General features: G+C 41.9%; 3 protein-coding genes, 2 long non-coding RNA genes and 1 pseudogene across 6 annotated transcripts; 2 read left to right on the top strand and 4 right to left on the bottom strand.

Annotated features, from left to right (window-relative positions):
- Positions 1 to 22,896: 22,896 nt before the first annotated feature.
- On the bottom strand, positions 22,897 to 25,895 carry LOC149983563 (uncharacterized; the record flags this gene model as incomplete). The annotated part of the gene is made up of 3 exons (XM_090236697.1): positions 22,897 to 25,341; positions 25,555 to 25,658; positions 25,815 to 25,895. Coding segments are annotated over 3 exons (876 nt in total), but the record flags the coding sequence as incomplete, so codon positions are not given.
- Positions 25,845 to 28,709, bottom strand: LOC110524407 (tetratricopeptide repeat protein 14-like). 2 transcript variants are annotated; one of them, XM_090235672.1, is made up of 9 exons: positions 28,506 to 28,699; positions 27,501 to 27,674; positions 27,265 to 27,386; positions 27,011 to 27,192; positions 26,866 to 26,914; positions 26,628 to 26,757; positions 26,396 to 26,518; positions 26,194 to 26,309; positions 25,845 to 25,982 (listed from the first exon to the last, which is right to left on the bottom strand). In XM_090235672.1, the coding sequence occupies exons 5-8, from the start codon at positions 26,888 to 26,890 to the stop codon at positions 26,228 to 26,230; spliced, it is 360 nt and encodes a 119-aa protein (XP_090091798.1). In that variant the 5' UTR covers positions 26,891 to 26,914; positions 27,011 to 27,192; positions 27,265 to 27,386; positions 27,501 to 27,674; positions 28,506 to 28,699; the 3' UTR covers positions 25,845 to 25,982; positions 26,194 to 26,227. The 2 variants fall into 2 exon arrangements, with proteins under 2 accessions (XP_090091798.1, XP_090091799.1); XM_090235673.1 differs by lacking the exon at positions 27,011 to 27,192 and having other exon boundaries at positions 27,240 to 27,386; positions 28,506 to 28,709.
- Positions 28,710 to 30,702: 1,993 nt separating this feature from the next.
- LOC149983562 (uncharacterized) lies at positions 30,703 to 38,601 on the top strand (annotated as a pseudogene).
- On the bottom strand, positions 35,935 to 44,462 carry LOC110524406 (leucine-rich repeat-containing protein 24). The gene is made up of 5 exons (XM_021604005.3): positions 43,855 to 44,462; positions 41,138 to 41,311; positions 40,692 to 40,970; positions 40,322 to 40,490; positions 35,935 to 40,118 (listed from the first exon to the last, which is right to left on the bottom strand). Exons 2-5 carry the CDS (start codon positions 41,288 to 41,290, stop codon positions 38,980 to 38,982), a joined length of 1,740 nt encoding a protein of 579 aa, XP_021459680.2. The 5' UTR covers positions 41,291 to 41,311; positions 43,855 to 44,462; the 3' UTR covers positions 35,935 to 38,979.
- Positions 44,463 to 47,149: 2,687 nt separating this feature from the next.
- LOC149983561 (uncharacterized) lies at positions 47,150 to 59,826 on the bottom strand. The gene is made up of 3 exons (XR_016496258.1): positions 59,715 to 59,826; positions 59,577 to 59,613; positions 47,150 to 47,823 (listed from the first exon to the last, which is right to left on the bottom strand). It is a non-coding gene; the product is annotated as an uncharacterized LOC149983561 (long non-coding RNA).
- On the top strand, positions 51,053 to 123,443 carry LOC149983560 (uncharacterized). Its single transcript, XR_016496257.1, has 3 exons — positions 51,053 to 51,735; positions 52,106 to 52,167; positions 123,235 to 123,443. It is a non-coding gene; the product is annotated as an uncharacterized LOC149983560 (long non-coding RNA).
- The last annotated feature ends 1,171 nt before the right edge of the window (positions 123,444 to 124,614 follow it).

Genomic DNA, 124,614 nt, shown 5'->3' with positions numbered 1-124,614 from the left:
TATTTGAGTTAAAGTGTTTCCCTCCCAGTGCATAAACAATATGCTTTTCCATCGTGCATGTGTCACAGTGTGGATGTATTGAATCTGATTATTTTATTTAAAACTATTTTGTGACATCTAGTGGCCAATATAAAATATTATTTATTACCAGTCTGCTCCCACATACCTGCCAGGAACATCATTGTCCTTCCACACAGACCATATTTGAATGGATTCTAATTGTACACAGACTGTTTCTGAAATAAATAATACAGCAGAATGCATACTGCATTTTTCTGACAATAATTTCTGTAGAAAATATTGAGTGATAGACAAACACTTGATTTGATATTTACAGTTATAGCCAGACATGTTTTAATTGCAGTGCCTTCAGAAAGTGTTACGGTGTTACAACCTAAATGTAGAATGGATTACATCTGGGGGGTTTTCTCACCCATCTACACATAATACCCCATAACGACAAAGTGAAAACGTGCTAATATATTGAAAATGAAATACAGAAATATCTCCGTTACATAAGTAGTAACACCCCAGTCAATACTTTGTAGAAGCACCTTTTTTTTCCAAGAGCTTTCCACACCTGGATTGTGCAACATTTGCCCATTATTATTTTCAAAATTCTTCAAGCTCTGTCAAATTGGTTGTTGATCATTGCTACACAACCATTTGCAGGTCTTGCCATAGAAAACTGTAACTCAACCACTCAACATTCACTGTCTTCTTGGAAAGCAACTCCAATGTAGATTTGGCCTTGTGTTTTAGGTTATTGTCCTGCTGAAAGGTGAATTAATCTCCCAGTGTCTGGTGGAAAGCAGACTGAACCAGGCTTTCCTACAGGCTTACTTCTTTTCACTCTCAATTAGGTTAGTACTGTGGAGTAACTACAATGTTGTTGATCCATCCTCAGTTTTCTCCTATCACAGCCATTAAACTCTGTAACTGTTTTAAAGTCACCATTGGCCTCATTTAGAAATCCCAGAGTGTTTTCCTTCCTGTCTGGCAACTGAGTTAGGAAGGAAGCCTGTGACTTTGTAGTGACTGGGTGTGATGATACACAATCCAAAGTGTAATTAATAAATTCCCCATGCTTAAAAGGATATTCAATGTATTTTAGACATTTTTACCCATCTACCAGTAGGTGCCCTTTGCGAGGCATTGAAAACCTCCCTGGTCTTTGTTGAATCTTGTGTTTGAAATTCCCTGCTCGACTGAGGGACCTTATAGTATGTGTGGGGTACAGAGATGAGGTAGTCATTCAAAAATGTTAAACACTATTATTGCATACAGATGTGTCCATGCAACTTATTATGTGACTTGTTAAGCACATTTTTACTCCTGAACTTATATAGGCTTGCCATAACAAAGGGGTTGGATACTTATTGACTCTAATTCAGCTTTTCATTTTTAATTAATTTGTAAACAATTGGAAAACATAATTCCACTGTGACATGGGGTATTGTGTGTAGGCCAGTGGCACGGTCATCTCAATTTAATCCATCTTAAATTCAGGCTGTAACACAACAATGTGGAAAAAGTCAAGGGGTGTGAATAGGCACTGTAATTATTGCAGAATTTGCAAACAACCCTCAACGAGTATCCTATTTGTGAAAACAACCTTGTTTTTCAAGTTATTCTGAGGCCTCTGTTTGTTTACACAATAAAATGTAGTGAGAAAAACATAATAGTGTAAAGACATGTAACTTTCCAACAAAATAATTATTACAGACATGAATTCGGACTTATCATATTCAGTATTTATGTTGGTGCACATATGTTCCTGTGACACCGTCCCAATAAGAAGAAAAAAAATCTAATCAATAAGACATATGCTTGTGAAAATATTCCACTGGGCTCCAGAGCTATTACCATATAACCATTTAGGGCCCAGCTGATAGTCTGTCCTCACTTTCAGATTTAAACCAGTTTACGAAATCCATTATGCTAAGCCTGAACACTAGTGGAAATGATGAATGATTACGAAATACATAATCTCTGGTGGTACCATCATTGCAATATGACAGCCAAATTTCATTCATCCTATCAAATCTTTCCTTATTTAAGAAAGAAAATGACTGGCCCAGTAATCAGATATACAGCAGGGCTGTCTCCAGGAGTTAAGCCAACTTCCATTAGGCTTTTAACCTCTCTCACATTTTAGTAAAATGCATGCACATAGAGATACAAGTGTGTTCCCCATGTCTGACCATTCATAGTTTTGACATCCCTTTTGCTTGAATCACTCTCATTTGGTCAAAATATTTTGTAAAATATTATCTTCCAGTAATGGTTGTTTGAAACAGTGCTGTCTTATAAGTGGTTTATATAGCTGCATGCTACTTTCCTTGAAACCACATTGTATAAAACCAGATCTGGCTAAAGAAAAATTGGTAATGCTATGAAAGATAAGATTTGTTTTCAACTGATAAATTAGTGAACTGTCTTAATAGGTGTTTTGGGTCAATAATAACCACTCAGACATTCAACATAAACTCAAAGAGACATCATTTTGGCACCAATCTTAATTCACCAGCCATGAGATAAATATAAAATCATCAGTCTCTCATTTATCGACCAAAATGAGCATATTATTTTTTTTCTCTCTCTTGAGATGTTCCTCTCCTGTTACATAAACATCAACAGGAGGTGAGAGAAACAGAGAGGGCTTAACATCTATTACTGTTTGTTCTCAATGCATGTCCAATGTTCTTCCAATCTTTGATGCATTATAGGTATAATTGAAAATTAGTAGTACATATTTTTTGGGGAGGGTAATTTATCATGGTTCATTGTTCCACACTGACACTTTAGCCCTGTCTCTAACAAGGCGTTGGTAGCTCGAGGGTTGAGCCATGGAGAGCAATTATGCTGTAGTGATGCATTTTCACTGCTTTGTTGCTAATTGTGGCCTCCCTTCTATTGAATTGTGAGTCGAGTAAAAGAGCTTGTTGGCTCGATGCAGGAGAGCTGCCTGGGCCGCTCTCGCCATTATCAAAGATACTCTTGATCTTTTCAAAAGCAGGAAATAGATTTTCTCCCTGTTCAACAGCAAAAAAAAGTAATTTGCAATGCGTCCATTAGTTCTTCATTAAAGCAAGATTAAATTGCACTGCAAATCACATCTGCCTTTCAATGATTAAAGGGTGGCATTTTTGGGGCCAAAACGAATTACTAGTCAAAATGAATGGGAATGAAAAAACAGGCATGTTTTTACATTAGATAGTGTGGCCTGTAATTAGATTCAGGCTAATTCCACTATTTCTGCTTCTTTAATGAGAAGAGACTGTCCTCATCTTTTTGTCTCTTTTTGTAGGCCATGCTAACAGCTCCAAATGTATAATTTTGATAACACAGCGTTTACATAAATTCATTTTTCTAGTTACCTGCCACAAGTGCCAAATCTGTGAGGGACGGAATTCTTATTCAATATTCAATGAGGGGATGGGGGGGCACTGATTTGTTGTCAGCTGACATTTGGGGCTGGGATATCAGTTGGTCTTCTACTACTTCAACTCTCTAGTCTCTACTCCTAAAAATGACACATTTATAACATGAAAGCTGTTCAATAGTGAAGGCTGTACACCTTTACTGTTTGTCCAATTCAGACCGTCTCTGACTCCGTGGTCTTAAATGTTACACATTAGCTTGCTCTTCTAAATGAAGAAAATGCCATTCTGGCAAGGATTGTCAGATTAATGTAAGACCCCAGAGCAACCCAGGGACACAAACAGGATGTAATATGTTCAAGAGAAGCACACCTCCCCGGCCTGTAATGCATCATAGAAAAATGATGAGGATGTAAGCATAACATGCTTATGTCAGATATGCCTGATTTTTGTGAGACTTAAAGTGCAGAGTATACATCAAATTAACATGTATGCATTTGTAAAGTTAAACATCTTGCAATCAGAGATGAGTCAATAATGATCTCAACTTTAGGTTTTACTTATAGTATGAACCTAGTATTTCAAAATACATTTAGTAAGTTCTCAACTGATTTACTCCTCTGAAAAATGTTTGCTCCCCAACATTTCCACATGCAATGCGTTTTCAGAAGACCAGACGTCCTTTCCTTGCAAAAAATATATGCAGTAGCACTAATTTTTAAGCACAGGAATCGTTCTATTTCTGCTGAAGTGAGATTTTGCTCCACAGCCCGTAGTCGTTCCAGAAATTCAAACCTCATAACATTTCAGCCAAAGCTTATACTAAGCTTGTTAGTATTTCTGATGCAGTAGGTGATATGGCCGCTGCATTACCATAAATCAGCAGAATTAACTATGATCTTCAACAGCATGTTTAAAACTGTCTGACAGAAGTTTGCAATATGCTGCACAGGATATTATGATAACAAGCCATAATAAATGTTTATAATCTACTTTGGGCCAGGGTTCAAATGCATTCTATATTATTGCTTTTTCTCCCCCACCCCCCAAAAAACTGTTCCACAATCATGACCAAGTGACAGATGGACACTTAACTATTAATATAAGAAAATGGTTTGGGTCAAGAAAAACTCTCCAAGAACATAGAAATATTCTTCATACAATTTTCTCCTCGTAGTGAAATGAATGAATCAACTGTAACAATTGAGGAAGTTCCTCTTTTATACCTTATACCTATAAAGCAGTGTTAACATCACTACTACTGTGTGGCTGCATACCAGGAAAGTATTCAAGCTTTGAAAAATATTCAAGTTATGTCTCAAGGCAACTTTAGACACGAGGAAATTAATATGGTATACTATCAGAAAATACCAAGGTCATTCTTTGAAAGGGTTACCAGCTTTATAGGATTCCTTTGTTGACACATACAGTACATATCATATTGGGATTAGCATTCCATTTGCTGGGACAAAGGTCTCTTTGAAACCCCAGAATCTATAGTGGAGGTGCCCAGCCAGAAAATAACATACTTAAACACCAATGGATTTCATAAGTACCTTACCAAGGATCAGTGCAGACAGTCTGAAACACATGACTAAACAATGCATGTAAAATATATTTATGGGTAAGGTTATGTATGCTGTTTGCTGGGGAAAACAGAAAAGTATTTAGTATTTAGTATCTGAATAATGACTGGTGTGAATAGGAGATCACATCGTATGAAGCACAAGCATTTCGCTACACTCGCATTAACATCTGCTAACCATGTGTATGTGACAAATAAAATTTGATTTGATTTGATTTGATTTGATTTGTAACCTTACCATGTCCTCTAAGAGTGCAGACCAAACACAGAAGTGTATGCACGCATGACTATAAATTGCTTTGGATAAAAACATCTGCTAAATGGCATATATTATTATTATTATTATTATAAGTGGTTGGATGGTAGAGTGACTGAGTAATGGTTGCACTTTGATTTATAATGAGTAAATAGCAACATTTTTCAGTGCATTTTTTTGTGCAAACAGTCATAACACAAGATTCAGTAAGCAACAACAGTAATATTACTCTGGTGTTGTGGAGCACCAAGACTGTGTTTATATTACACTACAGGTGATAAGTTTTAGAACAACAACTAATTCAAGGGTTTTTCTTTATTTTTACTAATTTCTACATTGCAGAATAATAGTGACGACATCAAAACTATGAAATTACACATATGGAATCATTTAGTAACCAAAAAAGTTAGACAAACCAAATATATTTTATATTTGAGATTCTTCAAATAGCCACCCTTTGCATTGATGACCGCTTTGCACACTGTTGGCGTTCTCTCAACCAGCTTCACCTGAAATGCTTTTCTAACAGTCTTGAAGGAGTTCCCACATATGCTGAGCACTTGTTGAAGCTTTTCCTTCACTCTGCGGTCCGACTCATCCCAAACCATCTAAATCTGGTTGAAGTCAGGGGATTATGGAGGCCAGGTCATCTGATGTAGCACTCCATCACTCTCCTTGGTAAAAATAGCCCTTACACAGCCTGGAGGTGTGTTGCATCATTGTCCTGTTGAAAAACAAATGATAGTCTCACTAAGCCCAAACCAGATTGGATGGCGTATTGCTGCAGAATGCTGTGGTAGCCATACTGGTTAAATGTGCCTTGAATTCTAAATAAATCACAGAAAGTGTCACCAGCAAAGCACCCACACACCATAACACCTCCTCCTCCATGCGTTATGCACACTGCGTCTCCCACATCGCGTCTCACAAAGACACAGTGTTTGGAACCAAAAATCTCACATTTCCACCGGTCTAATGACCATTGCTCGTGTTTCTTGGCACAAGCAAGTCTCTTCTTATTATTGTTGTCCTTTAGTAGTGGATTCTTTGCAGCAATTTGACCATGAAGGCCTGATTCACACAGTCTCCTCTGAACAGTTGAGGTTGAGATGTGTCTGTTACTTACTTTGTTACTTACTCTGTGAAGCATTTATTTGGCCTGCAATTTCTGAGGCTGGTAAATTTTGAACTTATCCTCTGCAGCAGAGGTAACTCTAGGTCTTCCTTTCCTGTGGCGGTCCTCATGAGAGCCAGTTTCACCATAGCGCTTGATGGTTTTTGCGACTACACTTGAAGAAATTTTCAGTTCTTGAATTTTCCACATTGACTGACCTTCATGTCATTTCTCTTTGCGACAGTTAATAATTAATCCAATCTCTGAACTGTATTAAAATGAAATACAATGCCTTGCATTCATACCCCTTGACTTATTCCACATTTTGTTGTGTTACAGCCTGAATTAAAAATCTATTTCAATTGATATTTTCTGACCTAACTACACACAACACCCAATAATGACAAAGTGAAAACATGTTTCTAGACATTTTTGCACATTTCTTGAAAATGAAATACAGAAATATCTTATTCACATAACTATTCACTCCCGAGTCCATACTTTGTAGAATCACCCTTGGGCGACGATTACTGCTGTGTCTTTTTGGGTCTCTAAGAGCTTTTATTCTTAACAAAATCTATTCAAGCTCTGACAAGTTGGACAGCCATTTTCAAGTCTTGCCATAGATTTAAGTCAAAACTGTAACTATGCCACTCAGGAACATTCAATGTGGTCTTGGTAAGCATCTCCAGTGTAGATTTGGCCCTGTGTTCTAGGTTATTGTCTGGCTGAAAGGAGATTTCTTCTCTCAGTGTCGGTTGGAAAGCAGACTGAACCAGGTATTCCTCTAGGATTTTGCATGTTTATAGCTGTATTCTGTTTTTTTATTTAAAAAAAACCCTTCTTAGTCCTTGCCGATGACAAATGCCCATAAAGTGATGCAGCACCGCCATGCTTGAAAATATCAAGCGTGGTACTCAGTGATGTGTTGTGTTGATTTGCACTAAACATAATGCTTTGTATTCAGGACCAAAAGTTCCTTTCTTTGCCAATTTATTTGCAGTATTACTTAAGTGAGTTGTTGCAAACAGGATGCATGTTTTGGAATATTTTAATCTGTTCAGGCTTCCATCTTTTCACTCTGCCATCATTTAGGTTAGTCTTTGAGGAGTAAATACAATGTTGTTGATCCATTCTCAGTTCTCATATCACAACCATTAAACTTTGTAACTGTTTTAAAATCACCATTGGCCTCAAGGTGAAATCCCTGAGCAGGTTCCTTCCTCTCTAGCAACTGAGTTAGGAAGGACGCCTGTATCTTTGTAGTGACTGGGTGTATTGATACACCACCCAAAGTGTAATTAGTAACTTCACCATGCTCAAAAGTATATTCAGCGTACATTTTTTTTTTTTTTTTTTTTTTTTTTTTTTACAGATCTACCTTTCGTTTCCCTCTTTGCTAGGCATTGAAAAACCTCCCTGGTCTTTGTGGTTGAATTTGTGCTTGACATTCACTACTCTATTGAGGGACCTTACAGATAATTGTATATGTGTGGTACAGAGATGGGGTAGTTATTCAAAAATCATGTTAACCACTATTAATAAACACGGAAAGAGTCCAAGGAACTTATGTGATTTGTAAAGTCAAGTTTACTCCTGACCTTATTTAGGCTTGCCAATAACAAAGGGGTTGGATACTTACTGACTCAAGACATTTCAGCTTTTAATTTAAAAAAAATTCTACAAATGTCACGTTCTGACCTCAGATCCTTTGCTTTGTCTTTTGTTTTAGTATGGTCAGGGCGTGAGTTGGGTGGGTTATCTATGTTAGTTTTTCTATGATTGGCCATTTCTGTGTTTGGCCTGGTATGGTTCTCAATCAGAGGCAGCTGTCAATCGTTGTCCCTGATTGAGAACCATATTTAGGGAGCCTGGTTTCTATTGTGTTTTGTGGGTGGTTGTTTTCTGTCTTTGTGTGTCTGCACCAGAAAGTACTGTTTCGGTTGTTTTCTTTGTTGTTTTGTTATTCAGTGTTCAGTTTACATTAAAAAAGATGAACACATACCACGCTGCGCATTGGTCCTCACCTTCTTCCACCGACGACCGTTACAACAAACAAAATTCCCCTGTCATTATGGGGTATTGTATGTAGATCAGTGACACATAATCTAAATTCAGTACATTTTAAATTCAGGTTATGAAAACAAAATATGGAAAAGGTATGAATACTTTCTGAAGACAATGAGCTGTAAGATAACTTATTGCTTGGGTTGGTTTTTCTACACAGTGTTATCTTTTAATATGAAATATTCAAGCTCTGCCATAGGACAAATGAATATAAATGATTTTATGTCTGTAATTAGAGAAAGTGGGGGGAGGGGCAGGATTAATGATTAAACAGAAAGCAAAGCATCTCATGAAATGTGTGAGAAATTATCCTAATGTGACATATATGCGACTTTAATGCAAACCAAATTTGGCCCTGTTGTTAAAAAAACATTTTTTTTATTTAACTAGGCAAGTCAGTTAGGAACAAATTCTTATTTACAATGACAGCCTAGGAACAGTGGGTTAAATGCCTTGTTCAGGGGCAGAACAACAGATTTATACCTTGTCAGCTCGGGGATTTGATCTTGCAACCTTTTGATTACTAGTCCAACGCTCTTACTAGGCAACCTGTAATAAGAAATTTCCCAGAATTAGTTTACATTTGCAGAAAATTGCAAAAGGCTAGTACTTTTCTCTATGAATTTCATTTGAGCATAAGCAAAAACCCCTCATACATTATTTGGTTACGTTCCATCACTAGGAGAAATACCACAATGCACTGCAAATTCTATGCATGTTAATAATACATAGACATCCACCTGCTTTCAGATAAAATTAGTTTAATTTTCTGTTGCCCAGTGCCTGGTTGGCCTTTCATAAATTACTTATGCACAGCCATTATTAAAATAGAGGGAAAGCAAATTAGAAAGTTTCCTATCTCCACTGGATTTAACCAAGCCAGGGCTGTAGCTAACACAGTCAGCATTTCTCTCTGAAATTCTGCTCTCCTGAAAATCCTCCCCTCATCTCTGCATTTCTATTTTGTTGTAGGAGCTGTGACCCTGTGTTTACTAAATTGACCTAAATCGTTTTACGATGACAAGTGTAATGGAATTTTCAGACTTCTTCAATGTGTGTATTAGAATGTATTTGTTGCTGGACTCAAACTTATTTTTGCTGTACAACGTGTCCTCTGTTGTTGCACGAGACAATAGCAAAAGCTCAATAGTTGAAAGATATCAATCTGAAATGGAACATGGAACACTTGTAGCTCTGCAGAGGATAATAACAACTTGTTAGAAAAATAATACGTGTTGGAATGGGGTCAGATTCAGAGTGCTTTTACAAGCATTGCATTGAAATATGATTATTTTAGAAAAACTACTCTGTAGTCAAGTTAACATTGGGTGGTACAAGCTGTACATTTCCTTTGGATACAGTTAAAGGCCTATGCAGTGAAGGCCTGCTGGACTGCGGGTTTGATTGAACAACTGCCTGGGGGTAGATATGCTGGGGTTAAAAAGCTTTCAATTCATAATTATCCAAGAACTTAAAGGCACTTCCATTTACTTTTACTTTTCAACCCCATCCATATTGTCATGCTCTAGGAATTCAATGTAATACTTTTATTTTAAACTGAAATACTTCTTTTTTGGACATTCATTTAAAACGTGTCATCTCTGCATGTTCAACTGTCTGATTGCCCCATGAAAAAATGACTTCATAGAAATGGAAGTCCCGTTTTGAAAAGGACCACTGGTTTTTCCATCTATGAGTCAAAGAAAAGGAATGAATGATTCTCAAATGCAAAAATCTGCAGTTTCATCAAAAGCAGTCAGGTCTGCCCTTAAGCCAGAGCCTAGTGTCATCACTGAGGCCTTTTCGTAATTGGATTTGCTGAACTCCTGCGATTTCTCTCCTCCACCCGCTCTAACCTTCTTTTCAAAAAGGTCAAAGGTAATCGAGGAGAGGCAGTGAGGAGAGGGAACATGGACGAAAATGTGCTTGCATAGAATGAGACTCCTTCTCCACTCACACGTCATGGTTTGACTTAATGATGCCAGTGTCAGAAGTGACTTCGAAGCAGGTTAGGAGAATTTACTCAGTAGGTTAAGAGAATTAACATAACATAGCAGGTTAGGACAATTAGATTGGTTAGGAAAAGGTTAGGAAAAGGGTTAAGCTGATGACACAGGCAATATTGCCGAGCAATGTTTCTGGCAACGGAGTGGGGTATGAGACACTGAAGCAATGATCAGCAAAGAGTAACATGGACAGGAATAATAGGGCATAATACAGTAACTTAAAACTCAATTTCCCTATTTATTTAATCATCACCTCCAGCACGTTGGGCTCCTGAGTGGCGGTCTAAGGCACTGCATCTCAGTGCAAGAGGTGTCACTACAGTCCCTAGTTCAAATCCAGACTGTATCATATCTGGCCGTGATTGGGAGTCCCATAGGGCGGTGAACATTTGGCCCAACGTCGTCCAGGTTTGGCCGGTGTAGGCCGTCATTGGAAATAAGAATTTGTACTTAACTGACTTGCCTAGTTAAATAAATGAAATAAATGTTGTTACCTGTTGATTGTTGTACTGGAATTTATCAGCAAACAAGCAACAATGAGTTGTTGCCCCTGCCCTGGGCATTCACTCAACCTACTGCCAGTCAAGTCAATGCAGACAATTCGATTTAGCAAACTTTTTACTTCACAATTCTAAGCTAGAAAGTGTACATGGTATTCATTCAGCTAGCCAGCTAGTATAAAATACCAAAACGAAAAATGAAATGTAAAATCTACATGGCTAGCTAGCGAATTAGCTTGTTTGTCCCATTGATTTAGCATGGGTTTCGATTAGCATGGGTTAATTGATGAGCCTACACCCCAGTGTGGATATTTTCATCAGTTATTGAGCACAGTATGTATGTGTTAACGTATCATGATCAAATACTGCAGTGAGGAATCATTTGAGACGTGAATGGCCAATATTTCACTCTAAAACGGGAGTTGATTTTCTCATTTCAGCTCAAAAAAGCTGTTTTCCAAAATACTTTCAAAATGGCAGACTGATCACATTACCAATATCTGCGCTCTGTAAAATGTGTATGTAAAATGTATATGTATAATGTATATTTAAAATGTATGTATATGTAGCAGAAAAGCTGTAAAAAAACACATTTAAAAATATATATCTGTCCTCCGAAGAAGGGGGGTGGTGGATGGGTAAATAATAATAAAAAAATATATATATATACACTACCGTTCAAAAGTTTGGGGTAACTTAGAAATGTCCTTGTTTTGAAAGAAAAGCAAAAAATGTTGTCCTTTAAAATAACATCAACTTGATCAGAAATACAATACATTATTAATGTTGTAAATTACTATTGTAGCTGGAAACGGCTGTTTTCTTATGTAGGCGTACAGAGGCCCATTATCAGCAACCATCACTCCTGTGTCCCAATGGCACACTGTGTTAGCTAATCCAAGTTTATTTTAAAAGGCTAATTGATCATTAAAAAACCCTTTTCAATTATTTTAGCACAGCTGATAACTGTTGTTCTGATTATTAAAGAAGCAGTAAAACTGGCCTTCTTTAGATTAGTTGAGTATCTGGAGCATCAGCATTTGTAGGTTCGATAACAGGCTCAAAATGGCAAGAAATAAAGAACTTTCTTCTGAAACTCGTCAGTCTATTCTTGTTCTGAGAAATTAAGGTTATTCCATGCGAGAAATTGCCAAGAAACTGAAGATCTCGTACAACGCTGTGTACTTCTCCCTTCACAGAACAGCACAAACTGGCCCTAACCAGAGTAGAAAGACGAGTGGGAGGCCCCGGTGAACAACTGAGCAAGTGGACAAGTACATTAGTGTCTAGTTTGACATACAGACGCATCATAAGTCCTCAACTGGCAGCTTAATTAAATTGTACCCGCAAAACACTAGTCTCAACGTCAATCAATCAATCAAGTTTATTTATAAAGCCCTTCTTACATCAGCTGATGTCACAAAGTGCTGTACAGAAACCCAGCCTAAAACCCCAAAAAGCAAGCAATGCAGGTGTAGAAGCACGGTGGCTAGGAAAAACTCCCTAGAACCTAGAGAGGAACCAGGCTATGAGGGGTGGCCAGTCCTCTTCTGGCTGTGCTGGGTGGAGATTATAACAGAACATGGCCAAGATGTTCAAATGTTCATAGACACTGTGGCCCCATCTGACAATACCCCTAGATAGGGCCAAACAGGCAGGATATAACTCCACCCACTTTGCCAAAGCACAGCCCCCACACCACTAGAGGGATATCTTCAACCACCAACCTGCTATCCTGAGACAAGGCCGAGTATTACCCACAAAGATCTCCACCACGGCACAACCCAAGGGGGGGCGCCAACCAGGACAGGAAAATCACATCAGTGTCTCAACCCACTCAAGTGACGCACCCCTCCTAGGGACGGCATGGAAGAGCACCAGTAAGCCAGTGACTCAGCTGCTGTAATAGGGTTAGAGGCAGAGAATCCCAGTGGAGAGAGGGGAACTGGCAAGGCAGGGACAGCAAGGGCGGTTCGTTGCTCCAGTGCCTTTCTGTTCACCTTCACACTCCTGGGCCAGACTACATTCAATCATAGGACCTACTGAAGAGATGAGTCTTCAATAAATACTTAAAAGGTTGAGACCAAGTCTACATCTCTCACATGGGTAGGCAGACCATTCCATAAAAATGAAGCTCTATATGAGAAAGCCCTGCCTCCAGCGGTTTGCTTATAAATTCTAGGGACAGTAAGGAGGCCTGCGTCTTGTGACCATAGCGTACGTGTAGGTACAGTGCCTTGCGAAAGTATTCGGCCCCCTTGAACTTTGCGACCTTTTGCCACATTTCAGGCTTCAAACATTATTCTTTTGTGAAGAATCAACAACAAGTGGGACACAATCATGAAGTGGAACGACATTTATTGGATATTTCAAACTTTTTTAACAAATCAAAAACTGAAAAATTGGGCGTGCAAAATTATTCAGCCCCCTTAAGTTAATACTTTGTAGCGCCACCTTTTGCTGCGATTACAGCTGTAAGTCGCTTGGGGTATGTCTCTATCAGTTTTGCACATCGAGAGACTGAATTTCTTTCCCATTCCTTGCAAAACAGCTCGAGCTCAGTGAGGTTGGATGGAGAGCATTTGCGAACAGTAGTTTTCAGTTCTTTCCACAGATTCTCGATTGGATTCAGGTCTGGACTTTGACTTGGCCATTCTAACACCTGGATATGTTTATTTTTGAACCATTCCATTGTAGATTTTGCTTTATGTTTTGGATCATTGTCTTGTTGGAAGACAAATCTCCGTCCCAGTCTCAGGTCTTTTGCAGACTCCATCAGGTTTTCTTCCAGAATGGTCCTGTATTTGGCTCCATCCATCTTCCCATCAATTTTAACCATCTTCCCTGTCCCTGCTGAAGAAAAGAAGGCCCAAACCATGATGCTGCCACCACCATGTTTGACAGTGGGGATGGTGTGTTCAGCTGTGTTGCTTTTACGCCAAACATAACGTTTTGCATTGTTGCCAAAAAGTTCAATTTTGGTTTCATCTGACCAGAGCACCTTCTTCCACATGTTTGGTGTGTCTCCCAGGTGGCTTGTGGCAAACTTTAAACAACACTTTTTATGGATATCTTTAAGAAATGGCTTTCTTCTTGCCACTCTTCCATAAAGGCCAGATTTGTGCAATATACGACTGATTGTTGTCCTATGGACAGAGTCTCCCACCTCAGCTGTAGATCTCTGCAGTTCATCCAGAGTGATCATGGGCCTCTTGGCTGCATCTCTGATCAGTCTTCTCCTTGTATGAGCTGAAAGTTTAGAGGGACGGCCAGGTCTTGGTAGATTTGCAGTGGTCTGATACTCCTTCCATTTCAATATTATCGCTTGCACAGTGCTCCTTGGGATGTTTAAAGCTTGGGAAATATTTTTGTATCCAAATCCGGCTTTAAACTTCTTCACAACAGTATCTCGGACCTGCCTGATGTGTTCCTTGTTCTTCATGATGCTCTCTGCGCTTTTAACGGACCGCTGAGACTATCACAGTACAGGTGCATTTATACGGAGACTTGATTACACACAGGTGGATTGTATTTATCATCATTAGTCATTTAGGTCAACATTGGATCATTCAGAGATCCTCACTGAACTTCTGGAGAGAGTTTGCTGCACTGAAAGTAAAGGGGCTGAATAATTTTGCACGCCCAATTTTTCAGTTTTTGATTTGTTAAAAAAGTTTGAAATATCCAATAAATGTCGTTCCACTTCATGATTGTGTCCCACTTGTTGTTGATTCTTCACAAAAAAATACAGTTTTATATCTTTATGTTTGAAGCTTGAAATGTGGCAAAAGGTCGCAAAGTTCAAGGGGGCCGAATACTTTCGCAAGGCACTGTATGTACGGCAGGACCAAATCTGAAAGATAGGTAGGAGCAAGCCCATGTAATGCTTTGTAGGTTAGCAGTAAAACCTTGAAATCAGCCCTTGCCTTAACAGGAAGCCAGTGTAGAGAGGCTAGCACTGGAGTAATATGATCAAATTTTTTGGTTCTAGTCAAGAGTCAGTGCGAGACACTGTGGCTGGTAGGCCTCTCCAGCCATGCATACACACCAGTAAAATAACGATTTAATCAATTTTAGAATACGGCTGTAATGTAACAAAATGTGGAAACAGTTTCAGAATGCACTGTGTATATACAGTATATACAAAAGTATGTGGACATCCCTTTAAATTAGTGGATTTGGCTATTTCAGCCACACCCGTTGCTGACAGGTGTATAGAATCGAGCACACAGCAATGCAATCTCCATAAATAAACATTGGTAGTAGAATGAAGACCTTTCCAAGCTGTTATTGTGAAGTGGAAACGTCTAGGAGCAACAACGGCTCAGCCACGAAGTGGTAGGCCACACAAGCTCACAGAATGGGACCACCGATTGCTGAAGCGTGTAACGTGTAAATACAGTCTATCCTTGGTGGCAACGCTCACTACCGAGTTCCAAAATGCCTCTGGAAACAACGTCAGCAGCATAACTGTTTGTCGGAAGCCTCATAAAATGGGTTTCCATGGCCGAGGAGCCGCACACAAGCCTAAGACCACCATGCAATGCCAAGCATCGGCCTCCATGCGCAATGTAAAGCTTGCAGCTATTGGACTCTGGAGAAATGGAAACGCGTTCTCTGGAGTGATAAATCACGCTTCACCATCTGGCAGTTCAACGGATGAATCTGGGTTTTGCAGATGCCAGGAGAACAGTACCTGCCCGAATGCATAATGCCAACTGTAAAGATTGGTGGAGGAGGAATGGTGGTCTGGGGCTATTTTTCATGGTTCAGGCTAGTCCCCTTAGTTTCATTGAAGGGAAATATTAATGCTACACCATACAGTGCATTCGGAAAGTATTCAGATCCCTTCCCTTTTCTACATTTTGTTGCATTACAGCCTTATTCTAAAATGTATTACATTTTTTTCCTCATCAATCTACACACACCCCATAATGATACAGCAAAAACAGGTTTTTAACATTTTGCAAATGTATTATTATTATTATTTTTTTTATATTTATAAAAGTATTCAGACCCTTTACTCAGTAATTTGTTGAAGCACCTTTGGCAGCCAATATAGCCTTGAGTCTTCACCATAGGGATGGTGCCAGGTTTCCTCCAGTCGCGACGCTTGGCATTCAGGCCAAAGAGTTCAATCGTGGTTTTATCATACCAGATAATCTGTGAGCCAGGCCTAATCGCACAACATCAGTGCCCGACCTCACTAATGCTCTTGTGGCAGAATGGAAGCAAGTCCCTGCAGAAATGTTCCAACATATAGTGGAAAGCCTTCCCAAAAGAGTGGAGGCTGTTACAGCAACAAAGGGGGGACCAACTTTCCATAGTAATGCCCATGATTGTAGAATGAGATCGTCGACAAGCAGGTGTCCACATAAACTAGATGACCAAAAGTATGTTTGGGATGCTATTGGAAACATTTGTAACACACATGGTAAAAAGCATTCATTGTCACACTTCTGCAATTACAGACTGCCATGTTGTTATATATACATATATATATATATATATATATATATATATATATATATATATATATATATATATATTTATATATAACTATGTATTTTTACAATGAATTTCAATACATATTACAGCATAATTACATATGTAATTACACTGTAATAAGGACCCAGTGAATTGAAGTGTTATACAAAACTCTTCGGCGAAGGACTCAGGTTGGATACACATAGCCACCTTTCATCGAGGATAGTTAACGAGGAGGGGTGGACACTCTTCCGTTTGCCTACTAATGAATTGACATCTCCTCGACCACTTATTAGTTTCCGGGTCACAGCTTAGAGAGGGTGGACAACGCCGTTACAAAAAAAGATTGCAGTCGACTGTGGTATTTTGAATGCAGTAATTGCAGAATAACTGCAGTTGAACTTCAGTTATACTGCACTCTCTAGTAAGACAAAAAGTGTTTTTTTTGGACGCAGTATTTGCAGCATACTGCAGTTATATTGCACTTTAACTGCAGTGTAATGCAGTTATACGGCACTTTTTTCATAAGGGCAGACGTTTTACCCAAATGAGAAAAGGCCTTAGACTCATCCAAGGACTTAAGGTCCTTCAGACAAAAAGGCTTAACCTGTTTATTCCCAAAGGAAACATAGAAAAATGTTTAGTAAATCAAATGACCTGAGAGGAACAATGAATAAATGCAAAATATAAGCATGCCCAAGCCCAATGAAGAAACGTCAGCTGACTGTCTATCAAACTAATTATCCCAAAAACCTTTGCTAGTTTTTGTCAGTTGATGCAAGACAAGACGGGCCTTTACTCTTCAGCTGTGCAAACAGTACACATTTGGAGAGCGGTGGGGGCACTGCATTACCGCCATGGACCATGGCACTACATTAGCAGAGAGCCTATGAATGTGCTCACTAACGTGATGCAATGAAAAGGTCTTTGTGAGTTTCTGTGGGGAGATGAACCAGAGTTCATTGTCATGCATACACTACAAACTGGTCTCAGAGTGTTTCGTATTATTCTGAACGTAAATCCAAGACACTCCATCAGGGCCAGTCCTTGCCGTTCTGACGCCATAGGCAAGACCAGAAAATACCGCCCTCTGCAAAACTGGAATACTCTCATTAAGCAAAAATGACAGAGAAAATATGTATTTTCCAGACGTTGAAAAAAAAAATCTGGTTCTTTTCAGTTCTGAATGAAAGTTGAAAATACTTATTTCCGGATAATGAAAATACATATTTTTACAGACGTTGAATTTTGAATTGTTTTTACGGATGTTGAAATCAGGCTCTGAATGAAAGTTGAAAATAAGTAATTTATAGACATCTATGTTTGGCCCAAATCAAGGCTGGTCCAGACCGGACAAGATCTGAACACAGTTCCGGACCGGATCAAAAATCAAGGCCGGTCCGGAACTGCACCAAAAAAAGACGTCCAAAAGGCGTCGGCGTCAGTCCATGCTTACTGAGGTGTAGCCTACAGTGTTGCCTGAAATATAATTTTATGAACACCCATTTATGTGGTAAGCCTACCGTTTCTAAAACACAAATAAAAGATGTTGGCTCGTGCTTTCTGGGGTGTAGCCTACCACGTCGGCCTGCAATGAAATTTTATGAATGCACATACATGTGGTAGGCCCACCGTTTGTGAAAAAAGGCCATTGCATTGGCTTTAATAGTCCTGATTCCTGTGAATAATCAATGTGGTTATTTAAGCTCTGAATATCAGCTACCCAACTTTACCAGGAGTTCTCGCAAGCCTATTTGCAATGTGTTTACACAGTGGGAAATGCAGAAGTATTTTCTTTTTCACTATGATCAGCCTGTCAAAAATTGAGGATACAAACTTGAAACCACTGATCATGACAGTGGGGTGAAACTCCTGGACAACAGTTGTTAATGTCCTTTCAATATATTTTCAGGATATGTTGTTCTGTTAACATGACAGAGCATTTTTTATTTTATTGAGTCCCATTTAGGTTAGGCTATTTGATCGGAGAAACCTGCATGATATAAAAAGTGTCAGTCTCATTACATTGTCATACCTTTTATTTCCAGCCTGTAGGCTACAGAAAAGGCCACATACTCTTTCTACCATATCCTATATCTGCGACATGATTTATGTTTTTTTAACGCAACGTTGGTGGAGCACTGCAGAGATGCGTCTCTCCAACAGCACCCTGGAGAGGTGTTCTGGGAATGGACACGCAAAATATTTGGAGCACCAGCCTTTGACAAAGTGGGCCCTTCTTACCGAAGGGTGGCATCAGTGCTCAACTAAAAAGCCCATATGCCACTGGTTGAGAGAAATTGTCATTGTTTTGGGCATAATTATGTGAGGTTTTATGGGTTGTTGATGGTGGTCTTGGTCAGTTTAAATCAGAAAATGCTGCTCTCGTCAATCTAGTGCCATAGGCCTAATCCTGCCTAATGAGCGGGTCGGCAGTGCACTCCATTTAGTATGAGATTGTTTCGTATTGTATGTATTATTTTGTGGATGTCCATCAACCATTTCCTATGACACATTACGAATTTGCAAAACGTATATGTTATGAATTTCAAATTGGTTGTGGCTAACGTTAGGTAGGCCAGTGTTAGGGTTAGGGGTTAGTTTAAAGGGTTAAAGTTAGGGTTAGCTAATATGCTAAGTAGTTGCAAAGTAACTAAAAAGTAGTAAGTAGCTGCAAAGTCGCTAATTAGCTAGAATGTTAAAGTTGTGCGTGATGAGATTGGAAAAACGCAACCTTTAGGTTGCTCGACGTTCGCGTTATACGCCCACCAGTGGAGGTTCCTCAGAAGAGGAAGGGGAGCATCATCCTCCTCAGTGAATTTCATAAAAATTAAAATTGGAAAAAAATATTTAAATCATCCTTTTTAGATAAAACTATACTAAATATATTTGTATGTCACCAAATCATTGATTAAAACAATGTTTTGCAATGAAGATTTACAGTAGCCTCAACAGCACTCTGTATGGTTGCACCATGTTGTTGCCGGAGGACAGCTAGCTTCCGTCCTCCTCTGGGTACATTGACTTCAATACAAAACCTAGGAGGCTCATGGTTCCCACCCCCTTTCATAGATTTACACAGTAATTATAACAACTTCCGAAGGACGTCCTCCAACCTGTCAGAGCTTTTGCAGCATGAACTGACATGTTGTCCACCCAATCAAAGGATCAGAGAATTAATCTAGTACTGAAAGCATAATATACAGCTAGCTAGCACTGCAGTGCATAAAATGTGCTGAGTAGTTGACTCAAAGAGAGAGAAAGACAATAGTTTAACAGTTTTGAACAAATTAATTGATTCAAAAATGAAGGAAAAGCAAGAGAGAGGGTCATTTTTTCCCCTTTCAGTTTCACTTACTTAGCCAGCAAATGCAGCTAGCTAGTTTAGCCTACTCAAACAGAGGAATGCTATGTTAGCTAGCTGACTATATCCAACACAACAGTGGTACTCTTCCAAGTCAAGGTAAGCGTTTGGTTTGACTAATTTATTGCCACCGGGGCCTGCCGGTGTAACTGCTAAACTGCTTACTGACTATACACTATAACATTACTACATGATTGTAGCGGGTTTACTAACGCGTTAGTTCAATTAGCTATGTTGACTATGACGTTACTTTAGCCAATATTGGTGACAACATTGTAGGTTGTGTGTGGTCGGTTATGATATGGTTTGGCTTGGAAAGGTCCACAAACAAAGGAAGTCCACAAATGAAGGAATACAACTTGGCTTCTATGAAAGTGAACTGTTTACACGTGATCAGGGGTGTGTGTATTCATTGAGCCGATTCTTAGAAAACCATGTCTTAAACGGAAGCAAACGGAACAAAACGGGGATAAACATACCTGAATTTGGCCAATAGAAACGTGTTTGCATCTGTTGGACTAATGATTACACACTATATCAGCTAGATGAAGGCAAGAGTGTGCAAACCTACTACGTTGTACATTTTCATTCATAGGCATAGGGAAAATTCAAGTCTCATGTAGTAGCCTAAACCTATCGATGATACGTTGAATAGGGTAAATGGAATATGAATGACAGTCATCCAATGTGCTGTAATAGAAATAAGGCCATGCACATACAATTTTTTTTGTCCTCCCTCTTCATAAACTGCACCGGCCGCTAGAGAGACATGTTTTTACCTTCCCACTGACGCCCACCCATCCAACCTCCTTCCGTTTTTGCCTTAAGAAATCTTCTGTCTTCTGTAACCATACCAAATGTAACATATAATACTAATTTTAGTGTCCCGGATATACATTTACTATGTTATGTCTAGTCTATGAGAGCATGCACATCTCCAGCATCTTAAATAAATGCCGCTAGAGATGCTTTTACCTAACCCCCACTGTGAATGGAACAATGGAGTGCTAGGTGGAATTTAATTTTAATTTGAACATAGCCCATTGATTGGCACAATGCCCACTCCTCACACTATGATGTCTCCCCCTACCTCAATCTCTTTGCTTAGAATGCAATATTGCCATTGTGGGACCCAGAGAATGAGTTGACAGTGTACAATCAAGGTTACTGCTGTCAAAAGGTTCATGACTATTATGACTTTATAAGACCCCGATGTGACCCAGTGTTTTCAGATAACATTTGTTAAGTGAATTAAGTGGTTAAAATATTACATTCTCTGGTGTACTGAGATGGAGAAAAGATTACCTTTGTCATCACTAGAAGACATGTTACTCTCATAAAATCTCATTTTCAATCTATTTGTACTATTAAGGTTAGACAAGTGTAGCGTGAAGTAAATATAAATGTCATAACTGTGTAGGACAGAGGGAAAATTATACTAAAATAATTGGGTAGACTATCTAGTTTTTTCACTATATTTATAACTGGCCACAAAGTACTTAAAAAAACTGTGTGCAGAGCTAGTGTTGTACTGCCCTCCAGTGAAAAGTATCAAAAGTGCATGTTTTCAGGTGAGCTCGCCACTGGGTCATATTACACTGAACAAAAATATAAACGCAACATGCAACAATTTCAAATATTTTACTGAGTTACAGTTCATATAAGGAAATCAGTCAATTTAAATTCATTAATTAGGTCCTAATCTATGGATTTCACATGACTGAGACTACAGATACACATCTGTTGGGGCTCCTGAGTGGCGCAGCAATCTAAGGCACTGCATCTCAGTGCAAGAGATGAACCAAGAACCTGGTTCAATTCCAGGCTGTATCACAACCGGCCGTGATTGGGAGTCACATAGGGCAGTGCACAATTGACCCAGCGTAGTCCGGGTTAGGCTGTCATTGTAAATAAGAATTTGTTCTTAACTGAGTTGCCTAGTTAAATAAAAATACATTTTAAAAATGTAGGGGTGTGGATCAGAAAACCAGTCAGTATCTGGTGTGACCACCATTTGCCACATGCAGCGTGAGAAATCTACTTAATATAGTGTTGATTGTGGCCTGAGGAATGTTGTCCCACTCCTCTTCAATGAGCAAAGTTGCTGGATATTGGTGGGAACACGGGGTCATACACGTCGATCCAGACAGCATTCCAAACATGCTCAATGGGTGACATGTCTGGTGAGTATGCAGGTCATGGGAGAACTGGGACATTTTCAGCTTCCAGGAATTGTGTACAGACGCTTGCGACATGCATTATCATGCTGAAACACGAAGTGATGGCAGCAAATGAATGGCACAGGATATCATCAAGGTCTCTCTTTGTATTCAAATTGCCATCAATAAAATGCAATTGTGTTCTTTATCCATAGCGTGTGCCTGACCATTCCATAACCCCACCGCGAGACACTCTGTTGACAACATTTACATCAGCAAACCGCTCGCCCACATGACACGATACACGCATGGTACAGTTGAAACCAGAATTCATCCATGAAGAGCACACTTCTCCAGCTTGCCAGGGGCCATTGAAGGTGAGCATTTGCTCAGTGATGTTGGTTACGACACCAAACTGCAGTCAGGTCAAGACCCTGGTGAGGACGACGAGCAAGCAGATGAACTTCCCTGAGACGGTTTCTGACAGTTTGTGCAGAAATTCTTTATGTTGTGAAAACACACAATTTCATCAGCTGTCCAGGTGGCTGGTCTCAGACGATCCCGTAGGTGAAGAAGTCAGACGTGGAGGTCCTAGGCTAGCATGGTAACATGTGGTCTGCGGTTGTATGTACAGCAAAATTACCCAAAACAACGTTGAAGGCGGTTTATGGTAGAGAAATTAACATTCAATTATTTTGCAAAAGCTCTGGTGGACATTCCTTCAGTCAGCATACCAATTGCACACGTCCTCAAAACTTGAGACATCTGTGGCATTGTGTTGTGACAAAACTGCACATTTTAGAGGGGCATTTTATTGTTCCCAGCACAAGATGCACCTTTGTAATGATCACGCTGTTAAATCAGCTTCATGATATGCCACACCTGTCAGGTGGATGGATTATCTTGGAAAAGGAGAAATGCTCACTAACAGGAATGCAAACAATACATTTGAGAGAAATAAGCTTTTTGTGCATATGGAACATTTCTGGGATCTTTTATTTCAGCTCATGAAACAAGACCAACACTTCACATGTTGAGTTTATACATCTGTATTTCATAAAATCATCAGGTAAAAACATGCAAATGGTCATGTGAGATGAAATGTTTTCAAGTGTAGGATTATTAGCACACTGCATACATAAAACGTGATTCTAATAAAAAAGGAGTGCACTTAAGGCAAAAATAAATAAAAAGACATGACCACCACAGAGTAAACAGTGCATAACATGATTAGAGTTAAAGAGATCAGTTTAAGACATTAGTACATTTAAGAGCGATAGATTTGACGGACTAAAGAGCTGTGCCTGTGAATTAGTGAGTAATCCCTTGTAACAAGATGAACTAAAAACATGTCTAACTGATGTGCAGTATAGTGATTGAAGACGTTGAAGTTAAGCTGTAAATAAGCCACTTTGGCTGTTGACATGAAAGTTGTGCTCTTTGCAAGGATGCTGTGTCCAGTTATTAAATCATGCAATTTTACTTAAATTAGCTTACCAATATGTCATTGGGTCTAAGTTAGTCTCAACACTGAAGTGAAATACAAGAAATGTAACAGTAGATCCATACAAAGCTATAGACCCTTTTCTTTGTTTGCAAACATTGTCACACAAGTGCGATGCACGCAAGTTGGTGGAAGACCAAGTAGGAACGTCAGCAAAAAAATTATTTACATGTAGTTTATGAGTGCATTTCACACTACTTTTGTATTATCATTGGATTAAGTCTCATATGAATGTCCTGCTTAATATGTTTGTGTCATCGCAAATCAACTGCATTTTACTTTAAAAAAGCACTTCAACCAGTAAAATGGCTCTTTGGCTAGCTTTTGCTTCAACTGGAATCAATGAGCGTTAGCATTCTAGCTAACAAACTGCTGCATCCAAAATTATTTTGCAAAGATCACAACCAAATATAATCATAGCCACTGGTTAAGCAAGAATCAGAACATAATTGTAAGGGTATGAGAACACAAGTTATTTTGTTTAGAAGTAATAAAAAACAAAGCTAGGCTGTTGAATGGGCACAAACAGCGATGGCTTTCTTTCTGCCGCCAAGAGTTACGCGCATCTGTGCATTACGTCAGTGTGTCATGTACTGAAAAAGGGTCTATAGAACAGGTTCGAAGTTGGATTTACACAAAATAACCACATTAATGCTTAAACCAAACAAATCAGGCTTGGAAATTTTGGCCAAAGTTCACAGCCAATTTATTGAAAAGGATTCATATTGAAATTTCAGTCATTGAATGACATCTTCCAATCTACTACCAGCAAATAGAATAAAAAAAAAAAGCTCAATATATCTAATTTGTGAGTTTCCCGATACTTAATACAGAGTTTACTGTACTTAGTTAAAGTTAGTCTACCTTTAACTAATTTAACTATCTGCGGTGCTGCTCCTAACAACGTTATTTCACAGCGTCTACTTTTAATTGAAGCCAAATCATTTTCAAACTGCATGCCGACAGCAGATATCTTAACAGGTCTTTCATTTGCTTTCTGCCACGTAAAAAAACATGTCCGTTCGCAGAAAAAAAGTATCTGAAATGATATTAAGGCAGTGTAATTATCACAAAAACAGTAAAAATTTGAGCACATTTTTTTTATATCACCAATGCAAAATTGACAGCATTGGACACTAGAAATGTGTCCAACACTATAATAGCAATAGTTGATTTGTTTATAGTTATGAAATAAGATGGTTAAAGCATCTCGGAAAAGCTGAATTCACTTTTTCAGCTTGAAGCATTTCTCCTCAAACTGAGCTATTTGGCTGAAGATATCTAGGAGATTAGTTGACAGCTCTTTACTTCCTCCTGCAGATCCCTTACTATTCAGGGAGGCATCAGTGGAATACCTGTTATCCCTGCCATCAGACCTTCGGGTGGCCTTATTTTTCTCATCTCCTTGTTCTGTGCTACCATACCTCCCACTATCTGATCGTCTGTAACTGGATATGTGGGACTGTGACGCGAGGTCGTTGGCGTACCAGTCAGATTTGCAGGAATGCTCTGAGCTGGCAGATGAAGACATTCTTCTGTGTTTGGCTTTCTCCAATGACTGGTCATCATTGGTCTTGTCATCATGGACACCTTTCCCCTTGCTGCTCTCAGCACGCTGAGGAGAGCTGTCAACAGGGTCATCGTTAAACCTACCTCTGCTGTTGTCCGGAGCATCTGTGGACACGAATGATAAAGAGTGATGATTGCTGTGGTGCTGACTATGCTCTTCAGTCCTACCTGGCCCCTCAAACAGCCTGACCAAGCTACATTTCTGATCCAGGAAGGCGGTGGTGGTGTTGGGTAGGGCAGGGTACCATTCCTCAGACACACTCCTGATGTCCCTGGATGAAACCCTCCGTTTGCGTTTCTCCCCTCGAGATGACCGTCTGTGTTTGCTCTTCTTTTTCTTTGACTTCCTGCACCATGAGGAGGAGGAGTGGTCGGAGGGAGTCATTCTAGAGGGAGTTATAGCACAGAAACTATGTAGCTACAAAATCAAAATTAGATATTGGAGAATTAAACGATGATTAATATTTAGCCAAATTAAATTACGTGTATGCATTTTGTTTTACAAGGCAACCAATGAGCTGACAGTTTACCTTCCGGTTGTTGGATTGGTATGGATTTACCTTTTTTCTTCTTTTAAGATCTTATGCAATTTTTCTGCACTCGTCTCCACATTCTTAGCTTTTCCCACTTCCTTTGCTGCTGCCTCTCTCAGTTTGAGGGATTTCTTTAAAGCAGTCAGTTTTCATAGTAAAATTACACCATATTTCATGAATTCAAACATGGGAGCAAACCAGGAATGTGAAAAACGGCACATGGACAAATTTACCAAGGCATGATCCAGAAATCATAATTACAGGTAGAGAACAAAGTTTACATTTACCGCATTGAGATCAGGTCCAGCGTACCAACCATTTTCATTCCAGTTGTAAGGTTGTTTGTTCCACCAATAGACACGCAACAATCAAGGCAGTCGGGTAGAGTCAAAGGGCAGGGTCCCAGATTGCAGACACGCACATAACAAAACACTTCATCAGTATTACAAGGCTCCCTGTGTGTTATGCCAAAAACACAAAAATGACTGAACATTTAACTGGCCCCTTTTCAAATGTTCATGTTCAAATATGTCAAGTAAACAGATGAAGTATCAGTTAAATGAGGGTGTTAAAACAGTCAGAAACAGACTTTCCAATTGAAGGATAGCTTCTTAAATGGGAAACAAGTGGAATAGTTGGCATAACCCATGGAATATACCAGCTAACCTGGATAAGTAGCTCTATTTTTCTCAATGCTTCCTTAAGACTCCATCCCGGATTCCAAGGCCAGAGCTTTTCGGTAGAGGCCCTCAGCTGTAATTAACTTTTCTTCCTCCTCCAGTCTCACAGAAATAAACAAGTATTTTAGAGGAGTGGTTGTCACTTAAACACAGGATAATAAAGGACGAGGGAAAACATTCCTACTTACTGGCCACCTCGCTCCACCAGGGTCTGGCATAGGTATTTCTTAGCATTTCTGTGGGTTGGGCAGCTTTCCAATGCCAACTCAAAGTCTGTTATTGCCTTCAGCAAACTCCCTTTGTTGGCATACCTGGGAGAAGTCAACTGGCAGGTTTATATTAACTGCAAAGACAGCCCGAGTTCAAGCTGAACTATTTTTTACCATATGTTTTCTGCCAACTAGAACATGTCCGTCTTACCTGTATTGAAGTGGAAGATCATCTATACTAAACACTCCGAGCTTTAGACTCATCAGGTTTGGGGTGCGGGAGGTGGGCTGAAGTGAAATGGTTATCTTCTCATGGTATCGGTCAATATCCTTCACTCCAGCTAGGGCACAGCACATGGTATATGGGTCAGTTTGTTGACTTATCACAAAACTGCATTGTGAGCATGTTTACATTTACAACACAGTTCGCTAGTGCAGTGTGCATTCACCTCTTATTAAATAGCAGATCATCATGATTGCTCTAAGGGGGCACAGGGCCTGAGGAGAGAAAGAAAGCCGAGAAAGAGGTTAACATGCGCTCCTATTTCTTCAATAAAAAAACACTGACCACCAGGCCAAAGCCACAAGCCTTACCGTCCTCTATGTCTCTCTCTAGTCCACCTGCCATGCAGATCAGTGTTACAAAGAAGCCAAAATCCCTGATGGAGTTGACCTGCCTATCACAATATCCCCTCGCTCCATGTACAACAGATTCCTCCGCTCCTCAAATGACACCGCCATGAACTGCTCCAGAGGGGGCATGATGGCATAGGGCTCTAGGAAAAGGATATTAGGCCAAACTCAGTACAATATGTTAATTTACCTGTGTATTTGACAGTAACAACTACCTTCCCCTTCCTCCAACACATCCTCCACTGTTGCACTGGATTTCCATGATGGTGCAAATAGGATGTCTGCTTTTCTAGCAATAAACTGCTCCACTAAAGCATTGTCCTCCCCTCCACATTTTCTGCAAAACATGGATATTAATGATCATGTACACATTTTCTGGAAATTTGCCATTGACAGTGTTGCCAACTTGGGGTTCCATTAGCTAAATCACTGTACTGTAATTTAAAATTACCTTTGATAGCTGGCCTTTGAAAATCCTATTGAACTGGACTTGTCTCTTTGTTCACATTTGAGATGGGTAAACAGGCTTTGTCCATGGTGAGACAAAGTCTTCCTCAGTAAATCTCTATCCATTTTCAGTTATTGGCATCAGAATTCCGCCTGATTAGCTAGTATGAACAACATCCTGTAACAGAAGAAAAACATGGCATAACAGCTTACTACAGTAGCAGCTAGCCCAATAATGGACTAAAGGAGCCTAGCATTACTCCATATAGTCCAAAGGACCAGACATGTTCTGTTTAAATAAAAGGAGAGATGGCTCTAGATGCCAAAACAGCCAAATCAGGGATGGGCAACTCCAGTCTACTGGGGCTGGAGTCACACTTTTCCCCATAGCAAACACAACCGATTAAACAAATTGCATTCTCAACTGAAAATCATGTTGATTATTGGAGTCAGGTGTGTTAGCTGGGGCTGGGCCAAAAGTGTGACACCAATCAGGCCCTCGAGGACTGGAGTTGCCCATCCCTGCGCTAAATACTCTAGCTAAACGTGAATTGATTCTCAATTGTGGTACGGTTCTAGAAACATACACCGCTATACTTTCATATCGCATCAAAATAAACCACTCAGTATTCCGTCTGGGTAAACAAGCGCTGTAACATGAAAATATGGCCGTGTGGGAACCCTAACCTATAAAAGGTGTGTATCAATTTAACTTTATTTTTGAAAATTATTTCTCACTGATATGAAATAAGGTCCTTGTGCTTCCAAAACAGTGCCGTACGCAAGTGCTATTAACAAAACTCTTCCGTACAGAAGACGCCTTCATCCAACAATGACATGTGTAATGGAACAGTCATGATCAAGATCTAACTAGTAGTTAGCCAAGAATCACAAATAGTATTAAAATTGAGCATAGCCAGCAACATGCATACAGTAGCTAACTAAGTTAGCCAGCTGTAAATATGTCATGGCCAAAGACAAGTTTCGAAACTGTTAATATGGCTCTTACGCTAACTGACGACGTTCGTTGCAGCTGCTACACTCTACCGCGGACAAGCAGTTTACCAACTAAGTCACAGTACTCGACACCCGGTGGTTCATTCCCATGCAGATGTACATTACATGTACGCCAACTATTAAAATAGCAGTTAGTTGTCTGACAGAAACGTACTAAACATTTTTTGGGGGAACTTCTTCTTCGGTGGGATTTTGTGGCGGAGTACATGCAACAATTGTGTATTAACCCCCCTACTGGATGGGGTGAGAACTACACTGAACAAAAATATAAACAAAAAGTTAGATTTTACTGAGTTAGTTTATATAAGGAAATCCGTTACAGGACGAAAATATAAACGCAATATGCAACCATTTCAAATATTTTACTTTGTTATAGTTCATAAAAGGAAATCAGTCAATTGAAAAAAGTTCATTAGGCCCTAATCTATGGATTTCACTTGACTTTTATTTCAGCTCATTAAACATGGGACGAAGACTTTACATGTTGCTTTTATTTTTTTTTGCTCAGTAGCAAGATGACGAAGAAATAATTGAATTCACTCTCCATATCCCCATACTACCAGTGCCAAATGTGTCAAATGCTTTTTCTGTTTGCTAATTTAGGTAGGTAGTTAGCTAAATTAGCTGGTCTAGCTAGCTTAACAACTACATATAGCCATATTTATGTAAAAAATAGAAGAGGTTTTACATTCAGATATCTATTTTACCTTGACTGTTAAACCTCTTCTCTTTTTAGTCGTAGATATGGCTACTTAAAAGAAAGCTACAGCGTTACAACCAGCCATTTAAAGCTAGTTTTACCAGAAAACAGCACGTCATGACAGGAGTTGGCTAGCAAGTTAGTCTAGCGCCTGCCTACTTGTTATGCGCCACGCCTCGTATTTGTAACTTGTTAGCAAACATGTAACATCGCCAATGTAAATCATTTTACTAGCTAGCCATGTAACATAATTGACAAGAGTTGACATTGAAAAGCATCCACGGTCATAATCCTAACCAATCTCACAAAATTATAGGCATTTTGCAAAATAGGATTCCAAACAGATGTAAATAATTATTGGCTAGCTAAGTTTACTAGCTACCAGTGAGGAGAAACAATAATTCAACCATTTACTGTTGTAAATCTCAAACCGATAAACTGGTTTTAATATAAAACATATTTGCCTAAGTATGTCTGATAGACATGGCTGTAGCTAGATACTGTCTGCCTACTTACCTGGGTACATTTGCACGGTCTGGTCGTTGTGCAAATGTTGAGGGTTGTGCCATATTTATTTATATTAGGCTAGATACAGTTCTAAATGTAATCTCTGTACAGATGTATGCACGTACTACTTCCGGCGCCGACAATATCGGTGCATCACTAATACTGTAGGCATGACATGCCAGCAACAAAGGCTGACAATACACATCCAAGTATATTTGACAAAATTAAGACAGACAAGCGTTGTAATTTTGTATTCTGTAATGTGATTGTGGAATAGGTGAAAAAATTATTGTTGTCTATCAACAATGACAAGCCACCGGGATCTGACAACATGGATGGAAAATTACTGAGGATAATAGCGAACGATATTGTCACTCCTATTTGCCATATCTTCAATTTAAGCCTACTAGAAAGTTTGTGCCCATGCAAAAATCATTCCGCTACCTAAGAATAGCAAACCCCCTTTTACTAGCTCAAATAGCCAACTAATCAGCCTGTAACCCTTAGTAAAGTTTTGAAAAAAATTGTGTTTGACCAGATACAATTCTATTTTACAGTAAACAAATTGACAACACATTTTCAGCACGCTTATAGGGGACATTCAACAAACTGATGCTAAAAAGATTGTGGGGCTGTTTTTTTAGACTTCAGTGTGGCTTTTGACATTATCGAAATCAAATTGTCATGCCCTGACCATAGTTTGCTTTGTACGTTTATAGGTTTTGTTTGGTCAGGGTGTGATCTGAGTGGGCATTCTATGTTTTATGTCTAGTTTGTCTGTTTCTGTGTTTGGCCTGATATGGTTCTCAATCAGAGGCAGGTATTAGTCGTTGTCTCTGATTGGGAACCATATTTAGGTGGCCTGTTTTGTCATTGCGGGTTGTGGGTGATTGTCTATGTGTAATGTTTGTGTCAGCACGATTGTTCATTAGCTTCACGGTTGTCACGTTGTTGTTTTGTAGTGTTCAGTTTTTCCATTAAAATGAGGAACACTTACCACGCTGCGTATTGGTCCGATCCTTCTCGCTACTCCTCCTCAGAAGAGGAGGAAGAATGCCGTGACAGAATCACCCACCACAGAAGGACCAAGCGACGTGGTAATGGACAGCAGCAGCAAGAGCAGCAGCGGCCAAAATTTCAGGACTCCTGGACATGGGCGGAGATTTTAAACGGAGAAGGACCCTGGGCACAGGCAGGGGAATATCGCCGCCCCAAAGCAGAGCTGGAGGCAGCGAAAGCTGAGCGGTGGAGATATGAGGAGGCAGCACGGCAGCGCGACAAGTACGAGAGGCAGTCCCAAAATAAATTGGGGGAGGGGCACTCGGGGAGTGTGGCTAAGCCAGGTAGCAGACCTGAGCTCACTCCTCGTGCTTATTATAAGCAGCGTGTTACTGGTCAGGCACCGTGTTATGTGGTTAAGCGCACAGTGTCGCCAGTACGTGCCCATAGCTCGGTGCGCTATAGGGCAGCCCCCGAAAGTGTCATGCGAGTGTTGGCATCCAGCCAGGGCGTATGGTGCCTGCTCAGCATGTCTGGTCGCCGGTATGCCGTTTCGGTCCAGGGTATCCTGCACCGGCTCTGCGTGCTGTGTCTCCGGGGAGCTGGGAGGGTGCAGTGAGTCCTATGCCTGCGCTCCGCTCGTGCCGGGCAAATGTGGGAGTGGAGCCTAAGGGAGAGGTGCACGTAGTAGGCACTAGATCTCCAGTGCGTACCCACAGCCCGGTTCAACCTGTGCCTGCACTCTGGAGGGTCCGGGCTAGAGTAGTTATACAGCCTGGGGGAGTGGTGCCAAGGCTGCGCACCAGAGCTCCAGTGCTCCCCCACAGCCCGGTCCTTCAGGTGCCTCCTCCTAACACCAAGCCTCCTGGAGGTCTCCCCACTCTGGTGGGTCCTGTGGCAGCCCCACGCACCATGATTTCTCTCTGTCTCCTCCCTACAGGTGCTCCCGTCTGTCCAGCGCCGCCTGAGCCGCCCGTCTGTCCAGCACCGTCAGAGCCGGCAGGGTGTCCTGAGCTGCTAGAGTCTCCCGTCTGTTCAGATCCACCAGAGTCTCCCGTCTGTCCAGAGCCGCCAGAGTCTCCCGTCTGTCCAGAGCCGCCAGAGTCTCCCGTCTGTCCAGAGCCGCCAGAGTCTCCCGTCTGTCCAGAGCCGCCAGAGTCTCCCGTCTGTCCAGAGCCGCCAGAGTCTCCCGTCTGTCCAGAGCCGCCAGAGTCTCCCGTCTGTCCAGAGCCGCCAGAGTCTCCCGTCTGTCCAGAGCCGCCAGAGTCTCCCGTCTGTCCAGAGCCGCCAGAGTCTCCCGTCTGTCCAGAGCCGCCAGAGTCTCCCGTCTGTCCAGAGCCGCCAGAGCCACCAGTCTGTCCTGAGCCGCCAGAGCCACCAGTCTGTCCTGAGCCGCCAGAGTCTCCCGTCTGTCCAGAGCCGCCAGAGTCTCCCGTCTGTCCAGAGCCGCCAGAGTCTCCCGTCTGTCCAGAGCCGCCAGAGTCTCCCGTCTGTCCAGAGCCGCCAGAGTCTCCCGTCTGTCCAGAGCCGCCAGAGTCTCCCGTCTGTCCAGAGCCGCCAGAGTCTCCCGTCTGTCCAGAGCCGCCATAGTCTCCCGTCTGTCCAGAGCCGCCAGAGTCTCCCGTCTGTCCAGAGCCGCCAGAGTCTCCCGTCTGTCCAGAGCCGCCAGAGTCTCCCGTCTGTCCAGAGCCGCCAGAGTCTCCCGTCTGTCCAGAGCCGCCAGAGTCTCCCGTCTGTCCAGAGCCGCCAGAGCCCCCAGTCTGTCCTGAGCCGCCAGAGCCACCAGTCTGTCCAGAGCCGCCAGAGCCACCAGTCTGTCCTGAGCCGCCAGAGCCACCAGTCTGTCCTGAGCCGCCAGAGTCTCCCGTCTGTCCAGAGCCGCCAGAGTCTCCCGTCTGTCCAGAGCCGCCAGAGTCTCCCGTCTGTCCAGAGCCGCCAGAGTCTCCCGTCTGTCCAGAGCCGCCAGAGTCTCCCGTCTGTCCAGAGCCGCCAGAGCCCCCAGTCTGTCCTGAGCCGCCAGAGCCACCAGTCTGTCCAGAGCCGCCAGAGCCACCAGTCTGTCCTGAGCCGCCAGAGCCACCAGTCTGTCCTGAGCCGCCAGAGTCTCCCGTCTGTCCAGAGCCGCCAGAGTCTCCCGTCTGTCCAGAGCCGCCAGAGTCTCCCGTCTGTCCAGAGCCGCCAGAGTCTCCCGTCTGTCCAGAGCCGCCAGAGTCTCCCGTCTGTCCAGAGCCGCCAGAGTCTCCCGTCTGTCCAGAGCCGCCAGAGTCTCCCGTCTGTCCAGAGCCGCCAGAGCCACCAGTCTGTCCTGAGCCGCCAGAGCCACCAGTCTGTCCTGAGCCGCCAGAGTCTCCCGTCTGTCCAGAGCCGCCAGAGTCTCCCGTCTGTCCAGAGCCGCCAGAGTCTCCCGTCTGTCCAGAGCCGCCAGAGTCTCCTGTCTGTCCAGAGCCGCCAGAGTCTCCCGTCTGTCCAGAGCCGCCAGAGTCTCCCGTCTGTCCAGAGCCGCCAGAGTCTCCCGTCTGTCCAGAGCCGCCATAGTCTCCCGTCTGTCCAGAGCCGCCAGAGTCTCCCGTCTGTCCAGAGCCGCCAGAGTCTCCCGTCTGTCCAGAGCCGCCAGAGTCTCCCGTCTGTCCAGAGCCGCCAGAGTCTCCCGTCTGTCCAGAGCCGCCAGAGTCTCCCGTCTGTCCAGAGCCGCCAGAGTCTCCCGTCTGTCCAGAGCCGCCAGAGCCCCCAGTCTGTCCTGAGCCGCCAGAGCCACCAGTCTGTCCAGAGCCGCCAGAGCCACCAGTCTGTCCTGAGCCGCCAGAGCCACCAGTCTGTCCTGAGCCGCCAGAGTCTCCCGTCTGTCCAGAGCCGCCAGAGTCTCCCGTCTGTCCAGAGCCGCCAGAGTCTCCCGTCTGTCCAGAGCCGCCAGAGTCTCCCGTCTATCCAGAGCCGCCAGAGTCTCCCGTCTGTCCAGAGCCGCCAGAGTCTCCCGTCTGTCCAGAGCCGCCAGAGTCTCCCGTCTGTCCAGAGCCGCCAGAGCCGCCAGTCTGTCCTGAGCCGCCAGAGCCCCCAGTCTGTCCTGAGCCGACAGAGCCACCAGTCTGTCCTGAGCCGCCTGAGCCGCCAGAGCCGCCAGTCTGTCCTGAGCCGCCAGAGCCGCCAGTCTGTCCTGAGCCGCCAGAGCCGCCAGTCAGCCAGGAGCCGCCAGTCAGCCAGGAGCCGCCAGCGCCACCCTTCAGTCCTGAACTACCCCTCAGTCCTGAGCTACCCTTCAGTCCTGAGCTACCCCTCAGTCCTAAGCTACCCCTCAGTCCAGTGGGGCCCTTTAGTAGGGTTGACAGTCCTAGGTTGGCGGCGAGTGTCGCCGTTCCTAGGAGGCCACAGAAGCGGACTAAGACTATGATGGAGTGGGGTCCACATCCAGCGCCAGAGCCGCCACCGTGGACAGATGCCCACCCAGACCCTCCCCTATAGGTTCAGGTTTTGAGGCCGGAGTCCACACCTTGGGGGGGGGGGGGGGGGGGGGGGGGTACTGTTTGCTCTGTATGTTTATAGGTTTTGTTTGGTCAGGGTGTGATCTGAGTGGGCATTCTATGTTGTATGTCTAGTTGGTCTGTTTCTGTGTTTGGCCTGATATGGTTCTCAATCAGAGGCAGGTGTTAGTCATTGTCTCTGATTGGGAACCATATTTACAGTGCCTTGCGAAAGTATTCGGCCCCCTTGAACTTTGCGACCTTTTGCCACATTTCAGGCTTCAAACATAAAGATATAAAACTGTATTTTTTTGTGAAGAATCAACAACAAGTGGGACACAATCATGAAGTGGAACGACAGTTATTGGATATTTCAAACTTTTTTAACAAATCAAAAACTGAAAAATTGGGCGTGCAAAATTATTCAGCCCCCTTAAGTTAATACTTTGTAGCGCCACCTTTTGCTGCGATTACAGCTGTAAGTCGCTTGGGGTATGTCTCTATCAGTTTTGCACATCGAGAGACTGACATTTTTTCCCATTCCTCCTTGCAAAACAGCTCGAGCTCAGTGAGGTTGGATGGAGAGCATTTGTGAACAGCAGTTTTCAGTTCTTTCCACAGATTCTCGATTGGATTCAGGTCTGGACTTTGACTTGGCCATTCTAACACCTGGATATGTTTATTTTTGAACCATTCCATTGTAGATTTTGCTTTATGTTTTGGATCATTGTCTTGTTGGAAGACAAATCTCCGTCCCAGTCTCAGGTCTTTTGCAGACTCCATCAGGTTTTCTTCCAGAATGGTCCTGTATTTGGCTCCATCCATCTTCCCATCAATTTTAACCATCTTCCCTGTCCCTGCTGAAGAAAAGCAGGCCCAAACCATGATGCTGCCACCACCATGTTTCACAGTGGGTATGGTGTGTTCAGGGTGATGAGCTGTGTTGCTTTTACGCCAAACATAACGTTTTGCATTGTTGCCAAACAGTTCAATTTTGGTTTCATCTGACCAGAGCACCTTCTTCCACATGTTTGGTGTGTCTCCCACGTGGCTTGTGGCAAACTTTAAACAACACTTTTTATGGATATCTTTAAGAAATGCCTTTCTTCTTGCCACTCTTCCATAAAGGCCAGATTTGTGCAATATACGACTGATTGTTGTCCTATGGACAGAGTCTCCCACCTCAGCTGTAGATCTCTGCAGTTCATCCAGAGTGATCATGGGCCTCTTGGCTGCATCTCTGATCAGTCTTCTCCTTGTATGAGCTGAAAGTTTAGAGGGACGGCCAGGTCTTGGTAGATTTGCAGTGGTCTGATACTCCTTCCATTTCAATATTATCGCTTGCACAGTGCTCCTTGGGATGTTTAAAGCTTGGGAAATCTTTTTGTATCCAAATCCAGCTTTAAACTTCTTCACAACAGTATCTCGGACCTGCCTGGTGTGTTCCTTGTTCTTCATGATGCTCTCTGCACTTTTAACGGACCTCTGAGACTATCACAGTGCAGGTGCATTCATACGGAGACTTGATTACACACAGGTGGATTGTATTTATCATCATTAGTCATTTAGGTCAACATTGGATCATTCAGAGATCCTCACTGAACTTCTGGAGAGAGTTTGCTGCACTGAAAGTAAGGGGGCTGAATAATTTTGCACGCATTGGTTTAATTCAATACATGGATAATATATGGATAATTTTGCACAAATGACCAATTCAGTAGAAAATAGTTTCATCTGAAACGGCAACAGAGAGAGAGAGACAACAGTAACCGTATTTATTTGGACATGGAATAGAACATACAATTGAAGTCGGAAGTTAACATACACCTTAGCCAAATACATTTAAACTCTGTTTTTCACATTTCCTGACATTTAAATTCCCTGTCATTTAAATTCCCTGTCTTAGGTCAGTTATGATCACCACTTTATTTTAAGAATGTGAAATTTCAGAATAATAGTAGAGAGAATGATTTGTTTCAGCTTTAATTTCTTTCATCACATTCCCAGTGGGTCATAAGTTTACATACACTCAATTAGTAGCATTGCCTTTAAATTGTTTAACTTGGGTCAAATGCTTTGGGTAGCCTTCCACAAGCTTCCCACAATAAGTTGGGTGAATTTCGGCTCATTCCTCCTGACAGAGCTGGTGTAACTGAGTCAGGTTTGTAGGCCTCCTTGCTCGCACGTGCTTTTTCATTTCTGCCAACACATTTTCTATAGGATTGAGGTCAAGGCTTTGTGATGGCCACTCCAATACCTTGACTTTGTTGTCCTTAAGCCATTTTGCCACAACTTTGGAAGTATGCTTGGGGTCATTGTCTATTTGGAAGACCCATTTGCGACCAAGCTTTAACTTCCTGACTGATGTCTTGAGATTTTGCTTCAATATATCCACATAATTGTCCTGCCTCATGATGCCATCTAGTTTGTGAAGTGCACCAGTCCCTCCTGCAGCAAAGCAACCCCACAACATGATGCTGCCACCCCCGTGCTTCACAGTTGGGATGGTGTTCTTCGGCTTGCAAGCCTCCCCCTTTTTCCTCTGAACATAATGATGTTCATTATGGCCAAACAGTTCTATTTTTGTTTCATCGGACCAGAGGACATTTCTCCAAAAAGTACGATTTTTGTCCCCATGTGCAGTTGCAAACCATAGTCTGGCTTTTTTATGGCGGTTTTGGACCAGTGGCTTCTTCCTTGCTGAGTGGCCTTTCAGGTTATGTCGATATAGGACTCGTTTTACTGTGGATATAAATACTTTTGTACCTGTTTCCTCCAGCATCTTCACAAGGTCCTTTGCTGTTGTTCTGGGATTGATTTGCACTTTTCGCACCAAAGTACGTTTATCTCTAGGAGACAAAATGCGTCTCCTTCCTGAGAGGTATGACGGCTGCGTGGTCCCATGGTGTTTATACTTGCGTACTATTGTTTGTACAGATTAACGTGGTACCTTCAGGTGTTTGGCAATTGCTCCCAAGGATGAACCAGACTTGTGGAAGTCTACAGTTTTTTTCTGAGGTCTTGGCTGATTTCTTTTGATTTTCCCATGATATCAAGCAAAGAGGCACTGAGTTTCGAAGGTAGGCCTTGCAATATATCCACAGGTACACCTCCAATTGACTTGAATGATTTCAATTAGCCTATCAGAAGTTTCTAAAGCCATGTCATCATTTTCTGGAATTGTCCAAGCTGTTTAAAGGCACAGTCAACTTAGTGCATGTAAACTTCTGACCCACTGAAATTGTGATACAGTTAATTATAAGTGAAATAATCTGTCTGTAAACAATTGTTGGAAAAATTACTTGTGTCATGCACAAAGTAGATGTCCTCACCGACTTCCCAAAACTATAGTTTGTTAACAAGAAATTTGTGGAGTGGTTGAAAAACAAGTTTTAATGACTCCAACCTAAGTGTATGTAAACTTACGACTTCAACTGTATGTCAATACAAACCACAAATAAATAATTTTAAAATAAAAGTATTCAAAATATCTGAAATTAAACTAAAAGCTTGAAATGCAGTTTTACAGTGACAATCTGGGTAGGACAATAGAGTGTTTTAATTCTAGACTGTATTGCTTTTATCACTGTTCCGCCTCAAACACAACAATGTCCAGCATCCAATGGGATACCAGACTCTTTCCCTGTAGCCTACAGCTGTTGGGGGAAGCTTGCGCTGGGGTCCACTGCACTTCCTCTTTCAAACAAATACCTTTCAACATCTGAATGGCAAAAACACAGTTTGAATGAGGGCTAATATTGTTGTGGATTTGGTAGTTCCTGGTGGAATTTCAGAAAATAGTCCCAACTGAGTGACATACAACAATGCACTGCAAATATGTATGCAGCATATGTCACACACCAAAACCTACTGTAATCTTGTGCTGGACCACAGACATTTTACCAGATTCCATTGAAACCAATACATATGCTGAGGTATACTGCAAACACAGTAAGCTAAAGGCTATTGAAACACTTGATCATGAGAAAAACACACACATTGAATCACATTAGGTTTACCTTGTTTGGTAAACTAAAAAACATGTTGAGGTACAAGCGACAAAAATATTCCCATAAAGCTAAGCCCAACAGTACTTTCATATATTTCAAAAATTATTATTTTAAAGTTAAAGGAGATGACTGATTTATGGTACTGCCTGCAAATGTAATACATCTCCTTATCTTCAATTCATGCATATGTGCATATAGTCACCAACCTAATGAAATTAACTGAACCTGAAGGGGAGAGAGCCTGTTTTACTGACTGTATACCGTTGTTTGATTGATGAAATCTTTGGAAGTAACTTGCTGTAGGATGGAGGGATTCGGGTTGGTCAGCAGTATTCTGCCACAAAGTACTCCTTTCTTATAGACTTATGATACACCTTTCTCTTACATTTCTAAACCTCTCAGAGTCCAACCAGGTGAGCCTGTTTAGGCCCCTATTTCAGTTAACTTTTTATAAACAGCAGAAGTGTCACAATAAAGGTCTCTCCACCATACATTACTCAGTCCACTGAAATGGTTCTCCATACTTACTATAGTAGCTACAGTATATGTTCAAGCTGGACAAAGGACTAATTTTCTCATATCACATTAAGGTATAGTACAGTGGGGGTTTTGGTTGAGGGAGGCATGTCTCCTGCCATGTCTTTATATCGTACTGCTGCTCAAACTTGTCACTCTGGAGCAAGAGCAATCAGGATTTATGATTCATCTGAACCCTCATTGCAGTCTGGAGGTTTGGTCACCAAGTGACATTAAGTACTCTGGACTAGCTCATTGTGAACGTCGTCCTAGGGGCCTTCAGCAGTGGATCTCATATGCAATTTGTGAGTCGAGGAACAAGCCTGTGTGATTCAGAAACAAGCCCTCCGACTCGGCTGTCACCGGCTCTGCCTCCCCGCCCTCCCCTGCCATCCTTCTCATTGTCCGTATATCCGGCTCTATCTGGGGCTTTGTGGGAGACAGTGCTTCCTGCTGTTGGTACCCCAGAGTGGTGGTAGTGGCTGTGGTGGAAGGTGGGAGGACGGGTTTAGCCCGGTTCAGAACATACATCTCGTGCCCGCGCTCATCCCGATACTCCTCCAGCTGGGCAAAGGTTGTTGGTCCGTCCGAGTAATCATTGACATACAGGATGCTTTCCTCCTTGTCATCTGTGTCCTTCTGCCGATGGCGTTGTCGGCTGTAGATCATAGCCACCAGGAGAAGAGCTGTGAGGGCCAGCAGGGAGATCCCTATGGCGATGGCAGTCTGAGTAGCAGCTCCCAGTGCGCTGAAGGCCATGCTGCCAAGGGCGTACAAGGGCTCTCGACTCACATCTGACGACGTCGGCCGATTGGAGCGCAGACGAGGCCAGGATGGAGCGTAGGAGGCAGGGGACCAACTGGACGAGGACGAAGAGTTGATTGCGAGCTGAAAGGTCACACGGGCCACCCCTCCAGCGTTCCAGGCTTCGCACTCATACAGCCCGGCATGAGCCACTGTCACGTTGCTAAGGAACAGCATCCCACTGCCAGTGTCTGGATCGAAGCGCTCCCCATCCTCCTTCTGGAGTCTCACTCGTCCTGCAGCTGGATGTATTGCATCCTCAGCCCCCACAGTCCCTACACCGCCCAGGTCCTGCACCAGCCCCCGGGGGGAGAGCTGCACCTTACCCTGGGAAGCCTTCCTCCAGGTGACCTGCGGCCGGGGGTAACCAGATGCATGGCAGGAGACGCGCATGCTCTCCCCTAGGCGCACGGCCAGGCGGCGGGGTTCCAGCTGAACCAGAGGGGGGATGCACACCAGGCTGTTAAGAGGCACCTCCACCAGGCTGAGGTGGGAGAGGCGGGGTGGCTCAGAACAGACAAGGCGCCGCTCGGCCGAGCTCAGCAGGCGCTGGCCCTCCTCATCGATCCAGCTGCGCAGCCAGTGCAGGGCACAGTCGCAACGCCAAGGATTGTCTACAGTAGGAAATTATAATTTGACGGGGGGGTGTGGCAAAGTCAACAAAGGGGAATGGAAAAGATGCAACACAACATTGAGACAATTAAGACAAAACATTTGAAAGAGGTAATTATATTTGAAGAACAAGGTCAATATATTTAATGTAGGCTTCTTTTTTGGTCCCACAGCCCTACCCCAAATCCTGTCCTTTGGCCCTCACCTGTGACACGCAGCACCTGCAGGCTGACGAGGGGCCGCAGGGTGGCAGGGCCGATGGTGTGCAGGTTATTCCGGCTGAGGTCAAGCAGGGCCAGAGAGGACAGACCAACTAGAGCTTGGTCTCCCAGAATCTCAATGCTATTCTGCTGCAGGTGAAGCTCTTGAAGACGCTATGGAAGCAGGGATTGTAATCAGTATTAGGAATGAATAGTGACATAATGTAGAGGAAGTGGTTTAAGTTGAAGCGTTGATTGTTGTGGTGGAACTCTAGATGATTATCAGGACAAACAGTATGTTTACAAGGGAGGAGGGGAACACTAGCATTAGTTTGACAAAACATTAACTGAGTTACTGATAATAAGGGGACTGACCTGTAGGCCTCTGAAGGTATAGTCCTGTAGGCGAGTGATGTCATTTCCTGCCAGGTAGAGGATGCGGAGGTGCTCCAGGCCCCTGAACATGTCTGCTGTGACCAGGTGGATGCGGTTCCCGTTGAGGGCCAGCTCCAGAAGCTGACCCTGGCTCTGGAAGGCCCCGGGTTCCAGTGCTGAGATACTGTTGTTCTGCAGGTACAGGTAGTGCAGACGGCCCAGCTGGGAGAGGTCTGACAGACGGATCTGCCCGATAGCATTGTCCTGAAGGAAGATGGTCTAATTGGAATAGATGGGCATAATTAACAATAAGCATAACTCCATATGTAAACTCTAACAAGAGTAGGTACGCCTGAGTGAGTGTATGGATGATTCAAGCATGGCTATATTGTGTGGTGGGTGGTATCTGGGAAACAGACAAGTAGACATATTGAGTCAATGCTAACCTGTGTAGAAGCTGGGACGTGTGAGGGGATGTCCCGGAGGCCCGTAGAGCCACACTCCACAGTCAGGCTGTAGCAGCGACATCCCACTGGACAGCCAATGGATGGGAGAGCATGGAGAGATAATATCAGGATAGCCAGAAGAGAGAAGGCCATCGCACCAATAGGACAGAGATCCTAGAAAGAGAGACAGACAGATTGAGGAAAGAGAAATGGAGGTTTAAGCAGTGTTTCCCAACTCCATTCCTCCAGTATCTCTAACAGTACACATTTTTGTTAAAGCCTCAGACAAACACACCTGATTCGACTCATATAGGGCTTGATGATAAGTTGACAAGTTGAATCAGGTGTGTTTGTCCGGGGCTTCAATAAAAATTGGTACTGTTGGGGGTACTGGTGGGGGTACTGGTGGACTGGAGTTGGGACATTGGTTTAGAGAGGGCAGGGTAAAACTGGTTAAAGTAACAAAGAAATATATAATTTTGTTGACAATATCCCAATCTGGTCATTTGTATATGTCATTGTGAACTCAAAGGGGACAGACTTGCGAACATAAGCAACCATTTAAATGCAAACAGTTTCTCCTGCTCAAAATATGTATCAGCCAATTTAAATCGTTGATTTACTTGCACGTGGCAGAATGCAAAATTGTAGCCGGTCCAGTCAGATAAAATGGCACGTTAGCCCTATGCTATGTGGTTACACTTACATTTATCCTTACAACATTTTATAGGCTATGCATTATGATAATCATCCACTTTGTCACATGCGTTCTGAATTGAGCAAACCGATGGTTAAAGTGCACTATTGATTTATTATTTGTTAATAGTGGATGATAGTTTATTAATAGTGCACTATTTTGATTTACTATTTATTGCCTACCTCCCTACTCTTCTACATTTGCACACACTGCACATAGATTTTTCTATTTTACTTTTCTATTGTGTTATTGACTGTACGTTTGTTTATGTGTAACTCTGTGTTGTTGTTTTTGTCGCACTGCTTTGCTTTATCTTGGCCAGGTTGCAGTTGTAAATGAAAACTTGTTCTCAACTGGCCTACCTGGTTAAATAAAGGTGAAATAAAAAATTAAATAAATAAACATGGATGTGTGTGAAACAGATAAACAAAAACGTTGGATTTTGTCAAGTATAAAAATGTTGTCTAACGCTGGTAGTAGTTAGTAGCCTAGTCAAGGATGCATCAATGCAATATTTACAGACAACGTTTTGTTACAGACCAATGGAACAAAAGCAATCCTTGAATTTGTTAGCTTAAAATGTTCCTATAGTGGCCCAGGTTGACCTATTTTAAGAAATGCCATTGGTTGGTGGATACAAAGTCTAAGATCTTTGATAGGCTGATGGAGAATTGGTTCCAGGATATAATCACTGCCACCCGGTGAGGTTAGCAAATGGCTAACTTGTGCCATGTTATCTGATGGGACCAGCTACAATTTAGTGTTCCGTCATGTGCAAGTAAATCAACAATTTCAATTAGCTGATACGCATTTTGAGCGGAAAAACTGGGCCCCAAAATGTTCTGCCCGAGCGCATAAACAAAATGCAAGTGTCAGCACTCATGTTACATGCTGACACAATACAGTGTCATGTAGAATCAGATCAGAAAAAAGGGCAGTTTATTACATGGCTGTTGCTTTCTATGATATTAATCCAGGTTGCTTCTGGGCTGACTTCTCCAGACTGTCAATAATAAAAGTTGGTATTTTTTAAATGATTACTCTATCAATTAATGTATTTTCTATGCATCTTACATGTAAGGCATGCTATACTTGTATGTTGCTTCGGATGATGACTGTAAAAAAAACATGTCACAAACGAATTGGAGGGAAATTAACTGTGCCACTTCAGTAGGCTAATTAAGCAAAGGGTCACTTAATTTTCACAAACTGATTAGGCACGCTAAAACAATATTGAGGAGTCTTTATTAGGAAGATTCCATTGCCTGTTCTCCAAACATAAGCTGCTGCTGCAGGCAGCTGTGGAAGTACAGGCTTGTGTTGAAAAGATAAGCACAACATTTCCTTGGAGAAGATGAGGTCAACTCAAGACAGTGACCAGGCAGTGAGCATCTTGCTCTAATAAGCCTGACATCTAGCCAGGGCCTGGAGGCATTCAATGAGGAGCGGTGATGTAGCTCCAGGGGAATAGGCTATGCAGCATCCATGGTGGTATTGATATGTTTTGTAAAAGAAGCATATCATGGCCATGCCTCGAAGATCTGATGCTCCTGACTTCATAGCACTGATTGCATATGAGAGGCCTTTTGGGGGTTGTAGCCCATTGTAACTGCAATAAGTCAGAGGATGAGAATATGCCAAAAATGAATCATAGCAAATATTCAGCAGATGATAATTATTTATATCTAGGCCTAGACAGATGGCTACACAACCACCACTTGCAACTAATTTATGATAATATGAACACTAATAATGTTGTTACTAGGCCTACTGCTAATAAGTAATAATATATAATGAATAATAGTCATGCGTTGTTATATCATAATTACTCATACGATTCCTCTTATTTATATTGTGTAGGCTGATAATTTAGCCTACAACAATACACTACCACATTAAATCAATATCTGATACAACCTACACTGTGATAAAAACGACTAAACATTAGAATACACACTGCCCAGTCCACAATATATCACCGTTTTTAAAAGAAAAAGAGGCACCATCGGTGGGCACATACCAGATAAGGATGTAGAGATGCGCTATACAATTACAATCGCCCAGATTTCGAATGGATCCGCACGGAAGAGCGCGTTATTATTTTGATGGGAATCACATATATATAATATATATCGTATATATTGGTAGATTAAAATCATATTCTAACGGGATCTCCTCGGTAAAAGACATATCCGACGTTTTGAACACATTGTCCAAGGCTACTGTCGAGCCATTATTATGGCACAGGGCCCCGCAAATAAATAGGCTAAAGAATAATAACCGATACGTGAAGGCTACAGTATACGGACACACTCCAAAATAGAAGCTTCAAGCCGACAGACTTGTATTCCAAAAAATTAAAAATTATTTTGATGAATCAGGATTTCTCCCTTTTCATCCTCTTGTCAACCTTCTTGCGCTCGTACGGTGTTGTCCAATTCACTACGTTCCTCGTCTCTAGCCCCTCCCTTTCTCTCTCAAATAGATCACTTAACAGCGTTACAGTTGAATTGTTAACACTTGCTTTGTTTCCTTCTTGCCTTTTGTTTTCTGTGATTTATTCCAGACGTTCCTATCAAATAAATAGCTTGGATACCACTTTCTATGCCTTGTTTCTAAATCACATACAAACCCGCGCAGGCTTACAGCGTTTCTCAAACTCGGTCCTCTGTCCACGTCCTGCACAGTTTAGTTGTTTTGCCCTAACACTACACAGCTGATTGAAATGATCAAAGACTGGTGATTCGCTGATTATTTGAATTAGCTGTGTAGTGCTAGGGCAAAAACCAGAGTTTTTTTCATTATGGTAACAGTGTCTTCATCACTAAAAACTTAATCCAAATTATTGCAATATAATAACAATATTACTATCTAATCAATTTTAACGAGGAGGGGAAGGAGGATTGTAACCATTAGGATTTAGGATAGTAGGTGGTAATCCATGACTGGATCCTTATATTCCTTCATGATAGACAAATACAATGAGTGCGTAATGTGATCAGTGATATTAACTAGTTTAAATGCATGAGGTGTTTCTCAATATAGGCCCATTTTGTGGCACAATGAGCTTATGTGACAAACACTGTGAGCTGGGATAAACACAACACAAATATCCCTGGATCCAAAGGCAAATTAGGTGGTGTCTTAGAGTTTCAGGATATTGAGACAAAAGGCCATTTTTAGGCATACGAAAAATGTCCACTACTGTATAGGGGACTGGGGTCACCTGCTGGTAAGATTGAGGAAGCTACCCAGATCAATAAAGGTGGTTGTGTTCTCGACAGGAGCGGGGCATCATGCAATGTAACACTGTGTTACTAGGACCTCTGCTGGCAGCTTCTTGTTGTTCAGGGATGAACACCATAATATATTTGATTTATAGTATATTATGTTCAATGTTTAATCCTAAAATTCTGACAATTTATTTGAGAAATTACATTAAAGATACACATCTCGTCCACAGACGGCTGTTCAACATGAACATATTGTTCTCCCACATAGTACACTTCAACCCAGATATACAGTACCAGTCAAAAGTTTAGACACACCTACTCATTCAAGTGTTTTTCTTTGTTTGTACTATTTTCTACATTGTAGAATAATAGTGAAGACATCAACACTATGAAATAACACATATGAAATCATGTAGTAACCAAAAAAAGTGTTAAACAAATCAAAATATATTTTATATTTGAGATTCTTCAAAGTAGCCACCCTTTCACTTGATGACAGCTTCTTGGCATTCTCTCAACCAGTTTCATGAGGTAGTCACCTGGAATGCATTTTAATTAAAAGGTGAGCTTTCTTAAAAGTTCATTTGTGGAATTTATTTCGTTCTTAATGCGTTTGAGCTAATCAGTTGTGTTGTGACAAGGTAAGGGTGGTATATAGAAGATAGCCCTATTTGGTAAAATACAAAGTCCATATTATGGCAAGAACAGATCGAATAAGCAAAGAGAAACAACAGTCCATCATTACTTTAAGACATGAAGGTCAGTCAATCCGCAATATTTCAAGAACCAGAGTTACCTCTGCTGCAGAGGATAAGTTCATTAGAGTTACCAGCCTCAGAAATTGCAGCCCAAATAAATGCTTCATAGAGTTCAAGTAACAGACACATCTCAACATCAGCTGTTCAGGGGAGATTGTGTCAATCAGGCCTTCATTTTAATTTAACCTTTAATTAGGCAAGTCAGTTAAGAACAAATTCTTACTTACAATGACGGCCTACGGCCTTCATGATCGAATTGCGGCAAAGAATCCACTACTAAGGGACACCAATAATAAGAAGAGACTTGCTTGTTTCAAGAACCACGAGCAATGGACTTTAGACCGGTGGAAATCTGTCCAAATGTGCGACTTTTGGTTTCAACCTCTGTGTCTTTGTGAGATGCGGAGTAGGTGAACAGATGATCTCCGCATGTGTGGTTCCCAATGTGAACCATTGAGGAAGAGGTGTGAGGGTGTGTGGGTGCATTGCTGGTGACACTGTCACTTCAGTGATCTATTTAGTATTCAAGGCACACTTAACCAGCATGGCTACCACAGCATTCTGCAGCAATACGCCATCCCATCTGGTTTGCGCTTAGTGGGACTATCATTTGATTTTCAACAGGACATTGACCCAACAAACCTCCAGGTTGAGTAAGGGCTATTTGACCAAGAAGGAGAGTGATGGAGTGCTGCATCAGATGACCTGGCCTTCATAATCACCTGACCTCAACCCAATTGGGGTGAGATGGTTTGGGATGAGTTGGACTGCAGAGTAAAGGAAAAGCAGCCAACAAGTGCTCAGCATATGTGGGAACTCCTTCAAAACTGTTGGAAAAGCATTCCAGTTGAAGCTGGTTGAGATAATGCCAAGAGTGTGCAAAGCTGTCATCAAGGCAAAGGGTGGCTACTTTGAAGAATCTCAAATATATTTCGATTTTTTAACACTTTTTTGATTACTACATGTCTTATTTCATAGTTTTGAAGTCTTCTTTAGATTGGAATAACACATTTTATTGGAACAGGAAGGTTAAATGTAAAGCCTTGATGAAATGTAGAAAAAGGAGGAAGGGAAATGCTGTTAAGGTACACAATAGTAGATTTTGGTAGACAGAAGGTGCTCTTTGGTAAAAGGGGTAAATTGGTCATCAAAAAGAAAGGAGGACCAAGGCACTTGGCACTTCATATAATTCATTAAAATGTCTTTATTTGTATGGCATGTTCAATGGAAACAAAGTTTAAAAACTCTGACGCGTTTCGGTTGCATGGCCTTCGTCAGGGAGTACAAAGAAATTATAATACAATGTCCTCTTTTGAACAGCTTTTTCCAATCATCCCTGATTTGAAGAGAGAGTGGTTACAGCATTCATTTGACAACACCTAGTAAGCAATATTATACACATTAAAAAGTTAAATACTGTAAATATGTAAAAAATGCAACTCCAAGCTCGAAGCATCAGAACCCTTAGAAAGGTAGTTCCAACCTTGAATATAACTGGGCAAAGTGCCAAGAATCAGAGAGCCATCTATAACATAGTACCCTAAAGCACAGCAAACATGTACAAGTCTAAACATAGCTGAGGGGAATAAAGCAAAAATGGCCACTAGATGACAGCAAATGGACCTATCACGACACTACAGGAAAGGTGAAAAATTCATATCTTCATTTAAACCAGGGTACTTAGTGCCCTGTAGTTTGTAAATCCATATCTTCATTTAAACCAGGGTACTTAGTGCCCTGTAGTTTGTAAATCCCAAAACTTTCCCTTTGGCTTACCTGTTTAAAAGACGGTCCCCTTTTCTAATTGAGGCCGGAACATGATCAATACCCATAGCTTGTTGGGAGGGAGGGTTGCCATGGTGTTAGGACTTGTAGTGCCTTGCCATGGGGTAGTCTTCATTGCCTACCTATATGGCGTACTTGTGTTCTGCTAAGCGGTCTTGAAGGCGTCTCTTTGACCGTCCAATGTAGAACACCTTGCACTGTGGACATTCCAATCTGTAGATGACATGAGTGGTTTTGCAGTTAACGAAATTATTGATGTGATACTCCATTTTACAAGCAGTGATAACAAAAAATATTTTCTGTGCAATATTTCTGCAATGGTTGCATTTAAAAGAACCCCTGGGTTTGTGGTCTAGCCAAGTTTTTTGAGAGTCACCAGGAAGATGGCTGTGAACTAATTTGTCATTTAGAATAGGACATCTCTTAAAGCGTATGACTGGTGGCTCTGGGAAGTCAGCGTATCACTTTGGATTGTTCCCCAATTATTTTAAATTATTATTTTAATGTTCCCTGCTTCAGTGCTATATTTCGTAACAAAGTACACTCTCTCTGATGCACCACGTGGCATTCCCCTTTGCAACAAGTTCTCTCTGTCAAGTCATCTGGCTCTTATACCTGCACCTTTCAGGACCTGAGCGCTCTAGCCCCGATTCAAGAAGCGATTCTCCAATTCAGCAGATTTGACACTGTAATCTGTTTCCTGATCGCAAATTCTGCGGACTCTTTGGAATTGGCCATATGGAATGTTCTCTTTAAGCCTTTTGGGGTGAAAACTGTCTTCCCTCAGAATGGTTTTCCCATCTGTAGTCTTCCTAAAGATTAATGTGTGCAAACTACCTTTGTCATTTTTACTGATGTCAATGTTATCCTTTCTGTACTCCATAGTTAGTTTGATGTTAGGGTTAATGCTGTTAAGGTATTGGTGGAAGGAAATATGTTAATCTTCTGAGCCAGATCAGAACAGGCAAACATCATCAATATAGCGTCCTCACCATATAATCCGGTCAAAGATCTGGTTTTTAGAAGGATCCAAAATGAAGTCATTTTCCCATTTACCTAAGTACAAGCCAGGAAGGGCTTGTAGCAAGCTTCCATGGCACATTCTTTGACTTGTTTAAATATACATTCCTGAAAAAGATGTTATTATTAAGAGTCTATTCAGTCAGTGAGACAATAAATTCTGTAGGAGGCATCTCAGTTTCAGGTCAGGTACTCAAGAAATGGTGCATAGCTGCCAATCCTTGTTCATGCTCAATGGCGGTGTATAGAGACTCCACATCCATGGTGACCAAAAAGGAAGCTGTACCTATATTGTTGAATTCCGTAATGTTGTTCAACACATCTGTGGTATCTTGAAGATAGGCTGGGAGTGACTGCAGAAAAAGCTTAATGAAGTAATCAATGTACTTGGAGATGGGTTCTGTCAGACTTTCATTACAACTAATGACTGGTCTGCCTGGGTGGTTTTCAAGATTCATGTGGACTTTTGGAAGAAGATAAAAAGAAGCCATATGCGGACTGTCATTGAAAATACATTTGAACTCATTGTCTGAAATGTAAACATTCTCTTTAGCTTCTGTGAGGATCCCTTTCAATTCAGTTTTTAGGTCCTCTGTAGGGTTGAAGGTAAGAGATTGGTAGAATTCATCATTGTCTAATTGACGGTAGGCTTCTGTCAAATATTTGTCTTTACTCCACACCACTGTAGCACCACCTTTGTCTGCTTTTGTAACCACAATCCGTCCATTTTTGTACATTGATTCAACTGCATCCCTCTCTGTCTTAGAAGGTAACGTCGTGTTTGGTTAGAGTCCATTTTACCCTTAATAAACAGATTCTCCTTATCAAAATTCACCTTCTTGACAAGTGTATTTAGTGTGGCATTCTGGACAATGGGACAAAAGGTGGACTTGGGCTTAGAAGGTGTTTTTGAGGGCACAGAAACTGCCTGACCTGAAACACCGGTGTCTGTAGTTGGAGAGATGTTTTGTCTGTACCAAGCCTTCAGATGTAGATTCCTATAGAAACTAAATAGGTCAATCTTTGTATTGAATTCATTAGTTGAGTATGTGGGGGCAAAGGACAGTCCTTTAGACAAGACCCTTACACAATCATCAGAAAGGGGTTCTCCAGAAATGTTGATCACAGCCTTGTTCTGGTCCTGCTCCATGTGGTTGGAGAGTCTTGATTTCTACCTCCCCCTTCAGCGTTGGCCTCTTCCGCATCCTCTCCCTCTCCTATTGGGGAACCTGCATGGCTCCTCTTCCTGGTCTAAAAATTATTGGGAGGAGCCTGCCTCTGACTGTCTGGTGTGACCCTCATTGTCACTGCTCGTAAAGTTGAAAGAAACAGATCTAGGCTTCCTCCTCTGCCGATGTGATTCTGAATTCTTGTGGGTTGGTTTTCTCCAGGCAAAGACCTTACCATCTCTATAATCTTCTTCATCTCTTCAAATTTTCCTTAGCTTGTCTTGCTTCAATGTCAGAGTGAATGTGTCTATTTTCTCTTTCAAAATCTCATCAAATTGTGATTTTTTAGAATTGCCACTGTGTTCTGTGATTTTCCTTTTCACTTCTTAAATTTCGGTTTGGACTACTTGTCTGTCCTTTTTAGCTTCCTCTATTAGAAGTAGCATTAGGTCAAATGAACACTTGTTGAGAACAGCCTCTCATGTATCTCTAAATTCAGTTTTACCTTGTGCTCCATTAGCTGGAAAATTCCTAATGCGGAGTTCTCGGGATTAGGCCTTTCCTCCAATAGTCAGACAAGGTGATAGAATTGAGGTCAAGTTTGGTGTCTTTCTCCATAAGGTGTTGCAAGCCTCTGTAAGCCTTGTTCAAGTCCGTTCCAGTATTCTCTGTGGCTGTCATTTCATCTAGCAATGAGGTTGTGGTAATAATGATTTTAATAATCCTTCATGGGAATAGGAACATCTTGTAGCCTCTTGGTTAAAATCCATAGTATGAGTTGTAAAATGTCCCCAAAACACAGAAAAAAATACTGTGGAGCTGCTTCCTCTAAGCACTACCCATGTGCTGTGATTAACTTGTAGAAAATGGGAAGCGCTGCTAAGGTACACAATAGTAGATTTTGGTAGACAGGAGCTGCTCTTTGGTAAAAGGGGTAAATTGGTCATCAAAAAGAAAGGAGGACCAAGGCACTTCATATAATTAATTAAAATGTCTCTATTTGTATGGCATGTTCAATGGAAACAAAGTTTAAAAACTCTGATGCATTTCGGCTGCTTGGCCTTCGTCAAAGAGTACAAATAAATGACAATACAATGTCCTCTTTTGAACAGCTTTTTCCAATCATCCCTGATTTGAAGAGGGAGTGGTTACAGCATTCATTTGACAACATCTAGTAACCAATACTATACACATTAACCTGTTAGATCTCTAGGGGCGCTATTTCATTTTTGGATAAAAAACGTTTCCGTTTTAAGCGCAATATTTTGTCACGAAAAGATGCTCGACTATGCATATTCTTGACAGTTTTGGAAAGAAAACACTCTGAAGTTTCAGAATCTGCAAAGATTTTGTCTGTAAGTGCCCCAGAACTCATTCTACAGGCGAAACCAAGATGATGCATCACCCAGGAATTAGCAGAATTTCTGAAGCTCTGTTTTCCATTGTCTCCTTATATGGCTGTGATTGCGCAAGGAATGAGCCTACACTTTCTGTCGTTCGCCCAAGGTCTTAGCAGCATTGTGACGTATTTGTAGGCAAATCATTGGAAGATTGACCATAAGAGACTACATTTTCCAAGTGTCCGCCTGGTGTCCTGCGTGGAATTCGGTGCGCAATTGCCAGCTGCTCGTACTTTTCCATTTGATATAGGGGAGAAACCATGTGTCCAAGAACGATGTATCAATGAAGAGATATGTGAAAAACACCTTGATGATTGATTCTAAACAACGTTTGCCATGTTTTCAGTCGATATTATGGAGTTAATTTGGAAAAAAGTTCGCGTTTTGAGGACTGAATTTTCAGATTTTTTTTGTTAGCCAAATGTGATGTATAAAACGGAGCTATTTCTAATACACAAAGAATCTTTTTGGAAAAACTGAGCATCTGCTATCTAACTGAGAGTATCCTCATTGAAAACATCAGAAGTTCTTCAAAGGTAAATTATTTTATTTGAAGGCTTTTATGTTTTTGTTGAAATGTTGCGTGCTGGATGCTAACGCTAATGCTAACGCTAAATGCTAACGCTAAATGCTAACGCTAGCTAGCTACTTTTACACAAATGATTGTTTTCCTATGGTTGAGAAGCATATTTTGAAAATCTGAGATGACAGTGTTGTTTACAAAAGGCTAAGCTTGAGAGATGGCATATTTATTTCATTTCATTTGCGATTTTCATGAATAGTTAACGTTGTGTTATGCTAATGAGCTTGCTGATAGATTTACACAATCCTGGATACAGGGGTTTTTTCATAGCTAAACGTGACGCAGAAAACGGAGCGATTTGTCCTAAACAAATAATCTTTCAGGAAAAACTGAACATTTGCTATCTGAGAGTCTCCTCATTGAAAACATCTGAAGTTCTTCAAAGGTAAATGATTTTATTTGAATGCTTTTCTGTTTTTTTGTGTAAATGTTGCCAGCTGAATGCTAATGCTAAATGCTACGTTAGCCATCAATACTGTTACACAAATGCTTGTTTTGCAATGGTTGAGAAGCATATTTTGAAAATCTGAGATGACAGTGTTGTTAACAAAAGGCTAAGCTTGAGAGCTAGCATATTTATTTCATTTCATTTGCGATTTTCATGAATAGTTAACGTTGCGTTATGGTAATGAGCTTGAGTCTGTATTCACGATCCCGGATCCGGGATGGGGAGATCAGAAAGGTTAAAAAGTTAAATACTGTAAATATGTTATAAAAAATGCTCCAAGTTTGATGAAATGTGTTTACAAAGTTAGCTTTCCGATGCACAGGGACTATGGTGATCAGCTTGAAACGGTGGCATTACAGATTCAGTCAGGAAGAGGTTGAAAATGTCAGTGAAGACACTTGCCAGTTGGTCCGTGCATGCGCTGAGTACACATCCTGGTAATCCGTCTGGCCCCGCAGCCTTGTGAATATTGACCTGTTTAAAGGTCTTGCTTACATCGGCTATGGAGAGCGGGATCAAACAGTCATCCGGAACAGCTGGTGCTCTCATACATACTTCAGTGTTGCTTGCCTCGAAGTGAGCATAAAAGGTATTTAGGCCGTCTGGTAGGCTCGCATCACTGGGCAGCTCGCGGCTGGGTGTCCCTTTGTAGTTTGCAAGCCCTGCCACATCCGACGAGTGTCAGAGCCACTGTAGTATGATTCAATCTTAGTCCTCTATTGACGCTTTTCCTGTTTGACGGTTCATCTGAGGACATAGCGGGATTTCTTATAACTGTCTGGATTAGTGTCCCCAGCTCTTGCCTTTAGCTTGGTGGGGATGTTGCCTGTAATCCATGGCAGCCGACCACCCTGCATCATTACATCAATTTATATCAATTCACTGCAACGATAAGTCACATTTATCCAGCTCGACTGCTTTACGGCACAGACAAGGCAAAGAAATCGCAAAATTTCTCTCGAGCAGGTGGATCTAAATACCTAACTTTCATAGTTCTATGATAAATAATGCGACCTACACACTTACTTAAATCTAAAATAAGTAAAGAAGTAATTTTGTGTGGAAGTCAAACATTTGTTTTACGTCGGAGGCAGACACATTGCCAATGCTCAGAATGACAAAATCGAGACCTTTACATATACAGCCCTTCTCCCCTTGTCTATAGGAGTGACGCATGCTGTTTAACTGTCCCAAATGTTGATTTAAACATTCACAAATTTAACAGATTGACTAATGACATGATATCTTTGGTAAAGTAGTAAAGAAGGTGAAATATTTTGGGTAGATGTTCCTAAAAAGATGCTAACTACAGTATATATGGACATAATATAAAATATGAAAATGCTTATTCATTCGCCATTTAGTTTTTTTAAAATCACATCATATTTTTTTGTTTTACTATACTTTTATTGTGTACTAGATCATATGGGTTGAAAAGTTCATTTTTTCTCAGACATATATAAACTATTCCAGGTTTAAGCCAAAGGCCATAGCTTTGCAGTGGAGGTGACACTACCACCTCAATAAAATATTGCCCTCTTGCTAGATTGATTACTAAAGCCTTAGCGAAACAGTACAAAATGGCTAGCAAAAACAGTGCAAAACGGCTGTCAGCTCAACTTTAATATTATATATTTTTTTAAAGATTATGTAAAAAAGTAAAAAAGACGATGAACATTTATCTTTTCATTAGTTTATCATACTGCCGTCATCAAAATGTAATGAATTGTAAACATTTTTAAAATGGACATACATCCATAAATTATTCACACAATTTAAAAGACCATTTCATAGAGCCGTGGTTCCCAACCTTTTTCGGTTACTGTACCACCAACTGAATTTTGCTCTGTCCAGAGTACCCCTGAAGTGCCCCCTCATGTACATTTTACCAGTAGGCCTATGATCTCATGAGTCTTCTCAAGTACCCCCTGTGGATAGGTCAAGTACCCCCAGGTGTCCGAGTACCCCTGGTTGGGAACCACTGTCATAGAGAATGTTACAAACTGGACTATATGTAGGAACCTCCTTTGAAGAGATGGTGATTGGGTCTAAAATAGGTTTTTGGCGTTTGGTAGTCTGAATTCAGTGTCCTTGTCTTTAACTGTCATTTCCCGCACTCCAACTCATTTTCTCAGCCTTAGAAGCATCTGCATTCACCAAATGTTGTGGGGTTATCCTTAGACATATTCTTCATACCTATACATAGGGAATTGTTAATATTTTGTCAAATTTTTCTTGATGACATGTTCTTCAAAAGAATTCACCAAAAATGCATTTTACTTTCTTTAGTATTTTAGATAGAAAGATGAAAAAAGTATTAATCTACAATTGGCTGTGTGTAAATCCGGTCCTAGAGTCTTTTACAAAATCAAAACTAAATATTTAGGCTGACTTCATCCAGTGTCCAGAAAAATGTGCATATTAATGAGACATCAAATAATTTGCATATTTCAATAGAATATTTCAGAATAATTGTAAAACAAAAAAGTATTATATTTGTGTGTACATTTAACTTGTAAAAGTTTTTTGTGATATTAAGGAACAAAAATACCCCATGTCACACCCTGATCTTTTTTCACCTGTCTTGTGCTTGTCTCCACCCCCCTCCAGGTGTCGTCCATTTCCCCATTATCCCTGTGTTTTCTGTTTGTCTGTTGGCAGTTCGTCTTGTCTCGTCAAGCCTACCAGCGTTTTTTCCCCCATACTCCTGTTCTCTCTAGTCCCTGTTTTCTAGTTCTTCTGGTTTTGACCATCCTGCTTGCCCTGACCCTGAGCCTGCCTGCCGTTCTGTACCTTTCTGACTCTGGCCTAGATTACTGACCTCTGTCTGACCCCAAGCCTCCCTTCCATTCTGTACATTACTGACTCTGCCCTGGATTACGGACCTCTGCCTGCCCTTGACCTGCCTTTTGGCTGCCCCCTGTTTGGTCAATAAACATCTGTGATTCGAACGGTCTGCATCTGGGTTTTATCCCGAGTCGTGATAGTATGAACTGGCTCTGACTGACCCAGCAGACTCGGACCAGCTCCATAACGTCGTCTCCTCCCAAGGAGCCACCATTGGGAGGAGTTTCAAGGTTTTCTGGAAGGATTCCAGAACTTGGCGGAATGCCACGACCATGTTTTCCATACATTACTGGAGCAAGTCCATTAGAAAGCCAACCACTACCGTAACCTCCAAGCCTCTCAGTAACCCAGCCCTCAGCAGCGCCCTAGCCCACCCCGGCTTCCCGAGATCCCCGTTTACCTCCTCCGGAAGACTCAGGGACCTGTCGGACGTTTCTCTCCAAGTTCTCCCTCATCTTTGAGCTACAACCCTCATCTTTTCCCTCAAACCACTCGAAGTTAGCGTACCTTATAACACTATAACACATGTCCGAGAGGGCTCTCGCCTGGGCTACGGCATTGTGGGTGCAACAAGCCACCGTATGTTTCAATCTGGAGGAGTTCATGGAGAGTGTTTGATTCTCTGTTGTCAGAGAGAGACTACTCCCGCTGTGCCAAGACTCCCGTAGTGTGGCAGACTATGCAGTCAATTTCTGCACGTCGGCAGCCGAGAGTGCCAGGAACCCGGAAGCCCTGTTTGACACATTCCTTTATGGGTTATCAGAAGAGGTGAAAGATGAGCTCGCAGCCATGAGCTGTCCATCGACCTTGACTCTTTCATTGCCTTGACCATTTAGATCGTTGGGCGACTACGGGAACGTTGGAGGGAGAAGAGGTCTGTTCTCACTCCCCTTTGCTCGTCAATGGATCCCACCTCGCCTCCGAGGAATCCTGGAAGTCCTTGGCAGCTACATTGATGAGAGAATCCGAGATTACCCGAGTTCCTGCGGGAATCAACAAGGTCTGCCGACTCGCCCACTACGGAGCCTATGCAACTTGGCAGAGGTAGATTATCTCCTGCAGAACAGTTACACAGACTGAACACCAAGAGATGTCTGTATTGGGGGACTGCAGGTCACTACATTTCTACCCGTCTTGTAAAAAGACCAGGCTCATCAGGAAGTGTGAGTATGCTGATGGGCATTACCAATGTCCAGTCTCCCCTTACTCGTTCCTCACTCCATGCCACCCTGCTGTGGGGATACGGATACCAGAAGGCGATGAGTGGAAGACTGCCTTTAGCTCCAATACCTGGTGATGCCATTCGGACTGACCAACACTCCTGCTGTGTTCCAGGCCCTGGTTAACAACGTTCTTCGTGACATGTTGAGCCGGTTCAAGAACTTGTCCTCCATATCTGGCAAGTCCTCCAGCTTCTTCTGGAGAACCAGCTGTTTGTCAAAGCAGAGAAATGCGAATACCATCCCTCCACCATCTCCTTCTTGGAATACATCACAGCTGTAGGCAACAAACAGATGGATCCTGGAAAGGTGAGAGCAGTGATGGATTGGCCACAACCCACCTCCTGATTGCAACTGTAAAGCTTCATGGGGTTTCCAGCTGTAAAGCTTCCTGGTCTTCATCACTGGTCTCCCTCCATCTGAAGGCAACACCGCTATCCTTACGGTGGTGTACAGGTTTTCCAAACCCGCCCATTTCCCCAAGCTCCTCTCATCCCAGCTCATGGCGCAGCACGTCTTCCGGATCCATGGACTTCCGGTGGACATGGTCTCTGACCGTGGTCCTCAGTTCTCGTCCTGGTTCTGGAAGACATTCTGCACACTCATTGGGTCGTCGGTCAGTCTGTCCTCCGGGTTTCACCCCCAGTCTATTGGCCAGTCAGAGCGAACCAATCAGGACCTGGAGACAACTCTTTGCTGCCTGGTCTCTGCCAACCCTACCACATGGAGCCTGCAACTCGTGTGGGTGGAATACACCCGCAACAGCCTCCCCTGCTCAGCCACTGGTCGCTCACCTTTTGAGTGTTCGATAAATTATCAACACCCGCTCTTCCCTGAGCAAGAGGTCAGCATCCCCCTGCCCAGATGCCGCTGTATCTGGAAGAGAGCCCGGTCTGCTCTTCTCAATACCACCTCCAGGTATCGACGGCAGTCGGCTTGCCACCGGACCCCGGTTCCCCGTTATCGTCTCGGGCAGAGGGTATGGCTGTCCACTCGGTATCTGCCCCTCCTGGTGGAGGCCCGCAAACTTTCCCCCCGTTTTACCGGACCTTTCCCCATCTAAGATCATTAGCCCCTATGCTGTTCATCTTCTGTTGCCCCCGCACCCTCCATATAAATCTCACTTTTCATGTATCAAGGAACTTTGATATATGAAAAAGACAGTTAGGAAATCATTACTCTAGTATAGAGCACAAATCCTTAATGTTGTATTTGCTCCAAGCATTGTGTAAGTTGTGCATTCAAGTCTCATATATAATGTATTACTCACTAGTTATTATTCTGAATCATTTATTAATTTTGAATCCTAAACATTTATAGAATTCTGAGTTCATAGAAAATGTATTATTAAAGAGAGGTTATTTATTATTAAAGAGAGAAATGAACAAACAATTGTGTACATGACATACAGACACTGCGAGAGTCCATCAAGCATTAGGTTTTAGACATTAATTTACACTGTATTGTGGCATAGCATGAAGCTTCATTATTGACTGCATATTTGGCAAAAGACTTTGAGGTATATATATATATTAGAGAAAGCTTTAGATGTCTTAAAGAAATATATACTTTTTTGCTTTGTTCCCAAACTCAACATGGATCAATGAGGGCTATACTGTACACCAGTAGTGTCAAACTCATTCCATGGAGGGCCTAGTGTCTGCACATCTTTGTTTTTTCTGTCTATTAAGCCCTAGACAACCAGGTATGGGGAGTTCCTTACTAATTAGTGCCCTTAATTAATCAAGTACAAGGGAGGAGCGAAAACTCGCAGACACTAGGTTCTCCGTGGAATGAGTTTGACACCTGTGCTGTGCTGCTTGAGGCTCTCATTCACACCACTGTTCACTCTGTTTGCTACAAATATAGGTAACTTGTCAATGATCTTAAAAGCGTGTCTTGGAACTAGAGGTCGACCGATTATGATTTTTTCAACGCCGATACCGATTATTGGCGGACCAAAAAAGCCGATACCGATTAATCGGCCGATTAAAAAAAATATACTTGTAATAATGACAATTACAACAATACTGAATGAACACTTAATATAATACATCAATAAAATCAATTTAGCCTCAAGTAAATAATGAAACATGTTCAATTGGGTTTAAATAATGCAAAAACAAAGTGTTGGAGAAGAAAGTAAAAGTGCAATATGTGCTATGTAAGAAAGCTAACGTTTCAGTTCCTTGCTCAGAACATGAGAACATATGAAAGCTGGTGGTTCTTTTTAACATGAGTCTTCAATATTCCCAGGTAAGAAGTTTTAGTTATTATAGGAATTATAGGACTATTTCATTAACCTTTGACTATTGGATGTTCTTACAGGCACTTTAGTATTGCCAGTGTAACAGTATAGCTTCCTTCCCTCTAGTTAGCACGCGCTAACTAGCTAGCCATTTTACTTCGGTTACACCAGCCTCATCTCGGGAGTTGATAGGGTTGAAGTCATAAATAGCGCAATGCTTGAGGCACAACGAAGAGCTGCTGGCAAAACTCACGAAAGTGCTGTTTGAATGAATGTTTACGTGCCTGCTTCTGCCTACCACCGCTCAGTCAGACGCTTGTATGCTCAGTCAGATTGTTTGCAACGCAGGACACGCTAGATAATATCTAGTAATATCAACCATGTGTAGTTAACTAGTGATTATGATTGATTGTTTTTTATAAGATAAGTTTAATGCTAGCTAGCAATTTACCTTGGCTTACTGCATTCGCGTAACAGTCATTCACCTTGTGGAGTGCAACGAGAAAGAGGCAGGTCGTTATTGCGTTGGACTAGTTAACTGTAAGGTTGCAAGATTGGATCCCCCGAGCTGACAATGTGAAAATCTGTCGTTCTGCCCCTGAACAAGGCAGTTAACCCACCATTCCTAGGCCGTCATTGAAAATAAGAATGTGTTCTTAATTAACTGACTTGCCTAGTTAAATAAAGGTATAAAAAATATTTGTATTTTTTTAAATACCGATTTCCGATTATGAAAACGGCCCCAATTAATCGGCCATTCTGATTAATCGGTGGACCTCTACTTGGAACGCATTTCTTCCACATGCTTTTGTGTTCATGTAGTTCATAGTAATCTGATAATTGACTGTAAATATGACCTGATCTGAACTTGATGAACTGTAAAATAATATGCACAGGGTTCTCAAACTGTAGCACAACCTTACTGTCTATCAAATGTGGCATTATAGCAGGTAGTGTTAGGGTTTTCATAGTGCTTGGAAGGGTTATTTTTGTCCAGGATAATAAGGCATACACCCAGCAGAAGTACTGACCACTGAAACAGGCCATCTTGTTGCAGCCACCATTCTTCTGTAATGAGAGGATACACACTGGTCAGGAGGATGAAGTCAAGCCATGAATACCATACAATGTCAAAGTTACAATAGGCTGGTTATAGGGCTCAGGCTTACCTGTATGTTGGCACAGCAGGATGAGCATTTTTTGCTGTTCTGACCCAAAAGCAGTTTTCCAGGAACTTTCTCTCCTGACTGCCTGAGGCATAGTCTTGCCATAGGCCCTGGAGCCCAGCTATAAGCACAGACAAAAATAGACACAAATACAGAAAATGAACAGTGGTTACTGAGTATTGGCGTTCCAGACTACAGACAGAGCTAAACATTTGAGATGTTAAATGCCATGACAAAGCTTAGAAGCACAGCAATTCAAATACAGTAATTCTGTTTATAATTTCTTTAAGCCACATTGAAAAATTCTCTTCTAAGTTACATTCCACAATCATATACTTTCATTGGAGAGTTTCACACAGCACCAAGGCTCTGAGAGTGTGATTGTTCAACAGACGTTCATGTGGTTCATTTGGTTGTATATAACTTACACTGAATGGTTCTCTTACACTCTGCCAGAGGTAAGGATGACTCAGCAGCTGAGTTAGAGCCTGAGGTCAGGAGTGCCCTCAGTTGACAGTTGGAGAAGCCGTGGTAGGTCCTAAGACAGATAGGTCTTGCGAGGGCAGTACATCACATCAGCCATGCAGTCCAGAGTGGACTGGAGCAAGAGGCGGTCGAAACGGGTGAACTGCTCCCCAACCAACTGCTTCACCTTAAACAGGTCATTCTCTGGGTTTAGTTTCCACATAGTGTAGAATAGCAGTTTCACACAGGTTGACTTCAGATATTCACTGAGGAAACTGTATTTCTACTTTCAGCTCTAGAATAAACATCTGTTCACTGCAGTTTTTCATTACCTGTGAGGGTGTAGCTGTGGAGCTGCGCTAAGGCTCTTGAAAGGTAAGACCACGGACTTTCCCGTCTCTGATCTGGACCGTGAAAAGTATACTCCAACATGCATTAGTTTCAGTAAACATGGCCCCAGTCTCTGAACTGACTACAGTCTTACTTACTCATGAAGTGTCACGGTCAATGGAAGGAGTGGACCAAGGTGCAGCGTGGTGAGCGTACATGTTCTTTAATTAACAAAAGACGCCGAACAGAACAAAACAATACACACTACAAAACAAAACCGTGACGCTTAAGGCTAAGTGCCAGAAAGAAAGACAACTTCCCACAAACACTGGTGAGAAAAAGGGTACCTAAGTATGGTTCCCAATCAGAGACAACGACAGACAGCTGTCCCTGATTGAGAACCATACCCGGCCAAAACATAGAGATAGAAAATCATAGAAACACAAACATAGAAATGCCCATCCCAACTCACGCCCTGACCAAACCAAAATAGAGACATAAAAAGGATCTCCAAGGTCAGTGCGTGACATGAAGCAGATCCCACAATCATGTAAGCCTGTCCCTCAAACACTCTCTGCCTCTGTCTCTCATCATAGTCCAGCAGATACACCAGGATGTCCATGTCTGTGGCCAACTTTGAGAGGGCCCTGGGGTCAGAGGCTCCAACTTCACTGCCCTCTGTAGCCCTCTGGGAGTCTCCAGCCTCACTGCCCTCTGCAGGCCCCTCTGCGTCTCTGTCCTCAGAAAAGCAGTGAAAGTTACTGGACCCAGTAGAAGAGGACCACGCTGACCACTATGTCCTGCCATATCTAATCCAAACACCTGCACACTGCTATGAGCTGAGATACATTGGTCAATGATTACTACACATACAATGATATCTAAAACTCAATACACTTCACAATATTGAAAACATTATTGATAATTTACTCACAAAAGGCTTTAATACACATACACTATATATACAAAAGTAAGTGGACACCCCTTCAAATGAGTGGATTTGTTTATTTCAGCCACACCCATTGGTGACTTGTGTATAAAATTGAGCACACAGCCATGGAATCTCCATAGACAAACATTGGCAGTAAAATGGCCTTACTGAAGAGCATACTGTAGTGACTTTCAACATAAAGTAAGCGTGGAAGAGGTATTTTTTTATTGTTGTCTATCAACAATGACAAGCCACCCATGTCTGACAACTTGGATGGAAAATTAGTGAGGATAATAGCGAATGATATTGCCACTCCTATTTGCCATATATTAAATTTAAGCCTACTAGAAAGGGTGTGCCCTCAGGCCTGGAGGGAAGCAAAAGTTATTTTCCTACCTAGGGATAGTAAAGCCCTCTTTACTGGGTCAAATAGCCTACCAATCAGCCTGTTACCAACCTTTTGTAAATTTTTTGAGAAAATAGTGTTTGACCAGATACAATGCTATTTTACAGTAAACAAATTAACAGACTTTCAGCATGCTTATAGGGAAGGACATTCAACAAGCATAGCAGTTACACAAATGACTGCTGATTGGCTGAGAGAAATTGATTATAAAAGATTGTGGGGGCTGTTTTGTTAGACTTCAGTGCCTTTTGACATGATCGATAATAGTCTGTTGCTGGAAAAACATATGTGTTATTGCTTTACATCCCCTGCTATATTGTGGATAAAGAGTTACCTGTCTAACACAGAACACAGAGGGTGTTCGTTATTGGAAGCCTCTCCAACAAAATCCAGGTAGAATCAGGAATTCCCCAGGGCAGCTGTCTAGGGCGCCTTCCTTTTTTCAATCTTTACCAACGACAATCCACTAGCTTTGAGTAAAGCCAGTGTATTTATGTATACGGATGACTCAACACTATACACCTCAGCTACCATAGTGACTGAAATGACTGCAACACTTAACAAACAGCTGCAGTTAGTTTCAGAATGGGTAGCAAGGAATAAGTTAGTCCTAAATATTTCAAAATTAAAAGCATTGTATTTGGGGAAAATCATTCACTAAACCCTAAACCTCAACCAAATTTTGCAATGAATAATGTGGTAATTGAGCAAGTTGAGGTGACTAAACTGCATGGAGTAACCCTTGATTGTAAACTGTCATGGTCAAACCATATTGAGACAACAAATCAAAATCAAATCATATCATATTTATTTATATAGCCCTTTGTACATCAGCTGATATCTCAAAGTGCTGTCCAGAAACCCAGCCTAAAACCCCAAACAGCAAGCAATGCAAGTGTAGAAGCACGGTGGCTAGGAAAAACTCCCTAGAAAGGCCAAAATCTAGGAAGAAACCTAGAGAGGAACCAGGCTATGAGGAGTGGCCAGTCCTCTTCTGGCTGTGCCGGGTGGAGATTATAACAGAACATGGCCAAGATGTTCAAATGTTCATAAATGACCAGCATGGTCAAATAATAATAATCACAGTAGTTGTCGAGGGTGCAGCAAGTCAGCACCTCAGGAGTAAATGTCAGTTGGCTTTTCATAGAAGATCATTCAGAGTATCTCTACCACTCGTGCTGTCTCCAGAGAGTTGAAAACAGCAGGTCTGGGACAGGTAGCACGTCCCAAAAGTAGCTAAGATGGGGAGAAGTCTGTCAATAATAAAGCGCTGCTCTGCATTCTTAACTTAGGGCTGAGATCCCGCTAACGGGATCGATATGACAACAGCCAGTGAAAGTGCAGGGCGCCAAATTCAAAACAACCAGAAATCCCATATTTAAAATTCCTTAAACATACAAGTATTTCACACCATTTTAAAGATACACTTCTTGTTAATCCCACCACCGTGTCCGATTTCAAATAGGCTTTACGGCAAAAGCACCCAATACGATTATGTTAGGTCAGAGCCAAGTCACAGAAAAACACAGCCATTTTTCCAGCCAAAGAGAGGAGTCACAAAAATCAGAAATAGAGATAGAATGAATCACTAACCTTTGATGAACTTCATCAGATGACACTCATAGGACTTCATGTTACACAATACATGTACAGTGGGGAGAACAAGTATTTGATACACTGCTGATTTGGCAGGTTTTCCTACTTACAAAGCATGTAGAGGTCTGTCATTTTTATCATAGGTACACTTCAACTGTGAGAGACGGAATCTAAAACAAAAATCCAGAAAATCACATTGTATGATTTTTAATTAATTAATATGCATTTTATTTATTTATTTATTTAATATGCATGTCAATCTCTCCTGGCTCAAAGTGACTTCATCACTACTTGTATTTGTGAGAGGTGTTGACATGTTGAATGCACAAAGCTGTCTGTTTGAACTACTGGCACACAGCTCGGACTCCCATGCATACCCCACAAGACATGCCAGCAGTGGTCTCTTCACAGTCCCCAAGTCCAGAACAGACGTTGGGAGGCGCACAGTACTACATAGAACCATGACTACATGGAGGTCTATTCCACATCAAGTAACTCATGCAAGCAGTAAAATTAGATTAACAAACAAACAAAAATACACCTTATGGAACAGCGGGGACTGTGAAGCAACACAAACATAGGCACAGACACATGCATACAAACACAAGATAACATACGCAGTTTACACACACGTACACATGGATTGTGTGTTGTGGATTTGTGGTAGTAGAGTAAAGTTCTGAGGGAACACACTTAATATGTTGTGAAATCTGTTGTGAATGTATTGTAATGTTTATTTTATTTTATAACGGCCTTAAGGAAGAGTAGCTGCTGCATTGGTAGTAGCTAATGGGGAGCCATAATAAATACAAAAACAAACATGACACCGTTACAGGATGCCACCTTTCCAAAAGGTCAGTCTGTCAAATTTCTGTTCTGCTAGAGCTGCGCCAGTCAACTGTAAATGCTGTTATTGTTAAGTGGTAAAATCTAGGAGCAACAACGGCTCAGCCGCGAAGTGGTAGGCTACACAAGCTCACAGAACGGGACCACAGAGTGCTGAAGCGCGTAGCGTGTAAAAATCATCTGTCCTCGGTTGCAACACTCACTACCGAGTTCCAAACTGCCTCTGGAAGTAACTTCAGCAAAGGAACAGCATTGGGAGCTTCATGAAATGGGTTTCCATGACCGAGCAGTCACACTCAAGCCTAATTTCACCATCGGCTGCGTCGGCTGGAGTGTTGTAAAGCTCCCTGCCATTGGACTATGGAGCCTTGGAAATGTGTTCTTTGGAGTGATGAATCATACTTCACCATCTGGCAGTCCGATGGATGAATCTGGGTTTTGCGGATGCCAGGAGAACGATACCATTTATCTGCTTTACCAGAACACCCTGAAATGTCACACTTGTTATACATCAATAGCATACAATTAAAGGCTATGATAAAACTGGCAGTGAGATCAAAATAATTCAACATCATTGTTCATAACAGTCCTGTGTCACTTCACAAAATCTTCTAACTGTATTGTTATATGTTTATGAGAAGAATGGGCCTACACTAGATAGAATATTTCAGTCACTTTGGTTTAGCTCCTGTACTACTGTAAATTTCCTTACCCTCTCTATTGCCTCCCAATGCTGTTGTGCCCTGCCCATAGGAAACCTTGTTTATTGGAGTGGGAATCCTGGGGTGCTTCACTTCTAGGATGCGCAGCCAATGCTATTGGTCTGAAGTTATAGAGTAGACTGATGCAAGAGTGAACAAGAGCAAGTATTGTCGAGGCAAATTTAGCTAATATTGCCTGCATGAGTCACTGCAAGTGACTCTCCCGTTGGATTATGTTACATGTTACAAGAAGAGGATCAAAAGTAGTCTACCCCATCCAATCACTGCAACCTGGTCTCAGAGCATTTCATATTATTCTGTATATAAATCCAAAACACTCCATTTAATATGACATGTTACATTTCATATGATATATGTTATTTTGTGGATGTCCTTCACCCATTTCATAATTACAATTTGTATTATATATTACGAATTTGCAAAATGTACAATACATCACGAATTCGCAAAACGTACTATATGTTACGCATTTGCCAAACGTATGTAATGTTATGAATTCTATCTGGCTAAGGTTAGCTATGCTAGGGGTTAGGGTTAAGATTAGGGTTAAATTTAGGAGTTGGGTTAAAGGATTAGGATTATGGTTATGGGAAGAGTTCACTAAAAGGATTGAGGTTAGGGTTAGGGAAAGGTTTAGCGAACATGCTAAGTAGTTGCAAAGTAGCTAAAACGTGGTAAGTAGTTGAAAAGTTGCTAATTAGCTAAAATGCTAAAGTTGTACGTGATGATATTCAAACTCATAACCTTTGTGTTACTAGACCATCACGTTATACAACTACCCATCCGCTCCAGCCAACCACCCTACTTTCATTTTTGCCCAACCTGGTGTCAAAGCATTTTGTATTATTCTGTACGTAAATCAGAGATACTCCATTTAGTATGATATGTTAAATTTCATATGTTTACATAAAACAGATCTTTATTTAAGACAAAAAAATAAAGTAGGGTACAAAAACGTCTAGCAACAAAAATGTTTCAACTACAAACTACTTTTGAGCTACTTTGCAACTACTTAGCATGTTAGCTAACCCTTCCCTTAACCTAACCCTAACCCTAACCTTAACCCTTTAACCTAACTCCTAAACTTAACCCTAACCCCTAGCCTAGCTAACATTAGCGAGCTAGCTAACGTTAGCCACATAGCTCGAATTTGTAAAATATCATACGTTTTGCAAATTCGTGACATATATATTTTGAAAATGTGTAACATATTGTACGTTTGCGATTTGTAACATATAACACATTTTGCAAATTCGTAACATATTGTATGTTTCGCAAATTTCGTAACAAATAATATGAATTGTAATTCATAACATATTATAGAAAATGGGTGATGGACATTCACAAATGAATACATACCATACCAAACGTAACATATCATACTAAATGGAGTGTCTCGGATTTACATACAGAATAATATGAAATGCTCTGAGACCAGGCTGTTTTGATCTATCTTATGTAACCATACCAAAATTAACATATAATACTAATTTGAGTGTCCTGGATTTACATTTACTATGTTATCTCTAGTCTATGAGACCAGGCCCATCAGTCAGTGACGTCACTCCATGTATGTCTCCCGTCATGTGTTTTCAAAGTTTTATCAGGCATAGCCTTGTGGAATTATTAACACCTTACATTATAGTCTAATTAAAGTATAAAAATGGGGTTATAAATACAGTTGACAGTTGATAGTTTATAAATCTGTACAAACAAGAACACCTACAGATATAGGCCTAGCTGAAATTGTTTGATTGCACTGCTTAAATGGCTACTAAAAGTGGATACATAGTAGGTCTTTTCATAGGCGCGGGAGTAGGGGTGCTTGATAAATTGAAATAATTTAGCCTACAAAGGATCAATAGCTTATAAAAAAAATAGCTGTGGATTAAAAGCACTTACAGTCGGGAAGGCTGCAATTTGGGCAGCACGCAGCCAAATATAGAACAGCTTGTTGCGTTGTGGCAATAGATATAATCCATAGAAGGATTTTGGAACTTCAAACCCTGACACTTTGACTGTTAAAGAATCTCTGCTCAAATCTGGGTAAAATATTGAAAGGAATGTGAGTCTTATTAAGTACATTTAGTTATTGCTTGTTTTTCTAAAGTCTACTAACATTGCCAGCAGGCATGCCAGCTAAAATAGTCAGATAAGCTAGCTACTCTAACTAGATTGATAGCCTGAAATTGCTTTTTGGTAGCTGGTTATGTGGTTGGGTGATTGGGAACCTTTCTGGGCTACCCTAAGCCAACTTCATAAAATTGCTAAGTGGCTAGTATTACAGACAAAAAAAAAAACACATTTTTATTTTATTTTTAGAAGACAAATCTGAGGGATCACGTGCTCCTGTGCCTCCTATGGGCATGATTGACGCCCCTGTCAATGATGCAAGCACCCACCAAAATATGATTTTTTATTATTAATAACACTGTAGATGCCCTTTTATCCATTGGCAGTTTCACTTTTACTGCATGACACCTAACATTAATGCTGTTGCTGATATGCGTATGCACTGGTAATGTTGTGGGAAATGCATAGATTAGACATAATGTCGTTGTATATATCCATGGATGAAATATAGATTTGTGTGGACGTGTAGCCTATAATAAATTGCCAAATGTTTGGGGGGAAAGGCACTTTGAAGACGATGGAGGCCAGAAAATGCAGGGTAGTCAAAATATTTGGGTTAATTGCATTCTGTAAACAGCTCTGACCTTGAAGTGATTCCTATTAACACAGGAGAATACATTTGGAAACACCGAAAAGTACAATACTTGTACTAAGTACATGTACAGTGGGGCAAAAAAGTATTTAGTCAGCCACCAATTGTGCAAGTTCTCCCACTTAAAAAGATGAAAGAGGCCTGTAATTTTCATCATAGGGACACTTCAACTATGACAGACAAAATGAGGAAAAAAATTCCAGAAAATCACGTAGGATTTCTTATGAATTTATTTGCAAATTATGGTGGAAAATAAGTATTTGGTCACTTACAAACAAGCAAGATTTCTGGCTCTCACAGACCTGTAACTTCTTCTTTAAGAGGCTCCTCTGTCCTCCACTCGTTACCTGTATTAATGGCACTTGTTTGAACTTGTTATAAGTATAAAAGACACCTGTCCACAACCTCAAACAGTCACACTCCAAACTACACTATGGCCAAGACCAAAGAGCTGTCAAAGGACACCAGAAACAAAATTGTAGCCCTGCACCAGGCTGGGAAGACTGAATCTGCAATAGGTAAGTAGCTTGGTTTGAAGAAATCAACTGTGGGAGCAATTACTAGGAAATGGAAGACATACAAGACCACTGATAATCTCCCTCGATCTGGGGCTCCACGCAAGATCTCACCCCGTGGGGTCAAAATGATCACAAGAACGGTGAGCAAAAATCTCAGAACCACACGGGGGGATCTAGTGAAGGACCTGCAGAGAGCTGGGAACAAAGTAACAAAGCCTACCATCAATTAACACACTACGCCGCCAGGGACTCAAATCCTGCAGTGCCAGACGTGTCCCCTTGCTTAAGCCAGTACATGTCCAGGCCCGTCTGAAGTTTGCTAGAGAGCATTTGGATGATCCAGAAGAAGATTGGGAGAATGTCATATGGTCAGATGAAACCAAAATATAACTTTTTGGTAAAAACTCAACTCGTCGTGTTTGGAGGACAAAGAATGCTGAGTTGCATCCAAAGAACACCATACCTACTGTGAAGCATGGGGGTGGAAACATCATGCTTTGGGGCTGTTTTGCAAAGGGACCAGGACGACTATTCCATGTAAAGGAAAGAATGAATGGGGCCATGTATCGTGAGATTTTGAGTGAAAACCTCCTTCCATCAGCAAGGGCATTGAAGATGAAACGTGGCTGGGTCTTTCAGCATGACAATGATCCCAAACACACCGCCCGGGCAACGAAGGAGTGGCTTCGTAAGAAGCATTTCAAGGTCCTGGAGTGGCCTAGCCAGTCTCCAGATCTCAACCCCATAGAAAATATTTGGAATGAGTTGAAAGCAACAACCCCAAAACGTTTCCCAGCAACAACCCCAAAACATCACTGCTCTAGAGGAGATCTGCATGGAGGAATGGGCCAAAATACCAGCAACAGTGTGTGAAAACCTTGTGAAGACTTACAGAAAACATTTGACCTCTGTCATTGCCTACAAAGGGTATATAACAAAGTATTGAGATAAACTTTTGTTATTGACCAAATATTTATTTTCCACCATAATTTGCAAATAAATTCATTAAAAATCCTACAATGTGATTTTCTGGATTAATTTATTTTGTACCTATGATGAAAATTACAGGCTTCTCTCATCTTTTTAAGTGGGAGAACTTGCACAATTGGTGGCTGACTAAATGCTTTTTTGCCCCAATGTATGTATTTAAACCACATATTATATGTTCTTGTAGATTGGATTTTCAAATTACTTATAGACTTTTCCATTAGAATTTCACAGGATGTGATTAGAATAGTTTTTGTAATATTTATTTCTGATGAACTACTTTTACAAATCAATCCCAGAAACACTTGGAAAGGTACAGTATGCTACTGCTTTACTCATAACATGATCCCTTTATATATCCCTTCGCTTTTTGTATATTCCTATACCTAAAAAGTTCAGTTTAGCTAAACTTCAATTCTGAAAAAGGTGTCCTAACCAGTAGTAGTTCTGGTTAGGTGAAATATTTGAAGCATTAGCACTGTTAAAAGGTGCTGCATGTGGTGTATGAGAATAGCACATTCCTCCTGAATTCCCCTGGCCTAAAAATAATCCTCATTCCCCCTCCCCACAGAGAGAGTTGTGTATCTGCATTGTAGTCAGTGTTCCTTCCCGCCACGGCAGAAAGAGATCGCTCTCAGAGGAAAAATGTAAGGTGTCTGTTTGAGGGTAACACCTGAGCAGAGAGGAAGGCTGGTGTCCCACGGGGTTAGGCAACACAAAGCCTTGCTGATTAATGACAGCAGACGCACTGACGGCTCTGCTTTGATGTACACATTCTCCACAGGAAATGTATTCAGTCCCCTGCAACTGTTCCTCCTCCTCCTCCTCCTCCTCCTCTGAGACTACAGCAGACAGTACACTGAATGACTCATCTGGAATGGTACTAGAGAGGGTCGCCTCTACAGAGGTAGTACCACCTATCCCCATTAGATGACAGTGTGGCCCCTTCACATGAGACAAGACTAGACAATTGGACCTGTGAGATATTACAACCATTTATTTCACAATCAGTAAAATACAGTGATGGGTGCTTGAAATGATCAAAAGCTAAATTCAGAAGGTGTGCCAGTCTTCCGCTCTGCGTTACCATTACTGCAGTGAGTTCTAAAATCCTCATGATATGCTGACTCACACACCAAAGCGTTAAGCACAGAGCCATAGATGGACAAATGGACACAAGCTGGTGTCAACAGTCTGAAGTATCATGCTTTTCTTCTCACATTAAACCTGAAACCCACACAACTGTTGGAGCGTTTTATGGATCCTGATAAGAGGCAGAGCTTTGCCTGCAAAGAGCTGTATTGCTTGTCTAATGTTTACCAATTATTTTGCAGGTCTGTTCCTTGCCAAGTCAAAAGAGAGATTGCAGTGAGTTGGAAACCATTCATTCAACCTGGTCATGCCAAAACACATTCTGTAATAAACACAGTGGAAAAATAAAATCATAACAAAAAAAGTCCATGCTGACTGTGGTGTACTGTATGTTGCTGTAGCCAAGTGATGTATTTGCAGCAGGGTCTGGTCGGGAGAGATAAGGGTGTCAGAATGCTCTGAGGGGCTTGCTCAGTAGAGGAAGAGACAAAAGTTTAAAGACATCCTTTGATGTGATTTTAAAGTAATCTGCTTTGCTCTAAAGATGTCTCCTTAGTGATGTTGACGATACAGTAAAAACTGTTTTGGAGTCACTGCCTACTCTCGCCTTTTACTTTGAAGTGCTTGTTGTTAAATGCTGCGTCTGGAACTAGGGGTTAGCTTGAGAACTTCAGATTTCAGCTTCCTCGTCCCCTTCATCCTATATCCCCCTTTCTCCTCACAGGAAGCTTGCGAATTAGTTCCAGGCTAATTGTTATCCAATTTCATTCCTTCGCCCATCACTGGACAGCTCACCACATATCGATTGTGCTATGTGCTGCAACAATGGCAGAGAACAGGGGATGGAGAAAAAGAAAGAGGGGGAAGGGGAGAGAATTGCTCATTTACAGTGGAACTGTTTTTACCAGGGTGATTCCGCTCCCAGGGGTCATAGCGTATTCCCTTTGACTTGCACAGTGGAGGAAATGGCATTTCCAATATCTCTTATATTCTCTTTTCCTCTCTCTTCCCTTATTATTCTCTCGTCTCTCAGTACACAGGAGTAAAGGAGTATTGCCCATGCCATTTTGGAGTCTTGGAGTCTCCTGCACAACATTATAACAGACTGTACAATAGTTGGTCATATCTACATTCTATTCTTATTCTTGTCTTATTTTCTCAGTGAGTGTACGGAGGCTGACATCATGTTTTCAGTCAGTGAACGAAGACCGATAGCTCCGTATTGAGTGGTCTTGATAAATTAAGCAGTGGTCAATTACAGTAACTTAGCAGGTCAACTTGATGAATTAGTCTACCCCCTTAAGTCGTAAAAAGAAACAGTCTTGTCTGAGCTGCAGTCCTTGGTCCTTCAGTCCTTCAATCTCCCCAATAACCTTTTTGGTTGGGAGACAGCTGTCAAAGGGAAAAGTGGTGTATAGGTCATACTGTGGGCAACATAGTATGATATTAGCCAACTATCACATCTACAGAGTATCTCCAAAATGTGCGATCCCCAATGCATAGTAGGAGTGAGATATATAGCCCAGAAAGACAGAGGGGGAAGGGGTGTATTAGTGGTGCAGAGCATTGACGACAGTCTCAGACAATCCATGACCTTGCCCAGAGAGACAAACTCTGGCAACTTTACTTTTTTACCCCAAAGGTTATTTTTAAAACCCTCTTTGAAGTTGGCACTTAAAAGCTCTAATATAGACACTGAAGGAAGAGTCTAGTGTGGAAGGGATGTTCAGACTTTCAAACTGTGTGTGTATGTCTGTCTGTGTGTGCGTGCGTGCGCGTGCTAGTGTGCATGCTGCAGTGGTGGTGCATCAGTGTGGTTATGTGTGTGCCCATATTAAGTGTGAATACCCTATTACCATTTCCTACATGCAGAAATACTGTATTAGACGTTGACATACAGCAATAATGTGATGCTTACTAAAACAGTAAGCATCCTCTTGCTTCCAGCTCACAATGCACCAACACTGTTGGCACTAATCAATAATTTACTGAGTTAACGTTATAACAAAGTGGTATTATAATTCTGCTAAAGATTTGACATCCACCCACTTCTGGGCCTCTCACCTGCCAGATAAGTATTTATTGCCCAGGAATGGGACACTGGCACCCAGGCGGGCATAATTGATTGTTTAAGAGAGAGGTCAATCCAAACATTACAATGCAAGGAAAGCAGGGATGCCACTGCCCAAAAGTAATGCATTATTCAAGCAATGATGCTAATGCTACTGTTCTACAATTGAGACAATTTACCTTCATTTTATACTCTGATTTACAGAGGAATAATAATACATAGAATGTATGTAACCATATCTTGCATGCAGTACTTGTAATGTGGTGTGCAGGGGGTTTGCAGGGGGTTTGCAAGGCAGGTGTGATACATAATCACAGCAACTATAATGGGGATTATGTAATTGATGTACTCATATATAAATATCTGCCAATCATAAACCTTACTCTTTTTTACCGGGTGAACTGAAAGGTCTCTCCACAAAGTTCTCCATTTGTTAAGGTTATACTGCTGTGTCCTCTATCAGCTCTGTGGTGCATCCCTACAATGCTGCCTCACAGTGGACAGTTGGCATGAACATTTTATGTGGAAATGGAATAGAAATAATGAGACTGGCTGTTCTGTTCCGAGCTCTCTGTTGGCTTGGCTGAGGATGCAGGACATGAGAGGTTGGGGTGTTGATGAAAGGAGCTGTAGTAAGATAGCTGCAGCTCACTTTGAGGGTGCATTAATTATTTCATCCCTTTTGATGTCTATTTGACTCAGTTTGACACAAACTCAGATACCAATTGCCTTCCTTGTCATTTGTTGATAGTATTAATAACATTCAAAGGGAATTGTAATTAGGCCTACAAAGAAAGACAGTTTTGAGTTATGTCACTATGAAACAAGTGTGCTCAGATTGACTAGGGAGCGGGAATTTAGAAAAACACCTAATAAATTAACAATATCATCTAGCAAATAAATGCTTTCAGTTGTCATTTCGTTGCTCTTTGTGACATTTATTGGGGCGATTCCACGCCAGCGGGAGTGGAAAATATTTTTGGTATCTCACATTGTTCTGGTAAATCCAACATCAGGAACTTAATTGGGAGAAAGGATTGTTTTTTAACATGCTTTTAACATTTGTATCACAAACCATATTTTTGAAAATCATGATGAAATTGAACATTTCAGGCCCGTTTCTTCTGGAGTATAGAGTATGTCTAGATCATGAAATCATGAAAATGAAGTATGTCTAGATCATGAAATCATGAAAATGAAGTATGTCTAGATCATGTCTAGATCATTTTTTCACCATAAAAAAATCTCTAAACTAACCTTTTAGATTTGGTAAAAAAAAAAAAAATCCCCAATTTTGTGGTATCCAATTGTTTTTAGTAGCTACTATCTTGTCTCATCGCTACAACTCCCATACGGGCTCGGGAGAGACGAAGGTTGAAAGACATGCGTCCTCTGATACACAACCCAACCAAGCCGCACTGCTTCTTAACACAGCGTGCATCCAACCCGGAAGCCAGCCGCACCAATGTGTCGGAGGAAACACTGTGCACCTCTCAAACTCACTCAGGAGACAAACACGCACTGCACACAAATCAAGCTTCTGCAAAGAACAACAGAAAACAACTATTTTAACAGGGAAATCATAATGAGTGAATAGGACACACCTGAGTGTCATGAATGTCTCTAGGAGGGTCTCTGCCGCCCTCTGGTGACAGGTGGAACCATGACAGTACCCCCCCTTCTAGGAGCATCTCCAGATGCAGAGCCAGGATGACCACCACGTAGTTAGTTGACGTGCCGGACATGTCCTGGATCCAGGATGTCCGGGGTAGGCACCCACGTCTGCTCCTCGAGGCCGTAGCCCTCACAGTCCACCAGGTACTACAGGGTGCCTCGGACATGATGAGCCTCTAGCAGATGCCGGACACTGTAGGCCGGGCGACCATCAACAAGTCGAGAGGGCGGAGGGGCAGGTGTGGGGGAGAGAAGGGACTTGAGATGGGAGACATGGAAGGATGGGCAGACCCTCATAGACCTGGGAAGCTGGAGATGATAGGTGACTCAGGATCTTGAATGGTCATATGTAGCGTGGAGCTAGCTTCCGTGAGCCCCCCTTTAAGGGAAGATCACGGGCGGACAGCCACACTCGTTGCCCCGGTTGGAGGAGCCGAAGAGGCCTTTTGTGCCGGCTTGCCTGGTGTTGGTGTCGGGTAAAGGAGCGGAGCAAGGAGGGTCGCACTCTGATCCAGGTGCGGCGACATCCTCAGCTGATGGCACACATACTTCGGCCTCTTGTTAAGGAAACATCGGAGGGGGGGCGAACCCGAACTGACACTCGAATAGTGACAGTTCGGCAGTATGTTTTGAGCATTCTCCGCCCAAAAGAGGAACTTGCTCCAGTTGCAGGCCTGGTTGGAGACGAAACAGCAAAATAACTTCTCCAGCTCCTGGTTGGCCTGCTCCGTTTGCCCATTAGACTGTGGGTGGAACCGTGAGGAGAGACTCACCAACGTGCCCAACAGGGAGCAGAAGGCTTTCCAATACCGAGCGACGAGCTGGGACCCACGATCCGAGACAATGTCCTGGGGAAGTCAGTGTAGTCGAAAGAAATGGGTAATCATGAGATCAGTGGTCTCCTTCACTGAGTGGAACTTGGGTAAGGTAATGAAATTACGTATAGTTTACTCTGCAGAAGGCGTCTTAGGACTTGGTGGACGTGCAGGATGTGTTCTGGAAGGTTCTTGGAGAATATCAGAATGTTGTTGAGGTAAACAAATGTGAAATGATTCAACATATCCCTAAGAGTGTCCTTGACCAATGCTTGGAAGACTGCTGGTGAGTTCGATAATCCAAACGGCATGACTAAATACTCAGTGGCCACTAGGGGTGTTAAAGGCAGTTTTCCATTATTCTCCCGCCCTGATTCTCACCAGATTGTAAGCATTGCGGAGGTCCAGTTTGGTGAAGAATTTGGCCCCCTGGGCCAGATCCAAGGTGGCGGACATCAGGTGGAGGAGATTCTTAATCGTGATCCTGTTCAGCCCTCGGTAGTCGATGCAGACCTCTGTCCTTCTTTCCCATGAAGAAGAAACCTGTACCAGCTGGGGATGTTGAGGAGTGAATGAAACCTGCATGCAGCGACTCCCAAATGTTGTCCATGACTGCAGCTTCAGGGATCGAGAGGGAGTAAAGATGGCCCCGGGGAGGGGTGGAGCCAGGTATGAGTTCTATTGCGCAGTCATATGGTTGGAGGGTGGCGAGAGAGCAAAAAAGTATTGGTATTCAATGGATGCAGGGGGATGTGTTGAGGCTCTAGGTGGGGGTCTTAGACATTTTGTCTGGCAGTTCTTAACCCAGTCTAGAAGGTGTCCCATGGTCCAGGATAGTAGTGGGTTATGTAGCGCTAGCCAGGGGTGCCCTAGGATAAGGGGGTTCTCATGAGCTGTGATCAAAAGAAAACTAAGAGTCTGAGTGATTCACCCCAACCTGCAGTAGAATGGGCTTGGTCTGATATTCCAACTGGCTGGAGCCAATGGGGCGTTCATTGAGGGCTTGAATCTGCAGAGGGATGGGACATTTCACGCTTGGGATTTATATTATCTGGTGAAGTCTTGATCAATTAAATGATCTGCCGGCCTTCGGAGTCCACAAAGGCTTAAATCTGGTGCTGATGGTTGTCCCAGTGGAGAGTTATGGGTAGTGACAGACGGTGACTGGGTAGCCGGGGGGTAACTGCACAGCTCGTCAGAGTCTCCCCTTGTCCTGGCAAGCCCTGGCGTTTTCCGTAAGCTCTGGGCATGTAGCACGGAGACGGCCTGGACCTCCGCAGTAGAGGCTCAGCCTTCGTGCATGCTCCGGTCACGCTCTGGTGGGCTCAGACATGCGCGTCCCAGCTGCATGGGCTCCTCAATGCTGGATTCGGGGGGCTTGGGGTGCTCAGGAAACCGGGATACTTGGTTTGTGTCAAAAAAAGCTCTGTCTCATGCATTCTTGGAGGCGGTTGTCAACCCTGATTGTCAGCGTTATCAGGGACTCGAGGTCCTCTTCCAGTTCCCGAGAGGCCAGGTCATCCTTGATGGAGACAATCCCTGGTGGAAAGTGGTGACCAGTGCCTCCGTATTCCACCTACTCTCGGCGGCAACGGTGCGGAACTCAATAGCGAAGTCAACCACTTGTCTGGCCCCTTGGCGTATGTTGAACAGTCGGCTGGCTGCTTCTCGTCCCCCGACTGGGTGGTCGACTACTCGTCGCTGCTCGGCAGTGAAGCCTGATACAGTGCTGCAGGATGGTGGCTTCTGTTCCCACACCGCCGTTGCCCATGCCAGGGCCCTGCCCGAGAGCAGAGATATGATGTAGGTGATCATGCCCCGATCGGTATGGAACAAGGATGACTGTAGCTCGAACACCCCTTGCATTTTCCCAGGTGGCCGTCATACCACTCAGGGGCTGGGATCCTGGGTTCCTGATGCAGGGGTTCCCTGGAGGAACTATGGTGACGCTTGTAGCACTGGGTGTTGAGACTTGGATATTGGCTCCTCTTGGTTTGGGTTTGGACTGTGGTTGGAGGGAGTCGGTAAGGGCCCGGAGGGTCTCTGATGTCTGGAAGAGTTGTTCTTGCTGCCGCTCCAGCAGTGCTCCTTGGTGGGTTACAACATTCTTGATCTGGATGATCTCTGCTGGGTTCATGTCGTTGGCAGAAGCTTGCTGTGACATGGTGAGGTTGGACCCAGGTGCAGCGATGAGACGAGACGAGGAATCATTGGTTATGGATAAACATAATACTTTACTGAGAAACAATAACGGAAGGATCACAGTAACACTGGGGAAAAACCACTACGTCTCGAAAACTCACTCAGGAGCCAACGGCACACAATTCAAGCTTCTGCAAAGGACAGCAGAAAATATACCTATTTTAACAAGGAAATCATAATGAATGAATAGGACACACCTGCGTGTCGTTAATGTCTCTATGATGGTCTCTGCCACCCTCTGGTGACAGGTGGAACCATGACATTGATGTGTTGTCTGACACACAATCTCAAACTCTCCATCACATACGGTATTCATTAGATGTACAGGTTCCTCATGCAGTAGTGTTCCCATGCAGTAGTGTTTTAATTTAGTCCCCATTGGGCTTGATGTATTGATCTTTACCAGTTGAATCTGATTGGCACCCACACAAATATTTTTTATAAAGCAGTAGTAAAGTAAGTTATGATCTCTAGACAATGAGGATCCCCAATTCGATTACTTAGTGGATGTGTATTACAGGTAAATCAAATCAAATGCTGACCCTCTTCATAATCAGATAGGTATGCTCTTTCTCTCTCGTGTGCAGACTCACAGTCATAAGCCAGGAAAAATATAATCAACCTCTCCTAAAACACTACACTCTGCTAGTGTATACACCCTTATGTTATACTAGGTAAATGGTGTTTCCATAGCTATGGCTGACAGTGAGGACTTGTGAAGATCAGAATCAACAACCTCAGCATAATCAATATAGTTGCTTTGTGAGAAGATGTTCAAGTTCAGTTGTTAAAGTTCCCAGTGATTGTTATATAAAATAACAACTGAAAAGTACCAATGGCCTGGCTTTGGCCCTAGGTGAGAGCAGGTCTGCGAGAGCCATGGCCCAGTGAGACATAGGTACCAGCCTGTGTAGATGGAAACAAAAAAGTCTGAGCCTTTTGGGTAAAACACCGAGGTAAATCCTCACTGGAAATGCGCCATTGTCCACTCCATGGATATTCTGTATCTGGTTCTATGGTTGAAGGTGCATAATATTTCCCTGTTGTATTCTGTACCTGATTCTCACTGCTGCGCTGATGATCAAAAGCGTCCTTCAATCTCTCCACCTTCTACAGACAGTCCTATGTAGGATCCTCTCCATCCTCCTGACAGGATAAACGGACCTAGAGGGCCACTCGTTCATACTTGAGACTTCAGAACTTTTTCAGTCCCACATATCTATCTTCCTCTAGTCTGTATCCTAACCCTTAGACCACACCAACATCTGAAAGTTCAGGTGAGATGTTTTTTTTATCTTGTGAATCATGTTTTTCTCTGATATTCTTCCAATCATCCCCGCTAACCGATGACCTAGTAACTCTTACCTGAAACAGGGTGAGGGATACATTCAGTGCTATATCAGGGGAATATAACCTTACCTTTCTTCCTCTGACCATTGCAAAGGGTGATCCATAATATCAGTGTTTTGACTATGCATGTAATAAAATATGTATAAAAATCCATGCAACCGCAACAAAAGCTCTTTCCGAGTTGTAGAGAATAAATAAGAGCGAGGTTCCCGTCAGCGTGAAATGCATGGGTATGTGTGATCGAGAAGCATGGAGTTAATGGTGAAGGCAGGCTTCAAAGTGATGTTAGAATCCATTATCCCCTGACTTCCTTTTTTCCAACTGTCATTTCCACTCAAACCTGTGAGGATGAAATGGGGAAAGTGAGAATGTGGAGATAAAAAAGGGACATTGACTTGACAGCACTTCTGTGCATTGCCTGCATTGTATAAAACATGGAGCATTAGAACCCTGTCTTATTGAAATAGCTAAGTGAAGAAAAAATATCCTTCTGTAACATTGGCACACACACATACACACAGGTACTGCATCTACATAGACTTTACTACCACTTTCACCTGTAAGATCTGTCTTTCCATCTGTCTTTCTGTGTCCAGGCAAAGACATTGTAATGCATGGTATTAGCTTACATTAAATCAAATCAAATTTATTTATATAGCCCTTCGTACATCAGCTGATATCTCAAAGTGCTGTACAGAAACCCAGCCTAAAGCCCCAAACAGCAAGCAATGCAGGTGTAGAAGCACGGTGGCTAGGAAAAACTCCCTAGAAAGGCCAAAACCTAGGAAGAATTCAAGAAGTTGCATGAAGTGGTATAAAGAGTAGAAAACAAGCATCAGTCTTTGTATCACAGCCTCTACTTGATTTGTTTGCATAAAATTAGTCTATCCATGAGCTGTTGCCCATTCTAGTGTTGTCTCTATTTTACTTTGGGGCTATGATAAACCTTTACTGATGAACTCGTTCCGATGAACTCGACTGGAACAGTTGAAATAATTCACCATGCTCGGTGCATTGACAACAATTGAAAAATTCACCATACTCTGAAGAGGTGCACTTTCAAGTGAAATATTTATTCCTTTTTACATACATCTAGCTTAAATTATGTTTTTGTTTCCTGCATCATGGCATGGTACTCTACATCCCTGCGAGGGCTTTCTGCATAACTAATCAAAAGCATTAGCATCTGGATGCACATTTTGGCAGCTTTGATGTAGCAGGTGTGTCATCCATTACAGCGTGGGCGGATGTTCCCACATACAAACCTAGGTATGGGGGATAGAACAAAGAAAACACAACAAAAATAATCAGTTTGGTGTGCATGGGCTTGGTTTTTACCAACTTAGCATAATCATAACCAATTTCATTACAAGACAGAGTTGTGCTTTGATGTATAAATGAATGAGTGAAGTATCTTATTTTGGCTATAATCCATCAATTTTCCATCTGTTACTGACACACAAGAGGTTCTCGAGGGGCAGACAGAAATGATCGTCCTCTGAACCAGAGATCATTACAGCAGAGGCGTTATTTGACAGAACCAACATCCATGCACGCAATCATACAAACATGATGGAGCATCTATTTTAGGAATAATGTACGATCAAAAGCTAGAAGAAAGACACTGTTACCACTACAGAATATTTTGACAGAGAGTAATTTTACTCCTTGGGAATAAATGAAGGTTTTAGTTACAAAATAACATGCAGCTCTTTTCATGTCAATACATTATTCCCAAGATAGTAATCAATTTCTTAAACAGATGACTTTTTGATATAGCACCAGTCAATTTTCAATAGTTCACCATGGAGAAAAAGAAAAGAGGGCATAAAACACTGACAGTTCTGTCTTTTCATCCTCATTCACCGAAAAAGCAGACAATGAAAACCACTTGAATGTAGAGAAGTAATAGATGAGGATAATAAGGAGACAAAGAGGTTTATTCGGGGTCTTCTGTCTGTGATATGTGGTTGTGTGAAATGAAAAGCTGAGTGTGTTAAAGGGATAGTTCACCCAAATTACAAAAGTACATATTGGTTTCCTTACACTGTAAGCAGTACAGTACATTCAGAAAGTAATCAGACTCATTGACTTTTTCCACATTTTGTTACATTACAGCCTTATTCTAAAATGGATTAAATTGTTTTTTTCTCTCACCAATCTACACACAATACTCCATAATGACGAAGCACGTCTGCTTTGTTGAAGCACGTTTGGCAGCGATTACAGCCTTGAGTCTTCCTGGGTATGACGCTACATACTTGGCTCACCTGTATTTGGGGAGTTTCTCCCATTCTTCTCTGCAGATCCTCTCAAGCTCTGTCAGGTTGAATGTGGAGTGTCGCTGCACAGCTATTTTCAGGTCTCTCCAGAGATGTTCGATTGGGTTTTAGTCCGGGCTCTGGCTGGGCCACTCAAGGGTGCAGGCCAGGCAGCAGGCTGTTAGCCAGCCTGCCAGCTTAGTGGAGTCTGCCACTAGCACAGTCAGTGTAGTCAGCTCAGCTATCCCCACTGAGACCGTGTCTGTGCCTCGATCTAGGTTTGGGCAAAACTAAACATGGTGGTGTTAGCCTTAGCAATCTCAGTGGAATAAAGACCTCCTCCGTTCCTGTCATTATTGAAAGAGATTGTGATACCAACACATCTCAAAATAGTTTTAATAGTTATAATCAAAGCAGTTATAATCAATGAACTAATCACTGATCATAATCTTGATGTGATTGGCCTGACTGAAACATGGCTTAAGCCTAATGAATTTACTGTATTAAATTAGGCCTCTCCTCCTGGTTACACTAGTGACCATATACCCCGTGCATCCCGCAAAGGCGGAGGTGTACATTTATGATAGCAAATTTCAAATTACAAAAAAAAGTATGCGTTTTCATCTTTTGAGCTTCTAGTCATGAAATCTGTGCAGCCTACTCAATCACTTTTTGTACCTACTGCTTACAAGCCTCCTGGGCTGTTTACAGCATGCCTCACTGAGTTCCGTGAATTCCTATTGGATCTTGTAGTAATGGCAGATTGTCACTCCCTGATCTATTTCACCTGTTCTTGTAAATGTCTCCACCCCTTCCAGGTGTCGCTTATTTTCCCCAGTGTATTGATCCCTGTGTTTCCTGTCTCTCTGTGCCAGTTCATCTTGTATGTTAGTCAAGTCAACCAGCGTGTTTTTCCCGTACTCCTTTTGCTATTCTCTTTTTGATAGTCTTCCCAGTTTTGACCCCTGCCTGAATCTGGACTACTTTCCCGCCTGCCTGATCATCCTGCCTGCCCTTCGGTACCTTTCGGACTCTGAACTGGTTTTGACCCTTTTGCCTGTCCATGGCCATTCTCTTGCCTTACCCTATTGGATTAATAAATATTGTAAGACTCCAACCATCTTTCAGACATAAGGAAGTGGATAGCGGCAAATTATCTACTTTTAAACTCGGACGAAACAGATGCTAGTTCTAGGTCCCAAGGAACAAAGAAATCTGTTGAATATGACAATTAATCTTGAAGGTTGTACAGTTGTCTCAAATAAAACTGTGAAGGACCTCGGCGTTACTCTGGACCCTGATCTCTCTTTTGACAAACATATTAAGACAGCTTTCCATCTACGTAACGTTGCAAAAATCGGAAACGTTCTGTCCAAAAATGATGCAGAAAAATTAATCCATGCTTTTGTCACTTCTCGATAAGACTATTGCATTGCTCTACTTTCCGGATACCCCGATAAAGCACTAAATAAACTTCAGTTAGTGCTAAACACGGCTGCTAGAATCTTGACTAGAACCAAAACATTTGATCATATTACTCCAGTGCTAGCCTCTCTGCACTGGCTTCCTGTTAAAGCTAGGGCTGATTTCAAGATTTTACTGCTAACCTACAGAGCATTACATGGGCTTGCTCCTACCTATATTTCCGATTTGGTCCTGCCGTACATACCTACACATATGCTACGGTCACAAGACGCAGGCCTCCTTACTGTCGATAGAATTTCTAAGCAAACAGCTGGAGGTAGGCTTTCTCCTATAGAGCTCCATTTTTATGGATTGGTCTGCCTATCCATGTGAGAGACGCAGATTCGGTCTCAACCTTTAAGTCTTTATTGAAGACTCTTCTCTTCAGTAGGTCCTATGATTGAGTGTAGTCTGACCCAGGAGTGTGAAGGTGAACGGAAAGGCACTGGAGCAACGAACCGCCCTTGCTGTCTCTGCCTTGCCTGTTCCCCTCTCTCCACTGTGATCCTCTGCCTCTAACCCTATTACAGCAGCTGAGTCACTGGCTTACTGGTGCCCATCCATGCCGTCCCTAGGAGGAGTGCTTCACTTGAGTGAATTGAGTCACTGACGTGATCTTCCTGTCCGGGTTGGCACCCCCCTAGGGTTGTGCCGTGGTGGAGATCTTTGTGGGCTATACTCGGCCTTGTCTCAGGATAGTAGGTTGGTGGTTGAAGATATCCCTCTAGTGGTGTGGGGGCTGTGCTTTGGCAAAGTGGGTGGGGATATATCCTGCCTGTTTGGCCCTGTCTGGGGAAATCGTCGGACAGGGTCACAGTGTCCCCCGACCCCTCCTGTCTCAGCCTCCAGAATTTATGCTATAATAGTTAGTGTCGGGGGCTAGGGTCAGTCTGTTAAGTCTGGAGTATTTCTCCTGTCTTATCCGGTGTCCTGTGTGAATTTAAGTATTCTCTCGGAGGAGGAGGAGGAGGGCCTGAACCCTAAGACCATGCCTCAGGAATACCTGGCCTGATGACTCATTGCTGTCCCCAGTCCACCTGGTCGTGTTGCTGCTCCAGTTTCAACTGTTCTGCCTGCTATGGAACCCTGACCTCTTCACAAGACATGCTACCTTGTCCCAGACCTGCTGTTTTCAACTCTCTAGTGACAGCAGGTGCGGTAGAGATAATCTGAATGATCGGCTATGAAAAGTCAACTGACATTTACTCCTGAGTTGCTGATCTCCTGAGGTCCTGACCACCCTCTACAACCGCTGTGATTATTACTATCTGACCCTGCTGGTCATCTATGAACATTTCAACATCTTGGCCATGTTCTGTTATAATCTCCACCCGGCACAGCCAGAAGAGGACTGGCCACCCCTCATAGCCTGGTTCCTCTCTAGGTTTCTTCCTAGGTTCCGGCCTTTCTAGGGAGTTTTTCCTAGCCACCGTGCATCTACACATGCATTGCTTGCTGTTTGGGGTTTTCTGCTGGGTTTCTGTACAGCACTTTGTGACATCAGCTGATGTAAGAAGGGATTTCTAAATACATTTGATTGATTGATTCAGAATCTTGTCCCGAAGCCACTTCTGCATGGTCTTGGCTGTGTGCTTTGCGTCATTGTCCTGTTGTAAGTTAAAACTTTTCCCCAGTCTGCGGTCCTGAACACTCTGGAGCAGTTTTTCATTATGGATCTCTATACTTTTCTCAGCTCATCTTTCCCTTAATCCTGACTAGTCTCCCAGTCCCTGCCCCTGAAAAATATCCCCATAGCATGATGCTGCCACCAACATGCTTCACCATAGGGATGGTGCAAAGTTTCCTCCAGACGTGACGCTTGGCATTCAGGCAAAATAGTTCAATCTTGGCTTCATCAGACCAGAGAATCTTGTTTCCCATGGTCAGAGTCCTGTAGGTGCATTTTGGCAAACTCTAAGAGGGCTATTATGTGCCTTTTACTGAGGAGTGGCGTCCGTCTGGCCACTCTACCATAAAGACCTGATTGGGGGAGTGCTGCAGAGATGGATGTCTTTCTGGAAGATTCTCCCATCTCCACAGAGGAATACTAGAGCTCTGTCAAAGTGACCATCGGGTTCTTGGTCACCTCCCTGACCAAGGCCCTTCTCCCATGTCTGCTCAGTCTGGTCGGGCAGCCAGCTCTAGGAAAAGTCTTGGTGGTTCCAAACTTCTTCCATTTAAGAATGATGGAGTCCACTAGGTTCTTGATGACCTTCAATGCTGCAGAAATGTTTTTGTACACTTCCCAGATCTGTGCCTCGACACAATCCTGTCTCAGAGCTCTACGGTCAACCTGATAGTTTGGTTTTTGCTCTGACATGCACTGTCAACTGTTGGATCTTATATATACAGGTGTGTGCCTTTCAAAATCATGTCCAATCAATTGAATGTACCACAGGTGGACTCCAATCAAGTTGTAGAAATATCTCAAGGATGATCAATAGAAACAGGATGCACCTGAGCTCAATTTTGTCTGTATACTTATGTAAATAAGATATTTCTATAAAAATAAATAAATAAATAAGCTTTGATTTAGCTTCCCTGGCATTGTTTCCAAATGCATATATTTTTGCATATGTGGCACAAATCCCATTCAAATCATGGGACCCATATTAGCATTTTTTTGCGCATCGTCTATGTGACTTTGCTGAGCTTCACAATACATTTGAGATACTTTCAGATTATTTGGTAAGATCTGGGAAAAATATGACTATCGGTCCCATAACTTCAATGGGATTTCTACCACAAATGCTAAAATATTAGCATTTGGAAACAGTGCCAGGGAAGCTAAACCAAAGCTTGGATTGCTTTGTAATTTGGGTGAACTATCCCTTTAAGCAGATAAAAACAGCTGGTGGGAAACCAAAGGGAAAGGACAAAATGCATTCTGCCAATGTGGCGTTATGTTACTACATATAAAAACCCAGCCGCTGTAGCAAAGTAAAAATGATTATTACTATTCTCACGCTTCGAGTAAGAACTTTGAGGATAAATAGTGTAAAGTATGGAGTGAGACTGACTGAAATCACTACTATACAGTAAATGTATTTTGGTCCAGAAGTATTCTAGGTATTGCTGCAAAGGGAGGGTATATTACTGGTAACTTTCTAAATGTACCAGTAAACTACCAGAATTTGGGATCTTTCAAGGATTTAAAGTAAATCTATGGCAAGACATCTAGTGGACCTTTTGGGTACTTCAGATTGTCACAGGTGTCTGTAGTCTCTGTCCCTCTGTGTGGCCGTATCGCATGTAAAATATATGAAGTAATTTAATAAGATTTTAAAATAAAACAATGAATTACAAAGCTGTAGAATATTATCCTAAATACAAACCATAAATTTAGTGAATACTATTGGTGTTTAATATGAGGGTTTCAGCATGAAATATCCTTTATATAATATATTTAAAAAATTACAAACTCGTATTTATTTTACTATGTCAATATGGATTTGTTGTCAATGTCAAACTGTTGGCAGTTTTGAAAAATGTCAATAGCTGGAAGATTTGCAGAGTTCATTGAAAATAATGCCATTGTTGATTAGACGCTTCAATAAATATTATATTTTCTCTTTAACCATTGGTCTATCTACGAGACACTCATAGACAACATGGCCAAAGATATAATCACATTAACACTACAGTAAGCTACAAAGTATTGGGACAGTGACCCATTTTTGGTGTTTCTACTATGTACTCCAGCACTTTGGATTTTAAGTGATACAATGACTATGATGTTAGTGCAGACTTCCAGCTTTCATTTGAGGGTACTTTCATCAATATTGGGTGAACCGTTTGGAAATTACAGCACTTTTTATACCTTTTAGGGGACCGAAAGTATCTGGACAAATTCACTTATATCTGTATTAAAGTAGACAAAAGTTTAGTATTTGGTCCCATATTCCTAACACACAATGATTACATCAAGCTTGTGACTCTATAAACTTATTGGATGCATTCATTGTTTGTTTTGGTTCTGTTTCAGATTATTTTGTGCCCAACAGGAATGAATGGTAAATAATGCATTGTGACATTTTGGAGTCACTTTTATTGTAAAAATTATAGAATATGTTTCTAAACATTTCTACATTAATGTGAATGATACCATGATTACAGATAATCCTTAAGGAATCATGAATAATGATGAGTGAGAAAGTTACAGACGCACAAAAATCATAGCCCCCAAAATGCTAACCTCCCCTGTTATTGTAATGGTGAGAGGTTAGCATGTATTGGGGCTAGGATATTTGTGTGTCTGTAACTTACTCACTCATTATTATTAATGATTATTTGTTGTATCATTAACATTTAAAGTGCTGGAGTACAGAGCCAAAACAAAAACAGAAATGTTCACTGTCCAAATACTTTGAGCTCACACACTACCAGTCAAATGTTTTAGAACACCTACTCATTCTAGGGTTTTTCTTTATTTTTATTATTTTCTACATTGTAGAATAAAACTATGACCAAACACATATGGAATGATGTAGTAACCAAAAAAGTGTTTAACAAATTAAAATATATTTTATATTTGAGATTCTTCAAATAGCCACCCTTTGCCTTGATGACAGCTTTGCACACTCTTGGCATTCTCTCAACCAGCTTCATGAGGTAGTCACCTGGTATGCATTTCATTCACAGATTTGCCTTAAGTTAAGAAAGAAAGTCCTATTTGGTAAAAGACCAAGTCCATATTATGGCAAGAACAGCTCAAATAAGCAAAGAGAAATGACGGCCATCTATACTTTAAGACATGATGGTCAGTTATTACGGAACATTTCAAGTACTTTGCACGTTTCTTCAAGTGCAGAAGCAAAAAACATCAAGCAATGTGATGAAACTGGCTCTCACGAGGACCGCCACAGGAATGGAAGACCCAGAGTAACCTGTGTTGCAGAGGATACGTTCATTAGAGTTACCAGCCTCAGAAATTGCAACCCAAATAAGTGATTCACAGAGTTCAAGTAAAAGACATATCTCAACATCAACTGTTCAAAGGAGACTGTGTGAATCAAACCTTCATGGTCAAATTGCTGCAGAGAAATCACTACCAAAGGACACCAATAATAAGAAGAGACTTCCTTGGGCCAAGAAACATGAGCAATGGACATTTTGACCGGTGGAAATGTCCTTTGCTCTGAAGTCCAAATTGGAGATTATGGTTCCATCCGATGGGTCTTCGTGAGATGTGGTGTGGGTGAACAGATGATCTCTGCATGTGTATATTCCACTGTAAAGCATGAAGGAGGAGGTATTATGGTGTGTGGGTGCTTTGCTGGTGACACTATCTGTGATTTATTTACAATTCAAGGCACACTTAACCAGCATGGCTACCACAGCATTCTGCAGCGATACGCCATCCGATCTGGTTTGGACTTAGTGGGACTATTATTTGTTTTTCAACAGGACAATGATCCATTACACCTCCAGGCTGAGGAAAGGCTATTTTACCAAGAAGGAGAGTGATGGAGTGCTGCATCAGATGACCTGGCATCCACAATCCCCCGACCTCATCCAAACTGAGATGGATTGGGATGAGTCGGACCGCAGAGTGAAGGAAAAGCAGCCAACAAGTGCTCAGCATATGTGAGAACTTCATCAAGACTGTTGGAAAAGCATTCCAGGTAAAAGCTGGTTGAGAGTGCTATGAGTGTGCAAAGCTGTCACCAAGACAAAGGGTGGCTATTTGAAGAATATCAAATATTTTTAGATTTGTTTAACACTTTTTTGGTTACTACATGATTCATTATGTGTTATTTCATAGTTTGATGTCTTCACTATTATTCACCAAAGTAGAAAAAGGTCAAAATAAAGAAAAACCCTTGAATGAGTAGGTGTTTTCACAATTCCCGACATTTAATCCTAGTAAAAAAATTGCTGTTTTAGGTCAGTTAGGATCACCAGTTAGGATCAGGGAGAGGGGGATGGGGCTTGCTGTACCCAAAGAGAGCAAAGTCATGACACAAGCCTCTCCCTTTTTCCTCCAAACATAATGATGGTCATTATGGCTAAACAGTTCTATTTTTGTTTCATCAGACCAGAGGATATTTCTCCAAAAAAGTACAATCTTTGTCCCCATGTGCAGTTGCAAACCGTAGTCTGGCTTTTTTATGGCGCGTTTGGAGCAGTGGCTTCTTCCTTGCTGAGCGACCTTTCAGGTTATGTTGATAAAGGACTCACTTTACTGTGGATATAGATATTTTTGTACCCTTTTCCTCCAGCATCTTCACAAAGTCCTTTGATGTTGTTCTGGGATTGATTTGCACTTTTCGCACCAAAGTACGTCATCTATAGGAGACAGAACGCATCTCCTTCCTGAGCTGTATGACGGCTGTGTGGTCCCATGGTGTTTATACTTGCATACTATTGTACAGATGAACATGGTTCCTTCAGGTGTTTGGAAATTGCTCCCAAGTATGAACCAGACTTGTGGAGGTCTAAAAAAAATTCAGAGGTCTTGGCTGATTTATCTTAATTTTCCCATAATGTCATGCAAAGAGGCACTGAGTTTGAAGGTAGGCCTTGAAATACATCCACAGGTACACTTCCAATTGACTCAAATGATGTCAATTAGCCTATCAGAAGCTTCTAAAGCCATGACATCATTTTCTGGAATTTTCCAAGCTGTTAAAAGGCACAGTCAATTTAGTGTATGTACATTTCAGGCCCACTGGAATTGTGATACAGTGAATTATAAGTGAAATAATCTGTCTGTAAACAATTGTTGGAAAAATTACTTGTGTCATGCACAAAGTAGATGTCCTCACCGACTTGCCAAAACTATAGTTTGTGAACAAGAAATGTGTGGAGTGCTTGAAAAACAAGTTTAATGACTCCAACCTCAGTGTATCTTCCGACTTCAAATGTATATTTATTTTGTTATTATCCAACCTCTCTTTCATATTGTCTGAGATCCCCAAGGACTGGAAAGCTGCCGCGGTCATCCCCCTCTTCAAAGGGGGGAGACACCCTGGACCCAAACTGTTGCAGACCTATATCCATCCTGCCCTGCCTATCTAAGGTCTTCGAAAGCCAAGTCAACAAGCAGATCACTGACCATCTCGAATCCCACCGTACCTTCTCCGCTGTGCAATCTGGTTTCCGAGCCGGTCACGGGTGCACCTCAGCCACGCTCAAGGTACTAAACGATATCATAACTGCCATCGATAAAAGACTGTACTCTGCAGCCGTCTTCATAGACCTGGCCAAGGCTTTCGACTCTGTCAATCACCATATTCTTATCGACAGACTCAGTAGCCACGGTTTTTCTAATGACAGCCTTGCAGACAGAGTTCAGTGTGTCAAATCGGAGGGCATGTTGTCCGGTCCTCTGGCAGTCTCTATGGGGGTGCCACAGGTTTCAAATCTCTGGCCGACTCTTTTCTCTGTATATATTAATGATGTTGCTCTTGCTGCGGGCGATTCCCTGATCCACCTCTACGCAGACGACACCGTTCCGTATACTTCTGGCTCTTCCTTGGACACTGTACTATCTAACCTCCAAACGAGCTTCAATGCCATACAACACTCCTTCCGTGGCCTCCAACTGCTCTTCAACGCTAGCAAATCCAAATGCATGCTTTTCAACCGTTCGCTGCCTGCATCCGCTCGCCCGACTAGCATCACCACCCTGGATGGTTCCGACCTAGAATATGTGGACATCTACAAGTACCTAGGTGTCTAGCTAGACTGTAAACTCTCCTTCCAGACTCATATCAAACATCTCCAATCTAAAATCAAATCTAGAGTCGGCTTTCTATTTCGCAACAAAGCCTCCTTCACTCACGTCGCCAAACTTACCCTAGTAAAACGGACTATCCTACCGATCCTCGATTTCGACGATGTCATCTACAAAATAGCTTCCAATACTCAGCAAACTGGATGCAGTTTATCACAGTGCCATCCGTTTTGTTACTAAAGCACCTTATACCACCCACCACTGCGACCTGTATGCTCTAGTCGGCTGGCCCTCGCTACATATTCGTCGCCAGACCCACTGGCTCCAGGTCATCTACAAGTCCATGCTAGGTAAAGCTCCGCCTTATCTCAGTTCACTGGTCACGATGGCAACACCCACCCGTAGCACGCGCTCCAGCAGGTGTATCTCACTGATCATCCCTAAAGCCAACACCTCATTTGGCCGCCTTTCCTTCCAGTTCTCTGCTGCCTGTGACTGGAACTAATTGCAAAAATAGTTGAAGTTGGAGACTTTTATCTCCCTCACCAACTTTAAACATCAGCTATCTGAGCAGCTAACCGATCGCTGCAGCTATACATAGTCCATCGGTAAATAGCACACCCAATTTACCTACTTCATCCCCATACTGTTTTTATTTATTCTCTTTTCTGCTCTTTTGCACACCAGTATCTTTACCTGCACATGACCATCTGATAATTTATCACTCCAGTGTTAATCTGCTAAATTTTAATTATTCGCCTACCTCCTCATGCCTTTTGCACACAATGTATATTGACTCTTTTTTTCTTTGTTCTTTTTTCTACTGTGTTATTGACTTGTTTATTGTTTACTCCATGTGTAACTCTGTGTTGTTGTCTGTTCACACTGCTATGCTTTATCTTGGCCAGGTCGCAGTTGTAAATGAGAACTTGTTCTCAACTAGCCTACCTGGTAAAATAAAGGTGAAATAAAATATAAATAAATAAATAAAAGCAGAAATTACCAAAGTTACATTATATTCCTATAGATTTTCTGCTAATTATGTAAATACCTGAGATTTCGGTAACTTAAATTACCGGTAGCTTTTCAAACCTAATTCTAGGTCAGTTTAGGTATAATGGCTTGATACTGCCTCTTTGTCCCTAACATAGCAGCCGTAGAAAGACGCCAGAGTCTCCACTTCTGTTTTTCAGGGGAAATGGAAGTTAGGTTGAAAATACTGTATCCCTGAAAACCAGAAGCATCTGCTTTCTGCCTATGCCGCTAAGGTTGCTTTGCCCCCAAAGTGGCTTCATCCCAAATCATGTTCCTCATTATTGTTGATGTGAAATTAATGGTTCGGTGACAGAAAATAACAAAAGATTATGGACAAGCTAGTGGGACTTGCTGTAGTTATAGTTATTTCAGCCACACCCGTTGCTGACAGGTGTATAAAATCGAGCACATAGCCATGCAATCGCCATAGACAAACATTTGCAGTAGAATGGCCTTACTAAAGAGCTCAGTGACTTTCAACAAGTCAGTTGGTCAAATTTCTGCCCTATTAGAGCTGCCCCGGTCAACTGTAAGGGCTGTTATTGTGAAATGGAAACGTCTAGGCGCAACAAAGGCTCAGCCGCAAAGTGGTAGACCACACAAGCTCACAGAACGGGCCTGCTGAGTGCTGAAGTAAAAATCATCTGTCCTTGGTTGCAACACTCACTACCGAATTCCAAATTGCATTTGGTAAAAACGTTAGCACAATAACTGTTCGCCGGGAGCTTCATGAAATGGGTTTCCATGGCCGAGCAGTTACCCACAAGCCTAAGCTCGCCATGCGCTATGCCAAGCGCCGGCTGGAGTGGTGTAAAGCTCGCCGCCTTTGGACTCTGGAGCAGTGGAAGCGCGTTCTCTGGAGTGATGAATCACGCTTCACCATCTGGCAGTCCGACAGACGAATCTAGGTTTGGCGGATGCCAGGTGAACGCTCCCTGCCCGAATGCATAGTGCCAACTGTAAAGTGTGGTGGAGGAGGAATAATGGTCTGGGGCTGTTTTTCATGGTTCAGGCTAGGACCCTTAGTTCCAGTGAAGGGAAATCATAACTCTACAGCATACAGTGACATTCTAGACAATGTTTGTTTTTTCTTAATAATGAAAAACATTTCCTTGGAATGTTCTAACATTCTAACATTAGTAAAAATAAAAAAAATCGTAAGACACATGATGAAGGAAATAAAACATAAAATACTGTGTTACTAGTACAAAGCATATGCAAACTCCACATGTGCAGATTGTCAACGTATGAAGTGTAAAAATATGGTGTGTTTGTATGATTAAATGCCATCTGTGTCTACAGTGCATTCAGAAAGTACTCAGACCCCTTGGCTTTTTTCACATTTTGTTACATTACAGCCTTTATTGTCACGTTCGCTGGAATAATTATCGGACCAAGCTGCAGTGTGATATGGTTTCCACATATTATTTAATTGAAACGCACAAAACAACAAAGAATGAACGAAACAAACAACGAACCGTGACTACAGAGATGCAACATGCACTAACTCAAAACAATATCCCACAAACACAGGTGGGAAAAACAACTACTTAAATATGATCCCCAATTAGAGACAACGACAACCAGCTGCCTCTAATTGGGAATCATACAAAACACCAACATAGAAAAAGAAACTAGAACACAACATAGACATAGAAATACTAGATCACCCCCTATTCACGCCCTGACCTACTATACCATAGAGAAACAAGGGCATGACACTTATTCTAAAATGTATTCAATAATTTGCTTCCCTTATCAATCTACACACAATACCACATAGTAACAAAACAAAAACAGTTTTTTTGAAATGTTTACTAACTTATAAAAAATAATAGTAATAATAATTTACGTAATTAATCTGACCATTTGCTATGAGACTCAAAATTGAGCTCAACTGCATCCTGTTTCCATTGATCTTCCTTAAGATGTTTCTACAACTTAAATGTAGTCTGTGGGAAATTAAATTGATTGGACATGATTTGGAAAGGCACACACCTTTCTATATAAGGTCCAACAGTTGACAGTGAATGTCAGAGCAAAAAACAATCCATGAGGTCATAGGAATTGGCCGTAGAGCTCTGAGACAGGATTGTGTCGAGGCACAATTCTGGGGAAGGTTACAAAAACATTTCTGCAGCATTGAAGGTCCCCAAGAACACAGTGGTCTCCATCATTCTTAAATGGAAGAAGTTTGGAACCACTAAGACTCTTCCTAGACCTGGCTGCTTGGCCAATCTGAGCAATCGGGGAAGAAGGGCCTTGGTCAGGGATGTGACCAAGAACCCGATGGTCACTCTGACAGAGCTCCAGAGTTCATCTGTGGAGAATGACAACTCTCTGTCATCTATCTCTGTCATCAATGACAACTATCTCTATATCTGTTCCAGAATGACAACTATCTCTGCAGTACTCCACCAATCAGGCCTTTATGGTAGAGTGGCCAGACGGAAGCCACTCCTCAGTAAAAGGCACGACAGCCCACTTGAAGTTTGCCAAAAGGCAGCTACAGGACTCTCAGACCATGAGAAACAAGATTCTCTGGTTTGATGAAACAAAGATTGAACTCTTTGGCCTGAATGCCAAGCATCACGTCTGGAGGAAACCTTGCACCATCCCTATGGTGAAGCATGGAGACTAGCATGGAGACTAGTCAGGATCGAGGGAAGCAAAGTACAGGGGGATCCTTGATGAAAACCTGCTCTAGAGTGCTCAGGACCTCAGACTGGGGTGAAGGTTCACCTTCCAACAGGAGAATGGCGCTAAGCACACAGTCAAGAAAACGCAGGATTGGCTTCAGGACAAGTCTCTGAATGTCCTTGAGTGGCCCAGGAAGAGCCCATCCAACCTGACAGAGCTTGAGAGGATCTCAGAGAAGAACGGGAGAAACTTCCAAGCTTGTAGCGTCATACCCAGGAAGACTCTAGGCTGCAATCGCTGCCAAAGGTGCAAAGTACTGAGTAAAGGGTCTGAATAATTATGTAAATGTGATATTTCAGTTTTATTTTGTTATACTTTTTTTTTCTCTAAAAACCTGTTTTTGCTTTGTCATTATGGGTTATTGTGTGTAGATTGATGAGGGGGAAAAACGAATAAGGCTGTAACGTAACAAAATGTGGAAAAAGTCAAGGGGTCTGAATACTTCCCGAATGCACTGTATATCACCTTGTAGTGGGCCTACAATCCAATCCTCAAATGCACATTTCTTAAATCAGGAGAGAAACATAATGGGGATGGATGTATTCCAATCTGCTTTCTTATGCTTTAAGGAACTTGAAATGTGAGTGCTGAGAATGTTATTGAAATGTTCTAAGGACCTCCAAGACAAAGTAACATTTTTATTGTGTGAACATCAATGGAATATTATGTTAAACCATAAACAAATATTCTATAAACGTCATAAAAATTGACTTATTTGGAAATTGTGGAACATTGTGGGAATGTTCTGTGCAACCTCTTTAATACAATATGTGAATAGAATAGCACAATTATATTATTGCAACATCCTAGACAACTCCCATGACTTAATGGAATGTACAGGGAATCTTAAAGAACTTAGGCCAGGTTTTCTGTCAACATTCTTACAACATGGGAATTCTTACAACAAGGGAATGTCCTGTGCAACCTAACTTAAACAACTGAGCATATTTTGTGCTTTGGAAACTTAACTATTGGTATGTACCCACACTGTTCCGAAAACTTAATTACATCTTTTGGGAAGAACTCATAAATTCGGTTCTGTCAAAATTCTTGCAACATCCAAGGAATGTTTTGTGCACCCTGATACAAACATTATCTGAATGTCAGCACAACTGGACAGTTTTAGTGTTTTTGGAGCCTATCTCTTGTCATATCCCCACAAAGTTCCCACAACCTAAATCAAGATTTTAGGAATTGTAAACAAAAATAAAAAACATACAAATGTGTTCTGGGAACATTCTTGTAAATTCAGGTGTTGTAAGGTGTTTTTTGCACCCTAAAATAAACATTGTATAATTGTATAATAATAAACATAGTATAATCCACAACTGGAGGGTTTATCTTTTGTGATGTTTCCACAATGTTTCATTAGGTTGTGGGAACAGTCTGGTGGAAACATTGTGGGAACATCACAAAAGATAAACCCTCCAGTTGTGGATTATACTATGTTTATTATTATACAATTATACAATGTTTATTTTAGGGTGCAAAAAACACCTTTAATTAAAGAACATACTAAATATGTTCTGGAAATGTTCTTGCAACATCAGGTGAATGTTTTATACAAACATTGGATAATCAGCATGACTGGACAGTAGTTTTTTGTTTTATGAGAACATGTGCCATAACCTAACGAGTGTTCTGGGAACTTTCACAGAACCAATTTTGGTTTTCTGGGTATCCAACTTAAATCAAATTTTAAAAAATTGTATTGGTCACATACACATATTTAGCAGATGTTATTGATGATCTAGCGAAACGCTTGTGTTCCTGGCTCAAACAGTGCAGTAGTATCTAACAATTCACATCAATATACACAAATCTAAAAGTAGAAGAATGGAATTAAGAAAAATATAAATATTAGGACGAGCAATGTCAGAGTGGCATTGACTAAAATACAGTAGAATAGAATACAGTATATACATATGAAATGAGAAAAGCAGTATGTAAACATGATTCAAGTGACTAGTATTACATTATTAAAGTGATCAGTGATTCCATGTCTATGCACAGTATACAGGGCAGCAGCCTCTAAGGTGCAGGGTTGAGTAACTGGGTGGTAGCCGGCTGGTGATGGCTATTTAAAAGTCTGATGGCCTTGAGATAGAAGCTGTTTTTCAGTCTCTCGGTCCCAGCTTTGATGCACCTGTACTGACCTCGCCTTCTGGATGGTAGCGAGATGAACAGGCCATGGCTCAGGTGGTTGACGTCCTTGATCTTTTTGGCCTTCCTGTGACATCGGATGCTGTAGGTTCCCTGGAGGGCAGGCAAAGTGCCCCAGGTGATGTGTTGGGCAGACCGCACCACCCTCTGGAGAGCAGATGCCTTACCAGGCGGTGATACCTAGATATGAGATACTATAATTTTCTGTCATTCTATATCTGAGGGAAGTTTAAAGCTCCTCTCTCCCATAGAATGCTATTGACAACAATAAAAATAAAATACATCTCCCATCTACCCATGCAACTGGCAAGCGGCATATGAGGGCTCTAGAGAATGGCTGAATAACAGAACACTGTCCCGTCATTACCCAGGGCTCTGCAGCAGACAGACAGCCTGGCTGAGCACTGGGCTAAACCACATGGTGAACTCAGTAGGGGCTGCTAGTCACTGTCACTGTAATTGGCTTAGTGTGCCCCTGCTGCCCTTGGGTAAAATACTCTCATTGGGCAATTGAACAGAAATTGAAATATGAATTGGCTCATAGAGATTAATTGTACATGTAATTAATATGTTAGCAATAGTCCTCATTTTGCGAAAAGTATTTTGCTTTGTTTTGGTCGTCGTGTGTTATTTTTACATTGCATGTAGAAGATCTATGCTATGCTAGTGTGGTACAGATGTAGGATCGTAATTTGAGCCAGTTAACAACAGCAGGGGTTGATACATGAAATTACAATGAAGTCTGAAATTTCAAAGTGGAAATTACAAACTTCAGAAGCGTTTGTAAACCTCATATACACTATAGGTTTAAGGGCTAGCCGGACAACTCCTGGGGGAAACTGGAGGGCACGCAATTCAAATAAATAATCAGAAAAATGATGGATATTAAACATTTAGGTACATATAAGTGACTTATATCGGTTGAAAGCTTAAATTCTTGTTAATCTAATTGCACTGTCCAATTTACAATAGCTATTACAGTGAAAACATGCCATGAGATTGTTTGAGGACAGCGCCCCACATCAAAATAAATTCACAAATAGCGATGAAATATTCACTTACTTTTGAAAATCTTCCTCTGATTTGTCATCCAAAGGTTCCCAGCTAAAACATTTAGTGTCGTTTTGTTAGATAAAATCCTTCTTTATATCCCCAAAAGTCTGTTTAGTTGGCGCCATCGATTTGAGAAATCCACTCGTTCAACATGCAGTGAAAGGAATCCAAAATTTGACCCTAAACGTCGTTTCAACAAGTCAAAATCCGTTTCTATTTATTCCTCAGATACCCTAAAATGTAATCAAACACGAATTTCCAAGACTGTGTCCCTGTACTAAAACTGATATTTGTTATTTGTTTTTTAAGTTACAAGCCTGAAACCTTGAACATAGACTGCTGACACCCTGTGGAAGCCATATAAATTGCATCCAGGGAGCAAATTTTCAGTATGACCTTATACTTGCCACTGTAAGAGGATGGTCTCTCAAAAATATATATTTCTGGTTGGTTTTTCTTTGGATTTTCTCCTACCATATCTATTGTGTTATATTCTCCTACATTACTTTAACATTTCTACAAACTTCAAAGTGTTTTCTTTCCAATGGTACCAATTATATGCATATCCTGGCTTCAGGGCCTGAGCAACAGGCAGTTTACTTTGGGCACGTCATTCAAGCGGAAATTGAGAAAAAAGGAGCCCTAAGAAGTTTTAAAATGTACGAGATTGCAGGGATGTTCTCCTGCAACAGGGTGATCAAATGAGCATCCTATGTGCTATTGCTCAGAACATGAAGGGTGTATTATTCTGATTATTTACTGTGTGAGTAAGTTCATTATAAATCCACTGGATTGGGTCTCATGATATTATGAAATAGAGCCGACTGGCTGTTAGTTGCCACCAGACACACTCCATCACATCAAATGGCTTTTTAAAAATCTGGCTGCTTGTTTATTCTGTGTGATGTTCTGCTTACTGACATTGCTATGGAGCAAATGCAGTACCATGAATATATGTTACGCTAAAACTAATAGGAACCCACAGAAACAAACTAAAACATTTACCATTTCAACAGATTTTTACATTGAACTAGAGTAACAAATAGATAGAGAGAATGTTCCCTGTCTGGTATGTTTGACATTATAAACTGTGAGCAAAACCAAACCCCAACCTCTTACCACCATGCAATTTTGTCCAGAGCATGCATCATGCTGCTTCATGTGTATTAGAGTCGAGGTCACATTGTGGGGGATACTCACTCACAGGAAACAACAGTATTTCTCTTGGAGAAACAAGCAAATTCTTTAGACAACAACAAAAAAACAAAATAACATGTTATGACATTCGTGCCCATCTTTTAGGAAAAATGGCAAAGCCCAGACAATGATCTTTTACTAATGTTTTGGCTCAGCAAGGAACAAAGACCTTCCCAGTCAACCATTTGTCCTCCTTGCTGACTTTAGCAGTGGCTTAACTTCCCTCTCTTCTCCTCTGTCGTTCCTGAAAGCTATTGTTTATATTTCCTCAAAGCCTCAGCCCCTATGTTTAGGGCATTGTTGTGTATAGAAGACAGCTGACATGCAAGGAAGCTGTTTTCAGTCTTTCTTAGGGAATGTCCCCTCTCTCTCTGTGTGACATTGGAGGTATAAATACCTCAAATTCCTAACACTTTTGGCCATATTTCCTTTGTTACTAAAGAAAAGTTTAGGATATCAGGCAGCGACTTCAGTCTACTTTCAAGTCTATCTCCATTATGTAGTTGAACACACAGCAATAATAAAGTAAAATGCTTTTCTGGGGTAAGAAAATTCTCTGCTGTCCTTCACCTAATAAGTCAGTCAACTTCCTTCAATTCCACAACACAATTGAAATCTATTCGGTACCTGTGGAATTTGATTGTTTACCATACTGTACTGTACCACATAAGTTAATGTATAAAAAAGGAAAAGCACAAATAATTTCCCAATGTATCATAGTGGAAGTAACTCTCAGTGTGTTTTGTGTGAGTCACACTGTTTCTTCCTGGTCTCCTAAGTGTTTCCATCTACGCTGTGATGTGACAGACTTCAAGACACCTTGTCTGGCGCTTCCTTCCTCTAGTAAAGGCCTTCTCAATTAGGTTTCTCCTTTATCCACATCCCTAGGAGTACTCACAATCCTCCATTTAGCTGACTCCATCAGCCCTAATGCCTGTTTATCTCTAGGGCCTATTTAGACATGCAATTGATTGTTTTCTGATGCAAGAAAGGTGGTGTTTCGGTCTTCACCAATGGACCTAGTGCTATTACAGAGCACTTCCTCAGTATATTATGTGCTGTGAAGTACAGACAAAGGGCTGAGCATAGCTGTGCATTAAGAAAAAAAGGTGTTCCTGTATCTACAACCTAAAAGAGTCATTTGGCTGTCCCCATAAGGTTCAACATAGGATTTTGCCTGGAACCAAAAGGGTTCTACCCAAAACCAAAAAGGGTTATTCAAAGGTGGTTTCAGGTACAGTGCCTTGCGAAAGTATTCGGCCCCCTTGAACTTTGCGACCTTTTGCCACATTTCAGGCTTCAAACATAAAGATATAAAACTGTATTTTTTTGTGAAGAATCAACAACAAGTGGGACACAATCATGAAGTGGAACGACATTTATTGGATATTTCAAACTTTTTTAACAAATCAAAAAATTAAAAATTATTCAGCCCCTTTACTTTCAGTGCAGCAAACTCTCTCCAGAAGGTCAGTGAGGATCTCTGAATGATCCAATGTTGACCTAAATGACTAATGATGATAAATACAATCCACCTGTGTGTAATCAAGTCTCCGTATAAATGCACCTGCACTGTGATAGTCTCAGAGGTCCGTTAAAAGCGCAGAGAGCATCATGAAGAACAAGGAACACACCAGGCAGGTCCGAGATACTGTTGTGAAGAAGTTTAAAGCCGGATTTGGATACAACAAGATTTCCCAAGCTTTAAACATCCCAAGGAGCACTGTGCAAGCGATAATATTGAAATGGAAGGAGTATCAGACCACTGCAAATCTACCAAGACCTGGCCGTCCCTCTAAACTTTCAGCTCATACACGGAGAAGACTGATCAGAGATGCAGCCAAGAGGCCCATGATCACTCTGGATGAACTGCAGAGATCTACAGCTGAGGTGGGAGACTCTGTCCATAGGACAACAATCAGTCGTATATTGCACAAATCTGGCCTTTATGGAAGAGTGGCAAGAAGAAAGCCATTTCTTAAAGATATCCATAAAAAGTGTTGTTTAAAGTTTGCCACAAGCCACCTGAGAGACACACAAAACATGTGGAAGAAGGTGCTCTGGTCAGATGAAACCAAAATTGAACTTTTTGGCAACAATGCAAAACGTTATGTTTGGCGTAAAAGCAACACAGCTCATCACCCTGAACACACCATCCCCACTGTCAAACATGGTGGTGGCAGCATCATGGTTTGGGCCTCCTTTTCTTCAGCAGGGACAGGGAAGATGGTTAAAATTGATGGGAAGATGGATGGAGCCAAATACAGGACCATTCTGGAAGAAAACCTGATGGAGTCTGCAAAAGACCTGATACTGGGACTGAGATTTGTCTTCCAACAAGACAATGATCCAAAACATAAAGCAAAATCTACAATGGAATGGTTCAAAAATAAACATATCCAGGTGTTAGAATGGCCAAGTCAAAGTCCAGACCTGAATCCAATCGAGAATCTGTGGAAAGAACTGAAAACTGCTGTTCACAAATGCTCTCCATCCAACCTCACTGTGCTCGAGCTGTTTTGCAAGGAGGAATGGGAAAAAATGTCAGTCTCTCGATGTGCAAAACTGATAGAGACATACCCCAAGCGACTTACATCTGTAATCGCAGCTGTAAGTCATACAACCGCGCTACAAAGTATTAACTTAAGGGGGCTGAATAATTTTGCACGCCCAATTTTTCAGTTTTTGATTTGTTAAAAAAGTTTGAAATATCCAATAAATGTCGTTCCACTTCATGATTGTGTCCCACTTGTTGTTGATTCTTCACAAAAAAATACAGTTTTATATCTTTATGTTTGAAGCCTGAAATGTGGCAAAAGGTCGCAAAGTTCAAGGGGGCCGAATACTTTCGCAAGGCACTGTAGAACCCTTTTGGTTCCAGGCAGAACCCTATTGGGTTCCATGTAGAACCATTTCCACAGAGGGTTCTACATGGAACCCAAAATACTTTTTCCTGGACCCAAAAAGGGTTATCCTACGGGGACAGCCGAATATCTCTATTGGGACCCTTTTTTGTAAGAGTGTTGTTTACCACTAGCTCCTACTAGGTAACTGAGTATACTATTCCCAAATAAAATGAGTTTGTTTGTGTCTAACCCTCTAAGCTTTTAAGCATGCCATTGAGTTACCAGAGTGACTCAATTATTTATAACTCTGTTGGAGCAGAATATATTGACACTTGACTTGGGAAAGACCGGTCAAACTCACAGCAGCCAAGCAGATAGAAGTTTATTAACCTCCTGAGCTCAGAAGTCATTCCGTTTGAAGACAGAGAGAGAGGTAACAACAGAGGCTTTAATAGTTACATCAATACCAGATGAAGCAATCTGGCCAGAGGGGTAAGTGAACTGAGCTCATTAACCATAGCTGTTAGTTGGGAGACATGCAGAAGAGACACTAATGGACTTCAACAGGCTCTCCCTGTACCTAACTCCCTTTGCTCCTCTGATTGTCTTTAACTCTGTAGTGTTCAGTATCTGTTTACCTATCCCCCCGTTTTGAGCACTGTCAGCCATTAAGCGCACCTGCTCAGTATGCAAATTGCATTTTTACTCTGGTGGCAAGGGAAGCTTTCAAGCCAATATTCAAAGGCTCAGGTCTGCATGGAGATTAAATAATGCACAGCTGAGATTCTCTGAAACGGTTCCAGTGTCAGTCATTTCAATGCTTATCAAAAGGTTCATATACAGGACATTAGACACCCACGCTGCAACCGGTGGAAAAAGTCCTGGGGTAATGCCCCAATTTTATATTTCACATTTCAGCTTGCTTATTAGAATATTAAACCAAAAGGAGGTGGTAAACAAATGTGGAGGAAGAGAAGAAAAGGGAGGTTGAGTACAATGTACTACTAGACTAGTTTATACACTTCATGCTTGTTGGTGTGCTTGAATCTCTTTATATATATACAGTTGAAGTCGGAAGTTTACATACACCTTAGCCAAATATATTTAAACTCAGTTTTCACAATTCCTGACATTTAATCAGAGTAAACATTCTTTGGTCAGTTAGAATCACCACTTTATTTTAAGAATGTGAAATGTCAGAATAATAGTAGAGAGAATGATTTATTTCAGCTTTTATTTATTTCATCACATTCCCAGTGGGTCAGAAGTTTACATACACTCAATGAGTATTTGGTAGCATTGACTTTGAATTGTTTAACTTGGGTCAAACGTTTCGGGTAGCCTTTCACAAGCGTCCCACAATAAGTTGTGTGAATTTCGGCCCGTTCCTCCTGACAGAGCTGGTGTAACTGAGTCAGGTTTGTAGGCCTCCTTGCTCGCACACACTTTTTCAGTTCTGCCAACAATTGTTCTATAGGATTGAGGTCAGGGCTTTGTGATTGCCACTCCAATACCTTGACTTTGTTGTCCTTAAGCCATTTTGCCACAACTTTGGAAGTATGCTTCTGGTCATTGTCCATTTGGACGATCCATTTGCGACCAAGCTTTAACTTCCTGACTGATGTCTTGAGATGTTGCTTCAATATATCCATGTAATTGTTCTGTCTCATGACGCCATCTATTTTGTGAAGAGCACCAGTCCCTCCTGCAGTTAAGCATCCCCACAACATGATTCTGCCACCCCCGTGCTTCACGGCTGGGATGGTGTTCTTCTGCTTGCAAGCCTCCCCCCTTTTCATCCAAATGTAAAGCCATGACATAATTTTCTGGAATTTTCCAGCTGTTTAAAGGCACAGTCAACTTAGTGTATGTAAACTTCTGACCCACTGGAATTGTGATATAGTGAATTATAAGTGAAAAATTATTTCTGTAAACAATTTTTGGAAAAATGACTTGTGTCATGCACAAAGTGGATGTCTGAACCGACTTTCCAAAAATATAATTTGTTGACAAGAAATGTGTGGAGTGGTTGAAAAACGAGATTTTAATGACTCCAACCTAAGTGTATGTAAACTTCCGACTTCAACTGTATATATATATAGATATATATATATATCTATATATATATTAAATTAAACCCAATTAATCTTTGTACTGTCACTGAGTTTCAATGTCTCACTTGATCAATCACAAGTGGAAATCAAATAGAATATATATATATATATATATATATTCTAATAGAAAATAGAATATATGAAATAGAATATAAAATAGAATATATTTATATATATATATTCTATTTTAGTTCCACTTGTGATTGATCAAGTGAGACATTGAAACTCAGTGACAGTACAACGTTTAATTGTGTTTAATTTAATTCACTCGCCATATGAATAACTGATATCTAACTCTCTCATAAGATTATTTATTTATTCCAATAAATGCCCACTTCTATTGAGTTTCATTGACTCAGTTTTGAGCATTACATTTTGATTTACACAGTTTTTCACCATTGATTTGTAAATGACCATGGTTGTAGAGCATTGGTATTTGTAGTCATGGATCAACAATCTATTCTGCTGTTTCACTCTGCAAATTGTAGCAAGTTGTTGAAGAAAATATCCCACACTGACACAAAAACCACTGCGCAGCAGGAGAAGCTAAGCTTAGTAGACCAAAGATAACAAATATAACCCGCAGTATGTCTTCAAACAAACCTTACATGTTGATATTGCTCAGTACCAGAAACTAGAGAGAGACTGGAATTCTGTCCATGTCACCATGGAAACGAGCCACTGTCAAGAAAATCTGTTATCTTCTTTATTATCTTTCAAGATATATTATGGTTCAGGGCACCAAGTGATGAAGCTTGTTGCAGTGTCTGTGATAAAATTGACCCCAAGCGGCAGAAACAAAAGAAACTGCTTTGTGTTACGTATTTTGTTTCACTAAATGGCTGAGAAGGAGTCTTTTATCAGATGCTGTGTGTTAGCATTTGAAGAGTTTAATTCTAAAACATGAGATATCCACTTCCTGAAATGTTGCTAAATTAGCTTTTATTGTGTAATCCTTTCCTTCAGTCAATGACAAAAAGCACTCTCCTTGGCCTCATGGGTGGAATGTTATAGTTTCCATAATTTCATAATTAATAAAGATTACTTTAAAAACTGATAAAATCAGGTGTTTCTATGTCAAACAGTTTTGTTATATTTCAGTCTTCTGTGATGTAGTGTAATATTGGGATGCAAACTCAAAATTCTATGAATTTAAACTCTATGTCTGATTTGGTACAGGTGTCTTCTTTTTCTTAAGTTCATAATCATGCATGTGAGGTTTTGAAGAATTTGTGAAAGGAATTGGTTTGTTTTTTCACCACCTAATCATGGCATGGGGTTGTTCAATGACAGACGTACTTCAACCACATATCACAGTCAATATGAACATTCCATTCCAGCTAAACAATGGACATAGAGAGTTTTGCAACCAAACCCATTTTAATATGCATCTAAAATATATGAACAAAACATCTGAGAACAGTAATATTTTACACACACATGAGAGTACCAATAAGCAATAATATCTCATGAAAAAACACAAATGTCAAACATTGGTGCGTATAGTGTTTTGAAACTAAACTCTTTGTTTGTACTATAGGATGGCGTCGACTTCAGGCTGTAGACTGTAGTTTCAGTAGAGGGTATTTCAGTTTAAATACTCTCTTCTGTCTCACTCTCTTTCTCTCTCTTCCAATGTGAAAATTAAATTGTGCTGTCGCTCATTATCAACATAAACCTCCATACTGAAACTCTTGGGAGCTCTGAGAGCTGGTACATGAGATGGAGGAACTATACTGAGACAAAAGCTCTATGGAGCGTTTTTTTTCCCTCATCCCTTTAATTACCTGACATGCAACTGCATTTTTGAGTAAGCAGTTGGTTATTAAAGATGCTGTCCCAAATCATGAGCGCTCACAAATTCACAACATACAGTACTCTATGACTTGGAATTCATAACATACCACACGAATTGCAAAAACATACACACCATATCATACGAAATGTATGACGTTGTACAGAATTGTGCACAATTTCCGGGGACCCATTTTGGCTAGTGAGCACTACTTTCAAAACTACTTGCTGAAATTATACAAAAGCTCTGGAGCATCACTTTAAAGGATGTGTAGGGCCAAATTAAATAAGGGGAACAATCCTGTTTAGGAAGTGCTTTCCATGATCAGCCAATCCTTTCTCGTGTCTACTACTGTTCTTCTTCGCCCTTTACAGGTTGTAGTTTTTGTTGTTTTGTTGTTTTGGGAATTACTTTGTGAGTAAATCCCATGATGCAGCAAAGCTCACTATTTATGGTGAGAGTGAGCCATGAAAATGACGTTATGTCAGCCCCTGGAATGAAGCTAATCGTTTTTAGCTTGACAAGCTAATTGTGCTCGTCAGAGGCTTATTTCAGTGTGTAGTTGCCTGAGATTACGACCAAATGAATCCCTGGCTGTTCGGACCACATCGATGTCACAGACAGTGTTCATAGCATAATGATGCCGTACATCCAGGGATGTGATAGAACTCTGTTTGTTTGGATGTTACCTTTGAATGTTATGATATGGGTGCACTAAGGCAAAGAAGCCCTGATCACCCAAACTGACTTGAGGAGCACAATTTAAATCTTGGTTGTCACTGGCAACAGCAAACCTGCAGGGTTTATGCACTGATGAGTCTTTGGCTGAGTACCTCTAGAATTGCTTGAAGCAGACATGCTGTCTCAAGCAGTCAGTCACGCCATGCTGATGTCTGATGTTGGGGGATGATAAGTTGTCAGGTTGTGATCTCAGTATCTTGCTCCCTCCTTTTTTCTTCATAGAACTAAACCTCATTATGAATGGCACAATGGTAACGCTTTGCCCCATGGTCCCAGGGCTTTTTAATATTTCACTGAGAGTGTGTGTGGAGCCTAAGAATTATCCTAAAGGATGGCACTCAACATTACATTTCCATGGACAATCTCCATACTAACCCACTTGGCTCTACTCACTCACACATTCCTCCGATGATGGACCACCAGGCTTTTCTGGGGTTAAATCTCAATAGACTTAAATCCCAATCGAATCAGGTGGCTCCCTGTTACTCGAAGCTGACGTTTATTCATTTAGAATAAAAATGAGGTGGGTCCAGGCTGGGGTGAGATTTTTCTCCTATCATGGTCATAATGAAGACACGGGGGGCTAATGTCCTCACACAAAAATAATCCCCCACAAGCCCATTGTCTCACATTTTCAAGATAATTATCTCTCACTCCCTTTGCAAGATAATATTAGTGGGTAAGGCTCCTACTTCCAAAATATAATAGCCATTTAATAGCCATTCGGTTTTGAATTTCTTACCCGTATTTGTATTGTAGAATGTGGTGAATGTAACAACTGCTTTGAACATGCGTAAGGTGAATAAATACACTTTTGTTAAGGAATCCTATGACTCACATTGTTTTTGCCTTCACACTCTTCAATTCCAGCTCTACTGTCATATTAGACTGAGAAGACCCACTATGTACAGAAGTCAATTCAATGTATATTTCACATTGGTTCAATGTAATTTCATTGAAATGAAGTGGAAATAACGTTGATTCAACCAGTGTGTGCCCAGTGATCTGAAGTAACATTTAGAGAACGAAACAAGAGTGAAAGCGGAAAGATGTATTGAATGCTTCACATGAACTTTCAGTGCATGTTTCCCTCGTGGTGGAGATAATGTGAGCGGAGAGAAGAAAAATAGAAAAATACCCTTTCCGTATAATGGCCTAGACACAGGTGGGGAAGTACATGATTCCCTATGGAGCAGACAAGACAAAAGAATAGTACCACAATCGACCATTAAAGATCCAGAGGAGTGCTGTGAGCACTAGGAATGTAGAGCACATGGTCTTAATTGACTGTTTCAGGGGCCAGAGAGGAGTGATTGTTGAAGTTCGGAGATATGGTGCTATTGAATGCACACACACATGATTACAGACATAAACCTTCACAACTCCCGTAATGCCATCCAAGGCTGTGGCCGTACATGAGCCACAGCAAACCTGAAAGTGTAAACCACCGCATTTAACCATTGCAAGGTGACTGGGAACATGGACGTGTACAAACAGACCAGCTATGCCCTTCGTAAGGTAGTCAGAGGCAAAACGACAGCTCAAAAACAAGACGTACAGTTGAAGTCGGAAGTATACATACACCTTAGCCAAATACATTTAAACTCAGTTTTTCACAATTCCTGACATTTAATCCTAGTAAAAATTCCCTGTCTTATTTCAGTTAGGATCCCCACTTTATTTTAAGAATGTGTAATGTCAGAATAATAGTAGAGAGAATTATTTATTTCAGCTTTTATTCCTTTCATCACATTCCGAGGGGGTCAGAAGTTTACATACACTCAATTGGTATTTGAAAGCATTTCCTTTAAAATTGTTTAACTTGGGTCAAACGTTTCGGCTAGCCTTTCACAAGCGTCCCACAATAAGTTGGGTGAATTTCAGTCCATTCCTCCTGACAGAGCTGGTGTAACTGATTCAGGTTTGTAGGCCTCCTTGCTCGCACACACTTTTTCAGTTCTGCCAGCAAATGTTCTATAGGATTGAGGTCAGGGCTTGTGATGGCCACTCCAATACCTTGACTTTGTTGTCCTGAAGCCATTTTGCCACAACTTTGGAAGTATGCTTGGGGTCATTGTCCATTTGGAAGACCCATTCGCGACCAAGCTTTAACTTTAACTGATGTCTTGAGATGTTGCTTCAATATATCCACGTATTTGTCCTGCCTCATGATGCCATCTATTTTGTGAAGAGCACCAGTCCCTCCTGCAGCAAAGCACCCCCACAACATGATTCTGCACCCTCGTGCTTCACAGTTGGGATGGTGTTCTTCGGCTTGCAAGCCTTCCCCTATATCGTCCAAATGTAACAATGGTCATTATGGGCAAGCAGTTTTATTTTTGTTACATCAGACCAGAGGACATTTCTCCAAAAAGTACAATCTTTGTCCCCATGTGCAGTTGCAAACCGTAGTCTAGCTTTTTTATGGCGATTTTGGAGCAGTGGCTTCTTCCTTGCTGCATGGCCTTTCAGGTTATGTCGATATAGGACTCGTTTTACTGTGGGTATACATACTTTTGTACCTGTTTCCTCCAGCATCTTCACAAGGTCCTTTGCTGTTGTTCTGGGATTGATTTGCACTTTACGTTCATCTCTAGGAGACAGAACGCGTCTCCTTCCAGAGTGGTATTATGGCTCGTTGGTCCCATGGTGTTTATATTTGCATACTATAGTTTGTACAGATGAACGTGGTACCTTCAGGCGTTTGGAAATTGCTCCCAAGGATGAACCAGACTTGTGGAGGTCTACAATTTTTTCTGAGGTCTTGGCTGATTTATTTTGATTTTCCCATGAAAATCAAGCAAAATGGCACTGAGTTTGAAGGTAGGCCTTGAAATACATCCACTGGTACAATTCCAATTGACTCAAATTATGCCAATTAGCCTATCAGAAGCTTCTAAAGCCATGACATCATGTTCTGGAATTGTCCAAGCTGATTAAAGGCACAGTCAACTTAGTATATGTAAAATTCTGACCCTTTGGAATTGTGAAATAATCTTTCTGTAAACAATTGTTGGAAGAATTACTTGTGTCATGCACAAAGTACATGTCCGAACCGACTTTCCAAAACTATAGTTTGTTGACAAGAAAGCCAATTCGCTCCCGGATGAGCTAAATACCTTCTTCACCCGCTTTGAGGAAAACAACATTGAACTGACAACTCAGGCCCCTGACGCTCATGTGGACTGCATGCTCTCGTTCTCCTGGCTGAGGTGAGTAAGTCATTTATGCGTGTTAACCCTCGCAAGGCTGCCGGCCCAGACTTCATCCCAAACCATGTCCTCAGAGCATGTGCAGACCAGCGGGCTGGAGTGTTAACAGACATTAAATATCCCAGTCTGTTTTCCCCACATGCTTCAAGATGTCCTGAACTAAATTACTATCGCCCTGTAGCACTAATGTCTAACATCATGAAGTGCTTTGAGAGGCTAGTTAAGGACCATATCCCCTCTACAATTTGCATATCGCCCCAACAGATCCACGGACGACACAAATGCAATTGCACTGCACACTGCCGTATCCCACCTGGACAAGATAAATACCCATGTTAGAGTACTGTTCATCATCTACAGCTCAATATTCAACACTATAGTGCCCTCCAAGCACATCATGAAGCTTAGGGCCCTGGATCTGAACCCATCCCTGTGCAACTGGGTCCTGGACTTCCTGACGGGCCGACCCCTGGTGGTGATGGTAGGCAACAACACCTACAACACGCTGATCCTCAACACAGGGACCGCACAGGAGTGCGTGCTCAGCCCCATCCTGTACTCCCTATTCACACGACTGCCTGTATCATCATCAAATTTGCTGACGACATAACAGCAGTAGGCCTGATTACCAACAACAACGACACAGGATACAGGGAGTAGGTGAGAGCCCTGTCAGAGTGGTGGCAGGAAAATAACCTCTCCGTCAATGTCAACAAAACTAAGGAGCTGATTGTGGAATAGAGGAGAAAGTAGAGAGCACGCTCCCAACCACATCGATGGGGTCGCAGTGGAGAGGGTCAGAATCTTCAAGTTCCTCAGCTTACACATCACTGATGACCTGAAATGGTCCCTTCAAACAGACAGTGTGATGACGAAGGCGCAACAGTGCCTCTTTAACCTCAGGTGGCTGAAGAAATTAGGCTTGTCCCCTAAGACCCTCACAAACGTCTACAGGTGCATCCTGTCGCACTGTAGCAGCGCCTGGTACGGTAATTGCGTCTTCTGCAACAGCAGGGCTTTCCAGAGGGTGGTGCAGTCAGTACAATGCATCACCGGGGGCACACCTCCAGGACATCTACAGCACTCGGTGTCACAGGAAAGCCAAGAAGATCATCAAGGACCTCAGCCACTCAAGCCCCGGCCTCTTCACCCCCCTACCATCATCCCACTACCACCCGGAACTCTATTGAATTTACCACAGGTGGACTCCAATCAAATTAGAGACTGCTGCCCTATGTGTCATTGAACACTGGTCACTTTAATAATGTTTACATAATGTTTTACCCACTTTATGTGTACGGTGCATTCAGAATGTATTCATACCCCTTGACTTACTCCACATTTTGTTGTGTTACAGCCTGAATCCAAAATGGATGAAAACACACACACAACACCTCATAATGACAAAGTTAAAAAAAAAAAAAAAAAAATTCAAACTTGCACATTTATTGAAAATTAAATAAAGAAATATCTCATTTATAAGTATTCATACCCCTGAGTCAACGTTTTGTAGTAGCACATTTGGCGGTGATTACAACTGTGAGTCTTTTGGGGTAAGTATCTAAGAGCTCTGGTAAAGTTAATAAAGTTCATTTCTTTGCAGTATTACTAAAGTGCCTTGTTGCAAACAGGATGCATGTTTTGTAATATGTTTATTCTGTACGGGCTTCGTTCTTTTCACTCTGTAATTTAAGTTGGTTCTGTGGAGTAACTACAATGTCGTTGATCTATGCTCAGTTCTCATATCATAATCATTCAACTCTAACTGTTTTAAAACCACCATTGGCCTCATGATGACATTGAAAAACCTCACTGGTCTATGTGGTTGAATCTACGCTTGAAATTCACTACTAGATTGTGGGACCTTACAGATGTGTGGGGTAGATGTGTGGGGTAGTCATTCACAATCCATGTTAACCACTATGAGTATGAGTCCATGCAACATATTATGCCATTTGTTAAGCACATTTTTACTCCTGAACTTGAACAAAGGGGTTGAATATTTATTGACTCAAGACATTTCAGCTTTACATATTTTACTATATTATTTAATGTTCGACAAACAAAATTCCACAAATTCCACAAAATTCAACAATTTAATAAATGTCTAATTCAGGCTGTAACACAACAAAATGTGGAAAAAGTGAAGGGGTGTGAATACTTTCTGAAGGCACTGTGATATACTGTAATATAAACTGGGTCGTTCGAGCCCTGAATGCTGATTGGCTGACTTTCTGGTATATCAGACCGCATACCACGGGTGTGACAAAACATTTATTTTTACTGTTCTAATTAAGTTGGTAACCAGTTTATAATAGTAATAAGGCACCTCTGGGATTTGTGGTATATGGCCAAAACACTACGGCTAAGAGCTGTATCCAGGCACTCCATGTTGCGTTGTGCATAAGAACATCCCTTAGACGTGGTATGTTGGCCATATACCACACCCCCTTGTGCCTTATTGCTTAATTCTAGTCATGACTTATACTACAGTCGTGGCCAAAAATGTTTTTAGAATGACACAAATATTAATTTTCACAAAGTATGCTGCCTCAGTTTGTATGATGGCAATTTGCATATACTCCAGAATGTTATGAAGAGGGATCAGATGAATTGCAATTAATTGCAAAGTCCCTCTTTGCCATGCAAATGAACTGAATCCCCCAAAAACATTTCCACTGCATTTCAGCCCTGCCACAAAAGGACCAGCTGACATCATGTCAGGGATTCTCTCGTTAACACAGGTGTGAGTGTTGACGAGGACAAGGCTGGAGATCACTCTGTCATGCTGATTGAGTTTGAATAACATACTGGAAGCTTCAAAAGTAGGGTGGTGCTTGGAATCATTGTTCTTCCTCTGTCAACCACGGTTACCTGCAAGGTAACAAGTGCCGTCATCATTGCTTTGCACAAAAAGGGCTTCACAGGCAAGGAAATTGCTGCCAGTGAGATTGCACATAAATCAACCATTTATCGGATCATCAAGAACTTCAAGGAGAGCGGTTCAGTTGTTGTGAAAAATGCATCAGGGTGCCCAAGAAAGTCCAGCAAGCGCCAGGACCGTCTCCTAAAGTTGATTCAGCTGCGGGATCAGGGCACCACCAGTACAGAGCTTGCTCAGGAATGGCAGCAGGCAGGTGTGAGTGCATCTGCACGCAGAGTGAGGCGAAGACTTTTGGAGGATGGCCCTGGTGTCAAGAAGGGCAGCAAAGAAGCCGCTTCTCTCCAGGAAAAATGTCAGGGACAGACTGATATTCTGCAAAAGGTACAGGGATTGGACTGCTGAGGACTGGGGTAAAGTCATTTTTTCTGATAAATCCCCTTTCCGATTGTTTGGGGCATCCAGAAAAAGCTTGCCCGGAGAAGACAAGGTGAGCTCTACCATCAGTCCTGTGTCATGCCAACAGTAAAGCATCCTGAGACCATTCATGTGTGGGGTTGCTTCTCAGCCAAGGGAGTGGGCTCACTCACAATTTTGCCTAAGAACACATCCATGAATAAAGAATGGTACCAACACATCCTCCGAGAGCAATTTCTCCCAACCATCCAGGAACAGTTTGGATGCGAACAATGCCTTTTCTAGCATGATGGAGCACCCTGCCATAAGGCAAAAGTAATAACTAAGTGGCTCGGGGAACAAAACATTGATATTTTGGGTCAATGGCCAGGAAACACCCCAGACCTTAATCCCATTGAGAACTTGTGGTCAATCCTCAAGAGGCGGGTGTACCAACAAACAAAAAGAAAATTCTGACAAACTCCAAGCATTGATTATACAAGAATAGGCTGCCATCAGTGTGGCCTAGAAGTTAATTGACAGCATGCCAGGGCGGATTGCAGAGGTTTTGAAAAAGAAGGGTCAACACTGCAAATATTGACTCTTTGCATCAACTTCATATAATTGTCAATAAAAGCCTTTGACACTTATGAAATGCTTGTACTTATACTTCAGTATTCCATAGTAACATCTGACAAAAATATATAGACACTGAAACAGCAAACTTTGTAGAAATGAATATTTGTGTCATTCTCAAAACTTTTGGTCACGACTGTACATAGCTACTACTGTACACAATGTTTATATTCATATACTGTCCATACTGTCTATACACACCAGTGGCGGTGGGTGCTGTTTAAGATTAGGGAGGATGATATTTTTATTTCTGATTTCTATTACAGTACATTGCCTTCAGAAAGTATTCAGACCCCTTGACCCTTTCCACATTTTGTTACATAACAGCCTCATTCTAAAATAGATTTGACAAAATAAATTATCCTCAGCAATCTACACAGAACACCCCAGAATGACAAAGTAAAAACAGGTTTTTAGAAATGTTTGCAAATGTATAGAAAAAAATCCTTATTTAAGTATTTGGACCATTTGCTATTAGACTCGAAATTGAGTTCAGATAAATCCTGTTTCCATGGATTGTTTCTACAATTTGAATGGAGTCCACCTGTGGTAAATTCAATTAACTGGACATGATTTGGAAAGGCACACACCTGTATATACAGTATAAGGTCCCACTGTTGACAGTGCATGTCAGAGCGAAAACCAAGACATGAGGTTGAGCTCCGAGACAGGATTGTGTCGAGGCACAGATCTGGAGAAGGGCACCAAAACATTTCTACAGAATTAAAGGTCCCCAAGAACACAGTGGCCTCCATCATTCTTAAATGGAATAAGTTTGGATCTATCAAGACTTCCATATGGACAACCATCTTTGCAGCACTCCACCAATCAGGCCTTTATAGTAGAGTGACCAGACGGAAGCCACTCCTCAGTAAAAGGCACATGACAGCCCGCTTGGAGTTTGCCAAAAGGCACCTAAAGCCTCTCAGACGATGAGAAACAAGATTCTCTGGTCTGATGAAACCATGATCAAACTCTTTGGCCTGAATGCCAAGCGTCACTTCTGGAGGAAACCTGGCACTATCCCTACAGTGAAGCATGGTGGTGGCAGCAAAGTACAGAGAGATTCTTGATGAACACATACTCAGACCTCAGACTAAGGTGAAGGTTCACCTTCCAACAGGACAACGACCCTAAGCACACAGCCAAGACAAAGCAGGAGTGGCTTTGGGACAAGTGCCTGAATGTCCTTGAGTGGCCCAGCCAGAGCCCGGACTTGAACCCGATCTAACATCTCTAGAGAGAACCTAAAAAATAACTGTGCAGGAACGCTCCCCATCCAACCGTACAGAGCTTGAGAGGATATGCAGAGAAGAATGGGAGAAACTCCCCAAATACAGGTGTGTCAAGCTTGTAGCATCATACCCAAGAAGACTCATGGCTGTAATCGCTGCCAAAGGTGCTTCAACAAAGTACTGAGCAAAGGGTATGAATACTTATGTTAATGTGATATTTCATTATTTTTTTTATACATGTGCAAACATTTCTAAAAACGTATTTTTGCTTTGACATTATGGGGTATTGTGTGTAGATTGATGAGGGAAAATAGAATACAGAATAAGGCTGTAATGTAACAAATTGTGGAAAAGGTCAAGGGGTCTGAATACTTTCCGAATGCACTGTACCTCACATACAAGTACGACCAAATGTATTTAATATCATTGTAATGAACATTATATTATGCAAGGCGTAAATATTAAGCTACAAAGCAATACTGACATTAACAAAGCATAATTCTAGGCATATACTGTAGATCCTAAGGTTAAGTTACAAGACAAAGCATGAGCAAAGAGATGCCTACTAATCCAGATGCCCAACCTAGAAAATTGGAAAATATCATACAACCGTTCTCCAATCGACAGGATACAGGATAAGAGAGAGAACAACATACCTTCATTCCATTTATAACATCTGAAGGTGTAACTTTTTCTAACCAAAACCAACCACCACTGACCAATCAAATGATACCTATTTTACAGTAACCCCAATCTCCACAGGGTGTCACTGCATCTAAAGGCTTGTGTGGGGGATGAGACCAGCGTAAATAAGAATTTCTGAGTGGACAATAAAAACCCTAGCATAGAGAAATGCATAGTTCACCCTGTACAGAGATTATACATCCATATAGATTACGTTTTAGATAGATACTAAACACGGTTGCTGTTGGATTATTCTATCATACATTCATTCCAGGATCCTACACTCACACAGTGCATGCAGAGTGTGCAGGGTGCTGGTTTCCGACAGAGGGGCAGCTAATGGATTTACTAATGAGGAAGTTATGTCACTTTTCGGGCAGAAGATATCGGGCCTGGGTAGGGTAGGGTATGAATGTTGTGTGCATGGGTATGGCTCGGGCAGGACTCCAGTAAACATTGGTCACAGAAAATAATTTGAATTACACGCCCACCGTTGGTTGAACACATATGAACAGCACGAGAGGTGGTGTCAGGTAGAGCGTGGTGCTGTCTGGGAATCACTGGCATAGAAGAGCAGGGTTGAAGTGCAAAGTCTTGCATGGTGATGTACTTTGATGCCAGATTTTATTTTTGTCAGAGGGAGTTTCAATAGCTATTTTTTTTTATTTTATTTCACCTTTATTTAACCAGGTAGGCCAGTTTAGAACAAGTTCTCATTAACAGCTGTGACCTGGCCAAGATAAAGCAAAGCAGTGCGACAAAAACAACAACACAGAGTTACACATAAACAAACGTACAGTCAATAACACAATAGAAACATCTATGTACAGTGTGTGCAAATGTAGAAGAGTAGGGAGGTAAGGCAATAAATAGGCCATAGAGGCGAAATAATAACAATTTAGCATTAACACTGGAGTGATAGATGTGCATATGATGAAGTGCAAGTAGAGATAATGGGGTGCAAAAGAGCAAGAGGGTAAGTAATAATATGGGGATGAGGTAGTTGGGTGTGCTATTTACAGATTGGTTGTGTACAGGTACAGTGTATTTAAGCTGCTCTGACAGCTGATGCTTAAAGTTAGAGAAGAGATTTTTGCAGTTCGTTCCAGTCATTGGCAGCAGAGAACTGGAAGGAAAGGCAGCCAAAGGAAGTGTTGGCTTTCGGGATGACCAGTGAAATATACCTGCTGGAGTGCGTGCTACAGGTCGGTGTTGCTAAGGTCACCAGTGAGCTGAGATAAGGCAGGGCTTTACCTAGAAAAGGCTTATAGATGACCTGGAGCCAGTGGGTTTGGCAATGAATATGTAGTGAGGGCCAGCCAACGAGAGCATACAGGTCGCAGTGGTGGGTAGTATATGGGACTTTCGGGACAAAACGGATGCACTGTGATAGACTACATCCAGTTTGCTGAGTAGTGTTGGAGGCTATTTTGTAAATTACATTGCCAAAGTCAAGGATCGGTAGGATAGTCAGTTTTACGAGGGTATGTTTGGCAGCATGAGTGAAGTATGGCGCCACACCAAACTGGAAGTCTTCTGACTAGCTTGGAAAGACAGTACCGTGCAGTACCGAAGAGCCCTTACTGCTGCTCGATCATCCTATTTTTCTAACTTAATTGAGGAAAATAAGAACAATCCGAAATTCCTTTTTGATACTGTCGCAAAGCTAACTAAAAAGAAGCATTCCCCAAGAGAGGATGGCTTTCACTTTAGCAGTGATAAATTAATGAACTTCTTTGAGGAAAAGATCATGATTATTATCAAATCAAATCAAATCACATTTTATTTGTCACATACACATGGTTAGCAGATGTTAATGCGAGTGTAGCAAAATGCTTGTGCTTCTAGTTCCGACAATGCAGTAATAACAAGTAATCTAACTAACAATTCCAAAACTACTGTCTTGTACACATTGTAAGGGGATAAAGAATATGTACATAAGGATATATGAATGAGTGATGGTACAGAGCAGCATAGGCAAGATACAGTAGAGTACAGTATATACATATGAGATGAGTATGTAAACAAAGTGGCATAGTTAAAGTGGCTAGTGATACATGTATTACATGAGGATACAGTCGATGATATAGAGTACAGTATATACGTATGCATATGAGATGAATAATGTAGGGTAAGTAACATTATATAAGGTAGCATTGTTTAAAGTGGCTAGTGATATATTTACATAATTTCCCATCAATTCCCATTATTAAAGTGGCTGGAGTTGAGTCAGTGTCAGTGTGTTGGCAGCAGCCACTCAATGTTAGTGGTGGCTGTTTAACAGTCTGATGGCCTTGAGATAGAAGCTGTTTTTCAGTCTCTCGGTCCCAGCTTTGATGCACCTGTACTGACCTCGCCTTCTGGATGATAGCGGGGTGAACAGGCAGTGGCTCGGGTGGTTGATGTCCTTGATGATCTTTATGGCCTTCCTGTGACATCGGGTGGTGTAGGTGTCCTGGAGGGCAGGTAGTTTGCCCCCGGTGATGCATTGTGCAGACCTCACTACCCTCTGGAGAGCCTTACGGTTGAGGGCGGAGCAGTTGCCGTACCAGGCGGTGATACAGCCCGCCAGGATGCTCTCGATTGTGCATCTGTAGAAGTTTGTGAGTGCTTTTGGTGACAAGCCGAATTTCTTCAGCCTCCTGAGGTTGAAGAGGCGCTGCTGCGCCTTCTTCACAATGCTGTCTGTGTGAGTGGACCAATTCAGTTTGTCTGTGATGTGTATGCCAAGGAACTTAAAACTTGCTACCCTCTCCACTACTGTTCCATCGATGTGGATAGGGGGGTGTTCCCTCTGCTGTTTCCTGAAGTCCACAATCATCTCCTTAGTTTTGTTGACGTTGAGTGTGAGGTTATTTTCCTGACACCACACTCCGAGGGCCCTCACCTCCTCCCTGTAGGCCGTCTCGTCGTTGTTGGTAATCAAGCCTACCATTGTTGTGTCGTCCGCAAACATGATGATTGAGTTGGAGGCGTGCGTGGCCATGCAGTCGTGGGTGAACAGGGAGTACAGGAGAGGGCTCAGAACGCACCCTTGTGGGGCCCCAGTGTTGAGGATCAGCGGGGATGAGATGTTGTTGCCTACCCTCACCACCTGGGGGCGGCCAGTCAGGAAGTCCAGTACCCAGTTGCACAGGGCGGGGTCGAGACCCAGGGTCTCGAGCTTGATGACGAGCTTGGAGGGTACTATGGTGTTGAATGCCGAGCTGTAGTCAATGAACAGCATTCTCACATAGGTATTCCTCTTGTCCAGATGGGTTAGGGCAGTGTGCAGTGTGGTTGAGATTGCATCGTCTGTGGACCTATTAAGCGGTAAGCAAATTGGAGTGGGTCTAGGGTGTCAGGTAGGGTGGAGGTGATATGGTCCTTGACTAGTCTCTCAAAGCACTTCATGATGACGGAAGTGAGTGCTACGGGGCGGTAGTCGTTTAGCTCAGTTACCTTAGCTTTCTTGGGAACAGGAACAATGGTGGCCCTCTTGAAGCATGTGGGAACAGCAGACTGGTATAGGGATTGATTGAATATGTCCGTAAACACACCGGCCAGCTGGTCTGCGCATGCTCTGAGGGCGCGGCTGGGGATGCCGTCTGGGCCTGCAGCCTTGCGAGGGTTAACACGTTTAAATGTCTTACTCACCTCGGCTGCAGTGAAGGAGAGACCGCATGTTTTCGTTGCAGGCCGTGTCAGTGGCACTGTATTGTCCTCAAAGCGGGCAAAAAAGTTATTTAGTCTGCCTGGGAGCAGGACATCCTGGTCCGTGACTGGGCTGGGCTTTCAGTTTCACGCGAATGCTGCCATCAATCCACGGTTTCTGGTTAGGGAATGTTTTAATAGTTGCTATGGGAACGACATCTTCAACGCACGTTCTAATGAACTCGCACACCGAATCAGCGTATTCGTCAATGTTGTTGTCTGACGCAATACGAAACATGTCCCAGTCCACGTGATGGAAGCAGTCTTGGAGTGTGGAGTCAGCTTGGTCGGACCAGCGTTGGACAGACCTCAGCGTGGGAGCCTCTTGTTTTAGTTTCTGTCTGTAGGCAGGGATCAACAAAATGGAGTCGTGGTCAGCTTTTCCGAAAGGGGGGCGGGGCAGGGCCTTATATGCGTCGCGGAAGTTAGAGTAACAATGATCCAAGGTCTTTCCACCCCTGGTTGCGCAATCGATATGCTGATAAAATTTAGGGAGTCTTGTTTTCAGATTAGCCTTGTTAAAATCCCCAGCTACAATGAATGCAGCCTCCGGATAAATGGTTTCCAGTTTGCAAAGAGTCAAATAAAGTTCATTCAGAGCCATCGATGTGTCTGCTTGGGGGGGGATATATACGGCTGTGATTATAATCGAAGAGAATTCTCTTGGTAGATAATGCGGTCTACATTTGATTGTGAGGAATTCTAAATCAGGTGAACAGAAGGATTTTAGTTCCTGTATGTTTCTTTCATCACAGCATGTCACGTTAGCCATAAGGCATACGCCCCCGCCCCTCTTCTTACCAGAAAGATGTTTGTTTCTGTCTGCGCGATGCGTGGAGACACCCGTTGGCTGCACCGCCTCGGATAGCGTCTCTCCAGTGAGCCACGTTTCCGTGAAGCAAAGAACGTTACAGTCTCTGATGTCCCTCTGGAATGCTACCCTTGCTCGGATTTCATCAACCTTGTTGTCAAGAGACTGGACATTGGCAAGAAGAATGCTAGGGAGTGGTGCACGGTGTGCCCGTCTCCGGAGTCTGACCAGAAGACCGCCTCGTTTCCCTCTTTTTCGGAGTCGTTTGTAAGGCAGAACACAGGATCCGCGTCGCGAAAAAAATATTCTTCGTCGTACTGATGGTGAGTTGACGCTGATCTTATATTCAGTAGTTCTTCTCGACTGTATGTAATGAAACCTAAGATGACCTGGGGTACTAATGTAAGAAATAACACGTAAAAAAACAAAAAACTGCATAGTTTCCTAGGAACGCGAAGCGAGGCGGCCATCTCTGTCGGCGCCGGTCAAAAAGAAAGCAAATTACGGACTCCTCTTTAAATCTGCGTATTCCTTCCAAGCTCAGTTGTCCTGAGTCTGCACAACTCTGCCAGGACCTAGGATCAAGAGAGACGCTCAAGTGTTTTAGTACTATATCTCTTGACACAATGATGAAAATAATCATGGCCTCTAAACCTTCATGCTGCATACTGGACCCTATTCCAACTAAACTACTGAAAGAGCTGCTTCCTGTGCTTGGCCCTCCTATGTTGAACATAATAAACGTCTCTCTATCCACCGGATGTGTACCAAACTCACTAAAAGTGGCAGTAATAAAGCCTCTCTTGAAAAAGCCAAACCTTGACCCAGAAAATATAAAAAACTATCGGCCTATATCGAATCTTCCATTCCTCTCAAAAATTTTAGAAAGGCTGTTGCGCAGCAACTCACTGCCTTCCTGAAGACAAACAATATATACTAAATGCTTCAGTCTGGTTTTAGACCCCATCATAGCACTGAGACTGCACTTGTGAAGGTGGTAAATTACCTTTTAACCTTTCTGATCTCCCCATCCCGGATCCGGGATCGTGAATACAGACTCAAGCTCATTACCATAACGCAACGTTAACTATTCATGAAAATCGCAAATGAAATGAAATAAATATGCTAGCTCTCAAGCTTAGCCTTTTGTTAACAACACTGTCATCTCAGATTTTCAAAATATGCTTCTCAACCATTGCAAAACAAGCATTTGTGTAACAGTATTGATGGCTAACGTAGCATTTAGCATTAGCATTCAGCTGGCAACATTTACACAAAAAAACAGAAAAGCATTCAAATAAAATCATTTACCTTTGAAGAACTTCAGATGTTTTCATTGAGGAGACTCTCAGATAGCAAATGTTCAGTTTTTCCTGAAAGATTATTTGTTTAGGACAAATCGCTCCGTTTTCTGCGTCACGTTTAGCTATGAAAAAACCCCTGTATCCAGGATTGTGTAAATCTATCAGCAAGCTCATTAGCATAACACAACGTTAACTATTTATGAAAATTGCAAATGAAATGAAATAAATATGCCATCTCTCAAGCTTAGCCTTTTGTAAACAACACTGTCATCTCAGATTTTCAAAATATGCTTCTCAACCATAGGAAAACAATCATTTGTGTAAAAGTAGCTAGCTAGCGTTAGCATTTCGCGTTAGCATTTAGCGTTAGCATCCAGCACGCAACATTAACAAAAACATAAAAGCCTTCAAATAAAATCATTTACCTTTGAAGAACTTCTGATGTTTTCAATGAGGATACTCTCAGTTAGATAGCAGATGCTCAGTTTTTCCAAAAAGATTCCTTGTGTATTAGAAATAGCTCCGTTTTATACATCACATTTGGCTAACAAAAAAAATCCGAAAATTCAGTCCTCAAAACGCGAACTTTTTTCCAAATTAACTCCATAATATCGACTGAAAACATGGCAAACGTTGTTTAGAATCAATCATCAAGGTGTTTTTCACATATCTCTTCATTGATACATCGTTCTTGGACACATGCTTTCTCCCCTGAATCAAATGGTAAAGTAGAAGCAGCTGGCAATTGCGCACCGAATTCGACGCAGGACACCAGGCGGACACTTGGAAAATGTAGTCTCTTATGGTCAATCTTCCAATGATATGCCTACAAATACGTCACAATGCTGCTAAGACCTTGGGCGAACGACAGAAAGTGTAGGCTCATTCGTTGCGCAATCACAGCCATATAAGGAGAGAATGGAAAACAGAGCTTCAGAAATTCTGCTAATTCCTGGGTGATGCATCATCTTGGTTTCGCCTGTAGAATGAGTTCTGGGGCACTTACAGACAAAATCTTTGCAGATTCTGAAACTTCAGAGTGTTTTCTTTCCAAAAAGAATATGCATAGTCGAGCATCTTTTCGTGACAAAATATCGCGCTTAAAACGGGAACGTTTTTTATCCAAAAATGAAATAGCGCCCCTAGAGCTCTAACTGGTTAATGGCATCAGACCAAGGCTCTGCATCTGTCCTCGTGCTCCTAGACCTTAGTGCTGCTTTTGATACCATCGATCACCACATTCTTTTGGAGGGATTGGAAACCCAAATTGGTCTACACGGACAAGTTCTGGCCTGTTTTAGATCTTATCTGTCGGAAAGTTATCAGTTTGTCTCTGTGAATGGTTTGTCCTCTGACAAATCAACTGTAAATTTCGGTGTTCCTCAAGGTTCCATTTTAGGACCACTATTCTTTTCACTATATATTGGGGATGTCATTCGAAAACATAATGTTAACTTTCACTGCTATGCGGATGACACACAGCTGTACATTTCAATGAAACATGGTGAAGCACCAAAATTGCCCTCGCTAGAAGCATGTGTTTCAGACATAAGGAAGTGGATGGCTGCAAACTTTCTACTTTTAAACTCGGACATAACAGAGATGCTTGCTCTAGGTCCCAAGAAATAAAGAGATCTTCTGTTGAATCTGACAATTAATCTTAATGGTTGTACAGTCATCTCAAATAAAACTGTGAAGGACCTCGGCGTTACTCTGGATCCTGATCTCTCTTTTGAAGAACATATCAAGACCATTTCAAGGACAGCTTTTTTCCATCTAAGTAACATTGCAAAAATCAGAAACTTTCTGTCCAAAAACGATGCAGAAAAATTAATCAATGCTTTTGTCACTTCTAGGTTAGACTACTGCAATGCTCTACTTTCTGGCTACCAGGATAAAGCACTAAATAAACTTCAGTTAGTGCTAAATACGGCTGCTAGAATCCTGACTAGAACCAAAAAATTTGATCACATTACTCCAGTGCTAGCCTCCCTACACTGGCTTCCTGTCAAAGCAAGGGCTGATTTCAAGGTTTTACTGCTAACCTACAAAGCATTACATGGGCTTGCTCCTACCTATCTCTCTGATTTGGTCCTGCCGTACATACCTACACGTACGCTACGGTCACAAGACGCAGGCCTCCTAATTGTCCCTAGAATTTCTAAGCAAACAGCTGGAGGCAGGGCTTTCTCCTATAGAGCTCCATTTTTATGGAACGGTCTGCCTACCCATGTCAGAGACTCAAACTCGGTCTCAACCTTTAAGTCTTTACTGAAGACTCATCTCTTCAGTGGGTCATATGATTGAGTGTAGTCTGTCCCAGGAGTGGGAAGGTGAACGGAAAGGCTCTGGAGCAACGAACCGGCCTTGCTGTCTCTGCCTGGCTGGTTCCCCTCTTTCCACTGGGATTCTCTGCCTCTAACCCTATTACAGGGGCACTGGCTTACTGGGGCTCTCTCATACCATCCCTGGGAGGGGTGTGTCACCTGAGTGGGTTGAGTCACTGATGTGATCATCCTGTCTGGGTTGGCGCCCCCCCTTGGGTTGTGCCGTGGCGGAGATCTTTGTGGGCTATACTCAGCATTGTCTCAGGATGGTGGTTGGTGGTTGAAGACATCCCTCTAGTGGTGTGGGGGCTGTGCTTTGTCAAAGTGGGTGGGGTTATATCCTTCCTGTTTGGCCCTGTCCGGGGGTGTCCTCGGATGGGGCCACAGTGTCTCCTGACCCCTTCTGTCTCAGCCTCCAGTATTTATGCTGCAGTAGTTCATGTGTCGGGGGGCTAGGGTCAGTTTGTTATATCTGGAGTACTTCTCCTGTCCTATTCGGTGTCCTGTGTGAATTTAAGTGTGCTCTCTCTAATTCTCTCTTTCTCTCTTTCTTTCTCTCTCTCGGAGGACCTGAGCCCTAGGACCATGCCTCAGGACTACCTGACATGATGACTCCTTGATGTCCCCAGTCCACCTGGCCATGCTGCTGCTCTAGTTTCAACTGTTCTGCCTTATTATTATTGGACCATGCTGGTCATTTATGAACATTTGAACATCTTGGCCATGTTCTGTTATAATCTGCACCCGGCACAGCCAGAAGAGGACTGGCCACCCCACATAGCCTGGTTCCTCTCTAGGTTTCTTCCTAGGTTTTGGCCTTTCTAGGGAGTTTTTCCTAGCCACCGTGCTTCTACACCTGTGTTACTTGCTGTTTGGGGTTTTAGGCTGGGTTTCTGTACAGCACTTTGAGATATCAGCTGATGTACGAAGGGCTATATAGATACATTTGATTTGATTTGATTCGATTTGAAGTAGGCTTTGTAGTGAAATAGGAAGCCGATTCTAGATTTAATTTTGAATTAGAGATGATTAATGTGAGTTTGGAAGGAGAGTTTACAGTCTAAACAGACACCTAGGTATTTGTAGTTTTCCACATATTCTAAGTCAGAACCGTCCAGGGTAGTGATGATAGTCGGGCGGGAGGGTGCAGGCAGCAATCGGTTGAAAAGCATGCACTTAGTTTCAGTAGCATTTAAAAGCAGTTGGAGGCCACGGAAGGAGTGTTGTATGGCGTTGAAGCTAGTTTGTAGGTTTGTTGGCACAGTGTCCAAAAAAGGGCCAGTTGTATACAGAATTGTGTCATCTGCTAGAGGTGGATCAGAGCGAGCAGCAGCGAGAGCGACATCGTTGATATATACAGAGTAAATAGTTGGCCTGAGAATTGAACACTGTGGTACCCCATAGAGACTACCAGAGGTCCGGACAACAGGCTCTCCAATGTGACACACTGAACTCTATCTGAGAAATAGATGGTGAACCAGGTAAGGCAGTCATTTAAAAAGCCAAGTCTGTTGAGTCTGCCGATAAGAATGATTGACAGAGTCGAAAGCCTTGGCCAGGTCGATGAAAATGGCTGAACAGTACTGTCTATTATCGATGGCGGTTATGATATCGTTTAGGACCTTGGACGTGGCTGAAGTCCATGACCAGCTCGGAAACCGGATTGCATGGTGGAGAAGGTACGGTGGGATTCGAAATGGTCGGTGATCTGTTTGTTAACTTGAATTTCAAAGATTTTTGAAAGGCAGGGCAGGATGGATTTAGGTCTGTAGCAGTTTTTGTCTATAGTTTCTCCCCCTTTGAAGAAGGGGATGACTGTGGCAGCTTTCCAATCTTTGCGGATCATAGATGATACGAAGGAGAGGTTGAACAGGCTAATAATAGGGGTTGCAACAATTTCAGTGGATAATTTTAGAAAGAGAGGGCCCAGATTGTCTAGCCCAACTG

The sequence above is a fragment of the Oncorhynchus mykiss genome, chromosome 5, assembly GCF_057628025.1.
Source record: "Oncorhynchus mykiss isolate SJ-2025 chromosome 5, ASM5762802v1, whole genome shotgun sequence".
NCBI lineage: Eukaryota > Metazoa > Chordata > Actinopteri > Salmoniformes > Salmonidae > Oncorhynchus > Oncorhynchus mykiss.
The sequence above is the reverse complement of the archived record's forward strand: the minus strand, read 5'-3'. Positions and strand labels throughout refer to the sequence as shown.

Coding starts and splice junctions, on each gene's coding strand:
- LOC110524407 (XM_090235673.1), bottom strand. CDS start 26,890: ATGATGATCTGCTATTTAATAAGAG. Junction 26,758..26,865: donor GATCTGCTATTTAATAAGAG/GTGAATGCACAC, acceptor GCTGTGCCCTAG/CTGGAGTGAAGGATATTGAC. Junction 26,310..26,395: donor CTGGTGGAGCGAGGTGGCCA/GTAAGTAGGAAT, acceptor TATTTCTGTGAG/ACTGGAGGAGGAAGAAAAGT.
- LOC110524406 (XM_021604005.3), bottom strand. CDS start 41,290: ATGGCCTTCTCTCTTCTGGCTATCCTGATATTATCTCTCCATGCTCTC. Junction 40,971..41,137: donor ACGTCCCAGCTTCTACACAG/GTTAGCATTGAC, acceptor TATTCCAATTAG/ACCATCTTCCTTCAGGACAA. Junction 40,491..40,691: donor ATACCTTCAGAGGCCTACAG/GTCAGTCCCCTT, acceptor CTGCTTCCATAG/CGTCTTCAAGAGCTTCACCT.